The 118,961-nt window shown below is 46.6% G+C and overlaps 6 protein-coding genes and 1 non-coding gene across 11 annotated transcripts; 4 read left to right on the top strand and 3 right to left on the bottom strand.

Moving 5' to 3' along the window:
* The first annotated feature begins 390 nt into the window (after nucleotides 1–390).
* On the top strand, nucleotides 391–9,385 carry LOC129383710 (uncharacterized). The gene is made up of 4 exons (XM_055068381.1): nucleotides 391–808; nucleotides 2,282–2,615; nucleotides 5,054–5,260; nucleotides 9,080–9,385. Exons 1-4 carry the CDS (start codon nucleotides 437–439, stop codon nucleotides 9,289–9,291), a joined length of 1,125 nt encoding a protein of 374 aa, XP_054924356.1. The 5' UTR covers nucleotides 391–436; the 3' UTR covers nucleotides 9,292–9,385.
* A 2,715-nt stretch (nucleotides 9,386–12,100) lies between these two features.
* On the bottom strand, nucleotides 12,101–13,407 carry LOC126527187 (uncharacterized). Its single transcript, XM_050174943.2, has one exon. The coding sequence runs from the start codon at nucleotides 13,335–13,337 to the stop codon at nucleotides 12,393–12,395; it is 945 nt and encodes a 314-aa protein (XP_050030900.1). The 5' UTR covers nucleotides 13,338–13,407; the 3' UTR covers nucleotides 12,101–12,392.
* Nucleotides 13,408–19,380: 5,973 nt separating this feature from the next.
* On the bottom strand, nucleotides 19,381–27,842 carry LOC126527174 (neuronal acetylcholine receptor subunit beta-3-like). Its single transcript, XM_050174925.2, has 7 exons — nucleotides 27,476–27,842; nucleotides 26,333–26,478; nucleotides 26,230–26,274; nucleotides 25,961–26,067; nucleotides 25,179–25,477; nucleotides 22,908–23,111; nucleotides 19,381–20,060 (listed from the first exon to the last, which is right to left on the bottom strand). Exons 1-7 carry the CDS (start codon nucleotides 27,633–27,635, stop codon nucleotides 19,648–19,650), a joined length of 1,374 nt encoding a protein of 457 aa, XP_050030882.1. The 5' UTR covers nucleotides 27,636–27,842; the 3' UTR covers nucleotides 19,381–19,647.
* A 53-nt stretch (nucleotides 27,843–27,895) lies between these two features.
* On the top strand, nucleotides 27,896–34,508 carry Arfrp1 (ADP-ribosylation factor related protein 1). The gene is made up of 7 exons (XM_050174950.3): nucleotides 27,896–28,157; nucleotides 28,337–28,424; nucleotides 28,519–28,601; nucleotides 30,204–30,285; nucleotides 30,370–30,440; nucleotides 31,782–31,882; nucleotides 34,143–34,508. Exons 1-7 carry the CDS (start codon nucleotides 28,065–28,067, stop codon nucleotides 34,228–34,230), a joined length of 606 nt encoding a protein of 201 aa, XP_050030907.1. The 5' UTR covers nucleotides 27,896–28,064; the 3' UTR covers nucleotides 34,231–34,508.
* Nucleotides 34,509–36,583: 2,075 nt separating this feature from the next.
* On the bottom strand, nucleotides 36,584–106,271 carry Aps (diphosphoinositol polyphosphate phosphohydrolase 1 Aps). Of its 3 annotated transcripts, none has more exons than XM_050174951.3 (5): nucleotides 105,951–106,271; nucleotides 50,040–50,195; nucleotides 46,748–46,816; nucleotides 43,077–43,161; nucleotides 36,584–40,401 (listed from the first exon to the last, which is right to left on the bottom strand). In XM_050174951.3, the coding sequence occupies exons 1-5, from the start codon at nucleotides 106,041–106,043 to the stop codon at nucleotides 40,289–40,291; spliced, it is 516 nt and encodes a 171-aa protein (XP_050030908.1). In that variant the 5' UTR covers nucleotides 106,044–106,271; the 3' UTR covers nucleotides 36,584–40,288. The 3 variants fall into 3 exon arrangements, with proteins under 3 accessions (XP_050030908.1, XP_054924580.1, XP_050030909.1); XM_055068605.1 differs by lacking the exon at nucleotides 105,951–106,271 and adding an exon at nucleotides 82,026–82,055; XM_050174952.3 differs by lacking the exon at nucleotides 46,748–46,816 and having other exon boundaries at nucleotides 105,951–106,263.
* TRNAT-UGU (transfer RNA threonine (anticodon UGU)) lies at nucleotides 49,226–49,298 on the top strand. The gene has a single exon. It is a non-coding gene; the product is annotated as a tRNA-Thr (tRNA).
* Nucleotides 106,272–107,217: 946 nt separating the features above from the next.
* LOC126527177 (inositol hexakisphosphate kinase 1-like) lies at nucleotides 107,218–117,195 on the top strand. Of its 3 annotated transcripts, none has more exons than XM_050174929.2 (8): nucleotides 107,218–107,284; nucleotides 107,877–108,019; nucleotides 109,088–109,214; nucleotides 109,353–109,503; nucleotides 110,266–110,438; nucleotides 111,192–111,367; nucleotides 112,610–112,777; nucleotides 113,784–117,195. In XM_050174929.2, exons 2-8 carry the CDS (start codon nucleotides 107,960–107,962, stop codon nucleotides 114,150–114,152), a joined length of 1,224 nt encoding a protein of 407 aa, XP_050030886.1. In that variant the 5' UTR covers nucleotides 107,218–107,284; nucleotides 107,877–107,959; the 3' UTR covers nucleotides 114,153–117,195. The 3 variants fall into 3 exon arrangements, with proteins under 3 accessions (XP_050030886.1, XP_050030885.1, XP_050030887.1); XM_050174928.2 differs by lacking the exon at nucleotides 107,218–107,284 and adding an exon at nucleotides 107,291–107,378; XM_050174930.2 differs by lacking the exon at nucleotides 107,218–107,284 and adding an exon at nucleotides 107,291–107,569.
* The last annotated feature ends 1,766 nt before the right edge of the window (nucleotides 117,196–118,961 follow it).

The raw sequence follows: 118,961 nt of genomic DNA, 5'->3' as shown, positions 1-118,961 counted from the left end.
TGATCCTATCTTTTGGAGCCTCCATTGTTGGGTTCAGCCACAGAAATGTTTGCTTGGCGATCCAAAATTACCTAATTGAAACCAATCGTTTTCCATGTTAGATTGATCGTTCTCCCTCCCTACCATAGCTTTCTTTTATTTCTTATCTATTATTAATTATTATTGTAATTATTATTATTATTTTCTTATACCCGGTTTTCATCTAATTATCTATTTTTTTTTTCTCCAGACACAAAACGTTTACTTTTAAGCTCACACGCCCAAATTGTTAACTCCCTTGTTTCATTATTATTTTTAGGCACCTAATTAAACCGCCCGATTCTTGGCCAATCCCCCACTGTGGGTATGTGCCACGGCCACATAGGACAACAACAACAACAACAACAGCTCGAACCGTTGTCCTCAAGGATCACGATCAAGTGCGGCCTTCGCGAAGATGAGTGTACGGCAAAACGAGGACAGGGCGTCCAAAGAGAACGGGGACGCGGTGGTGACCGAAACGGTGACGACCAGCGTGCCCATGGACTCGGAAGCGTTGCGGGCAACAGCGGGTTCCACGCCCCCGCTGCACCCCCGGGCCTCCCCGTTGCACAAGGCCAAGCCGTCCAAGGAGAAGGCGCGCGCTCAGACCAAGGGCGACAAGCAGCGCTCCGTCCTGTCTAAGGCTCGCTCGCGCTCCAGGACGAGCGTGTCGAAGCTGAACGGCTCCAGAAGCACGGGCACTAAGCAGGCCAGGAAGCCCGCGCCGCCCCTTCCACCTCCTCGTCCTCCTTCGCCTGCTCCGCCTAAGTTGAGGAAGGCGCAAGCGGTAAGACAGAGAATGTAAGCGAAGCACGGCCTCGGAGATCGGGCAGCGCACGGTGTTAGCCCGCGCCGCCGGATGTCGGAGGCCATGGAAGGAGTGCGCTGCGTTTTTATCTGCGAAACAATCGAGGGAACCAAGAAGAGAGGTTTACTCTTAAAAGATAGTAAGTCTTTTACTCGTATATACGCTTTCGCGGTTGGTGGTCGGACTTTCTTGGTCGTACAAGAAGGCGCCCATACAAAATTTGTGCGTTCACGCGCAGCCTATAGTTGCAGGCGCGTTCACCGTCGAACGCCAATAGTAAGCCAAATAAAAAAAAAGGATGAGAACGTAGTTCTCACAGACTTATACAAGTTCTAGAAATGGCATTTTTCAACGGTAGCATAAATATTTCGTCATGTTTATTTAAACAGCCAGTGCTGCTGCGGGGTTCGCGAAAATAGGTAAATCGGTTACAAAGCAAGGGTAGAACACCGCTGCGTTGTTGACGTGCGGTCAGTCCTGCCTGTTTCTTCATAATTTTGTGGCTGCTGGTATTGGTATTGTTCCGCGGTAGCAACACATCACTGTGAAAATAAACCTATTGCTGGCATACCGTCTTCTCGTTATGGTGGAAGAAAGAATTCTAAGTCGCAGTTCTTCTGGTTGTGTGTATTTACGTTTTGCGATGTCCAAATAAACTTCCACTTGTGCTTGCCGGCAAATGCTTTCGCGCGAGAGCTTAGGGACGTCTGAAGTTTTAGTAACTCTAGTAACCATAGTCGGTTTAGTTACCTGTGGCGGAGGCTGGAGAGGGCTCCGGCATCGCTACAGATATACTGGTTAACGGCTCTGTCCTTCGCGGACGTAATGAAAGAACGAATGGTACATAAATGTTTTCGATAAAGAACGTCCCTTGGCGATTTAGCGGTGAATGCCAGAGAAATTCGTCAGCATTACGTAGCACATCTTTGAGGTCCCGGATCCATGATTTAAAATGCGCACGGCTGGCCGTGCTACGGCGATGGCCGGAAATTCAGTGAATATCTTGGGTACTTATGTGTACTGAGTCTAGCCCTAAGAGCGTTAGCATTTGTTGTTATTATTCGTACTTTGCGTTTCTTTGATAACGTGCACCTATATCTACAACTCCTGTATGCGCTTGCATTACTATTGCATACTGGTACGTGCTTACGAACTGGCAACGTTTACTTTTTTTTTTTTTTTCTGGAGGGCAGTCCTTATTTCGGTGTGAATAACGCCTTTAGCCTCGATCTGCGTGGCCTGTTTCTTTTGTAATTGGACCAAAATAAATTTCAACTCTGGTCATAGTGACATCCAGTTGGCCTGCGTTGGCCTGGCATTCAGGCCTTTATTGCCTCCAGAGTCACTTGGGGGCTGCCGTCTTCCGCTCTACAATCACGTCCGTGGTTATCGCGCATTTCATTTACTTCACTTATCGGCTCACTGTACCACTCGTTTACGTCATCAACGCAGGTCCCAGCCGGTCCGCTGGCGACGTCGACGCCGAGCGAGTCCCTCGTGTCGTTTTCGAAGGAGGTGAGCAACGACGACCTGCAGCTGCCTCTGCTGCCAACGCGGCCTACGAGCTCGAGCCAGAAGAAAGCGCCGGCCGTGCCCGAGGAAGTGAAGAAGAGCTCGCGGAGCGACCCTAAGGGAGCCGCGATGCAGGCACCACCGAAGCAGGCGGCGGGCGAGTCGTCCAGCGGTACGCAGGTCGCCGGCCATCGGCAGCGTGCGGCCTCCTCGGATTCCAGCCGGCCATCCACGAAGCCGTTCCAGACCTCCAGGACGTCCTCTGTGACCACAAGTTCGTTCCGTTTCTCTGATGCATTACGTAGTAATGTATGTATGTATGTATGTATGTATGTATGTATGTATGTATGTATGTATGTATGTATGTATGTATGTATGTATGTATGTATGTATGTATGTATGTGTGTATGTATGTGTGTGTGTGTGTGTGTATGTATGTATGTATGTATGTATGTATGTATGTATGTATGTATGTATGTATGTATGTATGTATGTATGTATGTATGTATGTATGTAAGCACACGCACACCTTTTACATGTATTTAGATAGGAGCACCCGAGTTAAAGCTTACGAAGCCTTAGCTCGGGTGCTCCTGTCTAAATACATGTAAAAGGAGAATTCGTTTTTCTCCGCAACCACTGCACCAAATTTGACAAAGCTTGTTGCATTTAAAATAAAAACTGAAAGTCTAGTGACTGTTAGTCTCGAATTTTCGATTAATGTTGTCAATATTTTATGAAAAAGTGGCAAGTATCGGACATTTTCAGAAACCGAAACTATCAAGTTTACAGCTCTGTCACTCAGCAGTGAAAAAAGATATCACAATTATGTAAATTGCATCTAATAGTACATCTAAAGCGGACGAAATGAATATGTGAAACATGAGTCTTAAAACATTGTAATAGGGAAATACAGCTTTTGCAGAACTCTTGTACACAAGGTAACAAATATATGTAAGATATAAATAGACATATTTAATTTGTCTGCTTTGAGTGATCTAATGAATGCCGTTTACAGAACAGCAATATCTGTACTTGATGCTGAGCTATTAATTTGTAAACTTCGTGCTTCCATTTTTTTCAAGCTCTCAAATTTAAAAAAAATTTCTTAGCAAAATTCAGGTCCTAAATTGAAATTCCGGTTGCAACAGTCACTAGAATTTAACTTTATCTCTCAAATACCACAGATTTCATTAAAAACGGTCCTGGAGTTATCTCAGAAAAACGTTTTTGCGTTTTACATGTCTTTTTTTGCGTCTTCCTAAAGTTTCCTCTTGAGAGGAAGCTTTAGGAAACGCTGGCCGCGAACGCTATGCACGAAGGCGGGCTTTCTGGTAGAAACGCGGCTTTTTGCGTTGCCACGATGCGGCAGAGGTGAGCGCCATCTGGATGTATTGCAAGGAACTGGGCGCACCGCTCCGTGGCCCCCGAGATACTCAAGCGCCGGCGCGTGCAAATGGCGGACGCCGTAGCCAGTCTATGACTGGTAGAAACGCTGGAAAAGGGGTTTATTTTAGTTTTCGCGTAACGGAATTATGTTTTATCGCGCAGTCAAATTACAATCCGACACCCATCATGTCTGTATGTTGTGTGTAAGTTGTCCTTTACGATTTTTCTACGTATTCTAGCTTGAGAAATTTAAATAGTTCAGTAGCTTTCTTGCGCTACGTGAGCTAGGGCCCGAGTATAGCTGGTTCGAACATCTTTTTGCCGAAACAACGTGCCCGACTCGGGACGCCGACGCTGGATTTTCTGCGACACGGAGCGTTAACATTATTGCGCTAATATGAAGAGTCTCGAATAGCTAAAGGCCAACTGCCACGATATTATGTGTCGCGTAAGAAGTCTCGCTTCGGGTAGTGTCGGTATAGAGCAAGCTCCGTGAAAAATGTGAGGTTTTATATACGAGCAGATGCGTCACGAAAGGGCCATAAAAGTAGACGTTTTTTGATACCAAAATTTTTACAAATAAGAAAGAAAAGAACTGGACAGCAACGCCGCAATAATCTTTCGCCGGAAGTGGCGCATAACTACGAATGCGCGGCTCCACAGCATGACCTCAGAGATTGGCTGTCGCTCGAGCCTGGGAGGCGATGTTCTGGGACTTACGTCATATCCGCTAACAACCAGGGGCGCGCGATGTCCGCTTGGATGCTTTTTTTTTAAGGGCGGCTAATACGTCAGTTAGACCATTAACAGTCCTAGAAGCTTTGCCAAGATTGTGTCGGTTGTCTGCGCAATACTAATTTATAACCAATTTAGCCGAAGTCAAATTTCGTTGCAGTTTGGCTTCGAAGTGAGCGGCCAGGATAAAAGAACACGGAGAAGGTGAAGCGCTTCACTTTGTCTGTCTTCTTGTCGCACCTAACCGGACCCTTGTTGCGCTTTTAAGCATCGCGTCTATCCACGTTTTTTTTTCTCACCAACTAGCTCCCGTAGCAGGTTTACTCGCGTTTCAAGAAGCCGCGCGCAAAACTTACAGGTTGTTTACAATGCGAAAATTAAAGTTTTCAGACAGGTGCTAAACTAGCGCGCTAGTTAACAAGGTGTCCGTGCGGACACCTAAGCCTCCTTTCGTGTTCTTGTTTTTTTTTCTTTTTTGGTCATTGACAAGTAAGAAATTTTGTCACTTATGCACTCGAACGTTACAGTCGCGCTTATTGCCGTCTACGCTTAGAAGTGGAACGCGCTCCAGGAAAGATGCGCACGCAGTGTACAGCCCGACCGGAAGCGGCATCTCGGTGCAAACGAAGGCGCGGGAGGCTCCGGACCCGTACGAGATGGCGCCACTTCTGGAAGTCTTGGTGGACGACCTGAGGGAAGTGACGCAAGACTTCGGCAGGCGCTGCTCCTGGCAGACGGGCGCCCTCGAGGAGACGTCGGTGCCCAGGCTCCCTTTCAGCTCCACTACCGGGAGCGGTAACTGAGGTTTCAGCTCCCCGATAGGACTCGCGCACTATAGTGACATAGGTTTAGCTGCTGAGCACAGTGTGTATATATATATATATATATATATATATATATATATATATATATTGCTGCGGCGCTAAAATAATTCACAAATGTAAGATGTAAGTACAGAATATTTACGATACCTGTAGCAGCTGATAAGATGGTAGACACCGCACGGTGTCCAGAGCATCGTCGTCTGTGGACCACGCTTAAAACGTCTTCGTCAGCGTATTGTATATATATATATATATCTATAACTACTTATATATATATATATATATATATATATATATATATATATATATATATATATATATATATATATATCACGAGAAGCCAACAAACACTGACACCAAAGACAACATAGGGGAAATTACTTGTGCTTAATAAATAATATAAAGAAACGATAAATTAATAGAAATTAAAGTGGATGAAAAAACAACTTGCCGCAGGTGGGAACGCTTATGCGAATGCGAAGGTTGTGGGTTCTGTTCCCACCTGCGGCAAGTTGTTTTTTCATCCACTTGAATTTCCATTTATCGTTTCTTTATATTATTTATTAAGCACAAGTAATTTCCCCTATGTTGTCTTTGGTGTCAGTGTTTGTTGGCGTCTCATGATATGACTAACAAAAATCGGGACCCACGGTTAACTCTTCTCGTTTATATATATATATATATATATATATATATATATATATATATATATATATATATATATATATATATAATCTGGTATTTGTGTAAGGTGAAGCTTTCGCGAAGCGGTTACTTAAATGCTACACAACTAGACGCAATATGTACGGTGGGCTTTACCTTCGGCAGAACGTGCAATTTCGTGCAGTGTTTATTAGGTGTTTATGCCCTAAATATATTCCTGAAAAGCAGGCTAGAGCAAACAGGCGCACAAGAAGGAACCAGAAATTAGAACACGATCGATCGCCGTGCGTTCGTACATCCACATTTGCCACGCCTGCCTTTAGACAACGCGAATCCCTATAACAACTTTCTCAACAACATTAGGTCGTTTTATGAGCTACAGCAACGACAAGCCCTGCCGAAATAAAAACAGCAGTTCACGCGGAGGCACACCAGCTGTGGCACGTCGACACAAAGACGTCGCTCGCGAGGAGGATGGCGACGTCTGATGTTTGTCGAGAGATGTCACACACGAGATCACCGTGCTGCCAAACGTGGTGCGGAAGATGAACAACTGTATAGCACTAATTTCACCGCTTCGATAAAGCTGCATTTCCGATAGATCCCAGCATGTGCGTTGGATCTCATTATTTTCTTTTATTGCGATAGCAATTACATCCAGGCGCTTTTTTGTCGTCGCCGCGCGTCGTATGCTGTAAGTGCAAGTGAAAGCACGTAAGGGAGGTCGACGATCGCGGCTCAATCTGGCGCGCGCAAAGGAAGAAAGCAGAGAGCAAACGCGCCGTCTTCCGTCGCGCGAGAGGCCGTGGGAGAGGGGAGGGAGGGAGTGGTAGCGGCGTTGTGCTCCGGTAGCAATTGCGCATTTCGCGACCGGGCCCAAGGGTAACTGACGATCACGGTTCAATCTGGCGTGCGCGATGTATGGAGGAAAGCGGGGAGGCGGCGCGGGGGGGGGGGGAGGGGGGCACCTTCGACTCCGCCAACAAGTTCGTACTTTGCACGGCCGCGCATTGACGCGGCGACGGCAACGTTATTATTATTATTATTATTATTACTAATATTATTGCATATACCAATCAGTTTTGAAATTCGTGGACTGAACGGTATGGAGATGAGTTTCCGGGAAGCCGCATGGCCCCTTCAAAGCGATCGTATCAACTGAGCCGGAACGACGTCACAACCGGTTTCCCCACAGTTGTCTTTTTTCCAATTTTTTAAGTTTATTTTCTCTTCTTTCTTTTTTTACGACCTTGACATGGTGACGGCGACGTCACCAATTTTTTGTGAACGCCACCAATCATTTATTAATATTACTATTATACCATTATCGCTTGAACCAATCAGTTATTCCAATATTTATACTCGGCAGCCCCACCTCAGGTTTCTCTGCACACAGATTCGTAATGCGCGAAAGCAAGCTTTCAAGGCGGCCTGACGAGAACTGTTTTCTCTCTGATCAAATTTTCATTTTTTCCTTATCGCTTATACACCTACCAGTAATCTACACTTACAATATCATAACGATTAAATGTCTTGACCTCGCAAATTACGTATTTTTGTGCATTACATTACACCTTTCGCGTACATATTTTGCTTGGGTGCTTTCCAAAGAATGCTTACGCATTAAAAAAGACACACTCAGTGGCCAGTTCAACGACAGCATTAAGCAGCTCCATCGCAATACAGCCTTTCACATGCGGAGTTACCTCAATCCCACTACCGAACGAATGTTTACGCAAGCATACGCTCAAGTTACGTGCTCACTTGAGCGCCACTGTGCGCTGTTGTCATTTTGTGCCCATTTTGTGCAAGAGGAAAAATTCATCCTAAGCTTTATTTATCTTTTTTCCGTGACTTCAAGCGTAATATTACAAGGAACTGTGATTACACACAAACCGTGAATTACAGGGTTATCCCTATGCCTAGCTCATAACTAGGCTTCCCAGTTTTCGGCATATACCGACAAACACCGGCCGTTTTCTTTGAATCGGTGTGAAAAACGAAAAACAGGCATTTCGTTGTCTTAAGTTTACTTTCAATTCTACGATCCGTTCTTTTCTCTTATGTCTTTAGCAGCATTGCTGTGTCCAAATATTTAGGCCAGTCATTAGTTTCCGCGTGACAAGAAAATAGGACTAGATAGTACCCAGGACAAGCTTCTCGCAAAGCTCTTTGCACGCGAGCAGGGTGGATTCCTCCTCACCCTTCGACGTTTTCAAAGCCCCAATAAAGATCCATTTCTCTCCGGCATTCAAATTACACGTCGAAAAACACCGATTTGAAGGGAGAAAAAAAAAAAGAGTCCCAGTTTCGCCTGAAAGGTGACGTATCGATTGCGATAACAAATTAGTACACAGCTATACGAAATAAAGATAGTAGTTTTATTGGCCGTGTAAACTTCGAAAAAATTGGTTACTGAATTAACAAGCAGGGTGTTCAGCGTGCGCAAGCAAACATGAACACATCGCACTCGATGAGCGCGGTCAATGCGGCGAGAACACAGCGCACGCAAAGGTATCAGCCCTCTGCAGATCCCTTTCAATATACGGCGCGCGCAACCGCGTCCGTTCGTGCTAAGTACGCACTTGTTGGTGGAGTCGGAACCGACTCCTCCCCTCCTCCCTCTCGCGTTGAGTCCTCACATTCTTCCATATACGGCGCGCCAGATTGAGCCCTGATCGTCAGTTGCCCTTCCCCCTCATTGCGAAATGCGCACTTGCTGTCGGAGCACAACGCCACACGCACCCCCTCCCTCCCTCCACCCAAGGCCTTTCGCGTGACGGAAGTCAACGCGTTTGTTCTCCGCTTTCCGCCGTCACTCGAGCCAGATTGAGCCGAGATCGTCGGTTTCCCTCGCGTGCTTTCACTCGCAGGTACAGCACACGACGCGTTGTGACGGTCATATCACCCTCGGACTTTACACGAAACGTCACGGCGACGGCAAAGATGCGGCTGGAGTGTCCACATGATCGCAATCGCAATGATAAACACCGATAGATATAACTCCCAAATCTGAAGAAAAGTAAATACAGCCAACACGCAACCCTACTCATAACTACTCAGCGCAACAAAGCGGCTTCTTTCGCGTTTACGGCTATTCGATCTATAGAAGTGTTTCGGTCCCCAGCCCAGCCGGCGCCTGCTGCAGCGCGGGCCTCCGGCCGGCCGAAGCCTCCCGAGGGAGGCTTGGATTTCTTCTCGTTCGCGGTGGGCACAACGGCGAGCTCCATGCTATTCATCGTGGTCCTGTACTTCTTCAAGGGCCTACGCTCGCCCATGTCCAACTGCGGCGGGCAAAACTGCAGCGACTCGAGCGCTTCCTACGCCCCGCACAACTGACCATGCCGTCCAGCAACGCGTTTCCCTTCTGAGACAACGACAATTCTTTTTTTTTATATATACATGTATAATGAAGCGAAACTCATTCACGTGACACTTGTTCACATAGTATAGGCATCGAGTTAGCACTGTGTTCAACCGCGTTGCCAAGCGCTGCAAGACGAAACTTTTGGCCCAAGACCAACTCGCGATACGCCCTCCGACGCAAGTGAAATAAGGAAATCGAATTAAAATGATTGGTGGGAGTGAAATAATAAAAAAAAAAGTGGCGACAATATACGCAGATTTTAGGTATTATTGGAATCTGTGTTAATTCGAAGGATTTGCCGCACAACGCATGCGATGAAGTGTTTTTTAATATTTTCACTTGTGAAAATACCCGTGTACTTGGATTTGAGTGCATATTATAGCACCTCAGGTGGTCAAAATTAACCCGCAGTCTCCCGCTACGCCATGCCTCATAATCAGATCGTAACATTGGCACGTAAAACGCCACAATTGTTTTTTTAAAGCGCTTTGTTCCTCTTATGCTGCATTCTGCCCAAATTCGGCGGCCACGGCGAGAAATCGCCGCCGAGCTACGCTATTGGAAGATAAACTCAGCGCGCCGTCTGGTTTGGGCCAGTAACAGCTAGTAATTGGCGCGCACATCGTTTTCTCGTTTGCACAAGGACGTGGCATTAGATGTGATATGGATTTGATATGACGATAACTTGCTTGGGCAGTTGCCCACTTCTCCACTTGTTCAAGCAAAGGGAACCGGATAAGAGCGAATGGCTCTAAAGGAGACACCGAGCTCCTCGACCATGGGTATGATGATGATGATGGTGATGATGATGCCTCAGTGGTACAAGCACACTATGGCTAAACCCACTACGGTAGAGCGGACAATGCCGTAGGCTTCTTCATCGTCCTCTTTTACGCACAAGCAATATTTTTGTCGTTCTCAATATTCGTGGCGCATAACCACAGTGGTGGATTGGCCATGATGCGGGTGGCTAAGAGCAACAAGAAGAGAAACCGACATCGAAGCGCTAGAAGCATATTCCTCAGACCAACCACTCACCACTTCCGCCTTTAAAGCAGCAGTGACACGTACATGTGAAACATTACCAGGTCTACCACCCTGGTGACACATAGGAAGCATAAATGTTTGGGAAACAAGGCACTCTAGTTTGATAATAAAGTTGGTCCCAAAGTACTGGGTTTTGGGTCGGCGACAATATTGTGACTTGCTTGGGCAGTTGCCCCCTTCTTCTCCACTTGTTCAAGCAAAGGGAACGGGAAAAGAGACACAGAGCAAGATATGCTGACGTCGTCTGGTGATGATACTAGGTATGATGTCCTTGCTCACAGAAAAATAAGCAAGAGTGCGCCGCGCCACTCATCCAACTGTCCTAAAGCATGAAAGGCTGCGGTGTCGAGTCACCACCCCTACATTTATGCATGCACCGCTCTCGTTTGGCGATTTCTCTTTGTGTCACTTTTGCAACGAATTATAAACAATTAGAAGCAATTGAAGATTACTTACTGGGCTACCGGCGTTTCTCCTCATTGAGGAAACGGACCATATAAATATTCATTTATGAACTACCCTGATGGTCGCATATACATAGAACTTGAGTGGTGCTACAAGGTAAACAGAACAAGTATTTAATTTCAACAGTTTCGACCGGTGGACCCATCTTCGGAAGATCGGTCCACCGGTCGAAACTGTTGAAATTGAATACTTGTTCTGTTTACCTTGTAGCACCGCTCAAGTTCTTTACGTTTGAAAAGTAGCGTGAAGAATTCCTCGTTACCGACTATATATATATGTTCTTCCTTTTTATGTATTCTCTCGGAACAACTGTTTACTAAATCATCTTGCGTTTTACTGGCTTTAATTTGTTCGTAAAAATTATTGATTTCTGAATGTATTCCCTTAACACTTATCTAGAATGTACTCATTTGTGGCAATCCTCCTGTGTGGGTATATGCCAATGACTTTAACGTCATGATCCTCATCAGCCGCAGCGATTGGAATAATGGAGCGGGCCAATGCTTTATGATGCCCTGGGGTATCCGCCACCTGCGTACCGATACCGATACCTGTTCATAGATAGCGATACCATTATAAATTAATACACAAGATAAGCACTCACGACTTGGAGTTCTTAGCTCGCCATATAACAGGTACCATGTCGTTAAAAAAATGACCAACCCTTCCCCTACCGGAAAATAGGGGTAAGTGAAGCTTGTCCTGTGTGCACCTGACCTTCCTCACGGTTAAGTAACCCACAGGTAACGGTGCCGAATTGCTTCTACCTACCACTTCCTCAGCTCGGGATCTTCTCGTTACTGTCAGACTGCCTGGGCTCAGCTAGCTCTAACGGCTGGATCGGCGCGCCAACGGCGAGCCCTATCACGGGCGAGTTCTCGCCGCCGCTTGTCGAATGCTGCCCGTTCCTCGGGAAACGCACAAGACGTGGCCGTCCCATCCGTTTTCCGAGACTGAACTGAACGGAAACGAAACCGGCGCAGCGCGCGCGAAACCCTTTCCTGCCCTTTCCCTCCCCGGCTGAAGCGAAACGGCTCCGACTGGTGGCGCGCGCGGCGTGAGCGCGCGCCTATGCAGCTGGAATTCTTGCTAATGGCTCACGCGCCAGCGCCGGCGCAGCTGTGAAATCATCAAACCGCACTTTCCCTCAACTGCACTGCTCTAGGAGCAACTGGGTTCTGGCGTGACCATATCACCACCGAAACTTGTAAGCCAATACAAGTAAAAAAAAGAAAGAATTTGCCGCTGAAAGAAACAATCCCGTGCGACTATCATTGTAGGTATTTATTTAGCAGTAACGTGAAGCTCGGTCTTTTCAAGCAAAGCGTGGGCGGCTGCATGAAGGTGTCCATTGCCATATGTGATCATTTGTGAGACCGCTGCGCTTCGGCCTATGGAAGCGTTTCCACCACAGACCATCTTTCAACCCAGTGCTTGATCAGAGCCGCCTTCGGGTACTTGTGTCAGGTTGCGCGGTTGTAAGAAAGACGAACACCTGCTGCAGCAACGTGCTTAAGCTCAGCAGCATCGAAGCTACCGCGCGGTGTCACATGCTTGTGCTTTACTTCTTTCGGGCTTTCTTGTTCTGAACAGATGACTTGGGCCTCGAGGTTCCGGGCTTAGCGCTCTTCTTAAGTCGCTTAGCTGCCCTGGCATTTCGCTTGGCGTTGGCTCTGGCACGATTTTTTGATTCCACGGAGTCAATGGCCATCGCGAACTTCAAGTTCTGCCCGGCCAGAGTGCGGCAAGCGGGGTCCTTGACAGCGCCGATGAGCTCACTGGGCGAAGAGAACCTAACCTTGCAAGGCCCGGTAGAGGACACCTTGATTACGTCGCCGGTTTTAAAGACAGCTGCCAGCTTCTCCTTGTTGAGGAACTCGCTCGGCACGTTCCATATGTCCAGCGTGTGGGACGACACCTTCGGGCGCGTTCCCGGGTCGTTCCAACGCTCGGCCATGTACGTAGCTTTGATGGGAGATCCTTTGATCTTGGCACCGTCCAGCGCTTCAGCAGCCACGACGGCCAATTCGAGGCAGTCGTACACCGCGAAGACGTGGATCAGAATATCGCCCTTGGTGAGGTGCTTAGTTTCGACGGCGCCTAGGCAGTAGTCGGGCACGATGTCCTCCTTCCTGACGCCCTTGGCGAAGCAGGACAACTTCACCCTGCGCGTGTCCAGCTCCTCGTAGTCGACGACCTGAGACTCGGGAATGTGTTCTTCGAGTCTGACCTTCCTCCTGGAAGGTGAGCCGCGAGGACCATCCCTGGATTGGCGCTTGGAACCGATCGGTGCACGTCGAGAGGGTGGCTCTTGCTCCTTCGACGTCTCTCCTGCGTCGTCGGTGGCTGGCTTCTGGCGCTGGGCTTCAACGTCGGCGGCGACCCGGTCTTGACTCGAAGGACCGGCGCCGTCTTCCGGCAGGGAGTTGGCCTCGCGTCGCCTGTCGCTAGTCTCACCCGGCTGCGCACGGGTCGACATGCTGAGGCCAACTTTGCCACCGTCCATCTTCTGGGCTTCGTGCGCCTAAAGAAGAGCCAGCCCTCCCGATAGGCTTCGCGACGCCGTCCTCGTTGTCGTCTTTAACACGTGGCGCGCGCCCACGAGGTGGGATTGGTCAGTGTTCGCAATTGAAACGTAATGTACCTCCTTGCTTCCCGTTAACTTAGTGGTCTGTAGTGCCTACATTTAAACAATGTCGATTGTAAATTCTAAAGGGAAATATTAGAAAAGAAGTCATGCCAATTTTTAAAGAAGCCGCTAGAAGATATTTAAAGAATCCCCTCTAATAACAAGGAAAAGGTGTTTAACATGACAGTCTCTCTGTAGCAATGAGGTACTCATGCACAATCTGACGCACTCTCTTTCGTGCTCGACCAAGGGTGCTCACATCAATAGGTAAAATATTAAGAACAGAGAGAGGAAGGCCAATAAGCGACATGGGTTGCTCTAAGAAGGCCTTTCTTTCTGGATTATATTTTCGGCAAAAGAGGAGGAAATGGTCCAGTGGTCGTCACACGACGAAAAAAAAAAAACTTTGATGGTGTGAACCCACGCGTTCTCATGATGGATTTTAACTGCTGAATTTGACATCGTATAGAAGGGCAATCGAAACTTCGCATTGCCGGGAAGCTGACACAAGCGGACATACCATGTAACTTCTAAACGTCTGTAATCCGTTGCAGCAAAGGACCAGTCATATGGTCCTTTGCAGCCGAGAAAGTATTGCTGTCTTCGGAATCTTGTCACCGCCAGCAAGGTAAAGTTTGGTACAAAAAAACAAAAAGCCTACTGGCCCACCGAGCGCTGCCTTTTTCAAACTGATGATGATGATTATGACCATATAATATGGCTCATGCCCACCCTGTGGGATTGGCCAAGAATTGGGCACCTGAACTTTTACATAATATTGCAAGGAACTACAAGTAATGTGCAATCGAGCAATCGAAATAGACAGATTAACAATTTTCCTAAACATAGCTAAACGTAACAAGTTATAACCGTAATGCTAGGATCAAATACAAGAATATTGCAAGAAAAATTTATAAAAATAGGAATGTAAAAAATCTAAACCGTTTTGTTGATTGAAGCTGTCGTGACATCGTCTTCTTCATCGAGATTGTCGTCGATCGTCTTTGTCTTCATTCAGTTGTGTCACTCTACCACCGAAGGCGGCGATTGCAGTGAACATTGTCAGCGTCAGACGCACGGGTGGATAAACAGACCGACGCAAATATTTCGGCATTTGTGCCGCTTGGATGTCGCTCCCACATTTGGTACATGCCCGCCCACTGCCTTTGGTTTCGGTGCTGTCGAAGAACCGGAGCAGCAGTAGAGTGTGGGTCTAAGTGGTGACTCACTGCAAGCAGCAGCGCGAGAAGTAGAAGGGGACAAAGAAAACGACAAAGCCAACCAATTACTTCGACTACTCCATTTTTCCACATCAACGTTAAATTCTAGCCGCAAAAGCATTACGACGCGTTATGCGCCACCGTACCCTGAACTTATTCATCAACAAACGAGCCACGATATTTTTTAAACGTTGCACGGGGAGGACACATCGCTTTAGCAAATATGACTGTTTGTTCTGCTTTATATTGTGGCCCGTCATTTTCGTACGTGTTTTTTCCTGTATTCTTCGCTTCTCCAATTCCACACATATCACGTCGAGCTGGAAAAAAGTATAGCAGTTGGGTGTATTTAATCGCTAGCACCATCCTCTTCTTTCTCCTCATCATTTTCTCACGCTTTTTAATTAGCAGTATGCGAGACGGACCACTCACCATTTACCACTATCATGGCGTGCTTTGCTTCAGTTTACCTACTTTCGTTTATATGACAGTGTACTCGAAAGCAACCGCCAATCTAGAAAGCCGTTTCCTTTTTCATTTCAGCGTTTACATATACTTCTGCCACCACGGGATATTTGACTGTCACCAATATCCATAAACCCTGCCTGAAACTAACATTGCTTCCTGCCGACATGACACGTCGAAAGCCGAAATAACGGTGCGGACACGTCTTTGTTGACGACAAACTCACGCGCGTTTAGAAATGAGGTAACAGAGATGAGCCGCAACTGCAGGCAATGTACGAGTGTAAGGCTCACGAGAAGGTGGCCAACCCGAACCAAAAACTTTATTGCGATTAGCCCTCTTAGCATAATTAGCGCACTTTCCGGTATCTATCGACATAACTGTTTTCGTTTCACGACAGTTTTGGTCATTGTGCATGGGGCACTGGGTATGCGCCAACTTGGGCCACCGGTCACGTGTCACTGGGCGCGTGGCACTTTTCAACGAACCTTTGACCCGCCGTGGTTGCTTAGGGGCTACGGTGTTGGGCTGCTAAGCACAAGGTCGCGGGATCGAATCCCGGCCACGGCGGCCGCACTTCGATGGGGCGAAAACATACGTGCGCTTAGATTTAGGTGCACGTTAAAGAACCCCAGGTGGTCGCGATTTCCGGAGTCACTCACTACGGCGTGCTTCATAATCAGATAGGGATTTTGGCGCGTAAAACCCCATAATTTAATGAACCTCTGTGGTACCATCTTAGGTCACTGGGTATGTGTCCCTAGGTATGTGCCACGTGTCATAATCATTATATAAAATGTATTAACAATTATGCACTAACTATCAGTTAAATTACACATTAAAGCCGCCAATAATCTCTAACAGATTGATGCACCATTTATTACTTTCTTTTCGGTTTCGTTCGATAGAGGAAAAATATCGTAACGTTCCAGTTCAGTTACGGCTCATAAAAAAAAAAAAAAAAAAGATTACCGCCCGAGCCTACCGTACAGATGGTTAACCAGCGAAGCTCAGACGCGCGACCCCGGTGTTTATCACTCTATTAATACCGACGGTTCATTAAAGGGACCCTGAACCACTTTTTATCGAAGTGGAGAGAGACATTTGAAGTGAATATAGGCTATTTCAGAACCACTTTGCCGCAAAAAGTACTTCAATGCGTTCAGCAGAAGCGGAGTTATCGGCAATCAAACACGGCCTCAGCTGTGCTCCCCTTCCTCCTCCAATGCCTTGCGCTGCGAAGGCTACGGCGGAGACGTCACCATGGCGCGCAGTTCAAATTTCCGATTTGGTGCCTATGCCGCGCTAAACGTAAGCCAAACGCGGCTGTCCTCAGAGAGCCGCAGTGCGCTTAGCCACTGGACTCGTGGCGCCACCTCGCGGCGGCCGCGGTGTAGCCGAGGGCAGCGACCAATAACAGCCGCGTATTGGAGTGTGCTTTATGACGAAATAAAGCACACGGAAAAGAGCGAGGATCATGATGCTTTTGAAAACGAGAGCGTTTGAGAGAAAGGTGACTTCGCGCTCTGCTTGCGAGCTCCACGGACCACGTACGACAGCAGAACTTGGCTGAGATGTTCACAACAGCGTATGCTACCCGCGGACTATCATCAAGCTCGATGGGTGGTTTAGGGCTTCTTTAAACGACGGCTTAGTAGGCTGCCGGATACTCGGTACGCAGTTGATGCTTGCGCTCGGATGCACGAGCCTGTTCTTGTGCCCGGGCTGCAGCATCAGCACGGCGTAGATGAGCTCGTTCCCGGTTCTGCTCGCGGCGTTGCTGATCGAAAGCTGCTTGCTCCTCATGAGTATCTATGACACGTGGCCTACCCATTTCGGAGCCGGATAGAAACTGCTGCGCGCGCGCTCGGCTGCGACGGACAGCAACGACGTGACTACTGGCGCAGCCAATCGCGCTCCTTTCTCTCTTTCTTCGAGCATGCTCATGGGATTGCGCTGGAGGAGTTTTAGCCGTACAGGCGACGGACGGACGGACGGACGGATCGGCTTGCCATATACAGTTTCGCTGTAATAACACTTTTCATACTTTTAGGTTCAGTTTCACTTCGGTACCTTGCTGGTAAGTGTAAGTGCGGGTATTGTAAGGCGCGTGTGTAAATTTCGGACACAGTTGACTCCTGGTCCAGCTCAATGACACAGTTATTTTCTTGTGTGTTGTTCAGCCCCAAAGAGCAAAGAAAAGCAAAAGGGATGAGACTTTCGGTAGGATGGAACTAAGTAACAGAGCAGGCGTCAACAACACATACCTTATCGCTAGCACATTGACTCATCTTGTATATGTTGGCCTGAGTGGTCGTGGTGCATGTCCACAGTGGGGGATTGGCCATGAATCGGGTGGTTAGATGGATAAAAACCTGGGAAGTAACAATTTGAATGCTGGAACTTAGAAATTGTGTGTGTGTGTGTGTGCGTGTGTGTAAAGAAGGTAACCTATCAAAAATACAATCAAAACGAATCCGTGAATAACAAAGAAAAAAATAAACAAAGAAAGGAAAACCCTATAGTCGGGCGAGTGGGGAACCAATTTAGAATGGTAATTGCTTAGGTTCAATTAGATAAGTTTGGACCACTGAGTAAACATTTCTGTGGCTGAACCCAATAATTAATAGAGGCTCCGAAAGACAGGATTACAGGCACAGATAAATCTATGAATCTAGGCCAATAGTGCGAAGCGGAGTTAGCAGTAACCTTTTTCTTGTTGCAGAAAAACGTCTGCAAACAACAAAAAACGATCAATTGTCACCGCTTCGCAACAAATTCAGCATTATGGCGAGGGGACCAGTCCAAAGCTGTGCAGATAGAAGTTTAAAGGCAGAGCAGCCTCGCTGGACTGGTCACTTCGATTGTCCCTTCGATGGACTGGTCACTATGCTGGACACTTCGAGTTTCCGTGTTTGGCAAAAATATTTGTACCAGGGATGTAGAAGGGTGCAGGAATCTAGAAGAGGTAACATAAGAAGACAAAGGACAATACAGGAGAATCGGGCCGCTGATATGTGTCTTGACTAGATAACCTGCAATTTCATTTATGAATAGTCCTTTATGGCCAGGGGGAAGTAATTTGCATAATAAGGAAAAATACTATCGAAATGAATATCAATAGTAACAGAGCTGTCGTGAATCGAAAGTACATAGCAGATGCGTACGTCCAAAGGCTCAAGCAACTGTTGCACGAATTTAATTTGTGGAGTATGTAATCGCGGCCAGTTGACGCCACAAAACAACACATGCTGGGAAATAAAGATGATTTCAGAACATTATAACGGTGATTAATAAATTTCGAACGAATTTGACATGTTCGTCTAGAAGTTGTACTATGCGCCCAGATACAGTACGATATGAACAAAACATGCAAAATTGGTCTCAAAATTTATGAAATTACTTCCTCTACACTGCTTGAATACTGTGTAGCTTGAATACTGTGTATTCTTGAATTCTTCAATATTGTGTAGCTTACGTAGTGACCCTTATTCTTGAATACTGTGTAGCTTTCATAGTGACTGTTTTGTAAAATTTTAGTGCTGATTAGACTAACAGCTATATTTACTGTGAGATGCTTTGAACTGACTACAGCAACAACAATAGTTTCATTCTTATATTCATACTGATTATATTTATTGTATTCAGATTGCCTCTATTGTATTCATGTAGCCTATATTCTTGTTTATTTCCAACGACCAAAGTGAAGTACACTAAACAGTGTATGGAAGCTTTAGAAATGCAAACCTGTGTACGCTTTTTCCGCGGGGTGAGATGAGCTATTCAAGACATTTATAACTTTGCCTCTCTCCCGCCATTGTCAATATATTATTATTGTTACTGCTAGTACTATTGCTAGTATTTAGTAGTAGTAGTACCCATACTGACATGTTTCAGAGTAGACTTCCTGTTGTTTGTATTATGTAGATAATCGTGTCGTAATGATTAACTCCATTTTAGGCCCGCCTCCTCGTTTTCTGTTTCCCTGTAGCAGCGAAACGGCCCCTATATTCCGATTGTCTGTGGAGCCACGCCACAAGCGTGCCTCGACGGAGGAGAACGGGCGAGAGGTGTGCGAGGAGAGGTCGTCGCCGCAACGCTTCGCCCGATGGGAACCGACGCGTCGGTGGCATGCGGCGTTGGCACCGCAGGCTGCCGCTGCTGCTTGCTGGGGCAGCACGTACCGCTGTGGTAACATTACTCGCAGCGCAAAACTCGAAGGAGCGCTCCGCGGATTTCAATTGGACATTACCACTTTCTAATTCACAACTCATAAGTTCTTAGGTGTACCCAGATGTTCGCTTCTCCACCTCACATTGTTTCGTCGACCACGTTTGTCTTTTCTGCACATTTCTGTCTCGCTTATTAATTTTCAAGTGCACCAGTATGAAGGCTACGTAGATGTTCCTGGGCACTATAATAAACATTTGATGTGATTGATTATTATTATCATTAGTATTATTATTGCTGTTGTGTCATCGTCGTCGTTTCAGCGGGAATTGCTACTGCTGTTCATCAACGCGCGAACTCGCCCCCCAGTGGGGCCCCCCGAACACCAGACGAAACGAGATGAACGACACGACGAAGGCGACGAACAGCGCCCTGTCGACAGCTCGCGACACGGCGTGCCATTCCTCCCTGAGTCGCGGCTCCTGATTGGTCGAAGCCGGGGCCGCCACCTCAGCCGCCATTGGTGGGTCGTGGCTGAGGTGCTCCATCTCCGTTTCCCGCGCGGCCGCCGCCGAAGCCGGCTGGAAGCCGCCGACGCAGAGGAACTGCCAGAAAGGCGTCTCCAACAAGTGGACCAGACCTCGGGGAGCCTCGCATCGGTCGGCGGAGTGCAGCAACTTGTGAGTGGCGACGGCCCAAGCCAGGGACACGGCAGCCAGCGTTGCCGATAGGGACAGGAACACCACTTGCGAGAAAATGAAGATGAAGAAAGCTAAGATGGCATTTACGAGCGTCCGCGGGACTCAGCGTAATTTACTAAAGCGTAAGCCTTTAGTGGCTCATGAGTGTTTGGACGCAGTCCGTGGTGGACGGAGGAAAGAGGTGATCACCGGCGAGGAGGGCATGGAGAGGAGGCGCCAACGGCGAGGGGAGCAAGGAGAGGAGGCGCCATGCCAGTAGCGTTGTGCGAGTGGGCGCGTGGGAGAGCGCAGACATGCGCGTGGGGGTGCGCGCACAACGGCGACAAACCTTGCAGCCTTATGGCTGCGATTGCATCCCATGCTCGCGGCCACGGCGGCGTCCGTTCGCAGAACAGTTCAGACAACAGCAACAGAGGCAGTCATAGATAGGCTTTCGCCTATCGCAGTTTAGTTCAACAAAGTGCCCATAGATTTTTGACTAATTGACTGATTCACTTGCGTAATAACAGAGCGCTTTAATAGTTTAATACGACTTTGGTAATGTATTGGGCTAGTCGGTAACACTAGGCGAACATTAATCATTAAAATGTACCTGCGTGTGTCACTGGTATTTTCCTCCCTTATTTTTTATATCTCCAATTTGTGCGCGTTCTCATATTTGCTCTGTGAAGCAGTCCAGTTAATAGCTTGCTCTGGGTCTGGTTCAACTCCGATTTTACGGTGATAATCTTTGCGGCGTGACGTCTAATGGGATTGATAGAGTTATTGATTATTTGGGTTTGCTGCCCCAAGGTAACAAACGGGCTTCACTTTACTCGTAAGCCCTATCAAAGGCTCCCAAGGTCACTGAGCTTGAGAAATTCTTATTTTCTGTAGGCACCTTCATTTCTGCAATTTGTAAAACAAAGAGTAAACTCCAACTATTTGTTCCTGTAAAGCTTTTTCCACCCTTAGCGCGGCTACCACAGGAAAAGCTACCTTTCCGAAGCAGTAGAGAGCGCGGAGATGATTTAGTGCGCTAATGAAGGAACCGAAGTTAGCATAAATTTTATTTTGTAACCCGCGAACTCTTTTCTGCGATTCCACGGAGGTCGGACTTTAGGTTGGACGAATGGCTGGTGGAGCGGCAGCACTCTAGATAGCTCGTCCGAAATTTCCTTGTGGTCCTGCAGCAGACGCGTACGTGGTGGTCGGAGAGTATCGGGAGTATGCCTTGCTAAAGGGCTTCACTCACCCCGAGGTCATCACTATACACGAGAGCAATGCCGATGTGTCTATGATACTAAACTAGCACTAAAAATGAGTTTTGTAGATAAAGAGAGGATAATTAAGGAATCAAGTATTCATTAATTAATAATCGTATTTAAACTAGTAACTGAAGAGAACTAAGTTATCGAGTGTTCATTAATGAACAATCGTGTTAAAATAGCGTCATTATCTGAACTGTTAATGTGAATTTTATCAGATATGATCATTTATGGGAACAAAACCCTGAAAAAAATTTGCATGAGAGTCTCTTTGTTTCGTATATAAATGTTAAACATGACAACACATAGGTTCCTATCGCAGCAACCTATTGCCAACGCCTCTAGGGAGAGAATCACTGGAAGCGTAAGGCCGAGCCCAAGTTCGCGAAGAGGACTCTGCAGAACTCGTTTCCTTTGAATTCTAAACCTACGACATTCTACAAAGAAATCGTCGATGGTTTCAGCTTTACCGCAATAATAACAATTAGGTGAAGGAACCAAACCAGACAAGCGTGAATAAAATAAAACGGTGGTATTCGACAAATCAGTTGAGTAAATTAAACTTCCAATTTCCCAGTGCAACACCATATGCTGTGCCAGGAGAACTTGAGGTGCTGAAAATTAGTATTGTTTGTCGGGCAATAAGTGAACGAAATTCTCAGAGAACGTTCTATAGGTTAATTGGCACTGTCCGACCAGAATAAACGGACATGGATTCGTTCATTTTAAACACTTAAGAAATACATATGGGGAGTTTTCGTACTGCTGGGATGACGACCAATAATTCTGCATAAAATATCGCGACGCATTTACGGTGCGCGCAGCCGCGGCCTTTTCTCTTCTTCCACTATGTTTTTTGAAAATCTTTTGTTTATGAAGTGTAAAGGGCCAATAAATAAACCGTTATTCTTGACCTACCCATAAAAGAGTTAGTCGCAGCTGGACGATGATGATGATCTATTGGCATCCCATTCTAAACGGGCCGGTGATAAATAGTCACCTAGCCTGCTTGAGTTAATCAGGTACGCTATGCAGCGAGATAGAACGAAGTCGCCGCGAGGCGGCCTGCGACGGAGCATTATTACTGTGGACGTGGTTTCCGAGATCGGCCGGTGCGTGCGGACCGCATCGCCCGATCTCGGAGGCCGGGGTGTAGATTGCTTCTCCGCGTCGTCTGCTAGCCAGTACTACACGCATGCATATACGGTATGCACACATCTTGCAGATGATGTTTGTTCTTTGAACGTAGCGTACTGGCTTTTCTGCCTTTTTCGACGAAGACGAAGAAAAGCATCGCACCATGAACTATCGTTTTCGAGCTGCATTGAGATTAGTGATTGGTCGACTTCGACCGGCTTTATCATCGCGTCTTCCATTGGCCACGCACGTTTCTATTTTGTAGCTGTTTCTTGGTAAAATCACAGATCCTAAGCTTAGGGTTACAGAGAGAAACAGGAAGGAGGCAAGATGACATATGGTTGATTAGTATGGTTGATTACATGGTTCATTAGTGGTTGATTAGTGGTTGCCTTTCCTATTGCATTTACAGTCTTAGACCACACGCTAAGGTAAGCAAGTGTCAACTAGCTCCGAATGAAATCGTTACTGAAGCACGAAAAAGAAATGAAAGCTGGCACTCCGTACCATGAGGCGCGGTGCTAATTGATCCCGCATGGTATTCGGTGAGAGTCGAAAGCCAGATGATAGCGACTAGGAAGTTGGCGCAGCACAGGGTCACCCTGGGTCCCGTCGTCGGCAGCCAGAAAGTGGCCAGCGTCAGCAACACCACCGCCACGGTCGGGCACGCCAAGCTCGGCTCGTACCTTTTCCTCAGCACCATCTGACAGCCTGTTTGCCAAGCAGTCAAGAAGTAGTGTAAAACCCTCAACCTATAGCACCAAGCCTTCTTTAGTTACAACTGAGTGAAGCAAACGGACAACAATGCCAGGGAATACACTGGGATAATTACCTGCCCCAATTTTGAAAAACTGGAAAAGGTAGAAACTTTGCTGAAAATGGGCGAAAAGGAGCCCGACTTGTCGCCGAAAGTACAGTTTCCGCATTACGCGTGCAGTGTTCTAGCATTGAATTACCGCAGCGGTCGCATTTCCTTCAAGTTTCTCGGATATTTCTTTACATATTTTGGTGCGGCTTTTTTTTTTCATGTCTTTTGTAAAGATATTTGGACGTGAAATCTGCTTATCGCATTCCTCTATTCGGATACACGTGTTTATAAGGTCTCATGAAAATAAAAATAGAGTAAGGGGGGGGGGGGGGGGGTTTAGTTACACTGCATTCTGAATACACATTTTTCTATATCAAAAGTCCCAAGATGTGGGACCCTTGATGGGACCCTTGTGGGACCTAATACGCCGTCTGTCGGCGGTAGAATGGCGCTGACTTGGACTGGTCTGTACATGTTGTGGCTAAGTGGACTAAATGGTCGCCGCCCAAGTGGCTTAGCGTCGATCAACGCTGTTCATAGCTGTGAGGCCACCTTTTAGATGTAATTAGACACTTTGCCTCCTCGATTCCGTCCATCTAGGCCTAGCAGCATCAAAACAAAGAACCTAACTTAATAACAACAATGAAAGAGCGCTTATCATTTATTTCTTGCTGTCACAACGGAGAGCGAGTAACGCGGGCGAATTGGAATAGAACTGGGGGACGTCTGGGCGCTGCCCAGGCATGCGGAGTCGTGGCATCCGGTATTGGCAACGGTAAGACGATAACGATACGCGAAAACTCTCTAATGTTCCCCTAAAGGCTGCGGATGTGCAGCCCTTCTCACGCCTTTAAGTAGCACATACCTACGCGACAATAGCAAATTCCTGCACGCAGAAAGACGCACACGCGGAGCCATTGCCGGCCAAGACTGCCATGTTAACACTGCCTATGTAGCAAGCACCTTAACCCGTATACCGAGCACGTGCTGGTGGGCTAGTTGGCGCCAAATAAAATAACGGACGAAGGAAGGAGCCGCAAGACAACCACGTAGGCGTATACCGTATACCATCTGGGCAACTCGGCGATTGCCATGAAACGCAGAGCGCGCAGCACTGTCGCTTGTGCAGCGCATTCCTCTTGCAAGAAAGCAAGGAATGATTTAAAAAAAAAGAAAGAAAAAGAAGGCGGCAGTCGCGTGGGGAGCGTTCGTGACAAAAGTGAGGGACATATGCGTAATGTTTGTGTCACAAATTTTCCCGCAGTGACGCGACGACGTTTAGGGGGCGCATGCGCACCAAACAGTATGCATATATCGGTGGGTGAATGAACAGTCGATAGTAGCATCCGTTTTTTGGGTCTGTCTGCCGCCACTTTGTGCTGAGTTACCACAGACAGAATGCAAGACCAACAGGGCCAACAGTCAGTCTTCCAACAGAGATGGAGGCGGGTCTTCGGAACGCATGGGGATAATTGTCGCTTCAGGGCGCCGGTCGAGGTAAATGGAGGCGAGCAAGTGCTGGTGGAGGGTGGCTCGCCTCCTGGCATGTCATTTCATTTCCTTCTATCTCCAGGAAGACAGTCTATTGGGCTTCTCGGCCGCTGCTAACCTGGTAGAACGCTCGCCAAACGGCGCTTCAGTACTAGTGTACTCTTCCTGCGGGTCCCATTGTGGGGGCTCTTAAACGCTATGCCTAGCTTACCAAAGAACAAACAAAATGAACATAAGGAAGTGAAGAACAAGGCGAACACGACAGAAAGCTTGAGCGACTGGCGAATACAAAAGCCTCCCTCCCTTCCTTCCTTCCTTTGAGACTTCCCCGGATCCGCCTGCGGCTAAATTGTGTTGAGTCAGCCTTCTCGCTGATCTTGTTCCAATACGCCGATGGAACCTTATGCAAGTCCATTACGAACCAACTAGCTCAGAAGCAGCCCCTCCTATGATGTGTACACAATTCCATTTATGCTCACCCATGGCGGCATGGAAGAGGATCTTGACCCTCGGCTGCGACACTTCCCAGGCTGGGTTGTCCTCGACGTCGACGCGCACATTGCCCTGCAAGCGCACCTCGCGACCGTCGATGTCCCACGTGTGCACGACCATTTGGCAGTCGTAGCGGCTCGACCAGAAACCCTCCGGCGTGGCGACGCAACTCGCCGGCAGCTGCTTCAAGTGGTCCAGCGAAACAGACCCGGACGCGTCCACGCGCGCCATCGGGCGGCCATAACTGCCTCCTCGTGGTGATGACGTCAGGAGAGACGAAAGGTCTCTGCAGAGGTGCAGCAGAAAAAAAAAAGCACGTGCTTGCCTGCATTTATTTTGTTACTCTGCTTTAACCGATTGACTGACTGACTGACTGACTGACTGACTGATTGATTGATTGATTGATTGAACCACCATCTAAAATAAAAGCATGACTGAGTACACTAGGATGCACGACAAGGCTAGAGCTCAGTACCGTCGGGCAATCTTGAAATCAATCCTGCGAACATTACCCGAAAAAGAAAAAAAAAGGGAAATAAAGGAACGCTAAACGTAGCGTTGTCCCCCTCCAAGTCATCACCTTTTACTAATCGAAAAAAAAAACGCGATAATGCCATTATAGTATGTCAGTACAAGACGAATTCGGTATATGCTCAATGATGTGAGAAATTGCGCACATACTTTATACGCAGTCAGGAGAGCACAAGTTATGTTGTCGTCACGAACAAGAGATAATCATCGATAAACCAAACGACGAACGCTGGCTTACTTCATGGCGGCGATTTCCGGTACCCATATCTTTTCAGCTGGGACTGTGATAAAATCTTGGCCCCCATAGTCGTCGGGCTTCCACGTCAAGAACTCGTCTCTCCATTTCTGTTGAACAATTAAGGCAAGATTCGATAATGACACCCGTGACTAGTGTCATGACGTCATTGCAGCACGCAGTACGTAATTATTGTAAAACCATATCGTAGGCACATTTTGCGCACGTCATACCCAACGAAAAACAAAAACAAAAACAAACTAAACGCTTACCGCGGAGATGATTACGTTCACTTTGACCGTCTGCCTTGAATGGTCCTGAAAACGAACAGAAAGTGAAGTGTTGTGGACACGACATGCAAATGCACGCGCTCACCATATCGGCAATCTCCTGGATCAGCAGGTCTAACGTCAACACCGTTACGTTCGTGTGATAGAAGACTGGACGAATGTCGTTGGTGTACCTCTCTGGGTCGAAAAGGTGTTTCAGAAGGTTCCTGTGATGAGTGATTCTGTTCAAATCTGTTAACAGATGCGTTTTGAAAAGAGCAGTTATCAGTAATGCAAAGTGTCAAGTTGTATAAGCGTCAAAGTAGCACACACAGACGCTTTGCAACGCACACTTACATCTATTTAATTTGACACGAAGTCGCCTACATAAATACGCGTATTGATCCTATATATGCGCAGACACCACAACGACATCAGGAAAAGGGTGAGCTCGATTCTCACATAAAATCTTACAAGTAAGTATACTCAATTGTATTACGTAGATATTCATAGCATCACCAACCAGGTATTGATCTCGTGCACTTTTTATTATTGCATAATCTGGAAGTCCTTAGAGTGTAAGAGGTTTTTGTATTGCCTAGTTTAAAACAGGGATTACGCAACGACGCCCAAATGCACATCAAATGAGACATTGTTTAGAACGTGAATAAGCAATATTTTGGATTCTACGGTGGCGGCCTATCTCGGCAAGCTGTACGTTTTCACCACGTGACTAAATATGTAGAGAAGTATCGCAAGGTGGTGATTTTCGCTCTTGAATCCGCACATTGCGTAGGGTAAAAAACAAAAAAAAAAAAACAAAGAATGCGTGATTTCACAGGATAGTTTAGCCTACGAGCGCATATATGTTTACGCGCCATTGTGATTTAAATGTAATCAAGATGTGAATCGGTAAAATTTGTTTAACTTCGTATATTCTAGCTTGGTCACCTCTTTGAGTGTTGTGTCTGCTGTTAAAAATAATGTTAAACTCAGAGACGACGCATGCGTAAATATTTGCATGATATATAGTGACACGTATTTCTAAGATATTCCGCTTGGAAACACAGATTTAGAAAATTACAAAATTTGTACGCTACTCCAAATGGTTTCCAGGCGTATTTGATGTGTGTTTAGATTTTGTACTTGAAGTTATGCATTATGTCTCGGCGGACATTTTATCTTTGCGAAAGATACACTCCTTCTGGCGCATTCTAGAGAAACTGTTATGACAATCTTGCTTACTCACCCGAGTCACCTGATCCGACGCAGCTATGAAGGGAACCGAAAAGTACACACGTGATGTACACTTTACGTAGCAGCATATCTCTGCTCATCTTGAAGTGAGCGAAAGCAAATAAAGGAAGCGAGGCGGTCCCTTTATGCGGGGACCAACAGCTGTGCTTCATCAACGGTTTCGTTTTGCTTTGTATTTTGCCTTCGACATGCCGCACAACTCTATGCGCACCAGTTGTACTGCTTGCCTCATTGATTTAGGTGGATCTACAATTACATAAGTTCGCTGCTACGTTTAACATTATATGGATCTCGTACAAGCTGAAGGAAAGCCACAAAATGCGACGATAGTGACCACGCAGTTACAAAGCCCGCGCCAACGCAAACACAGTCGCTGACCATAGCATAATCCGCTTCGATGTCTGGCAACGCTGGTCAAAACTGTCAGGGGAAAGCACTTTTACAGGCACATCGTAGACGATGCTGCTTTCGTTGCTACGAAGTTAGTTTCTACAGAAGTTCGCCCACTTGTTTACAGGCCTCGCACCTTGGATCGTTAGTGCACTAATGAAAGCGTGGTCTTTGTTAAGACAGTTGCTAAGATGTTCACGCTGCTTTCCGGTCTATGGAAGTACATCAGCCAGCGCGACGAGTACTATGTGCTGATTCTCGGGCTTGACAACGCTGGCAAAACGGTATTTGTGCTCGTGTTTCTCGACGTTTGCATGTATGAACAGTAAAAGTGTTGTCGCACGCATTCATCTTCGTGTACTCAGGTCTGCCGATACTTCTTGGCGGCTTCTTGAGTCACAATCGATCCAGTTCAATAGAAACTTGGGATGTAAACAAAACACATATCGTCGGCTTTGTGCAGACTTATCTGGAGCAGACCAAAACGAAGTTCTCGAAGGGGTACAAGGGCTTAAACCCTCACAAGATTACTACGACTGTCGGCCTCAATAGTGAGTGCAAAACGCTTGCTTTATCACTATATGTTCTTTCGTTGCTTATATTTACTGTGCACAGTCTGACAGTGTCTCGTTCTCTTTCAAACAGTCGGCAAGATCGACATCCACGGCATACGGCTAAACTTTTGGGATCTTGGGGGCCAAGACTCGCTACAGTCGCTATGGGACAAGGTAAGCGCCGTCAATGACAGCTGACTTAAAGTTCCCGAGGGCGCTCGTCATAGACAAGTCAGGCGATGCCTTCACCCATTGTTCTGGGACGTTGACGCACTACGAATCTTGATGCTCTTGTAATAATCATGCGCTTATTCCTTGCAGCGTCTGAGCATGATACGTACTTCAAGAGCTAAGAGTTAAAAATGGAATCTCTCTCGATTCTAAGCAAGAAAAACAAAATAATAAAAAGAAGCTAGGAAGTCGCATTCTGATACGTTTTGTTGAATTCAAGTTTGTGATAACGCTTTATGTGCGCTAACAGTAGCGCGGACAGCGCCATATATGCATTGATTTTAACGCGTTACCTTGCGTGCAAGCGTTCACTATCAATCTTTCAGTTTGACTACGGCCACTTGACACCTCAGTGATGAAATATTCACAAACGACGATTTCGGGCGGTGTTGTGAATGCTTTCAATCTCAGTCGGTTTCTATTTCACTGAAGAACTTAAAGAACATCGTGCGTGAGTTGTGAGTTTATTCCTTGTGTGGATGGTGTTTGCACACACTATAATTATACAAGAACTGAAGTTTGTTGTGTCCGCAGCTATGTGTGGTGACAGTGAATGGGCCATTACTTCTCCGCAGCCAAGTCTTGTGTGCCCATTCGTTGTAATGCGTCCATGCGGTGGAACGCTGGCTCACGTGCATAGCAGTTTTAAAGTAGCGGACACGTCACATTATACATTTTCCACTTGCATGCACAGTCTGTTGTGCCAATTCAATAATATACAGGCCACCAAGTCGTGCAGTAGTCACTGGTATTGAACTGAAGAGGGCAATGGCTGACTCTAAAAAAATGCTGATATGGCACCTCAAAAAGAAAAAGACCTTTTTGAAATTTTGGTCCTCAGTATCGTGGACTTCACAGTAAAGCAATCCATTAGTGGCTGCCAGAAAATACCTTGTTGCTGTAGCATCTACTCACATTAATGTTTGACAATTGAACTGATATGAGCCACTTCCTTATGCTTGAGCTGTTCACAAAATGATATTGCTCAGTTTCCTGTCATTGCTATGGTTCTTTAGCCCGACTGGATGACATTCCACTGGGTTTTCGATCATGCGAGAAAATCCCTTATCTGGTTCTTGCTGGAAGTAATCGTCATAGAACTACATTCTTAAGCTGTCATTCCCAGGCTTTTTATTGTGTGAGGATGAACTATAATTCTACACTTCATTATTCAGACTGCAATCTCAAAGCACGATTTTTGCAGGGCTGAATAACAGTCACTTGATTTCGCTATTTGTTTTTAGAGTAAATTCAAGAAAAGCATGCAGGTAGCACCAACATGCCACAATTCATCAAGTCAACTAAAATAAAATGTTTACAAGAACGTCACATGGAACACATCACTAGTTGGGATGCTACAAAAACAAGTTAGTGGAAAGCTGTAAAACTATATTATTAGTAAGTTTATTCCATTCAGTTATTGTCCTAGAGAAAGAAAGAATCATTTGAAACAATTAATATGACTGGAAGACTATTATGGCTAATGTCCTTGTCAAGTGGCACGCCCCATAGAAAAATCATTGTGTGAATATGTGTCTTTTTCAGTACTATGCAGAATCTCATGCCGTCATATACGTTGTGGACTCTTCAAATGCAAGCCGTATCGATGAATCCAAGGCTGCATTCGGTAAGCATTGCTACATGGTCTCTCACATTTAAAGGGAGACACAAAACAGATTTACCAAGTTATTGATGCTGTGCTTTTTTTCAGCAAAGATGATTGGAAATGATGCACTTCACGGTGTTCCTGTCTTGTTGGTGGCCAACAAGCAAGACATTAGTGTAAGTTCACGCAACATTTTCGTTACCAGTTGTTCTAGTGACAACAAGAATGCTGGCTGATGTATAAGCTAGGGTCTGATTTAGGCCACATAGTCACGCTCGCACACACTTGCTGTTTTAACAATGTTGTTGTTTAAGTTATGATTCACTAAACTCATCGACAGTGGTCAAAACAGGTAGGTTGGTGGAGCCAATGTTATGATTCAGTGAACTCGTCTACAGCGGTCAAAAGAGGCAGGTCGCTGGAGCCAATGTTACTACAAGGTGACTCGATTTTATAGCTTGATTTCGTGAGTTTAAGACAGTAAACATACAAATAGAATGCACTGCAAACAAGACAGAAGTCCATAGAAGGATGGAGGCTTGTAGTGCTTAACAGTGGTCGAACAGCGAATGTCACTGGAGTCAACATTTCGGAACAGGGGTTTTGTCAAGTCCCTTTTTTGAAATGTTGGCTCCAGCAAAATTCCTTGATCTACCACTGAAAAGTACACAGATAGCATCAAAGTGCCAAAAGCTACAATAGAAAGAAAAGGCATGCCACATGGAACATATCACTGGTGGAAATGCTGCAGAATACCACTTTATGAAAGGCTGTGGTCATTGTTAGGGAGCTTATTCCATTCAGTTATCACAGTACAGAAACTTCTTTTGAATATCAGAAATGCTCGGAAACTATGTTTGCAAGGAAGACTATTATAAATAAAATATGCTAGTTGGTTCATCCGGAATGAAGGTTTTTAGCCAAACAAGACCAGGACATGAGAAAATGAGCATAAAAACGGGACCCGTGCTGACTTAAAGGTGAGCTGCAAGTTAGTGATGGTTGCAATGTGGGCTTGTTGGTAATGCATCTTGAAGGGGTGTACGGTAGCGCGATTAAAAGACTGAGTTTCCCTGTGTGTCTTCTTTTGTCCCGTCTTCTAATTGCGCTACCATAGACCCCTTCAAGATGCAAGTTAGTGCTGGTTCTGTTTTTACGAGGATTTCGTCTTGCACTGGTAAAACACATGTAAATGCAGGATCAGCATTGATTTACGTCTCAGTTGATATGCTAATAGTGTTTTTACGTGTTTCTTCGTGTCCTGGTCTTGTTTGTGCTGAAAACCTTTTTGTGTTTTGGAGTGTGGAGATACAGAGGGGAGATTCAGTGCAACTTGTGGGCCGATCTTGAGCGGGATTCTTAAGTTGTCATTGAGTATAGCCTGTTAACAGTGTGGCCAGCAGGAATATTTCTCCTTCCTTCTTTTTATGTACATATGCATTTTTAGTAAAGTCAACCAATTGCTACCTTTTATGAAATGCCTCTATTAGTGATTGCTGTTGTCGATTTCATTTCAGGGATGCTACAGTGCTGCAGAAATGCGTCAGCTCTTTCGGGAAAGTTCTCATCTCATCGGTAGGAGGGACTGTCACTTGATTGGAGCATCTGCATTACATGGGTAAGACTTGTCAGATTGGTCCAACTCGCAGAGCTTCCTGCAAAAATTACGAGAGGTCACCGTGGTGCTAGTGTCTATGAGAACTGCTAGTATGGCACTTGAGCCAGCAGGTGAATGATGATTAGCGCATGGATCTGCCTAAATTTCAATCTTCTGGCTTGAAATGGCTTTGCAACTTAATCATTTACAACAAAATGTTTACAAAGATCATGCATGTGTACAGTCTTATGTGTACAGTCTTACTGTTTTCATTTGTTTAGAAGGCTATGATTGCTTGGCAATTTAGAAACGTGAAGCATACTAAATAAAGCCATAAGAATGTCTGAAGCCACATGTACAAAGATCAGACAAGTCCATGTACTACGTACTTATCATTTGCATGGTAGCTTAACCCTCTGAAGCGCCACCGATGTACCGGTACATTCTCCATTCGGATGGGCACAGTAACACGAGTAGGGGGCGAACTCCCAACAATCTATTTTTGATCTCGACACCGCTATTTATACATCACAGTAACCTGAGCACATCAGTGTGCAAAACACCAAGTCACCTCAAGTCAGTAGTTCTGCACGAACGAAGATGACACACCCAGAAAATCAAATTCTTTACTGGTCAGATACACGAAATGTGCATAAGCATGGCGGCTGTCGCACTGATAAGGAAAGAATTTGATAGTCTGGGTGTGCGATCCTCGCTCTTGTAGAACCGTTGACTCTAGGTGACTGATGGTGACTTTAGGTGCCTGAATCTGAGCACTGATGTTCTCAGATTACTGCGATGTATAAATAGTAGCGTTGGGATCAAAAATAAAACGTTGGAAGTTGTGCTTGTGTGTGTGCACGCACCTTTATTCAGCCATGTTTTCCGTGCACTTGAACCAGTTCTTAAAAATACACAAATGGTTGTTCATTCATGTTTGTTGACCATGCGAAGATTCAATGCCATTGTGTTTTACTCTAACTTCACAGAAAGCGTGCCTATGCAATATTTGTATGTGCAAGGTTTGAAAGAAAATAGCAGAATTAAATGCAAGGCTATAAGCAGGTAGCAGCAGCAGTATTTCCTTAGTAGCATGCTGATCAACGGCTCCCTGCGAACCTCATGTCTGGGGCTCTTTTATGTGGCGTACTATCAAGGCACTAGATGGCACCTCGACACCACAGTGCACAGAAGCCTGTATTCGTGCACACTAGAATGAAATGAGCTGTGACTGGCATGAGCTTCAGAAACTGTCTACCCCTTTCATTGTCTTTTTCTGACTAATAATTGTGGCACTAAATCCAATTGTGGCGTTTCACCTCCCTTGTTATCAGCAGGACATCCTCCATTGCCCTACAACCTGCATTGTGTGCTTTGCCATGCACCAGTGGCTCCTCCTGTGGCACGCATTAGCTTACGGCAATTCTGTTCGCGTGTTGGTTTCAAGAGTTGACGTGTTGAAGGTCTTGTTTCGGGCAAATGTAGTGCAGGCCAGCTTAACCTGTACAACTTCTCGGCAGTGCTGCAAGTTTGCAGATTGTGAAACGACAGGAGAAACTCCCTGTGTATACAAGCTTTAAGCTACACTGGGCATAGGACATACAAAACCGTTGTCCACGTGGCCTAGCACCTGGTGTCATGCGACTCTGTGGCATTGAATTGCACCACGTGCGCAACAGGACGGCTGCTTGCTGTGCGTTTGTCATTGAAACCTGCGACACCTTGTGCACAGATCAAATTTCATCTCAGAATTCATATTTAGTGGTGAAGAATTTGGTTTTATTTTCTTTATATTCAATTGATGTTTATTTCTGCCCCAATCTAGCAGAGGGCTACAGGAAAAAAAGCCATAACTTGACTAGGTCCCGATTACTCAATTGCCGCTGGCAGATGGTTTTGGCAGAGTACTCTCTGATAACCATTTTTTTTAAATGTGGCTAGTGCCTTGTGTAAGCATTTCATGGACAAAAGTGGAATGGTGGCATCTTAGAGCCAGTGCATTAGAAAGGTGAACATTACACTGAACACGTTTTTCAAGAATGTGTAGCGATGTGGGACTCGTAAATTGTGGCTCCAGACTGTGGTCTCGCACCTCTTTCTTTGGTCGTATTATGTGCCTGATTTCTTTCACACCAGTGCAGCGTCACCCTTATTTACACTTCTTCTCGTGTGCTCATTTCCTCGCGCGGCCTTGCCACCCTGCAACAATTAATTTCATTAGAGCGCTTGTTAATGACAAGCTTCCTACTAACGTCACATTTTCTTTTTTAACTCATTACAGGGAGGGCATCAATGAAGGCATCGAGTGGATCACGCAGTGCGTGAAGCGCAACATCCTCCGGCCGCCACGCACCAGCGAGTCTTTGTGACGTCAGCGGGCTTGTCTGGCTCGCGCTTCTGTTTCATAATTTACACTGCCTTTCAAGCGGCAAAGCTTTCAACATGAACAGTGCTGAAGAATGTGTGTAGGTGCGCGTGCGACACTTGGAATAAATCAACATGCCATCTGCAAACATTACACGCACCAAGTTGGGCCACGCTTGAACTTTTGCTAAAATATACGAATAATGCAAATTACATGTGTTCTGTCGATTTTGTCGAATAACGCAAATTAAATGTCTTTTGTTACAAGCATCAGTTATCTCAAGTTTGCTATGCTGTGTTCATGCTACACGCTTATACCGTGCTCAAAACATGCCAACCTTGACGTTTGTAAGGTACAATACTACAATTCCAAAGAATACTAAAATTTAGTAAACTTCTAAAAGTTGTTTATTACTGTCGATGTTGACCGTTTATTTAAAAATTCAGACTTGTTCTTTAGAGACACTACAATCAGTCACTGTGCTCTACAGGTGCAGCTAGAATTATCAGTGCCACAGATACTGGAATATTCGTGAAGTTCATGAAATATTCATGTAATGGCAGAGAAAAATTTTGTTGCTGTTGTACCGTTTTGATGGGGTGGTCGCAATGCTATGGGCGGGCACGAATGATATCGAACAGGTCCAAAGAGAAGCTCCGAGAATTGGTCGGCTCCTGTACTTGTACTCTGAAATAGTTTTTGTCCTGAACTGGAAGCAAATCAAGCGCCATAAAATGGTTGGCTTTATTACAACAATTGTAAACAAGCATGAAAAACCAAATATTCTACGATAAATTTGTAACATAGTTGGTAGGCATGTGCAATTCAATTGCTGCATTTTTTGTTGTTTGCTTCTCAAAGTCCTGTCGTGCTACCAGAGTAACATGCTGCACATCTTACAGCGAAGCTGTTAAGGAGTTCAGCAACGGGTTTCGTTCAGCAGCGTGGTTGATATCACATGCAAGTGCAACACAATGAATTGGAGCCTCGAATTCATTTGAAACATGATCAGTTACTATGAAGTAATAGTTAACTAGTGCATATCTCGTTAAAAAAAAAGTTCACTTTTTGAAATACCAGTAATCCATAATTTTTGTTATCAGCTACAACAATGAAAGCTGATGACATGTTTCTGCAGTGCAGCCTTTGTGGGAGCCGTCAATAAGAACAAGCCACGAGAATGCAGCAGCAACTGCTGCCATGTTTGAGCTAGGCAGTGAGCCAGCAAATACACCTTTAGTACTTCCAAAGGTTGCGAGAACTCGCTTAGACAGCTTTGCAGTCCGATATATCAGTTGTCAGATTGGCATATATCTGTAAAGGTTATTTCTCTTTACCTATCACAATTTAATTATTCTGCATTTCCTTTAATAATCAAACAAAAGCTAGTAAGTAAGCAGTAATGTTGTTTTCCTTAGTTATTGTCCTGTTGGGTGCTTATTTTTCTTTTTTTTCATTATTACACCTTACCAACTCCCTCGCTCAACGATCCTTCTGTACTAAAGGGTTTCTCCAACAGCGGTCTGCGGAGCTCCCAATGGTCTTAGGCATTTGGAGCTGCACACACTGAACCACTTCGAGGCTGTGCATTCTGGTGGCCATGCAAGGGAAGCGTCAGCGTGGAGCCGTTTCGACAAGAGGAATTGTCCGAGACTATTGCTGAAAGCTGGGCTAGTTGGCTACTGGCATTAGAAAACTGGCATCATGAAAAGAGGCAAGAGACGCGCTTTGTCGTGCGCACATTAGGGGTCGCTTATAAAGAAAGCCCTCTCCTGCAGCAAATTTTAAGCTCGACAGACTGGGAGGGTACCTTATTGACAGGCTGAGGGATCGTTGTGCGCAAGTTTAGGTCTGGACATATTGTAGACCATGTACGCCAAAGTTTAACGGCACACTTCCACGGGGTGTATACGAAGCTGAAAAGTGCAGAATGATGTGGAAGATTTTTCAGATAGAAGGAGATGGTAACTGCATTAACACACCTTCCATCGGGATTTCTAGTAAAGCACTTGATTACTTGAATAACAGGGCACATGGCGTGCACACGTGATGGGCAATTTGAGTGACATGTCACATGTTCTCAAATTTTTTTATGCGAGTGTGCCTTTTATGTGCGTGATCATTTGTGCAAAAAAAGCTAGTTGACATCCAGCACTCGTCCTGTGCATTTCGTGTTGATGTCCTTGTCTTCCTTACCACTGCAACTGCGTTTCACAAAATTTTCTGTCTCCTTTTGGTGAAATGTTGCCTCCAGACTTTGGTTTCCCTTGTTCACCAACTGATGATTAGATGATCACTTCTTTGGTGTTTTCCGCGATAGACAAGGACGAGAGAGACAATGAACATCGCCGCGGTAGTCACCGAATCAACTGTTTAATGAGATATCAACCCAAATGTGTTCCAAGACGTTTTGCTCCCGTGCCCAACAGGCACGTACAGTGTTTTATTTGTTTGGCTGGGAGAGAACACAGCTCGAGGAAAACAAGTGTAGTAGGCAACACACACATCGGCTCATCTCGTGTAAAAACGACCATTGTTTCTTTCTGGATGTGCCTACATTCGGTGCAACAAACGTTTGCAATGTCCAAGGCTGACAAAAAAAAGTAAGCAGGGGACTGCTAACGCGCATGCACACAGGAAAAAAAAAAAAAAAGAAACACAAAGATGGCACGGACATGTTGAACATACAGTTAGGAAGCATTCACTCCGCACCAACCATTTCTGCAATGCTCATTCAATCTCTGTGGTGGCAACGTTGACAACCGGCAGGCAGATGGGCGCAAGGCAAAGCGCCTTGCCTAACAGCAGTCCTCATCTTCGAAGCAGACTGTATGTGACAAAGTTACGTTAAAGAAAAAGGAAGCTTTGTGCAAAATCAGTTACAAGGGCGTCCCTAAATTCCTGAATGTTGTCAAAACCCAGCAACCTCAACACTGAGCTGGTTTTGAGCTATTACTTCGTTTGACCAAAGCGTGCACCACAAATATTAAATTCCTAAAAATTTAGCATGCAACCGTGCATTCGTAAAATAAAACTAGCTTCCATAAAAAATGTCGACTTCATCAAGCTGATGCAAAAGCCTTTGGTCATTCCCAGTAGCACACAGAGCTTGTGTTTCTAGAAAATGAGGTAACATATTGCTGTTCTTCTGAACAAACAATTATGATGTCTAAAACGAGGTATTTATTACGTGTTGCCTAGTTTGAAGGCTGCCGTATGTGGTAAAAATAAAGTAAAAAAAAAAGTGAGGAGGGCTCTAAATGCTTGTCCCTTAAGAAAATAAGCAAATCTAGTGAGGCTGAATCGTTCTAGTTTCTTGAAATTGGCTGTCACAAATTGGGAGGAATAAATACTGGCTTTACTTGACTCAAATCTGCATCACAGTGATGTAGGCTTCTGCTGCTCAGAGACATTCTCGCTTACATTCCACACAGAACTGCACCCCGAATGACGGACCTTCACACACCCCACGACACAACTTTTCTGGTAGCAAGTTTCACCAACAGGCCCTCACACTCTCCACTTTCACACATACACACACACGCATAATATTCACAGGCACAGAAGCTTTTTCTCTCCTATCTTTTCGTGCCCATTAGATATAGAAGGAGGCTTCTTTCTTTTTCTCTGTGCCTTATCCGACAGCCTGTACAGTGGGTGTTTGGCTACACAGAACAGAAGCGCGAGCGTACTGTGACAATCAAAAGCTTCCTGGTGCAAGGGATCAGTGAGGAAGCGGAATATTACCGCTGCCCAGGCAGGCAACTGGGGAGTTCAAATTTGCAGTCGGCACTAACACAGTCCAGCCCGCTTATAGCAACGCCAGTTACAGCATTCAGGAATCCACACCACGCCCTCTTGCACGCACATGCGTCACAAGGAACGCACTGTTATCAGATGCATCTGCACATATCATTGCTTGGACCCTCCACGATGAGGCTACAAAAGCAGTCTGCGCACTGCATCTAGGGGAGGATTTCTTCAGTAGGTGCAACCGAGCCAAATTAAAGGTTGTTCTTGTTTGGAGGCCCAGGTCCACGTTTTACAGACTAATGGTAGCAGCAAAGCATGCCCACTTTAAGCGAACACTCGTTTATTACGAATGAAGACACCTTGACTGCTAGAATTCGTGGGCGGGCAACAGCACACCCTGTTGCAGGTGATAACAAACATGCGGGGACAATAAACTCTGTTAGAGCAAATGGGCAAGCGCATCTCGCTCGCTTGTGGCAGCGTCTCATAGTAGTGAGTGAAACAGTGAAAAAGGCGGACAAGGACGTAAACGGGACGAAGGCGAGCGCCGACTTCCCATTTTGTCCTGTTAGGTCTCTGTTCACTCAATTGATGGAGATGAATCACCAACTAGCCTAATCAGGGTCACATGGTGCTGTGCTGTTATGTTACAACAAAATCCCCATTTTACTGTGCACAACGGTAATGAAGCCAACATAACCTCGCAGTCATGAGGATAGCAGTTTCAAGATTTGCATCGGTTTTATCATCTACAAAGTGCTTCCTCGTGGTTGTTGGGCAATGTTTGCAAATACACTTGTCTGCCTAGTGAGGGAAAAGAAGAGGCACTGCTACCAACTCCAAGAGCTTCATTTGCAACTGCTTGCATATTAAAGGACACAGTCTTTTCTCTGGATGTCTCAACGATGACCACTCATTTGCTGATGAAGGTCTACAGAAGTGATAATGGGTCTGCATTGAAGTAACAATATTATATTACTCACTTCTTTTTGGTGTAGACCTTCCTCTCCTCTGTCACTTGTTTCTTGTGGGCAGCTTATTTATTACGGATGCTCGGATATGGTGAACATGTGACATGGACGTTTCTTATAAATGGGCTTGACTGTATGCATGACATGCATGGTGTTGTACTGTTCTACTGTCTACAGGCCAAAAATGATTGGAAATTCAGCATTTTTTCGCTGAGCCCATGCCTCGGAAACTTTAGTGCTACAGTACCGCGAGACCAACTTTCAAATTTAGCAAGCTACACTGTATTTCATATTCATACCTTGTGAAATACAATTTGCTTTTCATGTCCAGTGAAAAAAATTTGCTGTCACATAACCAAATAAAACAGGTAAATTTTGAATTGCTTGACCACATTGGTGGAATTCTTACAATGATATTATGCAAGCTTTCTTCCACAGAAGCTGGACATCTGCAGTGTGCGACAGGCATAGACGAACACTTCAACAAGCATATGAAAATCTCAACTTATGGTCATGACATAGCGCTTCAAGATAAACAGCTAAGCATTTGTTCGTCTGATCAGCTTTTGCCTAATGAAATAGTAACACTAGATTTATTTGGTGGTGTTTGTAAGGAACAGTGCTGATGCAGAGAAAGAAACCTACCAAATTTTCTTGAGTGGCGTCACAAAAATTTTATGCAAATCCTTTGGTACTAGGGCTTTAGTATTAGCCAGATTTGTACAAACTATTTTTAGCCTTCCAATGCCAGTTAGCATTTAACTACTGTACAGCCACAAAATAGCAGAAGTACCAATATCAAACTAGAATTATGACTGACTGATCAGAGTACAGCTGTTGTAGCTTGCCAAAAGTTCAGAGCACGCAAGATTTTGCAGCACGCACCTAAGGTCCACAATTCATTTGGAGACACAACAGCAGGCTTGCCCAATTTCTGTGTTTCACAGTTTCAAAAGCAACACAAGCTAAGCTGACAGCAGACATATGCTTTAACACATCATAAAGAGAAAACACTAAGTAATCAGGTTATTTCAGGCACACTTCAGTTTATCTGCTCACAAGGTGGCACAAACAGGTTCAATACAAGTGACATGTGGCCATACATTGCAAAAGGCCTCAGTCCTGTAAGGGACTGAAGAAAATTCATTAATCATGTGTATTTGCAATAAATGTGTGTATTTTTTGTTTTATGGTTTACCTTGTATAACAAAGACTGTCGGATGGGCAGAGACAGAGAAAAAAGAGAGCAAGAAAAGAAGGAGGAGATGAGGCAAAGGGAAAAGGGTGGAAAAGAAAAACAACACAAAGGGAACAACAACACTAAGGCAGCCATGAAGGTCATGGCACCTTGTCGTTCTTCATGAGCAGCTTAACGTAATTGCACTGTACAGGCTTTGAAATGGAGAGGACGCGCAATGCTTCGTCAATGGGGAACCACTTCCGCTTGCGACCTGCACCAGCCAAGACAAAAAGCAAGACAATGTTAGGGGAGAGAGAGAAAGACACTTATTACGATAGAAAAGCTGAGAGGTCAGTCCGAGTCAAAGTTGTGACCTGCTATTTGGCATTGGGGAAGGGAAATGGGAGTAAAAAGAGACAGAAAAGTGTTGATGATGATGAATGTGGTGTTGAATGAACTTGAACAGCAAAGACTTTCCTAAGTCACAATCCAGACCACTCTTTTGCAACAATTTGATGGTAGCCTTTACAATATCATGCCCATGACAAGGCTCCGGCCAAGGTTCTAATGGAACGTTTTCAGACAAAGGTTGCGTGCAAAACAGCAATGACATGCTGTAAACAGGTTCCCACGGCACTCGTAAATTTTTCGTGGTGAAAGTCGTAAGGTCGCGGTCCAAAACACTACATTTAGCGAAAAGTCACCATGTGGTGACGACTGGCTCTTAATGTAGTTTTTCTGTTCTTACTGGAAGTCTTCCTTATTGCCTACATTTTAACCTGCAGCTTCAAAATGCATCCTGAAATGGCAAGTCAATGGCTGGAATGCGAAAAGGGAAAACGAGCCCTGTTTTCCTAGAACAGTATCAGCTCTGAAGATGATGCTTTGCCTACAAAATCAGCTTTCATTCACTCAGATTGCTCACTAATAAGCTTTTCAGTATGTCTTCATAAGTAGCGATAAATAATATCCCCCTAGGGCTGAAGTGCTGGCGAGGCATTGAATTTAGCCAAAGTGCCTTGAGAAATCTTACCAGGGCTATTTACTGGCTGTTTACATCACTAAAGAAGTTGTAAGACTCACAAAATATAAAGTTGTTATTGTGACTAATACTTGCTAAGTTGCCAATAGTGGGCTTCCATAGCCAGTACTGTAATGCAAGGATTCCTTTTGCACATAATTCTAATCATTTCTAACCATTTGCCATTCACTACTGGCTAGTACTGGTGATGGAAGCAGGCAGCACACTGCTCAGACCAGTGATGAGGTGCAACAAGAAATAGGATTGGAATAGCATCATTAAATTATCTCAACCTTGGTTTGAGTGAAGCCGTTGACTGAGTGATAACGAGCAAGAAGCTGACAACCTTACACCAGAGCTGCAAAAATGATACTGGTGAAAGCCTGGTCTGGGAGTGGCGCCAGATAACATTTGGTACAGAGTGGACAGCATAACTACAAGGTGCTGTGGTCATCCTGCCTACTTTATGTGGCAACGATGACATTGAAGGCGCACACAGCTTTTGTAAGCTGTGCTGGTTGGTATGGTTAAATTTCTTTACCTAAGGAAACCAAGATGGATTTTCACTAGAGATATTTTGGTAACAGTTCAGTGCTTATTACTAATAGGTAATTAAACTTTGCATCCCAGGGCTACACACAGCTACACCAGGTCAATGCCATGTTGTGAAAAGCTGCAGGTTATCGGCCAGCTTTGGTCTGTTAAATGTGACTGGTAATCTCTGTACCCAAATAAACAGGAAAACCTCGCTATAACAAAGTTGGAAAGGGAGGCAGAATTAGTTGTGTCTATTACTCCCATACCCATTATGTACATCTCCCAGCGATCTCCAATTACCCGTCTTATGCTAGCTGATTCCAACTTGCACCTGTTAATTTCCTACTTTCATCACCCCACCTAATTTTCTGCCATCCTAGTCTGCATTTTCCTACCCTTGGCACCCATTCTAACTCTAATGGTGCACCTGTTATCTGCCCTATGCATCAACATGACCTGCCCAGCTCCATTTTTTTTCTCTTTATGTCAAGTAGGCTTGGAGTACCACATGACCACATGACACCAGCAAAAAAAAAAAAAAAAAAAAAAAAAAAAAAAAAAAAAAAGAAAAAGAATGCAGAGAGCCAGTGGGGCTATGCTATTGCAGGTGCAACCAAGTTAGGATAGCCCACTAAGCTTCAACAAAGACACTCCCTCACCAGAACAGGAATTAGTAGTCTCGCTGGTGCAGCATTTCGCCACTACATCCTTCAGGACTCATGATTCTTGCCAAAGGCTTTTATCACAATATAAACGGGAACATGAATTTTCACTAGCACATGACTCGAGGACAGCTACAGCTGCTTCTTAGAGGACATTACTTTTAGTTATTTGTTTAGGTACGCTAAGGATAGTATAGTATAGCGTATATAATGTTACACTGGGCCAGGGGGGATGAGGGTGAAATGGCTATAACACGAATCCGACAATAACAATGTTATCATGATACAAGAAATACAAAATAAATTAGATGGATATGTCAGTTCATACGATGAATGCAAGTGTAAACAGTCAATTGAATGTTCAAAAGAACAGTTGTAGCATAAATAAAGCTAAAAAATAACGAAAAGCAAAGTATAAGTGGTTGGTCCACAAAGCACAAGAGAAAGAAAAATACAATTGCTCGCACAGTTTTAAAATACTTTAGATTGTCAGTAAAGCTTTCTGGTCAGTAAAGCTTTCTGGAAGGAGTGTATTTCAGTTATTGTATGTTTGGTAGCAATTAGTTAAATTCATTAATGGGTAATGCAAGCCTGAAAATGTACTTCCTTTCAACAGTTAGGCTCACTAACCGAATGCTTGAATTTCATCACACATTTAGCAGTAGCACTACCATTTTACACATTTGTATTGTAAAGGTTCAGTAGGTGCAATCACTAGTCCTTCACCTATGTTCTTGGAGTCCTCCCATTCCTCAAGCTCTTCTGTGACTTCCAAAATAAATACCATCGTGCGGTGTTTCCTCTCCGAGTTCTGAAAGTAGGCAATATAAAAACAAATGTCAGGTCATGTAACATTCATCACGGAAGGAAAGTTTATCCACTGGTTGCCCATCAGACAATGTACACTGCAAGAATGACAGAAAGTTCAGCTAGTTGGTTCATGATAGAAAAAAGTTAGGTGTGCAGGCACAGACAAGCAGAGAGAAACGTTTCCCTCTCCTTGCGTCTGTATCTCTATGCCTAACCTTTTTATTTTCCTGACATATACTACAGAAAAGACGTGCTATCATGACTCAAAGAGTATACGGAAGATTTTGGCAGTAAGAAGGTCATGCCAATAAGAAGATAGGCTTGTTACAGAACCAGGGCACAGTGAGTTGCAGTGTTATTGCAACAATTTCTGGGGAAAAAAAAAATCATCTGTGCTTATTGCTGCTCTTTTAACCTGCTCTTGAAGTTAGCACCATTATGTTATTCTTTTCGTCCACTTCACTGCCTGCAATACTTGACATCTTTGCTTGGCTGGTCTGTCCAAAAAAGAAAAAAAGGGAACTTTAATATAGGGAACTTTAAAATAAGGAATAGCGAATTTTAAGTAAGGAATAGGGCACCTTGCCATTCAAGGTGCCACAAAGTGTGGCTGTCTGGCAGTTTAAGAAGTCTGGACAAACCAGGCTAACAAAAATGCCAACTGTATTACTAAATGATGGAAAAAAGAAAAAAAAGACACAAAAGAAAGAAAGAAAAGAAGTTTCGGTGGAAAATCTTAACGAGAAGATAAGAAATTTTATTTTTTCAACTTTCTGCGTGCTAAATAAATATATTTTTGGTGATATTCATAATTTAAGACAAACTTACTGATTTGGCTACAGCTATCACCATCCCAACATTTAGTTAATGTCCTTAAAAGTGCACATGTAGCACCAACTTCAGATATAATGGCATTAAAAATGCTTAAGTTCCTAGACACTGCGTGGCATCTACCTCGCAAGTGTGGCGTGGGTACATTACTTTGTAAACTAAATAATACTGCTGTGCTGCAGCAGCCATTGGCTTCATGAAACCTGTGCTTATTAAGTGTTAAGATATGTAAACACTACCTAACCTAACCTATTACTGTATACATGGTGACCATGTGCTGCATGTTACTCAGACTATCTGCTCTAAATATTCGTCAATAAATGTGAAAGTGAAAATGAAACAGTGGCCAAGCAAGGAAAGCCTCAGCCAGCAGCGAACATTTCAACAGGGCTCTTCATCAAGCTAAGGCATCCATTGTTTGTTCAATGTTGACCACTTAAATGTCTCTGTATTCCCGTGACCCTTTTACTCTTCTTCAGTGCATACTACAGGTCGACTGATAATGCAAATTCACTTTGGCTAAATTAGTTATATGTGAGCCCTCTTGAAATAAATAGCACGCAACAAGATGGCTCAACAGACAGGAAGACTAACGCAGGCGCAATCTAACAAATATATATATGACTGTGGGTCTGGCTTCGCTAAACTGGGTTGTTAGTTAGAACAGACTGAGTTAGAACAACTCAGTCAGTTGTCCGTCTTACTTTCTGTTGTGCCATCCTGTTGCGCGCTATTTCAAGATGGTTCGCATGTTAGAATACCAACTAGCTCAACATTCCATTCTATTGTAGCTATATGTGAGTAGTATATACTACTGGAAGCAATCTTGGCAAAGCTGCAGGACTGGCAGTCGCCTAATTTTCTTAGCAACAGCTTCTAGACAGAACATAACCAGATGGCATGTGCACCTGGTGATAAGCGAATATGACACAAATTTCAGACCTTGGCCTCCGAAATAATTAGCATGCTGTGGGTGCACCCGCCAGTCTCGAAGGCCATCCCAAAGAGCTGTGCTGGTTTTCAATGTTCTGGGTTCTGCATCACTTCTGGCAAGTGATAATGGTGGTTCCTCTTTCTTCAGTTTCCGCATCAAAGATGTTTATTTCTGTTAACTTTTCATGATGCATACGATTTTATTTTAAACGTAAAATTCTGGACGGAGGCTGCTCAATATCTGAAGCTAGGCTCTTTACGCAGTCCACAATTTTGTTGCAGTTGTCCTCTAAAGCATTGCAAGCACAATCAGTCACGTCGGTGACGGAACAAAAGATGCATACGCGTGCATTTGAAATGGGACATTCCACCACACAGTGCAAGTATGAGGAGGTGCTGATATGACAACAATGTTATAGATACTGAATGCAAGATAGCTCTCACAAGTACTTGAACCATTTTTGCATGCAGCGGCGACAAAGGCATTCCGTGAGCACCAGATCCTCGATATCATAATGACAGGCATATGGCACGAGCGTAGATGCTTACATCAGCATTGACAAGTAGCATGCAGACACTGATAGGCACGTTGAATGTTCCAGAAACACAAAGAAATAGTACTCGCATTTGCCTTAGTGGTGATTGAAATCTGTGTCACTTGCAGCAGGACAAATAGAAAATTTAGCCAGACTCGGCATGCCCCTTCCAGCCCCCCACTTGAAAAATAGATACGACGTCATAGATGTAACGTTGGAGAAGCATTCACAATTCTTACAGTGCAGGCAAAGAATGAACAGGAGACACATTTAGGCACAGCTCTCTGAGGTTCCAACGCAGTGGCTGTACTGATATCGGTAAAAGCTATAGACTGCCGCAGTTCTCACAGTGTCGCCCAATGGTAGACTTGAATGACAATCCTATGGAAACATATATACGATGTTTCATGGCTAGCAGGACTGGCTCATAGAAAGAAACATAATATGCGTTGAGACTTCCCTCCACTTGGCCTACAACATGGTATCACATTGTCCTTTGAGAGAAGCCTGGCACTGTACAACACTGTTCTTTGTTCTTTCCAATTGCCAAGCTGCATCAGTAATGCATCATCTTGAATAGATATTAACAATGAATAATGTGTGGGCTTTCTCAAGCATTTCCTATCTACCATTTGTTACCCTGTGCCAGTAAGGCTTCCGTATATTTGCCTAAAAAGAGTTATGTCTTGAGTGTCACTTGTAAATGCCGCCTGCTCTCTTGCACTCGGCGATGCCTGCACATAAGTAGCTCTTCCGTATGTGGAAGCGTTACGTAATACAACATTATGTATAAGCACGTTAGCCAGTGCTTGTGTGCGCCATGTTCTCCTGTTTCGCTCTAAAGCTCTGTTTCTTCATCCAAGTCTGTATCAAACGACCAGAATTAGCACTCTGTTGAAAGATGAAAAGGACAACACGTTTTTATTCCTCTTGTGATCCACGTTTCCTAGGCCCAACTTCTCAAACCAGCAGCTCTGCCTCCTGTTCACCCAATTACATAGGCGGCACCTATTCCTAACCGCAAAGACTGCCTCCCAACCTTTAACACACAGTGACACACTTAAGAGAATGGGACTGCACAGTGACAAAGGAACAGAGCAGTAGACCAGAGACAAAACAAGAGAGAGAGAGAGAATCTTTAGAACATTCTCGCAATCTTTGCTCCTGCGTTTTATGCTTTTTGCGAGTTCTGGCCATGAGAGACCATTTTCCCATTGTAAAGCCAAGAAAGCTCCGAATGCAAGGCTCGAATCTGCTCCGGCCATGCATCTATGCAGGTCCACTCACTAGTTGCATCGCATCTGGGGACTTCGTGCCGAAGGTACTGCCTGTCAGCAACACCTTCTGCTCGCATGCCTGTGCAAAACAAGAACAAACACCTGCATTTTTTCATGCTGCTTGCGCTTTGCAATGCGAAAATGGTCAGCGAAAGTTTTGTGTTGTGGGCAGCAGCAATTCAAAGGGCACTGAAACACTTTTTAAACACTGCGAGGAAATATTCCCTATCTGTAAACAATGCTGCCATGAAGCAAGCCAAATATTATTTTGCTGCATGTAGCAGAAAACTTACAATTTCGCAGAATAGGTCGCCTGCTCTCTCTACTGAGGCTTTCAAAGCTACTGCTCTTGTTCCACTTTGCACAATATGTGGCAGTAGGTGCCATGGCCCATAGAAGTTAGCCATTTGGAATTCGTTAATGTGTATTTGTTAATGCAATTACTCACAAAGCTGCTTGTGTGTACATGCAGATCCCTTCAGCTCTTATAAGAAACGGAGAATCGGCGACCGTTATCACGTCCCACCTGTTCCGTCACTGTGCCTTCATTGTTCTCGGGCACCTTTGCTAGATGCCAACATCGAAGGGTTACTATTACTACACTGCATAAAGAAGGAAGGAGCGATAGGCAGGGTGCTGCCTTTGGCAACAACCCAGCTGAACGGAATGGTAAAGTAAAAACTGCACTCATTATATCTCAGTTCGTATTAGATCATTCTCAAAAATTCTTTCGAGTATGTATATTTCTTGAAAAGCAATCCACTCATACCAGTGTGTTGTTGAGGTTTCGTGGAAAAGCGAGTCAGGGCCCCTTTAAATTCAATACTGCACACACCGAGGTCAGTGTCAAGGACAAAAGAAATATAAGCAACAGCAGATGCAAGGTTTAAAAAAAAAAGAAAGTACAATTTCCCATGGATTTAGAGCTCTGTGTGAATTCATGCAAAATAAGCTGCATCACTTGGGTCACTCGAAGTTTCTTTTTGCAAAATTAGTGGTCATCAGGAAAACATTGGCAAAGTATCAAAAAGCACTGCACTTTTGTAGCCTGTCCATTCTTACACTGTCCTTGAGCTATACTGTATAGTAATGTGCATAATGAATTACCAACGAGCTAGCGTTTATGGAAAGCTGGTTGGTAAGACTGTGCCTATGGAAAGCATCAAAACATCATAAATAGAAAATACTAGTACTACTATCTCACATTCTTGTTGTTGCAAGAATATTTCAGATGGCTTGGTCAATAATTTGTTTGTTCATGTTGCACGCGTTATGAAGTTAGCCATGAATTTTCTCATAATGAGCCACATCTTTCAGATAACTAGCAATCTTTTTCCAATTTAAAGGGACACTGGGTCACCACTGGCAAAGTATGTAGGCACAGCATGTGAGAGACAGTGGGATGCCTCTGGGAAAGTATAAGAAATGTGGAAACAAAAGGTATACTACCTCATGAATCTCTTCCTCTAAGAATGTGTCAGCAGCATTTTCTGTCTGAATTTGTCAACTAATCCAAAGCTGCCCTAGATCGCCTTCAAGGCTTTCATATCCCTCACTAACCTTACATAACACGAAACATACATATGCTCATTGCCACATGGCAATCACAAAATGACAAGGCAGTGCACCATGCTTTCTTTTCCTTTTTTTCAACCAGACAAACGTCTGGCATGATAGTTGCCGTGTTCTTTTGTTTGCTAGCTAGTTTTGTTTCTATTCTGTGTTTTCATTTCTGATGACGCAAATATCGAAGGAAGCTATCCAAAGGCAGCAGATCTTTCACACTAGAAGTGACAAAGAAAACAAAAAGAATTGATAGAAAAAAGTAATAAGAACGCAAGTTCAGTAAACGTTATAGCAAGCGCAGAAATTTTCTGCTGTGAATGAGGCATTGGTATCTGACTTGCATTTCCAGGGCCACATTCATAGCAGAGAATTTCTTGTCTCAGTTCAACATTTACCTCACTTGTGTTAGTATCATTCTGCTTTCTTTTTTCTATTATCCAGGGGCTGGCCAGGCTTGTTAACCAAGCTCGAGAAGATTTATGGGGGTCCATGCACAGATGGCTGTAAAGCACACAATGCAAGTGATACCAGACACCCTACCCAACAGGACATGATGCAAGGTCACCAACTTGGCATGCCATATGAGTATGTTACTCTACTACGTGAAGAAAGGCGGTTAACCGAGGGCCCCGATTTTTATTAATCATATCATGAGAAGTCAACAATGACACCAAGGAAAACATACGGAAAATTACTTGTACTTACTAAGTGAATTAAAGAAAATAACTTAATGGCAATGAAAGTGGATGAAAAAACAACCTGTCACAGGCGGGGAGCAATCCCACATACTCGTGACATCTGGGAAAGAGAGGATGTTCCACATCCGCCACCAAGGTTTGCGAGTGGTGGCGCTGGCTAACACTCCCAAGGTTAGTTCTACTAGTTGCACATAAATACTCAAGAAAATGGATGGGGAAACCGCGCCGCGGTAGCTCAATTGGTTAAAGCATCGCACGTGTAATGCGAAGACGTGGGATCGTTCCCCACCTGCGGCAAGTTGTTTTTTCATCCACTTTCATTGCCATTAATTCATCATTTAAAAAAATTCAATTAGTAAGTACAAGTAATTTCCCCATGTTTTCCTTGGTGTCTTTGTTTGCGTCTCATGGTATTACTCTACTATGTGTTTCTTTTGCAAGCATACAGACACTTCGGGAGCAACAGTGCACATATGAGATGGTCAGTGATGATAGTGATAATGATCATGATATGGGGCTCTCTTACGATGCAAAAGCAAGGCATGGCCAGACAGCACCAGAATGACTGCCGAGTCTTCATGCATGCACATGAATCTTATTTGCACATTAAGGATATTTGTGATGGGCTTTAGAAGATAGACACTGGTGTCAACATGGAAGTATTGAGTTATGGCTTTATTGGTTCAGCATGTGAAGTGATACCTAGCAGAAAAAGAGAATAAAAATTCTGAGTCAGAACAAGAAGAAAATCGATGCACAAAGGCTTTTTCTACTACCATCACAATGGTGGACAAATCTGGGATACCAGAAAGCTCGTGTGACCATTTTCCTTTTGCCTTTACCTCAAAATTTTCTTGCACTAAGCACCAGCTAATGCGGTACTAGAGTCATGTAAATATTGTTGGCCTTAGAACAGCAGTGCATAAGATTTTGCAGAGAATAAACTGAGGCGTATAATGTGTGAAGTGTGGGAAGAAGCATTAGTGTGGTAAGACAAACGGCGAGCAAGTTGTCGGCCAACGAGTAGAGCAGGCAAACCTCGAAAGTGCCAAGACATCGTCCGAGCCGACCACGCACGCCGCCCTCCTCCATGACTTCACGCATTGCCGCCGTGCTGGGCTCCTCATTCGGTTCCAGGCCACCGCCTGGCACAATCCACCGGTCGGGTGCGCTGCTGCTCGAAACAAGCAGGATCTGCAGGGAAGGCAGAAGGGAATGAGACTACAGGAATCGTTCCTCCTCACAGACAGAGTTTAACACTGTAGCCCTGAAGCCACTTGCAACAACCATTTGTGCTCTAGATTTCACACATGTTGGAGTACCTTTCATCTATCTGCACACAGAGAATGTTTAGGTCAAGTCATCACGGTGAAAGCAGGCGAAACCTGCCTTAACTGTTTCATTGCAGGCAATGAGAAAAGCTTGCAAGGAATCCCGTGAACATTCTCTTATAGCGGGTGCTGTGGCCATCCAGAGGTAAGCGAAGATGCAGTTACCCTGCCCTGAGGCATTCGGCTTTAAGGATAATATAGCAAAGGTGAATGAACAAGTAATGGAGAATAGTAAAAGATTGCTGGAGTATTGGTGGTATGAAGGCAGTGAACATAGAGATTCAACACATGTTAGATTTTAAGGTAATAAATTTCTTTCAGGTTCAACGGTTTGTTAGAGGAACCATGGATCTTAAGCGGATAATAAATGCGGCAGGGAGGTGAACATAACGAGACTGGTGGCATGTGCCATCACCCCGTTTCCAAGGGAATGCCTTTAATATCTGTCCACCCATCCATCCATCAGCTTGGTGACAGTAGCCAGCATCTCTTTTTACTCATACCCATCTCTTTTACCCAGGGCATACCCATAAATTTCCTCGATCAGGCAGGGCCAATGGCAAGAATGAAAGAAAATATGGCAATACACTGAAATCTTGCCTACAACCCTTCTTACAAAATGCATGGTCAAAGCATGTGCAAAGTGGTGCATCTAATCACACCTGCCTTTTCAGTGCACTGCGCCACATTTCAACGCTTGCAACTACGGTCGCAACAAAAAGTCGTAAGCTTGAACACCGCTTGAAGACAATTTTATTTCTGCTCAGTAGCGATGATGTTGAACGAACCTACGTGTGAACACCCTCGGATAAAATCACGATTATGATTTAATTCACAACTAGATTTTGCCAAAACACTGCCCAAGCGGAAGCGCTCGTAGCAGAGATGGCACCGCTGCCTTGAGCCGGCAGAGCCGAATCCCTGGAATGCCACCGATCCTCGTTTCTCGTCGAAAGCCGCGACGCAGCAAGGCCAGCCACGAGGCAGTGCTTTCTATCAAGAAGGATCGCGTCTTTAGCAGTGAAACAAACAAACAAACAAACAAACAAACAAACAACGGGGGTATTCGCGGATCCCTTTATAGCCGCGACCTCGGCCGTGCGGCTCAGGAGCACGCGCGTGTAGTCGTCAAGCCGGCAACGCTGCTCCGGCCGCGACACGGCAATAACACTTTGCCCACCGGCTGCGCGCAGCTGGCCGACGGGCGATACACTGTGTTTCTCGGCGGAATCGCCGCTAATCGCGCGAGCCGGAAGAGAAAATGATAAAACGAACGAGGCGTCGCGCCAATCGATGGCCGCGGCGCGACGGCGCGACGCGAAAAGGTACACGCGCGACTTCTGCTGCAGCCGTCTCGGCGAAGGCACGAACGCGCGCGCGCGCGAGTGTATGCAGATAAGTTTACGCGTGCTGCGCGAACCGACGATCGAGGAGACGCAACCGCATGCTGCATACCAGCAGGTAGTGGCACTGGCGCGCGGGACGGGAGCACATACGCGGGCATTCGCGCGAGTCGATTCTTTTTTTATTTTCCGTCGCGGTTTGAATTGTGGAATCGCCGCGCGCGCCGTCTGCGACGCGGCGGGTCTTCCTTTCGACCGTTTCGTACACACAGCGGCACCGCTGGCATGAATACGAAATTCCGGGAATAAAGATAATCAAATTACGAAACTATACACCGTTTAACGTCTCGCTGCACAAATGGCGGGCTGTGTGAGAGACGATGCAGTCTGTTCTTTAACGTGCACGCTAGGCGCGCTGCACGAAGGTTTCTGCATGCCACCGCCAATGAACAAGCCAATGAACAAGCCACCGCCGGGATACGAACCCGCAACCTCGCGTTCGGCCGCAGAACGCAATGGCCACTTAGAGCGTGCACTCAGCAGCCCTCAAGTGCACCTACACAGTCACTGAGCCGTGACGAAGCTAGAAGTGCTTCTTTACCGATAAACAATTACGGTTAGACCCGAGCAGACGCTCTCGATATCCGTGACGTCAGAGCGCGTTGTCGCGGGAACTTCTGGACGGCGTCGCCACGATAACTTCGTTCTATACCGTCTTTCCCGGTTTACTGCAGGCCCCTTTCTCTCACGGTAAGATGCGGCCGTTTTATGCACAAGTGGCGCTTTACTGTCTTCCTTTCTTCTGTCCCTTTTCAAGAAATGTATTTTGCGCCACAAAGTATACCTAGGGAATCTAAGCACCAACTTTCCCAAGAAGAAGTCCTTTTATGGACACGGTATTGATCAATATTATCGCTGCATGACCAAATCGCTCCGAAATTAGTGCAAAGTTTTTATTTTTTTGTTTTTGTCATTCGTGGTCTACCCAAGCTTTCGACACCGCCGGCGCGAAAGCTCCCGCGGCGTTAATGCGATGTTTATCGCCACGCTCCGCCGCGTCGCAGCGCGGTTATCTACCCGAGAGACGGGCACCTTATCCGGCGTGGCATGTAAGCGTCACGGCGCCTTCCTTATCGCTCGTGTTGCTCATCGTCACAGGACGCGGAGGTGTGGCGCGGGCTCTCCTTCACGCATTGACTGGCGCAGCTGATCTCACGCTATTCACCGACGCCGAAAGAACAGGCACGCAGAACACGCGAATATTCACATGGTGAACTTTAGCCGACATTGTGCGGACGTCTGTGCATACTTACAGCTCCTGCCTGGCATGAGAAGGCAGCTCACTGCTTTCTCACGAAAGTGACAATACAGAATTGCATAGACTGTATGAACGAAGTGCTACTGTTAAACCACTTCGACCTTCGCCTCTTCATGAAAAGGCTCATGGAACTCTCAGGACTATATTGATCGCCATTCACTGAAGCCGGCAGACTGTACACGACCGTTTTCTATTTTTTTTCTTTTTTTGTGTGTTCTGGTCGTCCAATCGCATGAATACGGCCTACGCGGCACGCGTAGTCGAACTCGCAACCTCCACCTCAACACAGCACAACGTCGTGGACTTGCGAAGACTGACGTTAACACAATTCCTCCAGTGAAATAGCAGCAGCAGGGACAGTAATCACGCGAAGAAAACTTTCACCCGAATGAAAAATTGCGTTGGATCGCACGTCACAGGCGCTTCCCGAGTCGAGACTGGCAGCTAGGTCACCGAAACGTAATTCAAATAGGCAATTGAAATTCACATTATAGTTTAACTACACAATCAGAGCATTTTTTTTTCAGCAATGTATGCAAAGGTGAACCTTGGAGAATGGCAGAGATGCTGTTCGGCCTTTCTGCAGGTGACAGCAGTGTGGATTAGAGAGCATGCAAAAGGACCTAGCTGGTTCTAGTCGAGACTAAGACGAAAATAGTGGGAGATCGGGCGTTTGTGTGAAGCGAAGGGCACATAACCGGTCGTCTACGAAGCTTGACAGAAATAGGCGCCACGGGGAAGGGAAGCTCTGTCGAGAACGGCAGGTGATTCGGCAGCGAGACGAGATTATGAAATTTGCCGGCATCGGATTTGAGCGAGCTGACGCAACACGGCGGTAACTGGAGATCGCTGGGGAGAAATGGCCTTCTTTCCGCGGCAGTGTACGCGAAATAGAACGACGATCGAGGAGGCAATTTCTTCCCGTCGTTACGTAAGCGCTCCGAAGGTGAAATAGGGGCTTCACCCGCGGCAGCTAGGATTTCCTCTTCCGGAAGCTCCCGTGCGAGGCGGGTTCGAGCACAACGTAAAAGGTCGTGAGACGACCTTTCATTATATACGACTTACGTGTGCTTTTGCCAGTATAGATGGCAGAGTATTCAGGTATATCACCGTACCAATTAGGCCCTATCGCTGCAACCTCGCACACACCACCACTTCGCCACACGTAGAACACAGTACTGCGCTTTCTTCTTTCTCGACCCACGCCAACTGCACCGACCAATATATCCTCCTCAGTCTCGCAGCGACAGCTCAGCGATGGCGTCGCTGTTCAAGTAGGTTATTCCCGACTGGTACGTTATCAACGTGGAATACCTATACAGCCGATCCGGTTAATTCGACATTTCGCTTAATTCGAACGCATTGAGAAGTGCCGGCAAGAGTGCTATATGGAAGGAAAACTTGTTTAGTTCGAACGCGAAAGCATGTAGCTTCGGTTAATTCGACCCCCACTGGCACCCCCCTCCCTCAAGCACGTATATCGGCTACTAAAACCTTGAAAACAAGAAATAGGTAGGCGGCGCTATTTATTTTCTCTCTTTCGAGAATTTTGTCCGCATCGACGACGGTGGCGAGGTTAGCGGGCCATTCACTGACGAGCACACTGTCAGCAACGTGACAGTCCAACGCTGAGACTGCGCTCAAACACGTTCGGAACTTTTCGCAGAGCACCTTCTCGCAACATGCTGGTTGGTTCGCGCTTCGAGAAGTAAAAATACATTACAGACTACTTCAAGCCATAAAAAAAAAAGATCACAATTCGTTCCATTTTGCCACCGTTTCTTAATTCGAGCTTTCGCATTATTCGATCAGATCTTGCGGTCCCACAGGGGTCTAAATTAACGTTGCTACAATTGGATGCTGAAGGCAAAATTTAAATTTACGTGAATAAAGTAACCGTTACGTGATGTCTCTTCTCGTAAAGACAGCTTTTATCTGCTTAAGCACAGAGATGATGGTGTTAACATCATGCGGTAGGTCGGTATTGTGATGCTATACATGCTGGATTTGTCCAGCATGTCAACTCGCAGTATTTGAAACGCACTTTACGTGTGCTTTTCACGAGTACTTGTACACCGATTGTTTAAGCCCACGACTAGCAGCGTTGAATATACCGGGTGTTTCAGCGAACACTTTCAAATTTGTTTTTTAGATTGCCTGTGGCAGGTAGGATAATTCTAGCCCATGAGCTGGTTTACTCGAAGAGGCGGAAATTACATGCGCAAAAATTTGAAATGCATAATTGAACAATTACAAAAAAATCATAATTACGTTTCTAACTAATTACCTCATGGTACATATTTAAATTTACAAATTCTATCCGGGGAGTTCGCGAGGCGGATCCACTTGGAACGAATTCACTGGATGAGACCAGTTTAAAGATATTAATTCTCGATCTTTACGGATAAACGCATTGACGTTCAAGTTACTTTATGTTTCAATGCATCAAACGACGTTTTGTTAAGAAAGTAAGCGGAACCATAGCTCATTTCTACCGCAAGTTTGACGGCGCATATCTCGTAAATTGTGTCATCCAAACAATTATTTTCAAGTGAATATGCACTGCAGTCTCACCCGCTAGAATTTGTAAATGACAACGTGTACCAAATAGTAATTAGTTGAAAACTTTAGTATTTGTTTAATTAGCCGATTTTGCATTTTAATTTTTAGTGCAACTAATGTCCGTCTCTTCGAGTAGACCAATTCATGGACTAAAATTGTGTTACCTGCCACAGGCAACTTTTCATTTTTTTTTTTAAAGTGTTCGCTGAAACACGAATCAGAAAGTCCTTGCCCCAACTTTTTATTAGCCAACATAAGGTACCTACAGGGAATTACAAATATACGTACTGTTCTACATACCCCAGAATATTTTCCACAGTATCCACACCGATTCACACCCATTTGTCCCATCGCAGCACTAAATTTAGGATGCTCCTGTGGTAGAATTCGTCCGGCCGACTGTGGAACCACCATCGAACTGCTGTCTAGGCTTCATTGCTGCGCGTGAATCGCTGTCCTGGCAGGAACTTCCTCAGCGGACCGAAAACGTGAAAATCACGAGGGGGCGAAGTCCGGACTGTATGGTGGGTGGTCCAGACTCTCCCAGTTAAATGACCGGAGTTTGTCGGCGGTTCTGATTGCCACACTTCGTTGCTCGTAGGCCGTGGACGTGTGAAGCACAAGCGCCATCCTTCAACAACTGACAGCCCCGCGGTGCCGTGGAGCTACCGGCACACAAGGCCGGACCGGTCCAGGAAAGGTCCACCACTGCGAATGGATATGTTGGCTTCGCATTTAGAGCCGTAATTTGTCTTTAAAAAAAAGAAGGGGGGGGGGGGGCAAAGACTTTCTGACTCGCCCCCGTATTTCAACTGAATAAACCATTCATTCATTCATTTACTTTAATCGTCTGTGACGACACAGCGGGCTACATAACATTAGCGTGGATATTCACGAAATCTGACGGCCATAATACAGTTAAACCACTTCCGTATCGAATATTTTCAGTAATCGCTTGCGAGTTAGTTTTGAAGAGGGTTAAAAGCGAATGCGGTATAAGCGCAATTCCTGCAATTTATACACGTAGAGGGTCTCTCCACTGTCTTATTTAAACATATATCTATTCCGCAGGGCAAGCGGCTCTAAAACAAAAGAAAAAAAAAGAAATACGAGGGGTAACACGAGGACATTCCAAAGTACAAAATTCAAACCACTGCTGCTGTTCTTCTTTTCATCGCTGCATCCGGTCCAGAGAAAAAAAAAAGAAAGGGGGAGGCGTGGAGGGAACGAGTTCCTGACACAGATAAACGAGACAGCGGTATACAGGTACGGCGTTTATTTTTAAAAACACCACGGCACTGCGCGCAACAGGCCGTGCGCATCTGCCCCGACTGCACTACACGTTACATGCCCCGAGCGCGCCGAGCACCTCGTGACTATTAATAACCGTTGCGAGTGGTCAAGCTCCTGCGCTCTCCGCTACATGCACGCGCGTCGCGACCAGATAAGAATGTCTTTATCCGAGCCTATCCAAGCCTGTCCAAGCCGGAACAGCGCGCATCCGTCGGGCCATCCCCGCTGCAAAGTCTGTGTGTTATGCAACGCTTCTCGTAGACGTCGCCCATCGTGCCAGGCAAGCAAGCCGTGGACGAAGCATCCGAGCACGGTGGCCAGAAAGAAAAAAAAAAATATCATGCGGACAGCATCCCAAAGCGTGTGCGAATAAGCGCAAAGGAGCATCGAAACGAAGAAACAAGCGCGAGAAGTATCACGGAAAGAATTTGACCGGATGCTTATTTTCTTTTTTAGACTATTTAAAGAAAGAAGAAGGCAATTCCACTGTGGCAGATAGCACAACTTACAGTCCTTGAGCTGGGTTACTCGAAGAGGCGGACATGCGTGATAAATCGAAACGCTTACGACGAATTAACAAAATCCAACAACTTGTCTCCAACAAATTGTCTCCAAATTGTCTCCAACAAGAGTCGACGTTCCGACAAGGCAAGTTGTCGTCCCGACATAGAGACAGGCATTGGCTCCGAGAACAGATGGCGCAGCCCCCCCCCCCCCCCCTCCCATCCCGCCCCCGATCTCGGAGGTCGTGAGAAAAGTCCCCTTGTGGTCAAAACTTTGTTTATTAAGGTATCTAGGTACGTCTCTATGTCCTCGTGCGGCGGGCGAGGAGGACATTGGCTGTTGCCCGAGAGATCTCTTGATGTACCACTATTTTATCACTGCGTACAACAACACAGCATGCATATTGTGTTTGCTCGGGCCAAATGCTAACTACGCCTCCTCGGAAAGGCTTTAAGTTGAGCGTTGCGCATAGCTGACGATGACAGACGTCCCTGTACTTTGCATACGATGGGATCGAACCACTTTCGTGAGCACGTTCACATACCTCGCTAGGCCAAGGAGCGAGTACTCGAATGACGTGCCCACAAAGTATTTGTGGTCAGAGCGAAAGACGAGTCTTAAATTAAATCCCATTAGCCGTACCTTTGTTATTGTTTTTTTTCACTGCCGACACTACAAAAGAGCAGGAAACACAAAAAATTTCGGTCCGAAGCGAGGTTTTTCTGAAATAATACTGTACTGTATAAAGTGATCTATAGTGCCATTATTCAGAGCATATTATCAAAAAATGCATTAGAACAAAGTTATCCGGGTACTTTAAACTACGTTCGCCTGGCATTTCACAGCGGAAAAAAAAAAAGTTGGCCGAAGAACACAGGCGCGCATTTTTGCAGAACAGCACATAAATTCCACAAAACAGGCGAAGAACGCTCCTGCACCGTTTGCGTCACGGGCTCATTCATTTCCACGAGAGCGCGGCTTGTAATCCGAGTCGCAAACATCACTTTTTTTTTTTTTTTCTCCGCAGCCGTCCCAAGGCCTAGCCGCACGTCAGAGCGGAACGCTATCGTCGGCAGCGTCGATCGAAGTCCACTATGTACTCGGAGGACGGGACATTGCTGGACGCCCGATCAGCTGATCTACATCAGCAATCCCCGGACTCGATCAGCCCACAAGCCTACGCACACGTTTCTATCTGTGCCACCTCTCTTACACTCCCCCTCCCTCTCCCTCCTCCACCCTACGCGGTCTTCCCCTCTTCAATCTGTCATCACACATCTTATCGGCTGGAGGGGAACCCGGCATCTCTCTCGACCACGCGCAGGAATGTCCTGAGGGTGCACTGAAGATAAGCCGCGTGCATGGTGGAACTGAAAGATAAGAGAATGACACCTCCCCCCACTCCTGCAGCCGCTACATCACCGCCGATAGGCGCAGCAGTACGGCCGCACTGCGGCCCCCGTAAACAAGTGCCCCCATCTGAATAACCGTTTTAGCGTCCGTTATATAACACCATCCGCGCATTTGGAGATTGCACGGGGGCAAAAGAAAGACGCCGGCTCTTATAGCGGAGAAAGTGGCCAGTGGAGAAACATACAGGCCTCAGGGAAAGTGACCGTAGAACAACTTGAATTAGTGTGACGCTGTTATGTGCCTCTTCCGCGTCCTCGTCTTTTGCGCTGTGCCCTAATTCAAACCTCAGGGGAAAGCTGGGAGGAGAGTTGGTTCACGTTTCTTTTAATGCTGAAATGAAATAAAAGGAGGTTTAGTCCCTGCTCTGCTCTCAGTATTTTATACAGTATAGGCGTTGCAAATGCGTCCGTGGCTGCTAAACATGATTTCTTTAGATGCGGTGTACGTGATCCAGCATGGTTTCTGCCAGCCTTAATCGATTATGTTCCTGACCGAGATAGATAGATAGATCGATAGATCGATAGATAGATAGATAGATAGATAGATAGATAGATAGATAGATAGATAGATAGATAGATAGATAGATAGATAGATAGATAGATAGAGAGGAGAAAGGAAAGACCAGCTCGTATGTAGAAGCAAAATGATTCGCGTGTTTGTTGAAAACTTGCTCAAGCGTTCTATTTGATTGCTCGCGATAGGTATATCACAGACGCATGCGTTCCATACTCGCAAGCGTTTCATTGGCGGAACGTCCAAGAAGAAGCGCTCTGCATTCAGATTGTCCCACAGGCGAAATAAGCGAAGATTTCCACCCGCGAAAAGACGCATTGGCGAGACATTCCCATTGATGAAACGTCCATAGGCGCATGCAGCGTCTCGTATTCGAATCGTCCCAAAGGTTAAATCGTTTAATAAGCAAAGTATCCCAGCGCGAAAAATTCCGTTGGAAAGACGATTCGCAGAGCAGCATCTCATACACTGTCAATTTCTATTTTTGCAAAAAAAAAAAAAGACAAGTGAAGGTATGGCAATTTCTGTAATATATATTTTATGTTCTCTTCTGTTTTCTATTAGCTCGTCTTTCTGCGATTTCACCAAATAATCTGTGCGCTGTTTATTCTGTAACTTTACAGAAATACATTGTTGGATCGTTTTATTCCATTAAAGGATCGAGTTAAGTATTGCTCCCCTCACGACTGCTTCTTTCATGTAGAACGAAACAACGAAATGCCGGGATGCGGCAGTACGTAACAAATCATAGGTGTACAGACAACCATGCCACGCAGAACACGTGAGATGACACGTGACCACCCCCTGGCCAGACATCTGGTGCCAAGACATCCGGCACTACGCAACGCATCCAAGCAGAATCCCTGTGTACGAGTTTACATGGCCATGCTCCGATCGGCATCACTCGCCCCAGATTGCCGCTGCATCTTATTCAGAAACTAAGACCAATTGGCTCGCGCATACGAGATCTATCTTGCTTATACTTGGGTATGTGGCTGGTGAAGCTGCACACAAATGTTTCCGAAGAGATGAACAAATCTCATTTCGCTCACAGTAGAAATGAGGAAATTCGCGGGCGCTAGTTGGAATCGGTTGGCGCAGGGCAGGGGTAATTGGAGATCGCCGGGAGAGGCCTTCGTCCTGCAGTGGACGTAAAACAGGCTGATGATGACGATGATGACTCACGACAAATTTTTGTTTCAGTTTAAAGTATGGGGACCGAACAATTCTGTTAAAATAAAGAAAATTTCTCGCCTTTAACCATGAACAGAAAAAGACATCCTTTTTTTTTCAATGAAATAGTAATCCTTGTTTCTCAAAGGGACACGGAAGAGAAAGAATGACTACTGTGTTAGTAAATAACCCTTCCACAATGGCAAAAAATACCACTAGCTATTACCGCGAGGAAACGCTTGGTTGGCCAGAATAAAGAATAAAGGCGGGTGACGACGCCACCTTGAAGTTCCCGCGCCAGACCACCGCGACGCCACTGATTTTTGACGGCGTGTGCTAGGACCTGGGTAATTTGCTTTGAAATCTATGACGTCACACTGACGTATCGCCGTGCGGTTTCGTGCTAAATTAAGAAGAAATAAACTTGGACCTTCATTTTCCCTTTTAATAATCAACGTATGAACCATCGCGAAATTAACACCAATGAAGTATTAAGACACAATTTTATCAGCCCGAACTGATTTATTGTTTCGCTTTTAGAGTCCCCTTACATTTAAACTAAATTATGGGATTCCAAGTGACAAAATGAATATATATGATTACGAAGCACGCCGTAGTGGGGGACTCCAGATTAATTTTTTACCATCTGCGGTTCTTCAACGTGCACCCAATGAACGGTACAAATGCGTTTTTTGCATTTCGCTCCTATCGTAAAGAGGCCACTGTGGCCGGGATTTGACCCCGCGACCTCGGGCTTAGCAGAGCAACCCCAAAACCACCATGTCACCTCTGCAGCCAATCCCTGTTCCTTCCCTTAAAATAAATTTTTTGTCGTAAAAATGCAAATTTTCCGTTTTCTTCGTTTTTTTTTTCACATTTATTTTTACAGTGCATAGCCGACATGCCCCACAGGCGGACCATCCCCGCTGACGCACCATTTCAAGGAGCCTCGTCCATTAGTTGAAATGTCCCAAAGGCGAAAGGCTTGTTAACCGAAACGTTCTTCCGACAAAATATGCCCCCCCCCCCCTCACCCCGGCAAAACGTCCCAAAAAGGAGAAGCGTTTCATAGCATATACAAACGTCCCACAGTAAATACGTCCCTACGGAGAAACCTCCCGTTGCTAAAACACCCCAGCGGTGAAACATCGGAACTCGTGTATTCCACACTACCCTCAACGTCCCGGCTGCGAAACGTACCGTTGGTATAATGTATAAAGCGCCCCCGGTAATGTGTCCCACTGTGGAAACGTTCCCACTGTTGAAACATCCCGCTCGCGAAAACGTCCCACTGGAGAAACGTCCCACTGGCAGGACATTTCGTGGCCCGGAGGATCTCCTTAAAAAAACTTAAAAGCAAGGACAAAGACCTGTCGCTGCCCCCTCCCCTATACTACATCGCGCGATGGCTGCCGAGAAGAGAAGCTCGGGGCGTTTATCTCCACAGGCGAATGACGCCAACGCAGCAGTAAAAGAAAGCGCACGCCGACCGATCGCGTATAATGGAATTCCTCGCGTCAGCCTGCAATGCGGAGGCGTGGCGTCGTGCGTAGTCGCCTCGTTTCCGAGGTCACGGCAACCCCCCCCCCCCCCTCCCCCGAAGTAGACGGGCCGGCGGTAGGGGTGTGTGTTCGTCAGCGCATATCGTACAGACTCGCGTATATTGAACACGTTCGTGCGATAGCCGCATCGCCACAACCAATGATTAAAAAAAATAGATTTACTCGCTCCTACCTGATTCATTTGTTGCACTTCAATAAAGAATGCGCGGAAAATAGAAGCATATCGCAGCAATCATTGCCGTTATCGCTGAAGTCACAGGAATCGCCCCCAGGCTTTTTTAAATCGACGTCGAGAGATTACAAGTACCATTACAAGCACCGAGAGATTACAAGCCCTGCGCATGAGCGCAGCAAGGATTGGTTAGAGTGACGCTTGTAGCACGCATTCTCCTTAAGAATTTGACGCAGGTTCGATCGACAGTTTCGTATCGCGCAATAAGCTTCCCTCCTCGTTCTGCAGAGCAGCACCAGCGGCAAGCAGCGCAGTTTGTGCTGGACAAGGAAAGATATGCGTATTTAAGCATCAACTGAATGTGTAGGTATACTTACACAATTAGAGCACCAAAACCTGGGTAAAGTTTGAGCTCTAAGTATACACTGTTCCGCTGAACATACATTTTGTCAACGCTACTTCTAAAACATCATAGAGTAACGCACGAAACAGCGGCTATACGGTGATCAGATGAAGGCACGAGGGTACTGGTTCGATTCCCAACCTCGGTGGAATCATTCCGATGAAGGCGGAATCAAAACGCCCGTGTATACCGTTGTTTGGGCGCGCATTACAGGACCCTATACGTACACTAAGGCTTCGTCTGGGGGCTATATAGTTCGTGTATGAGACTGCTGTATGACATGTGCGTCAGTTAAATTTATTTTTGTCATTTGTGTAACACTATACCGTGGCGCAATAAACAGAACGCGACATCCCCAGGAAGTCTCGAAAGTAATACGGAGCCACATACTATGTATCTCGCATATGCCGCTGTAGTGTTTCGGGAAGTCAAACGGTGTAAACCAATCTCTCTCTCTCTCTCTCTCTCTCTCTCTCACACACACACACACACACACACACACACACACACACACACACACACACACACACACACACACACACACACACACACACACACACACACACACACACACACACACACACACACACACACACACAGCAAAGCACTAGCACTCAGCCCTAGCACTCAGCTCTATCACAGCACAGCATCGCGCGCGGGTAACTTGATGCCTGTATGCTCGTTTATACGGTATTTCCAACCCGCTCAATTCCTCAGTGGGCCGCCAAGCGTGGCGCGAAAATAAATGTACAGGGGGTCATTAAAAAAAAAGAAAACAGGAAAAACAAACAAGAAAGAAAGAAACAAAAGGAAAACGAGAAACCACGTTCCACGTACCAACTACTAACCGTGCCTAAACTTTTTTTTAAAGAAAGAAAAACGAATATTTTCCGGCTGCAGATTCTTTTTTTTCCCGCGCTTTTCATCAAGAGGTGAAATTTATTGAGTCGGCTTCCTACAAGCTAACCCGCGAGGTGTGCAGGTGAGCGTCGACGCTGCGTGTCCGTCAGGGCGCGACAGGGTTTCTCGCTCGTGGTACACGTCAACGAGAAAGGTTACAGATTCCTCTGGAAACAGGATGCGCAATGCTTAGAGAACGGTTTTCATCGCCATTTCGCCTCTCTTGACGCGGCGCGACTGCGCCCTTCCGGTTCCGCTCCTCTTATTATTTGCTGCATTCTCGTTTCCAGCGAATGGAAATCTGGGCATTCTCCGCCACCTCCTGTTTTTTTTCTTCTTTTTTTTTTCGTACACATACAATGAGGGTAGCTACCCAGCGATACAAGTATCCGGTAACTGAGCAAAGTCGACATCACGACGTATACACCGTGCCCAACCGTTGCGGTTTGCGTTCGTTACACGTATTAGTCGGTGGTGTTGGTTAAATAGAAGAAAAAATAAGAAGAAAAGAATGCGCAGATGCCTGTGGAAATCGACGTAATGCGGAAGCATTTCGCAGGTAATATCTCGGCGTCGAATGGAACGCGAATGTGCCCGAAGCGTAATTAAATTATGGGGTTTTACGTGCCAAAACCACTTTCTGATTATGAGGCACGCCGTAGTGGAGGACTCCGGAAATTTAGACCACCTGGGGTTCTTTAACGTGCACCTAAATCTAAGCACACGGGTGTTTTCGCATTTCGCCCCCATCGAAATGCGGCCGCCGTGGCCGGGATTCGATCCCGCGACCTCGTGCTCAGCAGCCCAACACCACAGCCACTGAGCAACCACGGCAGGTTCCGAAGCGTAATTGAAGGTAGTACAGTGCATGCGTGCCGTCGGCCAGTCATCATCCTCGACAGGCGCGCACATCCGGTTTTGCCGCACTGTGCGATTATACTGCGATTTAAAAAATGTTCGAGCCCGATTAACCTGGAAGATCGTGAAGTCGGTACAACGTCGCACAGTTTCTACGTAGCGTGCGCGTTACGAGGAAAAGTACTGAGGAAAGTGGGCCGGTCTCGAAGATAGTGCAGCTTATTAGATGGCGGCTCAGAGCGCGAGCTGTCACGTGGAAACACGACGAGGAAATGGCACGGGAAAAGTTGGAAACGCCTTAGGATTTCCAACGTTGCCAACTGATTCAGAACAAGCTTTAACGCGTTTCAAACGAGTTTTTGAGAATTAAGTATCCAACGGGGTTTCCACTGGGTTTCCGAGACGCTTTCTGGCAAGTTTCCAAAGCCGTTCCAAAGCATATCAAAAAAAAAAAAAAAGAAGTTTTCAATAAGTTTCCAACGCGCTTCCAAGGAGTCCAAGGAGCCACGTCGCCAACGCGTCGTCCGACTGACTGGTTGACACAGAAGTGTTACACTCTTTATCCAGAAGCTCGCCGTCCCTCCTCTGGTCACAACACTGACATATGGCCCCGGATGTCACGTCAAACAGAAATCAAAGGAAACAAAAAATCACACCCCCAGCATGCGGTCTGCGCATCGAAGGCGAGACGCAAGCGCAGGGGGTTTCCGCCAAAAACCAGCGTCCGTGGAAAAAGAAAAAAGAAAAAAAAAGAAAAAGAGAGAGAGAGAGAGAGAGAGAGAGAGAGAGAAAGATAGAGAGGGGGAAGGAAATGCGCGCTGCGCAGGGGAGCTCACACGGTCAAAGCATTTCCAACAAAAACTACCAGGGGGAATTCTGGCGCTATAGTAGTGTCTACGAAAGTTGCAAGCACGGTTGTTGAGCTACGTTGAAGCAGCAGCGCGGAAATACGATGGACAGTATACGCGGATTTTCCTCAAACTGCGTCCTTCTGACTTCAAACGGATTTGTGCCCTCGCGAAATCGATCAATTCCGAAGAACACGTATCGCGTTATAAAATCCGGCCTTTCTCAATGATTACGCTTGTGCGCAGCGAGACTAACCGTCTTAATGCGTTCAGGAAGCCACAGTTCTTGGAAACGTTGAAAGATCGAGCCTATACTACGTACAGCGTCACGAGAACGCTGGAGGCCGCGGGTACGAATACTAGACGCATCCGCGTACTAGCCGCCATTTTCTTGGCAGATGACGGATTGCGGCGCCCAGAGTGTATGCATCTTGCACAAAACTCTACGCACCCCCAGGCGCAGCACACTTTGCACGTCTCGACAAATGCAGCCTAGTCAAGTGCCAAGAATGCCATAACGCGCGAGCTTGTCTTGCCTGTTCCCAGCCTGGGCGGCGAAGCGTTGCCCGCGCGAACGTGCCGCTGCAAGGTATTTACGAGCACACTGTAAAATAGTTTACACCCTCAAAAGTGAAAATGGGTGTAAATGTGTCTATAACTTTGTTTTAACTATAAAATGTTTTCATCATCATCATCATCATCATCATCACATTCCATGTCCACTGCAGGACGAAGGCCTCTCCCCTGCGATCTCCAATTACCCGTCCTGCACCAACATGATTTTTTTTTCTGCTAAACTTTTTTGATAAACATAAAAAAAGACGTGCACGTGCGTCAGCTAGAGCTTCCGTGTATAGAACGAAGAGAAAGAGACAAAAGGTAAGCCTTGTAAAATAAAAAAAAAATCAGGAAACGAACATGTGGCGGAAACACGTGGAAAACGAACACGGTCAGCAATTGCTTAAAAAAAAAAAGACGTCGTTTTAGGTTTCACGGGCTGCACGTAGTATACTAATGACGGCGGGTGTACTTGCAGCGTCCCATATCTATTAGACTAACGAAATATGTTCGCAAATATATAGTCCATAAGCTGGGGATCTTTCTTAAACCTGCGCCTCGTGAAGAATTGCCGTATATCCTTCATGACAAGCAGGAGAAGAAAAAAAAAAAGAAACCGAAAAGAGAAGATTATTAAGCAGAAATTACGGTGTCTCGATTCTCTCCAACTTGCAGCGATTGCAGAACGAATCGAGCGAACAAGATAAATCACGCTGCCCTGGTTCGATTCTAATTCGGTTTCCAATCTGAACCCGCCATCTGCTGTGCATTTCGAGGATCAATAATTATGCTGCTATCCCGACTCTGCGCCGTCCGAACATGGGGGCCTTGTACAAACAGTAAGATAGTGCGGCTAAACTCAGCAAGCATACGGGCATCGTTGCAGGGACGAGAACTGCGTTAATCGACTTGGACGAGAACGAATGTTGGCTTCTTTCTTTTTTAACCCGGCTCTCCGCATGTTGATTTAACTGTTTGCGTCGCAGAAATCTCTCGAGGCGCGCGCGCCGTATTTATAACCACGCAAACTACACAGCAAGTACGAATATACTATGCACGCACATTCAGTGCGTGCAGCGCATTACAGTTGTCTGTTTCTATCAGTGAAATTTGTCTTATAATATAGTACTCGTGGGCCCGCATTCACGAAACAGTTCTCACGCTATAGATCAGTTCGTAAGAACAAGTAGCAGCAAATAACAGCAAACACAATGCTTACAAAGTCGGTTGGCCAATGACAAACAGGTCTCACGAACAAAAAGCTAGTTAATTCAGACACTGTTCTTTTACGTGACTTCTATATAGTTCTTGCATTGTCGTGCTCTTGCAGTTGTAATGGTAGTTTTCAGTTCTAGTTGCGCTGTAGCTTTCTTACTTTTATTTTTTATATTCTGGGGTTTTACGTGCCAAAACCACGATTTCATTATGAGGCCCGCCATAGTGGGAGACTCCGGAACAATTTGGACCACCAGGGGTTGTCTAACGTGCACATAAATCTAAGTAAATGGGTGTTTTCGCATTTCGCCCCCGTCGAAATGCGGCCGCCGTGGCCGGGATTCGATCCCGCGACCTCGTGTTTAGTAGTCCAACACCATAGCCACTAAGCAACCCCGGCGGGTAACTGTAGCTTTCGACATGCAAACCTCTCGGTAGGCTCAGATGGTATAGAGCGGCCGTTCTGGAAATGCATTGTTCCTGCAGATTAAGTCACCGGAAACGAGCGATTTAATCTGCAGCTGCGGTGCTTCATTTTTTTTTAGAAACGCGGTTCCTTTGTGGATGATGTATGGTATATCCATTTTGACCGATTGGTGTACGACTATACGTGATGGGTCAACTGCCCAGAGACGAGACACGTCAAGAGCGACACAACGCGCTGACTATAACAACCGTTTGATTTCATTGCCCGAAATACGACCTTATGTAAGAGGTTTATGTGGGATCTAGCAAACAGGAAAACGAACAACCTAAAATGTACTCGCGCTGCTGTCGGATGAGAGACAAGTTTTCCCCTTTCCTTAAACTTCCTCCACCTAGCGGGTTTCGGCACAATTAATTTGCCATGTTAAAGGGCATACATTCTCACTGCCTGAGGCTACTCTCGTTCGCCCACTGTTAATCGTTTATTGTCTACTAACAAATAGGTATGGTTACGTTCTTTCAATTTTTGGCTCGCAGACGACAAGTATGCCGCTGCTTAAAGGCTGCGTGGGCCTTACTATCTACCCCATCATATTGGAGGCTCTCGCATATAGGCATACTAGTCCCAGATTCTCCTCTATCAAATTTTACATCAATATCTATGTATGGCAGGGCATACAACCATGCAACCCAGCCTCGGAGTGGCAACCAGCGCTCCCAGGCAACAGTTGCGATGACAGACGGCGCGCGATAAGGCCGCCTTCGAACAGACTGTGAAATGTGGATTGAAAGCAGACGACCGCAGCGAACTTCCTCTAACAGAGCTTGTGACGTTAGCAAAAGGGGGAACGCGCTTCAATCTATTTGACGAAAATAGATACGACAAAGCGAGTGAGGCGCAAATTCAGGAGGGGACATAAGTTAATGAGCGAGAGGGAACTCTGCAGTCATTAGTTCTGTATATTTTTTCTTCGGAATCAATGGCTGTTGGAACAGCGCCTTCATTCAAGCAACGAGGCGCCCCGCGGCCCTCGTTTCGACATCGACACGTTTAAACATGCCGTCTTATCAATTCCGTTGATGTGTGCTCAACCTTGAGCAAGTAAGCGACGCTGAGATTCCGCCTTCCAGGAGCATTACAAGCACGTTTGTTTGGAAATACCAGGTTGTATCTTTGTATATTTTCGAAAAGCAAAACCGTCAAAGAGCGTCACAACAAAGTCTCGAGGAATTGTTAAAGCAAGCCGCATGAACACGTAACAATTTCGGACAGAAAAGGACAATATTGTACGCTTTTGCACCTGGTATTAAATATACGGTGGTTCAATTGGATTGACAGCGTTCGACGTCCCGAAGCAACGCAATGCATCATGAAAGACGCCGAAGTGGAGGGTGGGTCTTGCATTTCGGCCCTCAATATGAGTCGAACCTGCGACCTCGTGCTCAGCAGCAAAACCGAATCCACTGAGCAAACTGCAACATATGCCAGCCTCTCCGGAACTACTACTTCATGATCATCAGCATATCTGTATGTCCACTGAAGGACGAATGCCTCAACCAGCGATCTACAATTACCCTTGTCCTGCGCCAACCGATTCCAACTTGCGCCTGCAAATTTCCTAATTTCATCACCCCACCTAGTTTTCTGCCGTCCTCGACAGCGCTTCCATTCTCTTGACACCCATTCTGTAATTCTAATGGTCCACCTGTTCTCTACCCAACGCATTACATGGCCTGCCCAGCTCCATTTATTTTTTCACTTAATGTCAACTAGAATATCGGCTATGTCCGTTTGCTCTCCGATCCACACCGCTCTCTTCCCGTCTCTTAACGTTAAGCCTAATATTCTGCGTTCCATCGGCCTTTGCGCGGTATTTAACTTGTTCTGGAGCTTCTTTGTTAACCTCGAAGTTTCTGCCCCATATGTTGGGACCGGTAGAATGCAATGAAATTCATTAGCGTTGCGGTTGGGCGAGTTGGTATTACATTATCAAACTGGCAAAGCGCAACTTGGAAAGAAAGAAACAAGCCGAGCCGGCCAGAAGAAGCAACAGAGCGCTGTGTTCCTTCTTCTGACCAGCTTGGCCTGTTTTTTCCTTTCAATGTTGCGCTGTGCCAGTTATAGAAAGCAATGACTGTACACTTTTCTCTTCAACTAAAGCGGTAAGCTTCCAGTCAGAATTTGATAATGTATGCAGTATGCATTCCAACCAGTTTGTTCATTCTTCTGTAAATTTTCTTTCCACGATCAGGGTCCCCCGTGAGTAAGCGTACTCCTGCCCATATTCTTGAGGCTGAGGGCCGATCATGAAATTGTATTCCCTGGCCAGGCTATTCAACATCAGTACTGCATCAAGCGTAGGAAAATCGAATAAGGGACTTGGGGAAGACCAAAGGAACGACAGATGCTGCCGAAGCCGGGCGTCGAACCGGCGACCTCCGTGCACGCTAGTATAGAATGCCACGCAAGCCGGCAGAATTAGCTCACACGAGAGAGAGAGAGAGAGAGAGAGAGAGAGAGAGAGGAGAGAATCACTTCGCAACGCCTCACAGACAGCCCCCTTGCGTCACACGCGGAAAGATTGTACAAGCTATAATCGCGCCCAACACAATCTCCGGGCGCCGCTTCCCCCTCCCCTCCCCCTCTCCCCTCGATTTCAATCGTGGCGGCCGGGAAAAACCTCCGCGACAGATTCCGCGCCTGGCTTTCTTCTTTTTTTTTTTTTGCTACAGTACATACTATGCAACGCCATCCGTCACAGCGCGTAACCAATCAACGACAGCCGGCGCCGCAACCCTGGCGAGCGTCCCGAATTTATAAAGGAGTCGCCGCAGAGGAGAGAGGCGCACGGCAGTGTATATCCTGCGCTCCCGGAAAGAAAAAGACGCAACAATGCACGCCCGGAGGTCGTGCCTGTCACGTGCGCTGCCCGTTCGATTGCGCAAGACGTGCTATAGCTGGGCAGGATGGGAGCACGCAACCGTCCGTGCAACCCCCTTCGTTCCTCTTTAGACACTGCCCTCAGAACGTAAACAGCATGAGCGCGCGCGCGTGTGTTCCCTGTGTGTGTGTGTGTGTGTGTGCGTGGAATTATGCCAAGTGGCCCAGAAACAGGGAAAGCGCGGCGACGCTTAGCTGCCTGGCGAGGATATAAAGAAATTGGTGCAACGACAGAGGCAACAGGCCTGCTACAACACAGACACGCCGAGCATTTTGGCCGCCGGCTCACTAAATAGAAAGGCGGCGTCTGGGCGCGCTGCATGCAGGTCAGTGTGTTCGTGAAAATAGGGAAACGAATAAAAAAGAATGAACGTTAAAGAAAGTAGCGTTACTGCGTAATGGCATTCGATGATCATCCATCGGCATTCACACAACCTTCTTTCCCCACTTCCATTATGGTACGACGTCGCGATGCTGCCTATACGAAGCCCTTATAGCGACTAACGGAGCACATGCTGTTTGCGCCCGTATCCCATACAGTCGGCTTACATGCTGAATATCACGGCACTACTGAATACTGCAAGGCTCCTTCCGCCGTTTCGCCAAAGGTCAAGAGCTCGAAGACCATTACACAGAGAACAAAGGAAAAAGAAAAACGGCCATGTGTACTAAAATTTTAACTGACAATAAGGGCTTCATTTTTTTCGCACATTCCGACACACTGCGTCTGATTTGCAATTATAATAGCTCCTTCCTGTAAAGGAATACACATCGGGAGCATGCCTCTCGTGTATAGCATCCCTGAGTGGCGGCACGCCAGCGCTATCTTACGTCTCTATAGGAAAACTTAGATGCGATGCGGTGCGGTGTTCATCTATATGCGGCTCCACGGCAAGACGGTAATGCGATAACGGGAACATGCAAATGCGTCCCGATAGAACGAACTATCATAAGCACTATACGGATAATTTAGTTAAAAATACTCCGCAATTAAATCTCTAAAAGGGCTTCATCATCATCATAATTTACATTATCCTTAAGGGCCCTTTGCACGGCATTGCATAAGGGGGGGGGGGGGGGCGATAAATAGCAAGAAGGCCATGTCATAAAACGAACACAATAATTTACAGAACGGCAACCGTTCAAACAAACAAATTTGAAGCGAGTACAAAAGAAGAACAAAACTTCTCTTGTTAATAGTGGGTATAGTAATAGGTGTACTGCGAAATTAAAGCACACAGAAACAGCCAATAGATAAAGAATGAGGAGCAAAAGGAAAATAAAAAAAAAGACATGTAAAACGAAAACAATGATTAACAGCAATTAACATATTGACAGTCAACCTGACGATGACTCTATACACAAAGCGCATACAACAAAGAAGAAAATTAGAATCGTTATTTTCACCCGACAATTTACACATCTTTAACAGCGGTAGCAAAAATAAAATAGAAAACATACAATACATTAAACAAACAGTGCTTTACATAAACGGTCAAACAAAAAGCGCTGTTAATGACTTCCTCATTTAGCTGGAAGCGCAGCTTCGGGACGACTGTTCCATTCTTCGATGGCTGTAATAAGGAATTATTTATTGCATGCAAGTACTGTGCCATGAAAACGATGAATGCTTTTGGAATTAAATAGGCGACAGGAGAACGGAAATGGCAGTGTGCCCCGCCCCCCCTCCATGCGGGTGAGAAAAGTTCAAACATAACTTGTGAGAGAGAGAGAGAGAGAGAGAGAGAGGGCTCTTTATTAGAAAAACAGATAATTTTGCCGGCGCGTATATAACCGCTGGCATGCTACTCTGTATAGGGATGGGGAATGGGATTAAAAGATAACTTGATAACTGGATTAAATAACTTGTGGAACAGACCGAGTCGTGAGTTTCTCCAACTGAAAAAGGGGTTAGCTCAACAGGAGATTTAATATGAGTAACGCTGAGATGTTTGTCATGTTTTGATTATATAAAGTGGGTAGCACGATTTTGGATCGACTCAAGAACGCTAATTATAGGTAATCATGGTTAAGACTCCATATAAGGGAGGCAAATTCAAGCTTGCTCCTAACGGACGTTCCATAGACTATTATTTTCCAACTGCAGCAGGGGAAAGGGATAGTGTTCTTTTTAGGTAACCAAGTTACCTTGAGGTATCTACTATACAAGTTTCCAAATATGGTCGGACCAGGACAATTTACTGCTTATGGTAACGCCTAGATAGCGGTAGGAATCCACTTGGGATATGTCTGTAGGGTTAAGTGACTACTGCGATAGCGATAGGAAATAACTATCAGACATGAAACACCAGTCGAGACTCCCTAAGGTGCTTTCTCCGAGAAGGACGTCAATGGAAAGCTTTCACGCCGTGGCATTAATTTTCACGCAGGCTACATCGCCACAGCACTGAGTACGTTTTGCCTCCAGGTAATTGCAAGGAAACAAACGGTTTCAGCACAGCCTCCGAGATCCCTGCTGCACATGTGTGCTCCGTTATTTCAGATGCCATTCTTCCGAAGTATACGATTTTGCTGTACACGTTGTGCGAACGTCGCACGTCTCAACATGTCCGAAACTACAAAAAGCAGACAAACCGGGTCCGATTGTATCAAAAATATTCACGTCTAGCTTGTCTCGACATCAAAACAGAGACGTTTAGATCGGACAGCCGTAGACCAGATGGTTCACCTTGACGAACCGTTTGACTGCAACAAATAAAGTTTTCGCAATTTTTTTCCACTCAACCTCCACTGGTTAGCGTCCGCGCAGAAAAAAAAAAAAGAAAGAAAAGGAAAAGAAACAAATTGTTCCAAGTTACTGCAGTTTTCTTTTCGTACGTGCTATCTACTTACAGCAGAAGTACGCTATTATTCCAATTACGTATAGCTGTTTTAGTTGGAGGCTTTCTAGACAGTACTAACGGGAGGGCCTCTTTTATGGTCTGCTGCCCTTGGGTGTCTGCCTCTGTATGCATAATCCACATCTTTTTTAAACTTCATTGCGTCCAATAAACTAAACTGAAACCACAAATAACAGCACAAGCACCGATTTTTTATAATGCTAACTAGCAGAAAACCAGCGGCTTGCTGCCGGTTCAAGACACAATGACAATTGCCAATTTGCCTCGCTGCCTACGAGAGAGAGGGCGCGTGCGGCGAAAGGTCATAGGAAACGGCTGTATTCTGAAGCCGTAGTTTCGCAACTGCTGTCATAAAATAACATTGGGACAGCGCTGCTTGAAACGAGCCGCGGCCTAGACGCCGTACACCCTACGCAGGCGGCGAAAGTTTATTTGAGCGAGCTTCATTTGTTTATATGAGCGGTACGCTTTCGTAACGGCCCACCGGCGTGCGCGCTTACACAGTCCGGGTGAAACGCTGTATTGAAGCCGAAAAAAAAAAAACCACGGAGGCAAGGTCAAGCGCAAAGGGCGAGACAGAGCAACTAGGCGACGAAAATGAACGTGGGCAATCGTCGGACCAACAAACTGAAGGAAGGAAAAAAAAAGAAGACAATACACAGAAGCCTTCCAAACCCCGGTAAAGTTTCTCAGGCGGTAGTTAAGGGCACACAAAGTGGCGGAGAAAAAATAAGGTTAGGTTAGGTAAATTGGTTTACGGAAACCTATGCGATAGCGTACACAGGTGGCTTTTCCCGAATAAGACGGCTACACTGGCACAAGCGCAATTTCCTTGCTTAATTTTTGATGAAACGGGAGGTCATTCTGGTGTCGCTATTTTGTGAAATGCGCACAAATTATCTCACAACGGTCTTGCGGAAGTTTGTGCGGGTAATATAAGTACTTAAAATAAATATGTGGACGTTTACCAATTGATGCCACCGATCGCATTTTGCGGACTTTTGCAAAAGTAACTCAATTTATCGTTCCGTCAAAGTAAGCTATAGTTTGGTTCCTGCGAAAGGCAAGGTCGGCAGGTGAAGGAGTAAATAAAATACTAGAGAGATCAAACACCGTGCAAACTAAAGGCGGGTGGCGCGGCGCCACTTTTCTATTCAGACAGTGCATCCATTGACGTCACAGATTTCGGCAAGGCAAGGCAAGGCAAGGCAAGGCAAGGCGCGCGCGCAGCCCCCCCCCCCCCTCATCCCCCCCCCCCCCCCACACACAATGGGATTCTTGTCTGCAAGTTGAAATAGCTACCGTGTAACGGCTAACGGACTCTGCCCATTCACATGATGGTGTTGCGATAGGCGGACGGATACTGAGCAGACGACGAACAAATGTGAAAGCACCTGTTGATTGGGAGCGAGATAACCGCGGAGGGGACATTGCTGCCGTCATCACGGCAGTTTCCAAGCGCCGGGTCGGTCGAGTCAAGTCGGTTCGCGATGTAAAAGATAATTGCGAAAAAAAGAAAAAAAAAAAACAGCGCGAACACAGGCCGGGCACGGTGGCGTATTTACAAACCGTATCTACGTGTAGAGCGCTGCTTGATCATACCACGGAAACAGTTGCTGAAAGCCCAATCACAAGACGTGACCTAAACGGTACGTATCACCATCTACCAGGGTGTTCATCTGAAATATGCAAAATTTTGAGAAACTAACGGTAAGCTTCCGGCAAATTTAAACACCTAAGTAGAGAATATGGTGCCATTTCACTTGAATGCTGAGTATAGCTAAACAGAATTAATTCAATAAGTTTGCAGCAATGCAAAAAAAAAGGTTATCCCGTAATGCCCGCGGCCAATAATTAACTTATGTGCATGCCTTAAACAAGTTAATTCCTATGACTCACAAGAATAATGAAGAAACGCTACATCTGTGATTGCGAAATATTATACTTAATTACTGCGTAATTGTGAGGATCCGTTAGAATACGCAAGGAGCAATCAATGCCATCGCAATGACCTTAGGTTAGACTCCGGGGCTTTGCGCGCCAGAACTACGATCAGATTATGACGCAAGGCGTAGTGCGGGGATGCGGATTAATTATGACCGCTTGGCTTTCATTAAAAGGACGCCAAAGAGAAACATTCACCTCCGTATTCTTAAGTGACCTCCCACTCAATGACGATGATGATTTATTGGCATCCCTTTCTAAACGGAGCGGCGACAAATAAGTCACTTAGCCTGCTTGAGCTAATGAATTGATATATATATATATACGTATGTATGTATTGTGAGTCCAGCATTTTTTCTGTCTCGTTAATATTTTCTCTCTTCCTCTCTACACTTACCTTGTATAGTAGTTGCCTATGCCTACGACAGATCCGGTCCTATCAAATATCAGCGCCAATACGTGATTGCGACGTCGCGAACTGCAAACGATTTTTTTTTTCTTTGCATACGGGCAGCTATACATCGGTAAAGGTTACAGAAGATTTCTTAGTTCAGCCTTTGGCTTTTATAGCCTACAACGTAGGATAAAACGTTAGCTATATAGGCCCGAGCTGACGCCTTCCTAATCTGATGACGGTTAGTATACATGTATTTGTCTTAATATTCGTGCTTCTGGCTTCAGACACTTCTTGCGAGGTCATTCATTACGCTTTAACTTTCCGTATCTCCAAGCACTCACAGTTTTCTAAACACAGCAAGACGATTAGACTCTGAGCAGGTGCGTAACCATTGCGAAATTGTTGATATTATAACGCGGTATTTTGTTGAAAGTGATTAAACTGCAAAGTCACGGGGCCGCTTGAAGCCAAAATGCTGGAATTTACCCAAATCCATGTACTAGCAAGCACTCCCAAGCCGACATAACAGCCCTACTTGCAGCTCTCGTATACACTAGCGCTAGAGTTCCCTGGGGCAATTTTCGCAGGGAAACGCTATGCTATGTGCATGGCCTCCGAGATATGCGTATGGCTTCCGAGATCGAGCGGTGCACACCACGTACCGCCCGATCTCAGAGGCCAAGCTGTGCTTACGGGGTGCTTTACATCGCTTTTAACTACGCTACAGAGGACGGGTGCGCCTGCATGCGCGCTGGGTGAGGCAGCGTTTGATTCTTCAGAAGGGCGCGGTCTGGACAAAACACCCTTATCGCGTTTGCGCAAAGGGAGTTCCGCAATCTGTAAACAAACACGTGTCTCGCGGGCATAGATAGACGGCACTATTAAGCGGCACGTGAAGGCGTACAGCTGAGGCCGCCCGGCCGCTGTTTTGGAACCAGCCAACAAGTGCGCGCGCACTCCCGCGTATGACACACAGACACGCAGAGCGGCAACAATGGCGTGCACAGAAAGCGAATAACAATATAGGTGCCAGAGGAGCGAGCAGCGCGTTTTATCAGAAAAACAAACTCAACTGTAGAAGTCCAACGCTTACAGCAGGGTAGCAACGGTTCACACTGAGCTGCGCAAAGGAAAAATTCGCGAGCTCTCTCTCTCTCTCTCTTTTTTCTCTCTTCCCTAAAAGAGCAGACAGAGTGCGTCGTGCTGTGAACGACTTGCACTGCGCTTGGCTGAATACCTCAGCATGGCGACACAGTTGTTATTTTTACTCGACCATTGTTTAGCTATTCCATTATCTCTTAAAGAATGGTGTCCGGAGAGAAGAACCATACGAATTTTTCGCCACGGACTATGGTAGTTTTCCTAACTTTTTCATCAATATACGCCACTTTTCAACCTTATTACGCCACGTACGAAACAGCAGTAAGTTTAAGCCTGGCCTTGATGCCCGTGGTAGCAACACGATATACAAGCCTGGCAGAAGTGACGCACTGTTTTATGCACCTGCATGGCAAGGTCAGCGAAATGTGCTTAAAACGAGATAATTAAACTCAATGCGAGCACGAGTGCGCAGCGTTCGAAGTGTTACTCTCGCTTCAAAGAAACATCGCTTATCTTGAGGAGTTCCGTCGAAAGTGGAGGGAACCATTCCAGCCTGGCCACTATCCAGTCACGTACTGACCACTTCAGAACTCCTTAGTTCACAGAAAATAATTTTACTCTGTTTTATTTAGCGGTGTTTCCTTTGTGTCTCCTCTTCAGTCTGAGATGTCTAAATACAGATTTCACGTCCGCACTACGGAACAGTGGAAAGCTTTACCTGGCAATGTGGAGGATTTATCGCCAGCTGAATTCCTTTTGTTGTATTCTTAAGCGTTGATATTGCATTGTATCTTGTTTGTACCTTTGCAATCTTGGTATTTCGTACCAGTGGCGTAGCCAGCCATATCTTTCGGTGGGGGGAGGGGGGAAGGAGGACACCTACTTGACCTGGGACGACGTGTAAGGGCGGAGTGGGATGAGAAGGCCCCATACTAATAGCAATTTCAGGGTCCACGTACTGGAAAGCCACATACTAGCAGAAAGAAGTCGCAGTTTCGCCCAGAAGGCGAAGCATCGATTGCAATAGCAAATTAGTGGACAGTTATACGAAGTAAACATAGTAGTTTTATCGGCCGTCTAAAGTTGAAACATTGGCATATAACTAAATTAACAAGCATGGTGTCATGCGCGTAAAAGCCAACATGGACTCATCTCACTCGATGATCGCGGAAACTCGCAGTCAAAACGCCGCAGTGAGGAAACGCGGCAGCAGCAGCGAGCGAATTGACCATCGTGCGGCCTCTCGCATCAAAGCGAACTACGCCGCGAAAACAGGGCGCAGCACAGACTCTGTACCCGTCGCAGATGGCTTTCAAGATACAGCGGCCCGGCAAGGTGCGTGCGGCCACCCGGATTAGAACCCCCTCCCTCACTCCGAAGCCTCGCGAGCGACGGAAGGCGGCGCGCTTCCTCCCCGCTTTCCGCAGTTGCGTGCGTGAGATTGAGCCGCGATGGCCGGCTCACTCTCGTGCGCCTTCACTCGCACACTCCACTCGCCGGGTAAGGCGTGCGGCGAGGATTTTATGCAGAACCTCACGGCGACGCCGACGGCAGAAATGCGTCTGGAGTGTCCACATAATTGCCATCGCAATAAAATGCCAGGCGCGTAGCGTTAGCGGGACGCGTCGAATAGCGTCCATTTGGCGCTCAAGTCAAAATCGACGGTTGCGGTACGGTACGCGGGGCGCTCAGTATGCGTACGTGTTCCACTGTCTCCAAACTGCCACAGTTATCGCAGTATAGGGTTCGGTGGTATATATACGCTCTATGCAACGCAGATAGCGGTTGTAGAACGGAAAGCTGGCCGAATTGGCGCGGATTCATTTTCTCGTAAGATTCAGCGAGCACACAATTCGACAAGGCCACAGGGGAAACAAACACGCGGACCAGGCCTCTGCGCATGTAGAAATACACGTTGTTAGTTGCCGTATACATTTTGCTATTTATTTCTCTACCATAGCCCCCCCCCCCGCCCTCTTCTTATTTTGAAATAAAGAATGAGTTGCGAGTGGCATTCTATCCGTGCGTTTCTTTCTTTCGTAGCTTCTGTGCGATTGTGGGCGCTGAAATCCACGAGGAAATGAAAAAAAAAAGCAAGCAAAACTGTTCGTGAATGCTACTACGCCCAGTCGAAGCTGACTGGTGCAATGACTCTGACTGACGAGATCCAAGGAGCCCACGTGCGCAGGCGCACCCAGAAGAAGGGGGAGGGGCGGCGTCAGACGAGGCTATACCCAGCTGAATGACGTCACAAGCTCCCCACCCCGCACCCTTCCTAGCGTATTTTTTTTTCTCCTTCCTCCACGCTTTCGGAACGCCACTCGTTCCTATCCGCGCATGCATGCAGAGATACAGATCGCGCTTTCATCTTGCGCATCCTCGCGAAGCTTTACATACGCGGCGGGCGAGCGTGCCGCCGACCGTTCCATTTCGAAGCAGTTAAATTAAATGGGCGAGGCGAACAAAAGATGGCGGGGAACAAAAAAAAAAAAGAAAAGAAAAACGCGCGGGAAGCTCCCTTGGCGCCGAGTTTTTTGTTCGCGCTCCCCCCCTACGCGCAGGCTGAAGTCGCGGGAAATGACTTCGGCTCTCTGATCCGAAGCTTACGCGAGGCCCGACCGCCGAAGGTTTCGTTCGGCCCGCGGTATCAAAGATTACTTCGGAACAAGCTACACGTGGGCGCCGTCCCACGCGACCGCCACGCCGCTAAGAGCGAGACGGTCGCCTGGCGCGGCTCGCATTACTTATGTAGCTGGGTTTATACACTGGGCGAGCGCGGGGAACGAACTCCTTTTTTTTTTTTCCTTGCCTCCCGTCGGGTATGCGAAACCAGCGCTGAAACTTCGCCTGCCAACAGGGACGCCGTAACACACAGCTGAGGAATCAGTCTTTAGTAGAAGCACGTACGCACTGCCGATTTCCCGTCGGCAGATTCACCGCTTATCTTCAGCGCTTGGCACGACTGGGCACCGGCGTGCTGTAGCGTACAGGTGGCTTCCGAATTCGGCGCCCAGCGACCGCTTCTTTGGAGCGAAAGACACATATCTCGAAGGCGATGCTTTCGCGGACTGGATGCGCCATAAAGCAACTGCAGAGCCGGAAACACATTTACATCCGCCATATTTTGTGCACCGCATACGCTCCTCGCAATGCACATGGCCATGGACAGAACTTGGCTGGACACGTATGACGCTGGCGAGCGTTGGTACAGGCCCACGTGTGTTCTCGGTCAAAATGCTCCGTCAGTTTCGTGGCGCCCCCTGTTGAGCGGCATCTGCATTTTTTTAGTTGCGCACTAAAATTCCTATCAGTCGCGCCACAAAAAAAAAAAAAAAAAAGAGAAAAAAAAGAAAGTGAGGATACGTGGCACGACTACGTACGTACAGCCACGTTCAATACATAAAACATTCGCACCGGTACACGGACAGTGCTCGTACTAGAAAAAGCAACACTGTTGGCCGGTAACACACATTTACGCACGCCTTATGCGTCGAAAACAGTTAATCCCCCCATAGTTATCAGAACACAAGCTTCAAGGTACACGCACAGATGTATATCAAGTTGAGTTTAGTAAATAGCTAAACCACCACGCTTATAGTGCGAGCAGATTTGGCAAGCGCGACGACACGGAGGAACGAAAGGCAGCTAGTGGCGACGCCACCGTGAAGTTCCCGCACTACACTTCGCCGTGGCCTTCAAGAATCTTTAAGAGATCTGCTCGGATTAAGCTTATGACTAATGAGAGATTACACTGCGTTTTATAAAGGCACCAACGAGTCGAACCAGAAAGTTTTGAGAACGTTGTGAAAACACACAAAAAAAGCAATAAAATAACTTCGCAATCCGTCACGTGTATACGCTGAGGTATACGGCGCTCATGTTGCATGAGAAGCGAAATTAAATAAAGAAATAAAGCTTGGCTTTAATTTCCTCCAGTAATAATTAACATTCTTTATCCTCCAATGAATGAATGTTTTGAAAGAACGCCGATCTAGATGAAAACTGGTTTAGCGCTACTTCTTAGCGTCCCTTTTCTTTTAATATTGGGGAATCATTTTGCGCGGTAAAAGGGCAACAACGCTAAATACAGACGAACACGATTAAAGCGAATTATGCGCTATACCGAAGACAGAAAGCTTACTGACCGATGCTCATGCAATATAACTCACAGGATAAAGCCAATTGTTTCCTATGCAGAAACAGGCAGAACATATTGACCGATAGTCACGTAAAGTAACTGCCTCATAAAGAACTGGATGTTGGAATGTATCGAATTCGGGGCAACACACACACACACACACACACACACAAAGAAAAACAGCTCAAGTGGAACTAACGACGTGCCTCAGTTAGTTGCAGGACTTCAAGCGCGGCACACGTACAGCTGCCTGCACGTGAAGCAATGGTGCAAGGCTATTCACTCCCGTATTAATTGACTGAAGTATGGGGTTTTACGCGCCAAAACCACGATCTGATTATGAGGGGGAGCCTCGGATTAATGCTGACCTTCCGGGAATCTTTAACGTGCCCCCAATACACGGGATGCGGGCGTTTTGCTTTGATCCTGCGACCTCTTGCTTAGCAGCGCGACACCCTCTCGTGCGTGGCCACCATCCAACTTGAGCGCGCTTGTGCCGCATTGCTTACGAACGTCATCCATTGCTACGTCATCATGACGTCTCGCGACAGTGATTTGCACACATTCTTTTGCAATTTTCTCGGTCACGCTTCGCAAGCATCTGACCGCATTTACCCATTTGAATACACCGCACGAAAATAAAAACGAAAAGACGAAGAAGGACGTGCGAACGAATAGTGGATGCCCAAAGAATAAGACGTCAATATAGCGCAATATTAAAGTAGGCTGGAGCCACAAACACGACCCATAAACATAACAAATGAAAGACCTTCGGAAAGAAGTGAAGTACATCTACCATTAATACATACCAAGGACCTTGCTACGACTATACGACTATTGCATAGTTATTTACTCGACCGAAAAGTGCACACGTCATCAAGAGCACGACAGCGCAGATGCTCCGCTACAGTGGTTAACAAGCGCAGTAGAATAGCAATAATAATAATTAAAAAAAAAACCGGAGCAAGTGGGCGATACAGACAAGTCTGCCGAAACGCATACGATTTTCATAATAGAGCCAAGTGCGCCCGCCTTTAAAAAACAAAAAAGAAAATATGTGTACAGTTGCTCACCCGAGTCAAAAACCCCTTTATCAGCGGAAGTAAAAGGTGTCGAGACACACGGCCCAACCATTCTTCGCTTCCGCCTCTCCTCCGAGAAAAAATTCAGGACAACTTCGCTCATCTGGGCGGATACGCACGTGAGCCGGATGACCGGGATGACAGAGGAAAAAAATATACAATTACTACCGTTTCTCCGGGCATTGCTGGGAGGTGCGTCAATCGCGCGGCCAGTCACAGCTGCGGAAACGAAAAAAGAAAAAGAAAATCGCGGAAACCATCCGTGGATTCCCCGTCAAAGTGAAGCGATAGCTTCCCTGAAGAACTGCGCAGATATGAACTGCAGAAGTGTACGCATTTGGGCTGGTTGGTTCATGATTACGAGCAGTATAAACAGCGCTAAACAACAGGACGGAGAGAGGGACACAGCGCTGTGGTCTGTGTCCCTCTCTTCGCCCTGTTTAGCGCTGTTTACTGCTCGTGCTCAAATACGCTGCTGGGGCACACACATTAGTTAGCTTCCCGGTTATTGCTATGAAACGTGCGAGCGGTGTGACGTTTTCACAGCCTTCGGGATCGGACCGCGTTACACGTCCATATTAACCCCACATAGCCCGAGGTATTATTTTTGATACGCTCAATCTGACACTGCCAAATTAAGTGTCGGAAAGTTAACGTAAGGGACACGGTGGCTTTCTACGCTGAATAGCTTTCTCGGGTGCTGAATAATGTTCTCCCTCGTGGGTATACTTCAGAAATCACTGTGCACTAATTAATTACAACAATTAATTCTCACGAGAACTTGCTTCTTCGCACAAATGTGCTCTCTATCGCCAGAAATAAGGGTGAACTAGTTTATTTAATTTTCCTTCACGTGGGATGGCGTTCAGGCTTTGAAGGGTTGAAACCTTTTAGAGGACCCCCCACGTGGCGCTGGTATCAGGATCGGTCTTTGGTTTACTCGGTCCCTCAATATAAACGAACGAACTGAAAGCGATAGCCTCTTTCTTTCAGACGGTGTCCCTGATGTACATTTTTTCTTCTTCCTGATGAATCGCCGTTTCAGGCGCAACTCGAATTTGCATTACCGCAAGGCGAAGATACTACTTGGTGATGTATCCGCGTTGGATGCGGCGCAATATTGTGGCGCCACCTATAGCACGCACTCGGCGAACGACGGAGGCCGCCTCGGAGATCTGAATGCACACATTAGCCTCTTTCCGCACATTTTTTTTTCGTCTGATTAGACATACGATACACAAGATGTTTTAGACAGCTGACACGAGCCAGTTGCATGGAAACACGTACGTCTCACAAGAGGCTTTACACGAGATGACACGAACTAGTGACTTGCGATAGTTCACATCTCCGAGGCACATATGACGCGCCGCGGGCTTCAGACTGGAAGCTTCACGAGCCGGTGCAACGGTGAAGTAAAATTTGCCAAAAAGGAACGTGCTTTTCATTGCAACTCACATTGCCTCTGGTATTTCTGTCGCGCACTGCCGTTTACAACTCCGCACGCCAGCGCACATTGCCCGCGTAGAAGCGGGCTTACATTGCTCATTACACAAAAGCAGGCGCCATTATTACTAAGCGCCAGTTTTCTTTCGCTAGTATTCTTAGAGCGCCACCACGGCAGATTCTGTACGCACAACTCGTGCCCGAGCGCACGGGATAGAGCGGTCGGTCCCACGTCGTGCGGATCGCGAGGCAAGTGTGCTTCAGCGCAGCGCGCTGCCGCACGAGACAAAAATCAGAGCAGCCGGTGCGAGGGGGACAGGAGGGACGTTGCAGAAACAATAGAGTCAAGCTGCGAAGGCCGAGCCGAGGCAGCGGCGGTAGACGACGACACGCAGCAGGCAGGTCGCGAGGACAGAGGGGAGCGCGCTGTTATTGCGCACGGGAGGCACGCGCGCACCCGCGTCGAATTCGACACTGCAGAAATCGCGCGCTGGCCGCACGAGGGAAGCGCACGTTCGCGCGAAAAACAGAACGTTCCGCGATGACGTGCGACCTCGAGAACGGAACAGCGGCGGCAAGCGCCGATTGTTCCAGTAGTATAAAGGAACCTTTTGATGTTCCCACACAGATCCCGAAAAAGGGAACCGAGTTCCCACAAAAATTACTCGTCGGAATTCCGACGCTGCGATCGTTCTTGTAGTAGAGAACGATTTGGTTTCACCTCACCAGGCCCGATAGCAAATTTTGTTTATACGCTGGAAGTTGTTAGGTGTCCTCTAGGGAGCGTTCTGCCGCAAAAAAAAAAAAAAAAAAAAAAAAAAAAAAAAACAGATCGGCTCATTATTAGCCGAGATAGAAATATTTCAGTGCCGCGAACACATGATTTCAGCAGGCGGGCTCCAATGCATAGCGAGACACCATCTCAACTCGCCCCGTCTAGCCTTCGCAAGCGAAATTCCTTCCCTGCGTTTTCCCATGCCGGACCTCGAGGATCGCGTGACACATACGTCACGGGCCCCGCCTTCCCTTTTTTTTTTTCTCTCCTCGCTTTTCATTTTTTTTTCGGCGATGCGCACTTCCGCTGGTTTATCCGCTGGCTTTTGCGCGCTGTGCACAAGTACACATGACTAGCGGTATAATTCAATGCTACACGAATACTGAGGCAGAACAAGCGGATCGCACACCACGATCACGCGCTGGAACACGGTAAAAAATGGCATAGTTTCGATACCTGCGCACATGACTGCAGGACCGTGGGAACAAGCAGACGAAACGGAAGGACATCGCTCTTGCTTCGGTGCGAAGTAAAAAAAAAAGAAAAACACGCAGACATTTTGTTTGCGTGTTTTATTATTTCTCTAAACCTCAGTTCGTCAGTTCAAGCAAGAGATCACACAAATAACAGATGTTGCCTCGAATAATTCTCGAAGTCACGTGTCACCACGAGCGACGTCACACTGCGGACACGATTACGTAGGCGCAGGAGCCCGACTACGTCACCGTCCATCTCCAGGCGGATTCGCCGCGAGTGAAGGGGGAAACGGCGTTCGGATTGAAATTTCAGGCCTTTCCGCTGCGTGCAGCGATGTAATTCTTTGCAAACACAATCGTTGGCATGCATTGTACGCTCTGCGCTTGTTAGCTCATTATGACCAGACCTGGTGAGGGGCCCTTTAACTAAGCAGCCACGGCGGGTAGCGATGGCCGCGACGACGACGACGGAAATGCACCTGGAGTGCCCACATAGTTGCGATCGGCAGCAGAACGCGCAGAACTTGCTAAGCTTCGAAGCTTTGCGATGGGGCAGCGGTTGACGCGTCTGGCCTCCAACCACACACTGCCGCAGTTGGCACACACGAAAGTTTTTTTTTTTTTTTTGCTTTTCTTCGCCCTTTGGTGCGGGTGATGCTGCAATTAGAACATTTCACTTAAGCTATATCAAGCAGTTAATTCGCCCTATGTTTCCTTTTAGCTTTATTTTTTCCTTGCTTCCCGTGGTTTTAATTAAAATGAAAACTCTAGTCCCTTAGTGCCCCATGTACTCCTCGCTTATAACACGTCCCCGAACATCCATAACTGGATAGAGCGAAAGGGACGAAGGAAGGAACAAAGAAAGAAGTGGGATTCGTGCTGTCTAGCCCAATCACAGAGCTTGCTAAGTTATATTCCCCAAATGTCACTAAGAAGTTATTCATTAAATATTTATTAGTACGCACACGCAAGACCTGCAATTCAATTTGGGTATGCCTTCCTTCTCGTGGCGTCAGAACGGTAGCGGTACACCTGTGCCAAACAGCGCTCTCCACACGGTATAATGCTCGCCTTCAACAGCGTGGGGCGGCAGGCAACCCACAGCCGCACTGCCGCAATCACAAACAGAATCAAGGTAGCCGAGCTGTTTTGGTTTTCCTGCGCCGAAAACGACACCGTGTGCCGAAGGACGCGGCGGCTTGCACACAAACGCGGGGCTCGCGAGACGCGTGTACACCAAGCAATACAGGACGCAAGCTATACAAGACGAACGTCACCGCGGCAGACGCAAAAAAAAAAAAAAAAAGAAAAAGGAACGGAAAACATCAACAGCAGGCGCGTTGCTCCAGTTACCGACCGGCGACGACGTCTGACAGGTATAATATGCGCGCGTGCATTCGGCCCCAGCCCCCGATAGAAGCCATTGAACGAGCATGCGCGTCCATGGCATGCATACGGAGGGCGTGCGTGCTGCTGCGTGTATAGCGCATGCAGCGGTGTCGCAAGCTCCTTAAATAAGCATGCAGCAACGGCGAAACCGTCATAGAGTGTTGCAGGGGGCGGTCGACACGCTGTGTCAAGTTTCAAGAGGGGAGGCCCATACGCACGCAGATCGTGACGTCATGTGCGCAGGAATAGAGGAACAGCGTGGCGACACCACCGGTAGACATACTATAGCGTGCGCGAGGCTCACCAGACGATGTCGCAATCCTTACAGACCTCGCGCTGCAGGGTCTCGTGCAGCTACACTTGAAACTACATTGAAACAAGTTGGGCTCACAAATGCCTACACAATGCCATTGGAGAGGATATAGACGCTGCTGCCAAGGAAAGCAAATCGCTGCCCTGACGAAAACAAGTCGACTGGTCGAAACGTTGGCTCAAGCCTAAGGTATGCCTCGTTCGACCACTGTTGAAGAGCCGAGAAAGAGAGAGACAGAGAGAAAGCGCCACCGAAGTGCCATTAAAGGTAAACAAATCACTTTAGCCTGACAGAATATTGGTTTAGAGCTTTACTTTCATTAATTTCGCGGCAAAAGGTTGAATGCAAGAAGAGAAAAATCGAGGTCGAACTCCCCTCCCTTAACTTCCGGGCCGAAACCCAAGCACCCCGATACGTGAGCGCGAAGTCCCTCATTTCAAAACATTATTTCCTCTCATTTGAGCCGTCTGTGGCGCAATAAAAGCTCTCGAAAGTTGCAAAGTTCAGTCTTTGGGTCCTTTAATTAGAACACAATGCGATCAATTTTTACCGATGAAAGTAGGCCTAAGCAGACGCCGTCCACGACGTCACCGCACGCCGATGCGGGAACTTCACGGCGTCGCCGCCACTTGTTTCGTTTTTTCTGGCCTATCAAGCCTCCTGTCACGCGAAAAGTGGCTTATCTGGCATCGCAGAAGGTTAATTTAGGAACACAGCTCAACGTATTATTTTTCTTTTTAATATCCAGTGTCCCTTTGAGAACGACGCGTACAGAAGTTAAGCGCCACAAACAACCGTTTCCTCCTGACACCAAGCGATGAATCAGACGATGACCTCAGCGCTGGGCCTGTTTTGTACATTTTCCTGGCATTTATCGCCGTTCCCGGAACGCCTGGAATAGGACATAAATCAACTTCAATGCCCGCTGGTTTCGCTCCTTTCCTTTCTCTCTTTAATGCTCGATCCAGTCCCTCGCGGAATGTTTACGTCACAATGGACAGTCGATAGCCGCGCTTCGTCCCTCTGCGCGTCCTTTAAACGCCTCTGCTGAGTCAATTTTGCCGGGGAAAGGTAGTTTCGTAACGACAGGCGAACGTGTGACGAAACAGCAATTTCGGAAATGCGCTTTTTTGCAAAGTGATGGCTTCGGTTGCAGAGATCGTAGCTTTTGCCTGTGGAGTGCAAAACAACAAAAAGAAGTTCGAATGTTTTTTAATGACTTCTAAGGCACAGACAAAAGCCTTCTCGAGAATAAACTCAGCGTTATAAGTTTTGCATACTGTCTTCAACGACGATTTTCTTTTTGTTGCTTTGTTGCACACGAACGAAGAACGACCAAAACCAGAAGAGCATAACCAGTGAACCACTGCCACAAATGTGCTGTCTACATAGGCTTCGGACGATCAACTTAAAAAATTTACGAAACGCACGATCTACGAAAAAGCCGAATCAGCGCTAGGCTTGGGAGCACAGGCGGCAGTTGAGACTTCAAGTCTGCAGTAACCTGTGTAACTGATGCTGAGTTCGAACCAATGATCTACTAGACTCAGCGTGCCCAAACCGAGCAGAAATATTGCTTTTTCGAGATACAAGCGCCCAGCACACTTCTGACGCCGAGCTTATACGCGGTGCTCAACACTCATTTTGCAGGGTTTCGTACCTTTACGCCACTGCCAAAGTAGGACAAGGCCACAGCTGTCAGAGTACAACGGAAAATACAGTAGGAGAAAAGGAGGAAAGGGATGGGGGGGGGGGCTGTAGGCTGCAATCCTGAAAGTTACGCGGCTGCATACCACACGGTAAAATGCACACAAGTTAATATGGTTTACATGGTCAGGGTCTGCCGGGATCCGATAGTTGAACAGGCACCTGTAGTTTGAGGACGCACGTACGAAAAAAAAAATGAAAAAGAAAAACGATGCTTTGTCTGCTACGTTTCGGCCGGGATCCGGCCTTCGTCGGGGAATACATGAAACGGTAAGGCGTTGTGCTTAAATACGTACGTGGCATGGGGGGCCCCGCTATGCGCTTATCCACTGTCAAGACACCTTATAGCTGTAAGGAGCTTGCACTCGAGACGAATCAATAGCACATGTCAAACGTGAAGAAAAAAAAAAAAATGTGCGACGGGACGGTTTTAACAGGTTCGCAATGAACACAGACCGCTGCGCCGCGGAGCGGCCAGTGAAAGAAATGCTTCAGGGATTATCCGCATAGCGTCTCCGTATAGCTCCGTGCGCGTTCCTGATGCGTTGACAGCTTGTATCTACGCCTTAGAGAAATTTGAGAGCAACAGGATATGTCGGATGCATCAGTGCACCAATCGAGCGCCGAAGGATAAAACATGTATTCATTCCTTTACGACGGAGGCGTTTCTAAAACGGAGCGCGTGATGAAGCTTCGGATCGGCAACCCTGTGTCACCGCCAATGAAGCTTTGTTGCGCGCACTTTGTTGCCGAAGGCATCTTCTTGAGTGGCACCAGTAAGAAAACCGCGGCTCGAGGCCGCAACGAGATGCTATGACCAAGATGTCCAAACCCAGGCCGTCCAGCAGATATCGGCGGCCCTCGAAAGGCAACGACCGAGCGAAACCGGAGGGAGGAAACCAAAGGGAGTAGTGCGGCCGCGGCCGAAGTAGAGGCGCCACACGCCGCGAAGACGTCATGGCCGCGTCACGGTAACGCCTCCCTAACAGGGGAAGGCTAACCGTTCTGCAGGCGTTCACAACAAAGTTTCCTCACTCACTCACTCAATCGCCGACATCGATGACGAACACATAAACAGGAAACTTTTACGACGTTGAGACTGTAGTTTATGTGAACTGGGCACTCAACACAGCACGATAAGACACAATCTAACGAGTTCGCACTCAAGCAGTACTAGGTTATACTGTAAGGCTGTCGGAATGCTACAGCAATAGTTGAGTATATGTAGACCCGTTAGACAACTCTGTGTGTTGTTTTCGAGTACCAGCTGAAAATGAAGGGTGTGTTAATTAAAAAAAAAACGGTCGATTCTACCAACGTGCAGGCGTTGTGTACATCCCTGGTACTGCGTATTAAAGTATTTTATTCGGGTCTTACGTTTCAATATATCGCGCTAGCTTTATGACAGGTTTCCACCGTTCTAATCTATCGTTCTTGAAGAACTATGCATGGCAATCCTTGTTCTAGCAAAATAAACAATCTCAGTTCTTCGATGCCAGCTGTGGCGGCCGCATTTCGACGGTGGCGAAATGCAGTGACGTCCTCGTACCATGCAACAAAAACAAGCACGCCCTGCTGCATATGCACGGCTGCCATTCATATTCACGCGGTGCGTGAATTAGCGTATTCAAGACTCAATTACGTATTTACGCGGGGCGTAAGGCATGCGGGAAGCGCGGCTGAAGATCCCTCCCTCCAAAGTGCGACGTTCCTACAAACAGTACTTGAATACTAACAGCTTGAGCGCTGCGCGCCTTCACGGACGCCGTAACAAATCAGCCGGCGTTCAGAACTTCCTTGCCTTCAATTAGACACGGAGTCCTTTCCTTCGCAGGTCTGGAGGCGATCCATCGTGTATGATAAAGACAGCTGCTTTGTAAAAGGCAGCGCGCCACCGCTGCATTTCCTTTTTTCGCAGCCGAAGCGAAACAAAGTCGGCTTGCTGTGACACGAACGCGCGGTCGAGGGAACCTGATTAATGCCCCTCCGTATTCGCTTTCGTCGACCAGGTAAAAGCGGCTGTGGCGCGTGGATGGAGGCGCTTCAATCAGGATAATCTCTGTGTCGGCCGTCATGGATCCCCTCGCGTGCCATATATAGTCCGTGTGCATAGCGATATTGTGCACTGCGATATTCACAATGCACACGGACTATAGGTTCACGAAAAGATGACACGTGGTTAAAAACAGAAGAAAAAGAAAAGCTGCACGACGAGATGACTGTAACAGGTTTGTGGAAAAAACAGGGTTTGCAGAATCGATGACACGTGGTCAGGGAAAAAAAAAAGAGAAACAACCATGACAGAAGACAGATTTTTGCTGTAAGGTGACTGCATCCGTCACGAATCATCAGTACACGTGTCAAACGTGGCAAAAAAAAATGCACCGCGGGAAGGGATAGTTGTAACAGCAGGTTCGTAGAGCAATACATGTAACAAAGGCAGGAGAAAAGGATGCAAGAGGGTCGGTCACCTGCCTCTGGCGAGTTCAGGCAGACAATTTCCTGAAGCAGAAGAAATCGACGACACCAAAGTCGCTGAAAAAAGTCACCGTAATCTAAAGATAATGTGTTGCTCTTCAGTATTTTAAAGCGAAGCTTTCTTTGCTTCTTCCTTCGACTTTCCCAACGCTGCTGTCTGGCACACCGCGCCAGGGAGCGGTTCAGAGCGTGTGTATACATGACATAGGCAAGTCATAGAGGAAAGGCGACGCGAGAATCTCGTTTGGACCTCTGCACCGCGTCGAACGTGCACAATGCTCTCTGGAGCTCCCTGGGCGTCGCCACTCTAGCCTCTTGACAGCTGTAATTATCCGCGAGGGCCCTCAAAAGCATTTCAGAATCTGCAGTGCATAGCTTTCTACTAACGTGCAAGTCAAGAGGGAGGCTAGATAGAATTGTAGAGAGATGGAGGAGGAGGCAGAGAATGAGCAGAATGCAGACGCGAAACGAATGAACAACATCCTTGCCATTCTTTGCTTGCATTCCAATACAGGGGAGGGGGGAGGGAGGTGAGAAGCCAGGGAAACGGTACTACTGTAGACACGACAGTGGTTGCGGGAAGACTGGATAATCTTAAGTTCAAGACGCGGTATACGGTACGTTTCTGATATTTCTGAAAAATAAACACCATGCAAATTTGTGAAGCGGACCACTTACGCAGGGCGTGCCGAAGCAGAGCCGCATAAAAGCGCACTGTAGGGTCTCGTCATATTATAAGATGCCAACAAACACTGACACCAAGGACAACATAGGGGAAATTACTCGTGCTTAATTAATGAAATAAAGAAACGATAAATTAATGGACATGAAAGTGGAAATTACTTGTGCTTAATAAATGAGCACAAGTAATTTCCCCTCTGTTATCCCTGGCGTCAGTGTTTGTTGGCTTCTTATTTATGACTAATAAAAATCGGGCCCCTAGGTTAAACCCTTTCTTCTCGTTTACTGTAGGGTCTAGGCGACACCAGGGAAGCGGTCACACGTAAAATCTACTTTTGTGCCCGCCGCTTTGTGGCTATGGCATTGCTCGAGGTCGCGGGTTTGATCCGGACCGTGGTTGCAGCCGCAGTTCGGCGGGGGCGAAATGAAAAACCCAGAGAAACCACGAGAACGGAAACATATATACGCTCACACTGCAGCTATTTCTTGCCGTCCTCACATCGCGATTTTCTTATTAGTTTTTTTTTTATTTCTTTACACGGCGAAGCGAGGTGCAGCAATCCTGCGCCGCCACTTGTAGCTGCAGTATACTGTCGACCTGAACCCAAATTTCACGTCACAAGGCGATGCCAGGTCCGCTCCAAAAATACAAGGCGGGAACTAGCTAAACGGCTGCGGGCATTGCGGTGCACGTTAAAGAATTCACAACCACAGCAGCATTTTCACTGTGAGCAGGCGACAACGGATGCACCACACTGAAGCGAATGCTTTTCTTTTTTTTTTTGCACCACTGTTCCAATTTACTTATTTGCTTATCCGAAAGGCGACCCCCGAAAGAATAATGGACCAGCATATATAACCTGCCCCCATAACTCCTAGCCGCCACGTTAGGCCTCACCACATGGAATCTAACTGCGGCGCCGCCTAGGACCGGATAGGTGAAATTGAACGTGCCACGCACGACGCAAGAATAAATTATCGTGCGACTTTCCAGGCATAAATAAGGGTCTGTTCTGTATCTCTCTCTCTCACTGGCTCGGGAGCATGTCTCCGTCTACGCTGACCATAATTGCGACGACGTGAAAATGCACTGACTGGCCGGCCGGCATAGAAAAAAAAAAAAGAAGAAAAATCGCCCTGTTGATGCAAAGGCGCGCGATTCAAGCCAAACGCTCGACGCCGGTGACCATACAGAGAAAGCGAGGTTAATGAGCGATTTCTTCGCCTCCCTTTTCCGGCCGACCCCGTCCTTAATCGAGCGCCATTTTCGCTGAGTCATCGCCGGTCCCACTGTTGCAAAGAGATTTCGGTGTGGAAAACACGCTGCCTTATACGTGCCCGAGATCGCTTTACGACGTCAGCCAGGGAAGCAGCGCGCCATTCACGGCCACATTCCACGAAAAAAGACCGTTCGTGATACGGCCTTCCTTTTTTTCTTTCTAGTGACAGAGAAATTACGGAGTCGAGGAGAGCCGTCACACAATCGTAATGCTGTCGGCAGGTCGGGGCGAGCACGTGATTCTTTAATGGGGCGCCCTCTATAGCCTTTTGGCCGCAAACAGAAACACGCCGCGAGCCGACACTCCCCCCACAACTCCTGTCGCGACCGTTCATTACAGCTGCGTGTTCTATAGCACTCGCCAGCTACACACGCTCACCGACCCACCCATTATCGGAGTGGCGAATGGACAGACATCAGTCACGCACGGGAGCCATCATGAATAAAAAATAAACGCAGAAAAAAAAAAGCGAGGCAATCGCGGACCTTTCCATAGCGGCTGTCCCGACAAAGAGTCGGTCATCGCAGCGTCGATCAACGATTAATTTCAGTGACTCATTCAGCGCAAAGTCCCAAAGGAACACAACCACCGTTACACAAACAACTGAGACTATGTTGTGTTTATATCGATTTTATATTGACTTCAATGGAAGGTCTGCTGAGATACAATTGGATTACATGAGGTCTATTCGATTCAGAAAAAGGTGCACGGCACCACAAACGAAAAAGTGCAGGTGGCGCCAGTTATTGTGTGCCGGGTTGCACCCACTCGCTGCAAGGCTCAAGGGTGCACAGCACAGCTCGCGGGACCTTGCCTTGCACCCCGTTCAATCGAGCACAGCTGCATCTCGCGGGTCTAGGTGCAGGTGGTGCAGAGAAACTTGGCTGAATGGAATAAACCTGTGTATTCTTGTAAGGGTACGACAGCCGCCGTAGTGTGGGGCGGTGAGGGGGGGGGGGGGGGGGCGAGGCCTTTGGATTGATTTCGACCAGCTGGAGTTCTTCAACGCGCACGTGAGTCTAAGTACACGAGCGTTTATTTATTATTATTTTTTTGCATTGCGCCCCCGTTTAAATGAGGCCGCCGCGGCTGGGAGTCGAACCTGCGACCTCGCGCTCAGCAGCAGAACGCCATAGTCACCGCGGCGAGTCACCGATGAATGAATCAACAACAACAGCAACAAATAACGCGGCAGACTTTCATAGACAGCCAACACAAGTTTTCCAGAATATGGCTTTGGCGCTAAATGATCTTTACCCAAAATAACAGGGGTCGGCGGTATAAAAAAAATTATGGGGTTTTACGTGCCAAAACCACTTTCTGATTATGAGGCACGCCGTAGTGGAGAACTCTGGAAATTTCGACCACCTGGGGTTCTTTAACGTGCACATAAATCTAAGTACACGGGTGTTTTCGCATTTCGCCCCCATCGAAATGCGGACGCCGTGACCGGGATTCGATCCCGCGACCTCGTGCTCAGCAGCCTAACACCATAGCCACGCGCCGATATAGAGCGGAACGCGCGTTAACTATTACGTTGATCACTCACATAGTCGCTAACCTGTGTAGTTCCATCCATCCTCTCTACCCTCTAGATACAATGTCAGAACGTATACCAACCTAATACTCCTTATAAGTAGACAGCAGGGTTTCCCGCTATCGAGCGCCAAGCCTTGAACTGAAGCGACGCCTGCTATTCGGATGAAACGAACTGTATGATGTTCAATCAATCAATTAATCAATCAATCAATCTTTATTTTGCATTCACTCAATTACAAAAACTGAACGCTGGGGCAAAAACTAAAAGCTGTTTTTTTTTTTTGCAGCTTGACAAGGTTGGGGGCAATCTGAAGAAGCCTCGAATAATTTTTCTATTGTTTTTAATTAGACTGAACTTCGTAGTTATTATTTAACCAGCTATTTAAAATTACACACGTACACATATATTATACCACAGACAGTTACGTGACTGATATAGCCTCCTCCCTGTACTCACGAAGGCCGCCCCGACCGGTATCACCATCTACAGAGGCCACGACCAATGAGCTGCTGGCAATGACACTATATGGCTGGAAAATGCTGGTGTGACCAGCACGTAATTGGCAATCGAAAGCACAAAACAAATCCCAACAGTGGCGCGACAGTGTCGAACAAACAAACAAACAAACACGGCGATGCTACGGACTAGATGCGGGATAGTCTTCATAATAATTATTATCATCATTATTACAATTTGTCATTGCTGTGGCTAATACCTATGTTCTTTCGACTCGCTGTCGTTTACGCGATCGCTCGATTCTGGGAAAATGCGCCTGCATTACCAGTATCATCGTCATTTCCGCGTAGGAAGCATGCAGCGCTGGCACGCGCCGACAGACGAACTCGCGATATATGCGCACATAATTATGCGTCGCCACGGTTTGCACGATTTGGTGCGTCATCATCTAAAGCCACGCGGGAGCTTTTCTTTATTATGATTATTTTTCGACCCCTCGGCGAGCACGGGCAAACACCATAACTCCGACGGACACCGAGGGCAACGGCCTACATGCTACCGTAAAATTTTTTATCCCAATAATACTAACCAATCGCTGTTAATTTAAGCGACAAACCCCTCTGCACGTCGGTAAACTGTGATGGCTCCTTGACATTTTAGTAAGCTTGCAGTCGTTTGACGCAGTATTCCGTCAGCCGCGTACAAACAAAGGCGCACCCAATCGATACCCGGAAACACACGCCCACGGGTACACACACGCACGGGCGCGTGTATGGGCGCGAGAACGCAGAAGCTCAGCCTTTTACGGACAGAGAAACCGGCTGCTTTATTGAAACAGAAATCTGCAAATAAAACGTCGCGGGAAGAGCCTCCCGGCATATGAATCTTAAGGGTCGCCAGTCGGGAAGCACGCGAAGAGAAAGGTTGCACGTTTTACTGCCAATCGTCTGAGAGAGACAGTGCCGTGCATTGATTCGCCTTCGCGTTGCGCATGGAAGCGCGAAGGCGACTGCTGACATAAAGCAGTCTCGCCGAAACGTGCAGAAACGCAGGCGTAAACAAGCAGGAACCGAGACTATGGAGAGGGAGGTGCGTCGTGCTGTGTTTTTGCTCTTTGTTACGTTCCAGCATTTTCGTGTTGAAGTGCTACAGCCCGCATACAGGACGAAAAATAATTTGGTAGACTATTTTACGAGCGTGAGGGTTAGCTTTATTGCTTATTTCAGCAATCGCATTAGCCAGCTCACAGCTATACGACGGCCATGCCCTCTCTGATTGGCTCAAAGGGCCCACGCAAAGCGCCCACGTTGACGGAATTCAACAGCACGGTGAACATTAGCAGAACTGACATATGGAGGAGCTTGTGTAACTGATCATTAAAAAAAAAAGCGCGATACAGAGACACGAGCTAGAAAGAAAGAAGCGACAGGACTGGCGCTGGACGTGTAACTTAGCGAAACCAATTTTATGCGATCGAGTCACGTGAGCAGTCGGAACGCAAAGTGGCTGCTTGATTTTCGCTCCGTGTCCCGACTGAGCTCACGCCTCCCGTCGCTACATATACTTTGTTTCTAGTCCGCGCACGTGTTGGCACCGTGAAATTTGACAGCGTCCCTTTGTACACAAATCTGGACACACATCACAACCGCGGTTCTACTACCATTCTGGGCTATGAACTGACGTCCGATTTGGTGTTGTCCGTGCTGTAACGTCTGTTATACCTGGGAAGGTGGCGCCGCCCCAGCGGACATTTCCGGCGCGACAGGGCACGCGAGCGTCGTGAAAATACAACGGGCTGCAGTGGGCTGGGCGTATATGCTTCGATTCGCAATGCTTTGAACTATTGTTGCCTTTAGCTCACGATTGTTCCAACAGCGAGCAGTGGTCAAACGTTCGCTATATATAGCACCAGTCAGTTCAGCGCCGCGGGAGCTCTCGTCAGGTCGCGCCGTTGTCAAAGCGCGCGCTGTGTTGACTTGACGCTGGTAAACAATCCTCTCGTTACGTCGCTTACATCGCGGCGACGACGGCGTGCTCTCCAAATATCGAACAATACAACGTTGCCGTCTGGGCCACAGAGACGTGGCATACACGGGATGCTTACGACGATGTGTGATGGATAAACAACGTAGAAAGGTGTGTGTGTGTGTGTGTGTGTGTGCGTGTGTGTGTGTGTGTGAGAGAGAGAGAGAGAGAGAGGAGGATGAGATGCAGGTAGGCCTAGTTTCTTACCAACCTAACAACAGGAAACTCAGGCGCTAGCGCCCACTAAAGCCCCTCCATCCACGCGCCACCGCCGCTTTAAAGCCCCTATACATCCACCTGGTCGGCGGAAACGTGTATGGAGGGGCTTTAGTGCCCACATGAGATACGAGCATGGCTGTTCCAACTAGCATGTGAATGATGGGTATACACATTTCCCTAAAATTCTTCAAGGTACTTTGTGAATTTGCAAATTGCTCCTTTGCAACAAACTAGTGAATTGTAAATTTAACGATTCGCAATCGTTTTACCTGGACGCAGAAACCCGTTGCCTTCGTGCTTTTAGCAAAAATAAATGCACTGCTAATATACAAAAATTAAACATAATAAATGACGCCACAAGAATACCTGAAACCACCATCACTAAGATTAGACGCATCTTTGCAATACCAAAGTCCTTCAATACTTCATTTAAGTACCCACCATTTCCGCAGTAGTTTAACTGTCGTTGCGCCAGAGTTCCCTCCCGTAATTTTTTTAGGGAAACCCTAGAAGCACCGGTCAACAGAAGAAAGTCGCTAATACACTTTTGATGCCTGCAACGCTCGCATCAACATATGGTGTTTGAGAAACAAATTGCGTCAACATATGACGTTTGATAAACAAATTGGAAGTAAGAAGTGCGTGCGTACGGTAGGTCGAGGGAAGTTGGCCGCGCGAGGAAAGTGAGCACTTTCAAGGTGAAGGGCGACGCGCAAAGCCACGCCAGCCGCTATCCGGAGTCAAGGATCGGAGGAGAGCTAATGCGCTCTCGTTCGGCGGTCGCCCGCTAATGACCCCCCGGCAACAGGCCACAGTAAAGCCCGCCTTTCACCACCCGCTTCGCCCTCGCCCTCCTAACAGAGTCCCATGGCAGCACAGGACGTTGGGGGGAGAGGGCTCGGTTGAAGGGGGGGGGGGGAGCGGTTGGAGACAATCGCAAATGAAAACAAGCAAGCCGCCTCTGCAAGTGCGACGCCCTTCGTTCGACGGGGGCAAACACAACACGCGAACACTGAATGTCGCAACGGCCGCAGCGTTGTGCTATACGCCATATCAGAGTTGCAGGACCGCTTGGGGCCAGTCGGAACGATTCTGGGAATTGGTGCGAAATTGTCAGGGTCTTCGGAACGGAACGGGATTGGATCTCTGGCTCGTGTGCCGCGAGCTTCAGGTGCGCGTTACAGATTGCCAGATTGGGTTAAAATTAACCAGGAGTTCTTCAGACTATACGGGGTCTCTCAAGGTGCCACAGGCACTTTGGGATGTTTAAACTACGTGAATCAGTAAATCCCTAATCACCTGTCGTACGCTGGCTGTACCGAAAGTCTAAGTTGCCTGTAAGCTGGCAGACTATACACTTTTCATTAGCGATGGTTTACTGATGGCCTACAGTTCCCTCATACCTAAAGCGAAGAAATCTAAAACGAAAAGGTCTACATGGTCACTATTGCAGATATTCTATAGAGGATAAACATATTTCTGTAAGGGTACATACACTTATAAGACGACATCTGATGTCAGTGACGCAGGTTACGCAAAATTACTCTTTCGCAAATATCACCCGTCGTGTTGGGGACATCCAGAAGGATTCCATTCCACACCTGGTGATCAGCTAATTCAGCACAAGCATGGCTCACGAAGCCGCACTGCACGTGCATGCACGTGCCGCTTCTGCGCTTCAAAACGCAGTTTCCGTTAGACGCCGGCAGTGAAAGAAGCTCGCCTCCGCAGCGACGTAACATGAGTGGGCGAACGTAACTGCGCGGTGCATCTGTAGAAATGATATTTTGCGTTGCACAGCAGTGCATAGGCTGTACCCGACTTAGTAACATTCCAGGGCATCGTACAGTAAGCGACGCCATGTAATAAAGCACACCCACTGTTTCTCCTTGTAGTTCCTTCAGCCGTACGGTGCATGCAAGTGCGCCATACAATTGAATTAATATATGATGTTTAATGGCGCCATATAATTAAGGTACATAGTAGTTTGCAGCGTTGGTAACACGTGTTCGTCGGTCACCAGCTCGATGGCGCGCGTTGTCTTTCGTCGACTTTCGTTTTTCACATGATGTCAGCGCGCACCTCGCGCTGCAGGGAGTCGCGCAAGCGCCCTTCACAGCCAGGGCGAAGTTTGATTCAAAGCAGCCTTCTGCAAAGTCGCGGACAACCACCATATATGGTCTGCGTCGTCGTGGTCGTCATCATCGTCGTCGTCGTCGTCATCGTCATCATCATCATCATCATCATCATCATCATCATCATCAGCAGCAGCAGCAGCAGCAGCAGCAGCAGCAGCCGCCAACCTTTAAGCCCGTTGAATGACGAAGGCTCCTCCCAGAAATCACTAATTACTTCTGTCTAGCTCTAGGTGATTTCAGGTTGTGCCTGCAAGTTTCCTAATTTCGTCACACCACTTTGTTCTCTGCCACTCATGATTGAACTATCCCTCTTGGCACCCCTTCCGTAAAGCTCGTGTAGTCCATCGGTTATCTAGTTGGGCAGATATCACGAAGCCTGCCCAACTGCATTACTCATTGTTTACCTGCTAGAACATCTGTTACATCCGGTCGCTTTCTAATCCACGCCGCTGCAGTCTTCCTTTCTATCAGCGTTACTACGCCTATCGCTTCTCGTCCCATCGCTCCCCCGTTGCGTGGTCCTTAACCTCTTCTCTAGCGAAACGAGCAGCAGACACCGTTGTTTGAGGATCACATATATGCGCAGAAAGAAAACATAGCTTCCTTCGTGACATGCACCACGAGATGAACACCACATACCACGGTATATGCCCCTGATTGAAAGCAACCGAGGTGAAAATTTCCTGTTGTTGTCCCTAAATTTTCCTTGACTGACAAACATCCTGAAAATTACAGGTGTCTCCCCGACGGTAGAGATGCTGGAAATCGTTCTCTATACCGCTACCGGCCGAAGCAAGATGAAGCGAGCCGTCTCCACGGCTCGTTTCATCCACTCGTCCTATTCCTTTGATATCAGCGTTTCCTCCTTAAAAACTGCATCCACATTATCCCCCTTATCACTCCGTCGTCGCACTGCCAGCTTATCTTTATTTCACAAATTCTTTCATAGCCCTATGCGCATCGCACCTGATATCCTTCCTCCTACACGCATGTCACCGCACCAGCCATCAGCTACAGGTTGCCCGTCCACGCTCACGCACTATCACATTTTCAAATTCTTTTCTTTCCCTCGCACAGCTGCAGACTGGAACGGCTTTCCTAACGACGTTGCTGTCATTATGTGCCCATCGAAGTTCATCGAAAATGTAAAAATCTTCCTGTTATTGTGACTATGTATTTTCATTCTTGCCACCCCCTATGTAACGCTCCATTTATTGGAGCCTTTAAGGTAATAAAATGAAATTAAATGAGACGCTTCCTTTTCTGGGCACAAAACCTGCACTTGCACAGCTACCTCTCAAGCAGCCCCAGATCGCTATTAAAAAGTCGAAACTCCAGAAAAATGGGCACAAAGAACTCGAGGCCTCTGGAGGCTCGACACAAGACCATGCGTGCTGACCCTCTGCCTTATTGGGCACGATTCTGTCTGCCGAAAACAGCGTTTTCTTTTTTTTATCGCGTTTCCGCTGGATAAGATAAACAGGATCAACGCTTTCGCGTCGGACAGTAGCCGGACGCGAAGCTCGCGGACGATCTTAAGCTCCAGCTCGCACCCGCGCCTTATCGGACGTCCGGACACAAAATAAGCCATCAAGAAACGAAGTTCGTAGAGCCACCAATTCGTTCTCGCTTATCAAATCAGGCTGGCCGTCGGTTATCTACGACCTACGATGTTTAAAGAAAAGGCACTATATATAGAAAGATCCCGTGAGCCGCATTAGTAAGTTACTCTTTTACGGAAAAAGAAAAGAAAGCTACTCTTGCCGTGACAACAGACTTTGTATGGAAGCCATAAAATACGTAAAGAAGAAGGACGGGCAGTGACGCAGCCGGCAAGTTCGCGCAACAACCCGTCGTGACGTCTTGTATTTTTTAACCGCATCTCCTCGGGCCTAGTTAATCTTTTCATTAGTGCCAATCGGCTACATTGTTTTCAAACGGAGTCTAAGACCTTGGCAACATTCAAGAACTCTTTAAGAACCACGGCTGAAACACGAAAAAAAAGAAAAGATACGTATTAAATCAGTGACGTCACAGTGACATTTGGTGTCATAATATAATTGACCTATCACCGCGTTAATTACCGAAAACACAGTTTTGGAAGAACACTTTATCAGTATAAACTCATTTAACGTTTCACTTCAGTGTCCCTGTAACGTCTGTCGTGCTCAGTGGCGCGTGATTATCATTAATACTACCCGCCCGCTCAACGTACGTACCCGACGTGATGGGCAAAATGAGAACAAGGTAAAAGCGGCAGTCAACGTTTCGACAAGTCGACGGACTTGTCTTTTTCAAGGCAAGTAAGTCTTAGGTCGTCTTGAATTTCCATCTCCCGCCGTCCCCGCGTTTCCCCTAGATGCCTGACCTGACGCATTAGCTACCTTTGAGATTTACAAAGATCTAAACGACGGATTTAAAGGAAACCTAAAGTCGGATAATAAATCACTTTGGACTGATAAAGAATGTTTCAAAAAGTTTGTTCATGTCATTCATTTCGCAGAATAATGCCGATCGTAACCGGAGGAAATGCAAGCCAAGCTTCCATGTCTCGAATTTCGCACCTCTACCTCAGCGTCGGTACGTCTCATTGTGACGTCACGGCGAGTTTCAAAGTAAACATACATTTTCTCGTATTCAGGCCGTTTTGGCCACAGGAAAGCTTTTTCGAAATCTGGTAGCGTGCGTCTTTTGCTCCTTCGGAATGTAATGTATAGTCCTTACTTTACGAATAAGCAGTTCAGAACTAGACCCGAACAGACGCAGCAAAAGACCATGACGTCCCGTTCAGCTGGTGCGAGAACTTGTCGTGTCGCCACTAGTTCTGAGTGTTTTGAAAATTAACTTCCGAGCCTCTACGGGACAAAAATCACGATCTAATTGTAAGGCACGTCGTAGTGGGAGACTCGGGATTAATTTCGACCCCGTGGGTTTCTTTATAACGTGCACCAAAATGTATATTTTACGAGCGTTATTTATTTTTTTTGCACTCCGCCCCCATCGGAATGCGACTGCCGCGGTCGGGATCGAACCTGCGACCTCCTGCTCATGCAGCACAACAATATCAACTTTGCTATCGTGGCGGTCTCTCGTCTTCCTTTTTTGCATTTTTTTTCCCGGTTTACCAAGACCCCTATTCTCACGATGAAAAGCGGCCTTCTTGGTATCATACATGCGTATACCTCACTGATACGTACAGCTCAATGAATTACATTTAAAGGGGTATACCGGCACATTCATTCGAGGTTGCAGACTCCTTCCCACACGCTTCCCTCGCGCGCAAGATCACATTTAGCGAGTATGAAGGTTGGGGAAACATTTTTAATTTGATGCCACATTTAGTCTCGATATCCGCAACGTGGTGTCGTCGACATTGTCGAGACTTCGTGACACGAGCAAATTTTACTTGACCTTGCGTAGCTATGTTCCTATAACAGGTACGATGATGTTGCTAATGATAGGATATAATGAACAAGAGTTCTGCGTGCGTTTCTTCTGGCTGCGATCGCGGAAATCGAGCAGCGCGAGACAATGCACCTGACGTTACAACGCATGCACCCACCTCCTGGGTACACTGAAGCCGAAACTGGGGTGCTGCTCAGGGCACCGTCTGATGCGCCATCTTGTCAGCTCTGATTGGCCCAGAGGACTGCTGAGAGAGGCCCAGAGGCCTCTCTTATTGGCTCAATAATGTCGGCCATTACAAAATTTAACAATATGGCGAAATTCGACACTGTCGTCCACAATGGTACAGCTGGTTCGTAGAAACAAGCATACTATAGTAAATTATTTAGGCCGCTCCGACACTTGCCACCATATTTCGCTATGTCTAGGACATGTCTAGAGTTTTAAAGCGAAGCTTTGTTTGCCTCTTCCCGCAACTTTCCCATTGCTGCTGCTGTCTGGCACACCGCTACGGGGGGGGGGGGGAGGAGACGGTTCAGAGGGCGTGTATACATGAAAGGCGACGCCAGAAACTCGCTTGAACCTTTGCAACGTGTCGAATGTGCACAATGCTCTCTGGAGCTCCCTGGGTGTCGCCACATTAGCCTCTTGACAGCTGTAATTATCCCCTCCGCTCCCGGCCACTAAAAGCAGTGCAGAAATTACAGCCGCTTACCTTTCTACTAACGCGCAAGTCCCGAGGGAAGCTAGACAGAATGGTAGAGAGGAGGCAGGAACCGACGCTGTCGCAGTACGAGTGACCTGAAGGGTGGCCTTGCCACTCTTCACTCGCAGTTCGCATAGAGGGGGGGGGGAGGGAAGATAGGGAAAAGGTGACGCGGGAAGGCAAGGATACGCTACTGCTATAGACACGACAGCGGTTGCGGGAAAACTGGATGAACTTAAGTTCAAGGTCCGGTACGGTACGTTTATGCTATTTCTTCAAAATAAACAACATGTAAATTTGTAAAGAGGACCACTTAAGCAGTTGCAGAGCCGTATTAAAGCGCACCGTAAGATCTAGCGACACTGCCCGAAGCGGTCACACGTCAAATCTACACTTCTGTGCCCGCCGCGGTAGCTTTGCGGCTGTGGCATTGCTCGAGGTCGCGGGTTGGATCTCGACCGGGGCAGCAGCATTTCGACGTGGGCGAAAAAAAATCAAAAAGCGCGCTCGTGCATTTAGATTTAGGTACACGTTAAAGAACGCCACATAGCCAAAATCCGGAGTCCGCCACTACGGCGTGCCTCATAATCTGATTCTAGTTTTGGCACGCACTGAGTTTCACTGAGTTTAATACTTCTGCATCGATGCGATGTGCCATGTGAGGCAATGGAAATGTTCAACCCTTTCAGAGGATATAAAGTATGGCGCACAACAACGCCTCAAGTAAACATCTCCCCCTACGTGTTCTGTGTACTATGCAGATAAACACTAGTGGTGCACGCAACGTAAACCTTTAACGTCAAATCAATCATTTTCGAAGTTACAGAATTGAAACATTCGCCGTCAACATCGCCGCTAATTATCGTCAATCAAAACAAGCAACACAGAAAGCTTCGCTTACATCGATTCCCACAGTGCCACCTGCTTTTTTTTTTTTTTCATTTCACAGTCGTTGCAAAGCGGCTGGGAATCGAACCAACGACCTCGTTCTCAGCAGCAGACGGGCACCAGCCACTGAGCTATAAGCAACGGGTCAAACACAAACGAACGTTGACACCAGCTGGGGGCAAGTTCTATCTCACTGCTGACGCCACTGATGCCGTGTCCCAGAAGTTGGCAACGAGTCACTCGATATATCCGGCAGATGATGTTACGTTACGAAAGACTTGCAAATTTCCAACACAGGCTGTGCTTCTCTCCAGCCTAGCCACAAAGTTTTCAAAAAGTCAAAGCTTGACGAGAACGACACGGCTGGTGACAGGAAGACGGAGGGTTCGAGGCAGCGAATAGGAAAATAAGACTGCGAGAGATTATCAGCGACAGGCGACGGGTCGGCGGGACAGCGATCTTCTTTCAACGCCAACTTCGCGTCCACACGCTGGGGCTCAACGTCGGGTACACGACGCTAAGCGGGTCTAAACGGCTCTGAACACATTTTCTTTTCTGTTTCAATTCTTCGCCGTTTTTTCTCATTTGTCTCTGCTCACCAGCAACCGGGCAGCTTCTCATGCCCCCCCCCCTTTCCCCCACTTTTTCCAACGCCTGCAGGGAGCCGATTCCCAAAATAAAAAGGACTCAATAAAGGCGACGCTCGGTGGAAGCGCACCTTCTTTCACTCGACGGGTTTATCAAGCACCGTTTTAAACGCCGTGCACGGAAAAGGCAGAAACGACGCGATAAACAAATGCGGCGCTAATTCAGCTGTATTCGCGTGAGTCTATTGCTGCGGGCTCTGAACAACACGCATAGAACAAGCGCTGAAGCCCCGCCTTCTTTCTTTATTTTTTTTTTTTTTTGAGAAGCTGAGAACTACGGCAACAAGTTTCCGGTGTCTGCTTCGGCTGGCCCATTCCAGATCTATCCGGCGCCGCACGCGATCTCCTCGCTAGAGCGACGCCCGCGGAAAGTGCTCATATAAGTACTACGTACGCCACAAGTCGCCAGCATATCACGCGGTACACAACCCGGCGATGCGTGATCAAGATAAAGAGAGAAGTGACAAAATAAAGGAGAGGAGGAGAATGCACGACGCCTCTGGCTGTCTGTCTTGTCTCACGTGCTAACACACCGATTAATCAAAGTCAGAATGAGGAGCGGAGATGGAGCCGCGCTGGCTCTTCCAGCAGCCCCCATAGCGCGATCGCGCTATCATTTTTTTTTTTCGCGTCGTTTCGACAGTTCTGGCTGCCTAGCCGCCCGCCAGAAAGTCGAGAAAAACTAAGGAAAACACAAAACAAAAAACAGCCGAAAACGAGCGACGCCATCTATTCTAGTCTTCGCACGCTTGTATTCATCTACGTTGCGGCGATGCGCTGTACACGTATACTACAACACACGCACATACACAAATCCGTTTGACACGAGCATGAGGACGCACAGCGTGCTGAGCCGATTAACGAAAGCAACCTCCTACCGTGGTCGAATTTCTTTCTTTTGATTCTCTTTTTGTTGACGAAAGAGCCGTTAGCGCTCAGAAGAAAAACTGCTGCACACTTAAATCTCGTTCAAAGCCCGACACATAGGCTAGGGAAAAATTTTTTTAAAGAAAATCAGCAAGAAACTCGCGTACGCTGTCGCGCCGGAGACGAATGCGCTGGCACGCTCGATTGACTATTGAACCGCTGGGGCAGCAAGGTCGCCCCACGACGATCGCTCAACGAAATGAAGTAAACGAAAGAAATCGGCGAACAAAAAAAAATTATATATAGCTGCGGAGCGCGACAGCTCCGCCGACGCCACGCTAGACGAACGGCATTTGGAGCATGTCCGACGAACTTTACGCACATCCTCGACTCCTGTCTCCATCTTATGTTTCCTCCGCTTTTAGTTTTCTTCAACCCGTCTCTCCTCCGTTCGCGGGGCGTCTATGTCTCGAAACGGGAGCCCTTCTCGCGGCGCAAAGGCGCCCGAGTCGCTGCAAAGCGAACACAGGATTCACTGCTGCGCAAATTTCCTCGGCCAGCGAGCGTGACAGGTGCCGTGCGAAGGTCGCGCAGCACGTGAGTTTGTTAACGCCAGTCGCGAAGATCCATGCGAATGCACGGGGTCCGAAAGACTCTCACCTCGCTTTCATCCTTGCGTACGCACAGACAGGCCGCTCGTCGCCGAAAGCCGTCCCCGTCATACGTGCGAGTCGAGTTGGGCTTCTCTTTCATGCTTCGTCGCCGAGGAACGGGCCGAGCACTCGGAGAACGCAAGGTGCTGAGCGGAGCAGCTGCCTACGATTTCATCGCTGTGAGGTCTCGCAGAAGCGGCACGCAACCTTCCCGAGCGATGCTCTCGCCTCGATTCGCTCCACGGCCATTTTTGAGACTCGGGTCGGCTTCGATTCAGCGCCCCGCGGTGCGCCAAGTTCCGCGGCAAAAGTTTCTGCTCCGTGACGTCACAATCGGCCCCCTCGCGCCCGCGTAAATGGTTGCGGTTAGTTGTTGCCGTAGTTGCGTAGCTAAAAAAAAAAAAAGGAGCTTGAGTTTGAAAAATTAGAAGCAATGCGCATTTTGTAAACAACCCATACTTGATATATGTTTGCGTAAGTAATTGCCGCAACGTTGAAACATTTCGCCGAACGTACAGCAATAACTTGTGAGCGGATTTTTTTTTGTTTCATTTGGTGACCTCGCTTATCAAATCGAACCTTCGCATCAGCAGACTTATCAAGTGACGTTGGGCTGCGGCATATCGCTCTGCCACTTATCGATGGCCAACCGGTACCCTTCCTCCACACTCGTCAGTTGTACGTCGGTGAACAGCACCAACATACGCTCGCTGCACGACGAATCGAACGCACCCTATACGTCTTTCGTATTTATGCGCAGAAAGCTGCCGTAGTTTAACTTTTCCGTCTCATTCATTCTACATCCGGAAAAATGTCGCCATCTTTTCCGTTGTCACGATAGTCAAAGTCAATATGGTCTCTCTGGAAAATGCCCTTGTCCTTTTCTACCGATTGCCGTTAGACCTCTTCGAACAAACTTGCGCGTTCTATCAGCTCATTAAAGTCGTAGATTTCGGTTTCGGTTGTCACCGCACGTTGCTTTGCGTACGCATCACCGTATCGGCGCTTCATAAACGCAAATGAAGGCTATCACCTATTTTAATAACATGTAATAAATATTACGCTTCTTATGGGGCTTTATCGACCACATTATTGAGTATACAATTTTTATTCTGTGTAATGACTAATTGGCAATGTCCATAGATAAATACATTTAATTTTATAAGCATAATTTTAAGGCAATATTTTATAACTGTAAGCATAATACAGTCCATGACATTTCAGCGAACGTGATTCATTTTTTTGCGTTCCGCATGGCAACTGCTTCAGCAGAGCGCCAGAGGCGCCGCAATTGCCTGTAGAGCCCTCTATCGAAGTATGAAAACACCAAAATTTCCTGCGGTATGTTTTGAGTAGTGCTAAACCGATTCATTTCACTTTTAATTTCCTTTCGTTTTCTTGTGTCTGGCTGTGCAAGGACTCCCCGATTCCTCTGGTAAGAGTGTCATGCGTGTACCACAGCTCCTAGTTGCCGCGTTCAGAGCTGGCGAGCGGTGATACGGACTTGATGTCGTGATCAGCCTCGTCGACTCGCGGCCGGCGTCGTCTACCCATGAAATAATGGCCTTGGAACTCCCACCTAGCAATCGCTATCAGAGCTCAGACGCCAACATCTCGACCTTACCGGTGGGATTGCGTTCATCGATTAAATGCTTCTATCGCGTAAATGATCTTGCTACCTAGTGTCATCGCTAGCAGCAACTTTTTTTTTCTTAGCGCACCTCAATACCGAAAGCTAGCTGCTGTCAGGGGCACGCTTTAGTGCAGATTGCATCCGATTCTCACATTTATTCTTTACCCTCTTCTCAGTTGTTTCTAAATGACACAGAAATTGAGGAGCCTCGCCGCGCAGTCTTTTCTAGATAGTCGCTGTATCTTTACGGCGAGGGTCATTCAAAACAACGGCCCTGTCTGTATCTTTCACGCCACGCAGAACTGTTGAACGCCGGGATGACAGCGGAGGCCCGGAGTAATCGTCCCGTCACACTGCAGCCCGCAGAATAAACGCGATGACCCATGGCTGCCGAATCCGGAGGAAAGTGCGAAAATGTGGTCTTGGAACCTTACATCCACCAGGTGAGGCATTTGGCTGAAGGAATACGCAACCAGTCTGAGCGGCTTGTAGTGGTAGTCGAAGAATAGGCCGCATTTGTGTCTAAATGTGAACACCGCACTCATTTTAGCGCTGATGAGATCGATTGTGGATAGCTTGCTAATTTGCAAGTGTTGCGCTTACTCGTAGGTTTTAAAAGAGGAATAGGCTGCACATTTCTTTTGGATTGTACCATCTCGTGTCGTTGTAACTTGTAAGAGAAAGCAAGTTGTGTAAGAAGCAAACAAAAGTCTTGATGTAGTGACGAGGCAAATTTTGCATGGAAGTCATTAGGGCTGCAAAAGCTTGATAATGAAAGGACATATATCAGAGATGCTCAGTGTTTCCAATTGGTTTTTGTGAAAAATCCAGTGGAAGTTAAGAGTAGTACTTACAACAGTAAGTCAGCACAGAAAATAATGTCTCACAAAAAGAAGAAAAATGGGCAGGACATTTATTTACAGCTTGTAACTTGCGTAAGAGTTGCGAGTGCAATGGTTGTCATCTCCGCTTCTCTGTCTGCCCACGTTGCATAATTTTCTACTCGGATGTATCATTTTGTTATCATGAACAGGCTTTCCCAGCAAGCATCGTTAATGTAATCCAGCACACACCTTTATGGCCTTCATAGGAATATTGAGAAAAAGCACTTGTATCCACACAGCTAAAGTTTTACTGGGCGATCGTAACATACTCAACACACATATGGCAGCAGAATGAAATCTGAAAGTTTATGAACAAGAAGCGTGCGTACTCGCCCATGTTAATTTTCAGTGCAAAACGCGACTTGCAAGCTACATTACTTTAATTCTCAGGTTTCTTAAAGGATTGCAGTGAAAATATTTGTGCTCTCTCTGATTTGGTCCACAATCAGATTGAAATATTGTGGGTAGGCAACATTTTCAAATCTGCTACTGTGTTAATACATTTGAGATCCTGTTGATAGCCTCCTATCTATAGGCCAAGCTAGGCTGACATAAACGTGTAACTTATTCAGTGCTAATAACATTTCTGATTGATTGAAACAGATTCCGCTCTGCACATGATTTCAGGTCGGAGGACGGTCATCCATGCTGTGTCTTGACGAGTTAACACTCTGCAAGCCTCTCATACTGCAAGAACTTAAATTTTATGAAAACCTTCCGGATGTTCTTAAGCCATTCACATCCGAATACAAAGGTAAGCAGCTTCTGCCTGTATCTTGCAGGCATAAACCCTTCTCCTCCCTTCTCTTCATTCTGTCTATGAGCCTGCAATCTCTTTTCATTGCCCACAATTAATCTCTCTCCCTAACCCTGTTGCTATGCGCTTTTGTAGGCGTCGTCGAAGTAGCGTTGCTGGAGGACCCCGACGGCTACCTGACGCTGACAGCGCATCCCTCGTACGACCCCCTTAAGAATGGCTGTGCTTCTAGTCATAACATCAAGGGCACAGAAAGCATCACGAGCCTCAAAGCCAGAAAGTACAGGTACACTTTACCCGCCTTGTTCAGACACGACGCATATGGTGGTATTGTGGCTGTGGCATTGAGCTGTTGAGTGCAAAACATGGGTGTGATTCCCAGCCCCAACAGCGGAATGCAAGAACAGTCGTGTACTTTGATTTAGGTGTACAATAAAGTACTTCAAGTGGTCGTAATTAGAGCCCTTCAATACCCTCCCCCCGTAATGACGCTCCTTGTAGCTTTTGTGGTGCTTTGGTTTGTTAAATCCCATCATTTCATTTCAAACAAAATAGAGCTTTACAGGGAGATAAAGAATTGGAGTGATTGTAACCGTGACCAAGTAAGAGAAGCCAGAAGTTGGAGCCAGTGTGTCGACACAGAGATTGTCTTCATCAAGTTCCCTTGTTGAAATTTTGGCCCCTAAGTGAGGCTTCTCTTACCTCGGCACTGTTCACCCCCTTGTTTTATTTTGTTGAAGCCAGCAGCGCCTGGCCAACCAATACTTGAATGACAGATGCGTAAGAAAGTGCAGCTTCAGTTTGCCAAGTAGTTTTTCTTGTGTGCTTTGTCTACGACTACTTATTGTGTGTGTCTGTGTATGCTTAGGTTAGGTAGTTGGTGTTTGCTTAGCCAAGTGCAATTATGTTTCAGGTCTCCCAAATATCCTTTGCAAAGTGAGGAAGTATTACATGCTAACACTGTTCTACAAGGACAAACATTGCAGCGAGCTAACAGACTTCAAGAGCTGCCTACAGAAGGCCATTTGAAAATTATTTGTCAATGCAGGATGCGCTGGCAGAAGGCTGGCAGCGTCGAGATTGAGCCGGTGCTCACAGATGGTACGCAGTTGTTTGAGGAGGACGACAGCAAGGACAGCTTCACCACGCACAACCCATGGATCGTGCGGTGCCATAACTTGCAGATTAAGCGATTCCTGTCATCCTCCGGAAGCCCCAGAGGTATGCAAAATAGTGTTCATCCTCCAGTGATCTGCATTCGTGCGAATTCTCCGCGATTCTCTACATTCTTAAGAAGAGCTTGCACCCTTTTGGACTTGTCTTGTCCTCAAACAATAATAGGCATCTATATTGCATGCCTTTCCTTTCCTTAATGCTGCAGGCCCGATACTTTCAGGTCACAAAAAGCATGAGCCTATCAGTGTCGCATAGTATTCTTGACAGTGAAGTAGTGAGCACAAAGTGTTAAAGAAAGGGATACAAAATAAATAAATATTCTTAGGAGCGAAGATTAGCACCAAGAGTTCTAAATTATTTGTTATAGTGTATGACACCAAAACAATCTTATAAATGATTACTGGCATGAGGTCCTGGTGTCTTGAGGCATCAAAGTTGGATTACAAGACCTGGTTGGTGATTTTCAATGTCAGATTTGCAGCATTAGAGGTCATTGATTATAGTTCCTTCAGAAGGAAGTGCATTCCAATCTCTGACTATTTATAAGAAACGAGAATGCTTGGATGTGGTGTTGTTCGCCTATTTTGGCTCAGACGAGAGATGCTGCGAGCAGGTGTAATGATTTGGTTGCCTGATGGCATGTAATGAAATGTGTTTTATATCAGAGGAAGGGGATTTATTGAGAAAAGCTGGTGTGCCTTCATTATTTGCACTGTTTTGTGGCAGAGTCCTTGCTTTAATACTTTTCCAAAAAGAGGCGATTGAGCAGACTTCTTCACAAACTTTCTCTGCCACCAGAGTTCCTGCTGTTGGAAAACTTGACCGCCCGCTACACGTTTCCCTGTATCCTGGACCTGAAGATGGGCACTCGGCAGTATGCAGACGACGCTTCTGAAGAGAAGCGCCGAAGCCTCGACGCCAAGACGGCCGCCACGACTTCGAGTCCTCTCGGGCTCCGGATTTGCGGCATGCAGGTCAGCAAGAAGAACATGCCATTTTCTTTTTGGTTTCTTGCAGTATATACCTAGTCTATGCATATCATGAAAGGATGGCATGGGACTGATATTCCCTCAAGTATGACATGCTAGTGCCTGTTCATGTGTTCATATTTTGGCTATGCTAAAATTTACTGCAACTGCGTTTCATTGCATCTTCAAAGCAAGCATACTTATTTCTACTTGATGTGCGATGCTTAATAAAGGGTGCAAAAATAAGTAATGGCACATTCTTTAAAGTAGAGTCAACTTCTGTTGATTTGACCTTTTTAGGACCGACCAGTTAAATTACCTGACAGATTGAATTAATCAAAAGGCAGGAAAAATGTCTAAACACACTGATGATTTATTTGGCCGTATTTGTCCTATTCCAGCACGCGTAAGAATAGAACATGGTACACCCCCTTTTTATAATTTTAAACTATGAAACTAATGTAGAAAGGACATAAAAGGTCCTAAACAAAGTTGAAATCAAACACACACTTTTCTAGAAAGAAAAATGCAGCGTGCCTCCAATCCTGACAGTAAAAAAAGTCTAAAGCAGTGGGCTTTACCTCACAGAATGGAACTTTATTTACTTTATGCCCATTCTCATCACTCTTAGAAGGCACTTTATCACTGTCTTTTAAGAACCACCACGTCGTCCTTCGTGCAGTCCATAGTGCATTTGATATTCTGCATTTATCAAACAATTCCAAACAGGATGGAAGCCCACACCTATACTATCCACTTTGCTAGTTCATCCTGTGACGCATGCAATTCTCTGGAGGGCTGCAAACACATGGCGCGACTTATTTTAGGTATTAACTTACAAAATAACTTATTGCTTGAATGTGCTTTTGTAAGCGGACTTAAAGCGGCACGTTGTCGTTAACATTCTACGTGAGAGAACTTGTTCTGTGGCCATCCAAGCTATCGGAGTTGTGCACTAGGGTTATGGGGTTGGGCATGTGTGTGTTGATCAGGCCACCAACAATGGTTACATTTACATATCTATGGGCCCAAGCTTTCGTTATTTTGATCCTGAAACTACCAGACCAGCCCCAATTTGTGTGTTGCCCTTGCAGTACTTATGTGCATGGTCAACGCGTGTAAGGCGTCTTGTGCCTAGAATCGCCAGTCTCCAGCACAATACATTTGAAGCAAGAAAGAGCTGGGTTCCGCAAAAGAGTTGTAGTAGGTAACTTTTCGCATTATTCTTGCTCATTGCATCTTCTCCAGGTGTACCAACAGAACCTTGGCTATTACAAGTGCCACAACAAGTATTTTGGCCGGTCACTTAACGTGGAAGGCTTCCGGCAGACCCTGTACCACTTCCTTCACGATGGCATCCGCTTCCGCTTCGACATCCTGCTGCCCCTCATTGACCGGCTCCAATCACTCACAGAGGTCAGTGTGCCTACACACTGTCATTGAAGGCACTCTAAACGAAATTATTGAGTCTAGCTAGATTGCTAGATTATTTTTCTATAACTCTATCAACGTTTTCTGTATGCCAGTATGTCGCTTGGTTGCATAGAAAATTTCTCTGGAAGGTCCCACGACTGCTGCTCAATTGGAACCTCCCTCGCCCCAAAATGGACGCTGTAACGTAATCTCCATGTGACCTCCCTCGGTGATGCTCTCTGTCGATCGGCCAGTGCTGTCGCAGGAGAGGCACCATAGTCTACAACAAGTGGTGTGAGACCAGTTTTCGATTAGTGTCCCTTTGAGTTTCTGTAGCCGAAATAAGTGGGTATCACTCTAGTCACTGAGAAGTCATGAGTGCAGCTGTGGATGCTCGTCAAAGGAAAAATGCAGCTTTAATCTGAGCTGCTCCTGCTGGCTGCTGATCTGCAGTCCTTCTAGTCTCTACAATGTAGTAATTTGAGTACCTATAGTAATGAGCGTAAGACCTTGTTGATGGCATATTCAGTTCTAATAAATGCGAGATTTGCATATATTAGCAATCAGTGAAAGCAATCGAGAAATAACAATTTGTTGTCCATCTTTACATTTTAGTGGCAAACTTTATTGAGAGTTGATCACCAAAATTTGTTTTGTGGGAACAGTTACTTGCAACGTAGTGTACATTTGGCTAACATCTCTTTGAGTTAGTTGGTGCCCACATGTCATGTTTGAACACACTAGTTAGGTAATTTGTTGCTGTGCTGTGCTCTTCCTGCATTTATGTCCTTGTTGTGCAGCAAATCCTTTTGCTATTTCAACATGACATATTGGGCTGTCCCATTAAACGTATAATTCTTTAAACAATTGATGTGAGCTGCCACACTATCTTGAATGCAAGTTTGAGCGTGTCCCCCTCCTGTGTTGCTCATCAAGGATGTTTAGTACTTCACCATCCACTGAAGCTCGTATTCTTAACCAAGACTCACTGTGGCCTTTTGTTGTGCAGGCAATAGAGCAGCTGGAGTCCTTTCGTTTCTACACGAGCTCGCTTCTGATCCTGTACGAGGGCAAAGGGCCCGACGGGAACTCAAACGACTGCAGCGAGGCGCCACCACCACCACCCAAAGAGAGCGTCTTTACCAAGAAGCAGCCGCCGCCTCCGGTGGACATCAGGATGATTGACTTTGCCCACTCAGTGTACAACCCAAAGGACAAAGGGCCAGATGAGGGTTACCTCTTTGGCCTGAGGAACCTCGTAACTCAGCTGCAAATCTTGAAGCAGGACAACCTGAGTGCCGCCACGGAAAGCCTTCAGTTGAAGTGTGACAACGCTTCTGGAAAGATCGAAGTGGCTGCGAGAGCAACCAACAACTGAGACGATTGCACAACCGAGAGTAACCGGGACGGCCAAGCCCCGGGGGCTGGTTCCGGCAAGAGATACCTGGCACTGGCGCTGTGCGGTAGTGGCATGATGGAAGAATCGCTGCCGTGTGAAATTACAAGTGGCTCAGCCGAGTAGTCAGCTTAAAGCTGTTGGAACAAATGAATCGAAGTTAGACAGCTTGGGTTTTGCCAAGGGGTGGTTTGCATAGGAGTTTGCATACCGCAAACAATGTTTGATGGATGGGCTTGCCAATGGTTGCCAGCTGCTTTTTTCACAGATGCGGGTGATTTTGACTTTTCCTGAATGTGCCCCGAGCACTAAAGCTTTGAAGGCAACTGCTCCCCAAGGTTGAAATGAAAGGTGCAACAAATGGGGAAGAACTCGGGATTCGCAAATTGCATGAACAATGCCATTTTGGTCACACTCACACTGACTCGGTCTCACCTTGCTCATGCATCATTTGCATGCAGAGACTGTCTGGTAACATGACCACGACATGCCATTGTAACTGGCTGAAACACAGCGTTCATGTGGACTGCAGGACGTGAAGCTTCAGAAGTGAGTTGTATGAACTTGATTCTAAGCTTGTGGTGTCCTGACGTGTCGCATCTCCAGTAACATGCGGAGGAATGGTAAGAGATGAGGCAGGGCATTGGTATTTCTTCATCACATCTAACAGCACATTTGGAGAGGCAGTTGCAGTTCCCTTTAGCCACAGCAAGATAAATGCTGGCATTGAATCAGTAAGCCTACTGCTTAAGAACCTTGTAGAAGAGCACTGTAGGCATCAGATTGTGCAAAGCAAGACAATGATGAAATACCGATCACGGCATGGGCTGTTTGCCCGAGAAGCATTGGTAAATGAAGGGCCACATAGTGGCCATTGTTTTCTTTTTTGGAGATCCTATATAAGTGTGCAAAACTAGGCGCCGTGTCAAGTGGCACACGATCATTCTGACCAAGGACTGAGGTGTGGAACGTGGCTGAAGATGCTAGCGCAGCAGCTTTTAAGGTGGCTAATAGACGCTTGTCAGTACAGATACTTTTAGTCATTCCATATTGGTCGCTTGTTTGCTTCCAAGGGCAGTATTGTAGCGTGCACAGTACCGCAAGCACTGGTAGTAATGAGAGCGACTTTCCCCGGTGGTTTACTGCTATACAACAGCTTCAGAGATGTGCAGCCATGACATCAGTACGCAACATATTTTTTTTTCCCATCCTTCAACATCTGACTCATTAGTTTTGCTTACTTCATTGCACAGTCACACAGGAGTTCCAGCTTTGTTTTCTCTTGCACATTGGAGGCCTTTTTTTTTTCTTTTTGCAAGCCAGTCTGTTAATGGTACAAGATTCGGGGCAGCCTTTCGACTTGCTGCTGCCAACACTCAACTGCCCTTGATTGCCACTAAGGCGGCAAATGCATTTCCTGGAGTTGTGTAGGAAAGGCGCGTTTGTTGTGCCATGTCACCTCTGCTTGCTTTGAACGCCGTTCGACAGCCTTTTCTTTCTCATCGGTTCACTGCACCTGCATTCTCAAGGTATCCAGGACCATTATTTCACCACCACATTTCTCGTAGCGCTAATGCTCGGATGTACGAGTACAGCCTTTCACACTCCAAGAACGTCTGATCAAAAATAATTTCCTGTAGCCCGACATTCAAACTGACTTCAATTGTTCATGTGTGCAAGCATGATGCATCCATTTCTCACCCATAACCAAACATATTACTAAAGGGTACCGGAACAGCAGCTTTGCACTGTACGAGTTTACGGACTGGTGTTACAAAGGAAAATAGATAATGCTCGCTGCCTTGGATTGAAACATGGAATGAATGGCGCATTGATTTGGCCAAATTGAAGTACTACCCAACTCCATGATGTTTTCATTGACTGCGAGAATGTTTGCATTTTTCTCTACTTCTGTGGCTTCAGAACTTTTGTTTCTGGCTTAGGCGCTGGTGTCGTCTGGGAGCTTTTTTTCTGTAATGACATGTCAGGTTATCTTTCATGTGGGAGGATTTGTGCAAAGATATAAGAAAAGACCCTAAAAAAAAACAACATTAAGCATCATCGGTTTTCTTGAACTTGGAGCAATATGTGTGCTTGCCGTGTAAATGTCGCACCCTTTTTTCTTCCCCATTGTCACAAGAGAAGACCATTGAGAGAAAGAATGAAAAAAAAAAAAAAGATTGCAATGTTTTTCTTGCACTTGTAGTAGGTCTGGACTTTACAAACGTTTTGAAGGTTTTGTTGAATGTCACTCTTACCGACAGAGCTGCAGGCCTGTGTGGCAGCTTTTCTTGCATGCGCTGTCCCTTTGTCAGTCATGTGCGTTCTTTGCTGCATATGAACCTTTGAAGGTTGTGAACCGCAGGCAAGTTGCTAGAATCCCTAGACATTTCTTCAGAGCTCCCCAGACGCACTTCATTTGCTCAGCGACTAACACTTTTTTGGTTTTTTTTAGCTCACGTATGCAGTGCCCGGTGAAATGAAAGTCGGCAGTGCTCAAGCAAATTCTTCAAGTATGTGTTGTCGTATTGTAGTCTTTCAGAGAGCGCATTCTCTCTCATGTGTATGAAGCACCTTGAATTTTTTTTTCTTGTAAGGTGAATTTGTGATGACACTTTTTTTTTTAGCGTGTGTGTTGTTTGTTTGACAATACAGATCTTAGCTGCATAGATAGACGTGTATCTTTCTAGTGATTTGTATAGACATCAATGAAGGAGCGACGCATACTTTTTTCAGTCATGTGGCAAGTTGTCTCTGCGCTGTTTTTTTTAGGGCACGGTAATAATTCGACGTGTCACTTGTCAATCACTTGCCATCACGCCAATGTTGGCGGAAGAGAGGTGGTGTGTTTCATGCCATTCTCTCTTTTTAACCTTTTTTGGCAACATTCTAGGAAGCGACGGGTTGAGGTGTAGCATGTTCTTTAAGGTTGTTGATACACAAAATGAAAAGAGAATATGTCTGTTGCTTGTTGTATTTTAATATGTACGTCTACTTTGTAAGGAATAAAATGTTTATGCATGCAGCAATGTGCAATGTTGTGTGCTTCCTTGTCTTTGCATCAGTCGTGCACATTATTTAGTAACTGTACCATCGAGGTAAAGGCAAGTGGTCATTACAAAGGCAAGTGGTCAGGATGGTCCAACAAAATACAGTAGGGAATAACAATTATTAATCGCAGTAATAAAGGCCCAGTGTCCAGAAGACGGGAATGTAATGTAATAAAATTTATATGCAACATGCTAATTGCGGCATCCTTGAACCTACTGTTTTCCGTGGTTGGTGTACACAGAGGAACGTGTTCGCACACTCCTAGGTTAGCAATATAGTACATATGGTGCCAGTAGCCAGTTGCAGAAGCATGGCACTAAAGTTGCTGCAGAACGGTCCCAGACATGAGCAAGCTCGGTGAAGCACGTGGGAAATACGATTATGTCGGCAAATTAGCGGAAATGTAATGCCAAGTGTTACTAAAATGCAACGAAAAGCGTTTCGCCTACAGCGCGAAGCACTGACAAGTCTCGAATAATGCAAGAACTAGGGCTGGTAGTTTTGTGGTCAGTATAAAGTGCAATGAACGTTCGCCCACTATCAAACATGCATGACGTCACGCGCACAAATGCGCAAACGTGCGGAGTTCGGTATACGATCGCGAGCAGTCGCAGCGCCTGCGTCGAGCGCCGCAACGAGGGGTCACGTGTGCTGGTCGCAAAACGAACGTTTTATGCTGCCGCTCTCTTTTATGATTTCAGTTACAGCGCTCTTTTATCGATTCCCTCGCGACTCCTTCCAAGCGCTGAAGCACCTATCGTCTGGTGGTCGCTCTCCCTGCGATGACGTAATCGTCCATCGCAGCCAGGCCCACAGGGCTCACGCAACACCCATCCAAACGCCGCCGTCACTCCATGTGGTCACACTGCCCATACCACGACGTTTCACCACTCATTTTTTATTCGTGCTGCGCGTGACTGGAAGAGAGAGGAAAAGGGGATAAATAAATGGCAGGGGGTTAACCGGGACTGAGCCCGGTTGGCTGTCCTGCACTGCGCGAAGGGGAAAAGGAGAGGAGAAGTTTGAGGAAAGAAAAGAAAGTCCACCGTTCATGTCGCCAACGTAGTGACAGTTCTCGGCTCCATATCACAGACGGCACTTATCGCAGCTAGACGGCACATATTGCAATTTACGAATTGCAGCCAGTGTGTTTGCGAGGCAAATCCATCTGGAACTAATCTTTTAAGGATCTCTCGGGTTTCGAAGACATGAGCCGTGGAACTTGCGGCAAAAATGCAGTATTGTTTCACTTGCCCTCCCCCTCCCTTTTCTTTAACCAAACACAGTTTTATGCATTGAAGGGCAAAATTAGAAAGACCATGTGTTTCGTCGCATACTTTAGAAATGAATATCTCGAAACTGGTGCCGTACTGAAAGTTTGTTCCAAATAAATGGATATGTCTTGCGAACTCAGCGACTGCAGTTCGTGAATTCCAATGTGCGTCGACGCGCTGTAAGGCAATTAATTAAACAAACTAATTTGTTATTTTTATTAATTAGTCGATTATGCTTTTCGATTTCTCGTTCACGTAATCGGTATGACTGGAAACTTTTGCGATGGAAGTCAGAAGCACGAGTATTCATGAGCTTGAGCTCAGCAAAGCTCGGCGCGTAGCAATTACAAGACGTGTCAAGCGTCTATGCATTCTGGATCCGGCGGTCTGAGTAACTCGTGTCTTTGTCACAGCGGAAAGTTTAGCTTTATTTCTGCACTTATGCTGTGGTCCAAGTGTCTGCGGG

The sequence above is a fragment of the Dermacentor andersoni genome, chromosome 9 (assembly GCF_023375885.2).
Source record: "Dermacentor andersoni chromosome 9, qqDerAnde1_hic_scaffold, whole genome shotgun sequence".
In the NCBI taxonomy this organism is placed as follows: Eukaryota; Metazoa; Arthropoda; class Arachnida; order Ixodida; family Ixodidae; genus Dermacentor; species Dermacentor andersoni.
Note: the sequence above shows the minus strand (reverse complement) of the source record. Positions and strands in the feature narration are given on the sequence as shown.

What these genes read in the sequence shown, in the direction of transcription:
- Aps (XM_050174951.3), bottom strand. Translation starts at nt 106,043, where the DNA reads ATGAAAGAGAAGCCCAACTCGACTCGCACGTATGACGGGGACGGCTTT. An exon ending in GATGTCTTGGCACTTTCGAG is followed by an intron (nt 46,817 to 50,039) that starts GTTTGCCTGCTC and finishes TGTTTTGCACAG; the next exon opens with GCATGCGAGCAGAAGGTGTT. An exon ending in CCCCAGATGCGATGCAACTA is followed by an intron (nt 43,162 to 46,747) that starts GTGAGTGGACCT and finishes GCCTACTTTCAG; the next exon opens with AACTCGGAGAGGAAACACCG.
- LOC129383710 (XM_055068381.1), top strand. Translation starts at nt 437, where the DNA reads ATGAGTGTACGGCAAAACGAGGACAGGGCGTCCAAAGAGAACGGGGAC. An exon ending in AGTTGAGGAAGGCGCAAGCG is followed by an intron (nt 809 to 2,281) that starts GTAAGACAGAGA and finishes TCATCAACGCAG; the next exon opens with GTCCCAGCCGGTCCGCTGGC. An exon ending in CAGCTCCACTACCGGGAGCG is followed by an intron (nt 5,261 to 9,079) that starts GTAACTGAGGTT and finishes TTCGGTCCCCAG; the next exon opens with CCCAGCCGGCGCCTGCTGCA.
- Arfrp1 (XM_050174950.3), top strand. Translation starts at nt 28,065, where the DNA reads ATGTTCACGCTGCTTTCCGGTCTATGGAAGTACATCAGCCAGCGCGAC. An exon ending in TACAGTCGCTATGGGACAAG is followed by an intron (nt 28,602 to 30,203) that starts GTAAGCGCCGTC and finishes TGTCTTTTTCAG; the next exon opens with TACTATGCAGAATCTCATGC. An exon ending in TGAATCCAAGGCTGCATTCG is followed by an intron (nt 30,286 to 30,369) that starts GTAAGCATTGCT and finishes GCTTTTTTTCAG; the next exon opens with CAAAGATGATTGGAAATGAT.
- LOC126527177 (XM_050174929.2), top strand. Translation starts at nt 107,960, where the DNA reads ATGGCTGCCGAATCCGGAGGAAAGTGCGAAAATGTGGTCTTGGAACCT. An exon ending in ATTCACATCCGAATACAAAG is followed by an intron (nt 109,215 to 109,352) that starts GTAAGCAGCTTC and finishes GCGCTTTTGTAG; the next exon opens with GCGTCGTCGAAGTAGCGTTG. An exon ending in TCCGGATTTGCGGCATGCAG is followed by an intron (nt 111,368 to 112,609) that starts GTCAGCAAGAAG and finishes CATCTTCTCCAG; the next exon opens with GTGTACCAACAGAACCTTGG.
- LOC126527187 (XM_050174943.2), bottom strand. Translation starts at nt 13,337, where the DNA reads ATGGACGGTGGCAAAGTTGGCCTCAGCATGTCGACCCGTGCGCAGCCG.
- LOC126527174 (XM_050174925.2), bottom strand. Translation starts at nt 27,635, where the DNA reads ATGAAGCACAGCTGTTGGTCCCCGCATAAAGGGACCGCCTCGCTTCCT. An exon ending in CGTCGGATCAGGTGACTCGG is followed by an intron (nt 26,479 to 27,475) that starts GTGAGTAAGCAA and finishes ATCTGTTAACAG; the next exon opens with ATTTGAACAGAATCACTCAT. An exon ending in CCGGAAATCGCCGCCATGAA is followed by an intron (nt 25,478 to 25,960) that starts GTAAGCCAGCGT and finishes GCACCTCTGCAG; the next exon opens with AGACCTTTCGTCTCTCCTGA.